The sequence below is a fragment of the Lynx rufus genome, unplaced genomic scaffold (genome assembly GCF_022079265.1).
Source record: "Lynx rufus isolate CCGP_SWC_20201006 ecotype Redwood Valley unplaced genomic scaffold, mLynRuf1.p SCAF_24, whole genome shotgun sequence".
Classification (NCBI taxonomy): Eukaryota; Metazoa; Chordata; class Mammalia; order Carnivora; family Felidae; genus Lynx; species Lynx rufus.
Genome location: NW_025814839.1, coordinates 9,231,603 through 9,332,938, shown reverse-complemented (window position 1 = coordinate 9,332,938; position 101,336 = coordinate 9,231,603). Strand labels below are relative to the sequence as shown.

Sequence of the window (101,336 nt, the reverse complement as noted above, 5' to 3'; positions counted from 1 at the left end):
ACTGTAAGATCATGACCTGAGCCAAAGTCAGAGACTTAACCGACTGAGCCACCCAGCTGCCCCTACAGCAACATTTTTAATAGCTGCACAAGATTCCATTGTATGGATCGTCACTTGTTTATAAACACAACCCCCCCCCCCTTTGGAAACATGGAAGGCATTCTCACTATTATGCTCTAGAAACATCTCTGCAATACTTACCCTTTTGCATGAGGCCCTTATTGGGTTGGTTGTTTTCTCTTGAGGATAAAAAAAATGCTAGGGGCGCCTGGGTGGCGCAGTCGGTTAAGCGTCCGACTTCAGCCAGGTCACGATCTCGCGGTCCGTGAGTTCGAGCCCCGCGTCAGGCTCTGGGCTGATGGCTCAGAGCCTGGAGCCTGTTTCCATCCTGTGTCTCTCTCTCTCTCTGCCCCTCCCCCGTTCATGCTTTGTCTCTCTGTGTCCCAAAAATAAATAAAAATGTTAAAAAAAAATAAATAAAATAAAATTTGTTTAAAAAAAAAAAAGAAAAAATGCTAAAAGTGGGTCAAAGAAAATTTACATTTTAAGTTTGAGATACTATATTCCAGATTGGGTTGGGCCTCTGTGGTCAATTTTTAAGTGAAAAGGGTACCTAACGCTTTTATTACCCTGTCATTTATTTCAAATGTTTCAACGTCCACGAAGTTCTATATTCATGCCTTTAACAATATATGCAGAGTATGTGATCCACATAAGAATACATACATAATTCTGTATTAGCCCTCTTTTAATATTTTATTTTGAACATTTCCTGATGTTAAATACATTTCCAAAAATGTTTTCTTTAAAATGGCTGACACAGGGGCGCCTGGGTGGCTCAGTCGGTTGGGCGTCCGACTTCGGCTCAGGTCATGATCTCGCGGTCCGTGAGTTCCAGCCCCGCGTCGGGCTCTGTGCTGACAGCTCAGAGCCTGGAGCCTGTTTCGGATTCTGTGTCTCCCTCTCTCTCTCTGACCCTCCCCCGTTCATGCTCTGTCTCTCTCTGTCTCAAAAATAAACGTTAAAAACATTTTTTAAATAAAATAAAATAAAATGGCTAACACAATGGGGTCATGAATTACTTAATCATGCAATCATGGCTTTTCATTTTCTCCCTTGTCAGACAACTGAGGAAAGTGGAAGTTCAGAAATTTCAGGGACTTGCTGAAGGCTGACAACCAGCTGAGAAGAAAGCCACTTGGTCTGTGCTGAACGGTCTGCAGAGTCCAAAGCAGGTCTGGGCAGAGAGGCAGTTCTGCCAGCCAGAGCGGAAGGAGCCAAGCACTCCTGCAAATGTCCGCAGTCAGTGTTTGTTTCCACCCAGAAACCAAGAAGTGCCCCAGAAATCCAGGTTAAAACCCCAGCCCTGGAGAAGTACGGAGGCTCCTGGCATACAGCAGAGGTGCTCAATATTTACTGATTACTCAGAGCACTGTTCACGTATTAAAGGAGGTGGGGAAAGCAATTTTTAAAAAGGAAGAAAAGAAAAACAAATGTTATATTTATTGACACACATCCGCTATATACTTGCCTTTCTGGATTGTAATGTGTGTGTGTGTGTGTGTGTGTGTGTGTGTGTGTCTGTGCATCTGTGTGTGTGTGTCTGTGTGTGTGTGTGTGTGTGTGTGTGTCTGTGTATGTGTGTGTGTGTCTAGGCAGGGAGTTTCCGTAGGTGCTGTCCTTGGGTAGCCTCAAATGAATGAGTCTGAGAAACCGCAGGTTGTTTTTGTTTGTTGAGTGAGGGGAGGAAATTCACTGATGTGGTTATTTGGTGGAGTGGCTTCATTCCAGTTTACTCATTGTGCTTCTGCTAGAGAAAGAGTTTCACCAGGCAGGCCTAAGGCAAAAAAAAAAAAAAAAAAAAACAACCCTCTGTCCTGTGGCCGTGATTCAGAAACTGTTGTTGAGGCCATGCTTGATTTGGGATTGTGACATCAGAGGATCCAGGCACAGGCTGTTGGCCATGGAAGCTGGGCTGAGACATTGTTCTGGAAGTTGACCGAGATCTTGGCCTCCAGCATGCCACTTGTTAGGTTTTTTATACTGAGATTTTTCCTTTTCTGCTATGAGAATTTCAAAGCATTTTATTTTATTTTTAAAGATTTTATTTTGAAGTAATCTCTACACCCAACATGGAGCTCGAACTTAAAAACCCGAGATCAAGAGTCAAGTCGCCTGCTTTACCAACTGAGCCAGCCAGGTGTCTCAAAGCATTTTAAGGTACTCTTTACGTTCACGCTGTCATCTTCTACGTAAAATATCTTTAGGAAAAAATTAGACAGAAAATTAATTTTAAAAACGAGCAAGTCTTGGGGCTCATGGGTGGCTCAGTCAGTTAAGCATCTGACTTCAGCTCAGGTCATGATCTCACGGTTTGTGAGTTCGAGCCCTGCTCTCTGCTGACAGCTCAGAGCCTGGAGCCTGCTTCAGATTCTGTGTCTCCCTCTCTCTGCCCCTCCCCTGCTCATACTTTGTCTCTCTCTGTCTCAAACATAAATAAAAACATTAAAAAAAATTTTTTTTAAATAAAAAAAAGCAAGTCTATTTCCTCTAAAAATTGAAAGTAGGCTTACTATATGACCCAGCAATCCTACTTTTGAGTCTATATCCAAAAGAACTGAAAGCAGGATCTTGAAGAGATATTTGCACATCATTTTCACAGCAGCATTATTCACAGTAGCCAAGAGGTGGAAACAACCCCAAATGTGCACTCATGAATGAATGGATAAGCAAAATGTGATCTATCCCTACCTGCAATATTATTCAGCCTTTAAAAAGGAGGAAGCCTTTGGTGCCTGAGTGGCTCAGTCGGTTGAGCATCTAAGTTCAGCTCAGGTCATGATCTCATGGTTTATGAGTTCAAGCCCTGCGTAGGGCTCTGTGCTGACAGCTCAGAGCCTGGAGCCTGCTTCACATTCTGTGTCTCCCTCTCTCTCTGCCCCTCCCCTGATCAAGCTCTGTCTCTCTTTCTCAAAAATAAATAAACATTTAAAAAAAAATTTTAAGTTAAAAAAAAAGAAGGAAACCCTGTCACAAGCTATAACATGGATGATCTCAAGGACATCATGCCAAATGAAATAAGTCAGTCTCGGAAGGACAACTACTGTATGATGCCATTTACATGAAATATCTAAAGTAGTCAAATTCCTAGAGACAGGAAGTAGAATGGTGCCGCCAGGGCCAGGGGAAGGGGCAGGGGAGAGAATGAGGAAAGTTCTAGAGATGGATGATGGCAATGGTTACCCAACAGTGCAAATGTATTTAATGCCACATAGCTGTGCTTAAAAACGGTTAAGATGGCGAATTTTATGTGATGTGTGTTTTACCACAATTAAGCATAAAAAAATAAGATAAAATAAGAACCAAGCAAATTCTGGATATACACACAATGGAATATTACTCAGCCCATAAAAAGGAGTGAAGCACCCATACTTTGCTACAATGTAGATGAACCTTGAAAACATTATGCTCAGGGCATTGGGTGTGTGTCAGTCGGTTAAGCGTCCAACTCTCGATTTCAGCTCAGGTCATGATCTTGTGGTTTGTGAGATCAAGCCCTGCGTCAGGCTCTGTGCTGACAGCACGGACCTTGCTTAGGATTCTCTCTCTCCTTCTCTCTGCCTCTCTCAAAATAAAAAACATTATTTAAAAAAAAAATCTTTGAAAACATTATGCTAAGTGAAAGAAGCCACACACCAAACAAAGGCCATATATTTTATGACTCCATTTATACGAAACACCCAGAATAGGTAGACACAGAATGCAGACTGGTGGTCACCAGGAGTGCAAGGAGGAACGACTGAGGAGCAACTGTTTAATGGGCATGGGGCTTTATTTTGAGAGGATGAAAAATGTTCTGGAACTAGACAGAGGTGGTAGTTGCACACTGAGTGCCACCACTTTGTTGACTCTAAAATGGTAAATTTTAGGTTATGTGAAGCTCACTTCAATTAAAAAAAGAAAGAGCAAGTTCTAGAAGTCACCTGCAAACATGTTGGTAGGCTCAGAGGATGTTAGCAGGATCCGTTCACCAACAACACACGCTTTTAAAGACTGGGAGGCAGAAACAGACAGATTATCAGGTGTAGACACTAGTGTTGTTTTTGCTAGCATTCATTTCTCTTTCAAGTACTACTAACAGCCCACTCCTCTGTCACTCTCATTGCTTACGGTTTAGGTGGCAGGCACGGGGATGGTCATGTGACCAGAGACTGGCCAATCAAAGCATTGCATCCCTCTCCTCTAGCCATTGGTTCTGGGATGCACAGGTGACCAAGCCAGGCCAATGAGACTCTATTTGGGAACCTTGGGTAGGACCACTGGGAAGAAGGAATCTCTCTTCCAGCCAGTGCTGCCGAGGAGAGAGGATGTCAGCCTGGGGCTGCAGGGGATCATCTTGTCCCCAGGACAAAAGAGGCTGCTTGAGAATGAGCCAACACAGAGGAAGGTAGCTCCTAGAGAGAGAGAGAGAGAGAGACATCATGACATGATGACATTGACACTGTTTGACCTCTGGATGGCACGAAGCCTGAAGCAAGAACTACCCTTGGACTTTGCAGATACATGAGCCAGCAAATTCCATGTTGGATCTGTGCCTGTTTAAATTGGATGTTGTTCATTTGCAACAGAAAGAGTCCTTAGTTAATGCAGATAATCTCCTTATTAAAAAGGAGCTAGAAATAGAAACCAGTTCTCCCAAATCATGCTAAAACTCAGTGAAGCCTCATTCATTCAGGTTTTAGTGCTATCAAATTAGTGATTATTCAAACTGGAATCTCGACCATCTTCATGAAAAACAGCTTGCTTTGTGTCTTTGTGCCTGCCATGCCCACAGCTCCTAGGAAGCCCCAGGAGTCCAACCCAACCCACCTGACCACCAGTCCACAAACTTGTCAAACAAATCACCTATGGAACAGACTTGCTCCACAGGATGACCTGGACCAATCAGATTTGACCTCTTGAATCTGCACTGGTATGTAAGGAGAAACAGGCAGGTGTAAATGGCAGAGCTAATGCAGAAAGAAGCTGTACAGAGGGTGTAAAAGGGCCACTGAGAGTCTTGCACAGGCTGAAAATCAGAGGCAGCAGGGAGTTTGGGTAAAAACATACAGAGAATAGAGGAGAAATGGCTCGTCACCAGTGCAAAAACAGATTCACAGAGAGAAAGAGGCACCTGGAGAGACAGAGACCTCTGAGCTCCAAAACTGACCTACTCCACAACAGGGCTCCAGGTGGGTGCCGGACCACCAGCATCCCTTCAGCAAACACTTTGTCCTTGACGTGACCTCAGCACATCTCTATCCCAAGACACCCAAAGAATCTGGCCAACTTATTTTTATGTTAATCAGGAAAACATAAAACTGAAAAGTCTTTTCAAGTCTCAAGACTCAAGCGACTAAAACTGGAATCAAGTGCAAACTGGAATCTTTAGGGGCGCCTGGGTGGCTCAGTCGGTTAAGCGTCAGACGCGGCTCAGGTCATGACTTCATAGTTGGTGAATTCGAGCCCCACGTCGGGCTCTCTGCTGTCAGCACAGAGCCCACTTCAGATCCTCTGTCCCCCTCGCCAATAGGTGCTTGGCTTCGGAAGTGTCTGGATCCAGGGGCTTAAGTGGTGCCATAAGTACCTGTCTCCCTCCTATTTCTCAGCTTTGTTTGCCTCTGGGCTTGTTTCAATGTCAAGTAGACTCTCCCTTTATGTTGCCAGAAAGCCATTGTGATGGCAGCTTCTAAGAAGGCCCTGGAGAGTCCCACCTCCTGGCATTCATGGCCTTGTATAGTCCCTTCCCCTTGAGTAACCCAAGCTTAACCAATAGCATACAGCAATGTTAATGGAATGGCACTTCTGTGATCAGGGTACATGAGATTGTGACTTACGGCTTGCTAGCACACTTTCTATATTGCCTTCTCAGCTTGCAGGCTTTCATGAAATAAACTGCCACGTGGAAAGGCATATGGCAAGGAACTGAAGGCAGCCTCTGGCCAACAGCCAGCGAGGAGCTGAGGTCCTCTGTCCAACAGCCCACAAGGAACTGACTCCTACAATAACCACCAAGAGAGATTGGATGCCAATGATTCTCCAGTCAAGGCTTCTGATGAATAGGGTGTCCAGCTCCTGGTTAAAAACCTACGTGTGACTTCTTAGGCCTGCCCAGAGGCAGTGACAAAGGCTTCACCTGGCAGGTCTCACAGGGGAAAGCTGCCCTCCCCACACCAGCCCTGGTGCACAGCAGGCACACGGCAGTCTCTGAAGGGAGACGCATCAAGGACCACACCCCTCTGACCAGTCATGCTCTTGCACATGTCTGCAGTCATTCCTAGGCCTGGTGCCTTCATTCCTAGGTCTCTTCATCTGAGTTCTTGGGCAGAGGTCCTTTTCAGATACCTGTGCCAAGACCTCCTTCTGGAGGGAGGACAGGACCTTGCAGACACTTCCTCCACCGTGAGTCAGTACCAGTAATTTTCCACCTCCAGCCCTGCTCTCTCACCCTCTGCACTCCCACCTCCCAAACTCTAAGATCCATAAAACAACTGGAGCCTTTCATTCAGGTTCTTTCAACAGCAAGATGACCCCCACGTCTGTGCTGATCCCCCTGTGGCATTCCATGGGGGAAAATGCAACAGGGAGACAAGGTACTTTCGCCAGGTTCAGCCTCTTGCTTACACCATCACGCCAAGAGTAGCGGCTTGATGCTTTCATTTTTGGCCTGACACTTCAGCGCTTGACTGAGCTCCTGAAAACGAGACCTAGCCTTGTCTGACACCTTGAGACACCCTGATTCACAGTTCCCAGTTCAGTCACACCCAAGCCCCTAATCCGCAGAAATTGTGAGATAATAAATGTACGTTGTTTTATTTATTTTTCTTTTTTAAATGTGTATTTATTTGGGGAGGGAAGGGGCAGAGAGAGAGGGAGACGCAGAATCCGAAACAGGTTCCAGGCTCCGAGCTGTCAGCACAGAGCCTGATGCGGGGCTTGAACACATGAACCATGAGATCATGACCTGAGCTAAAGCCGGACGGTTAACCGACTGAGCCACCCACGCGCCCCTATGTATACTGTTTTACGCCACAAAGTTAGTGGCCATTTGTTCTGCAGGAATGGATAACCAGCAATAGCCACCAACAGCTTCAGGCTCACACTGACTCGGGTTAGCAACCCAGCAGAAAGGAGGCTTCCATTGCTCAGCACCTCTAGCAATATCCAGGGACTGCTTCTCACCAATCCAGACAGGGTTGTGCACCCAGCCCTCATCAACTCAACTCCCACCATGCCTGGGTTCTCACCCATCCCCATAGCTCGATCCCAATCGTGCTTTCTTAGGGTTGGGGCTGCTCTCCAAAGGAAAACAATTGTGCTGATACCAGCAAGAAGAGAAATAGAGACAAGAAAAGCAAAAGCAAGAGACGTCCTCTATGAGGAGCAAATGAGTATTGTTCACACCTGCACAGAGATTCTGGTCACCAGGTCAACAGAGCCACAGGAGGCCCTGTGTTGACAAGTGCCTTGCATGAATACACATCTAATACTAATTACATATAATTTTGGTCACTTTAGTCGACTCCATCCCTACTTACTGACATTTTATGAGCTTACTAGAACTTTCTGCCTGCTCCAGAAATGAATACATTTATTATCACACACGAGCCTACAATTTATTTTGACTTCCTCAACCCATTTGAATTAGTTTTTGCTGTCTAGAGGTCCAAGGAAAGTGAACAGAGAGAATAGATAACAAAAGGGTCCTAAACCACTTCCCTGTGGTTGAGTCAAAGTCCCAGAAGGGCAAATGTCACATGCATAGAAATGTATCTGTATATCTATCTTTCATCGTCATCTGTTCTACCATTAGATGAATCCAGTCGGGGATACTAGCTGCTTTGAACACTAGGGTGTTGATGACTTGGGAGTTTATTTGCACTTTTTGTGGTGGGAGGGGTTGAGTGTGAGAAATGGAAGACATTTCAGTGAAATATAGCATCTTACTTGCCTTTGTAGTGACTTGAGATATAAATTCACAGTCAAGGGGGGCGCCTGGGTGGCTCAGTCAGTTAAGCGTCCAACTTTGGCTCAGGTCAGGATCTCAAGGTTCATGAGTTCAAGCCCCATGTCAGGCTCTGTGCTGACAGCTCGGAGCCTGGTGCCTGCTTCTGGTTTTGTCTCTCCCTCTCTCTGCTCCTCCCCCACTCGCACGTGCATTCTCTTGCTCTCTCAAAAATAAATAAACATTTAAAAAATTAAGTAAAAGCACAGTCACGGAATCTCATAGGCATCTGAGAACAGTGTACCGTATCTTACATAGAAGTTAGGATCCAATGTCAGTGCGTAAGGCCAATAGCAGGTGGAGCTCCCCTAACCTGTTTAAATTGTAGTCAATGTACATTTGAAAAGCACATTTCTGTTTAAGTAAACTTAAATTTCTCTCTTTTCTAAATGAATATAGTGGAATTCACCTAAGTTATATATGTAGATAATGTATCTCCATTGCACAGTAAACAGTACCCAAAATAGGGGCACCTGGCTGGCTCAGTCAGCAGAGCGTGTGACTTTTGATCTCGGGGGTTGTGAGTTTGAGCCCCATGATGGGTGTGGAGATTACTTAAAAATAATAACAAATCTTTAAAAACTATCGAAAATAGACTGCAGATGGGATAGGGTTAGCATATGGAACATTTCTCAGGCAAAGAAAGGTCTCTCTAGTTTCAAAACTCAGAGGGGCACCTGGGTGGCTCAGCTGGTTAAGCAGCTGACTCTTGATTTCAGCTTAGGTCATGATCTCACGGTTCGTGGGTTTGAGCCCCACATCGGGCTCTGCACTCACAGCGTGGAGCCTGTTTCAGATCCTCTGTCTCCCTCTCTTCACCTCTCCTCTGCATACTGTCTCTCAAAAATAAATAAAAAACATTAAAAAATAAAACTAAAACTCAGATATCTCAGATATTAAAAATCCAATTTAGAATCATATCAGCCACATGGGCATACTGAACTAATGCAGGCCTTCTCCTGCTTCAAACACATAGAAATAGTAAAAAATTAATTAATTAATCAATTAACAGAAAATAATTAAATTAGCTGTGGTAAAAAACATATAACACCATCTTAACTGTTTCAACTGTACAGTTCAGGAGTGTTAAGTATATTCACATTGTGGGTGCCTGGCTGGCTCAGTCAAAGGAGCATGCAGCCCTTGATCTTGGGGTCGTGAGTTCAAGACCCATGTTGGGTGTAGAGATTACTAAAAACACAAATAAATAAAAACTTTCAAAAATGTATATTCCCATTGTTCAACCAATCTCTGGAACTTTTTCATTCTTGCAGAACTAAAACTCTATACCCATTAAACACTAACTCCCGTCTCGCTCTCTCTGCAGCCCCTGGTGACCACCACCATTCTACATTCTGTTCCTGTGAGTTTGACTACTTTATTTTATTTTATTTAAAAAAAATTTTTTTTAACATTTATTTATTATTGAGAGACAGAGCATGAGCATGGGAGGGGCAGAGAGAGGAGGAGACACAGAATCGGAAGCAGACTCCAGGCTCGGAGCTGTCAGCACAGAGCTCGACGGGGGCTCGAACTCACAAACCACGAGATCATGACCTGAGCCAAAGTCAGATGTTCAACTGACTGAGCCACACAGGCACTCCGAGTTTGACTACTTTAGATACCTCTTGGAAGTGGAAGCATACAGTATTCGTCTTTTTATGACTAGCATATTTTACTTAGCATAATGTCCTCAAGGCTCACTCATGTGGTAGCATGTGACAGAATTTCCTTCCTTTCTAAGGCTGAATACTAGTCCACTGTATGTATATACTGCATTGTCAGTGGACATTTGGGGGGGTTTCCCACCTCTTGGCTACTGTGAATAACCCTTCTATGGACATAGGTGTGCAAATATCTTCTTGAGACCATGCTTTCAATTATTGTGGATATATACCCAGAAGTAGGGTTACTGGTTCACATGGTAGTTCTACTATTTTTTTTGTAAGTAGGCTCCATGCCCAACATGGGGCTTGAACTCATGACCCTGGGATCAAGGGTCTGATGCTCTACCAGCTGAGCCAGCCAGGATCCCCAATAGTTCTACTATTTTTAATTGCTGGATGAACTGCCAAATTGTTTTTCATAGCAATGGCATCCTTATACAGTTCCAGCAACACTGTATGGGGGTTCCAATTTCTCCACATCATCACCACTACTCGGCTATTTTTGGTGGTGGGGGGGGTTTGGAATAGCCATCCTAATGGGCGAGGTGATACCGCATTGTGATTTTGATTTGCATTTCCCTGATGATTTGTGATGGTAAGCTTCTTTTAGTGTGCATGACATTGTGAATATGCCTAACTACTACTGAACCATGCACTTAAAAAACAGTTAAAATGGTAAATTTTATATGTTTTTTACTACAATTAAAAAATATTTTAGGGGCGCCTGGGTGGCCCAGGCAGTTGAGTGTGTGACTTTGGCTCCGGTCATGATCTCACAGCTCATGGGTTCAAGCCCCACATCAGGCTCTGTGCTGACAGCTCAGAGCCTGGAGCCTGCTTCAGATTCTGTGTCTCCCTGTCTCTCCGTCCCTCCCCCACTCACACTCTGTCTCTCTCTCTCTCTCTCTCTCAAAAATAAATAGACATTAAAAAAATTTTTAATATTTTTACATGAACAACAAAAAAAGGAATGAGGTACTGTTACATGCTACGAGGTGGATGAATCTTGAAAATGTTAAGGGAAAGAAGCCAGATGCAAAAGGCCAATGTTGTATGATTCCACGTATATGACACGTCCAGAAGAGGCAGATCCATAGAGACAGGAAATGGTTGCCAGGGGTTGGGGTGTATGAGGAGGGGAATTGGGAGGTGACTATCAATGGGTATGGGGCTCTTCTTGAGGGGATAAAAATAATCTGGAATTGGCTAGTGGTGATGAGTGCACAATATACCAAAACCCACTGTGAATATACCAAACCCACTGAACTGTACAGTTTATGCAAAAGCGTTTTTTTAAGCAAGTAACTTAAAAATATATAGTGTTAAAAATACATAGCTTTTTTAAAGTTGTATCTTTATATGCCGTCTATAATGCATACGTATGTAAATGCATAGCTGAAAGGATAAACAACAAATGGTTTTCTGTGGTTTTCTTTAGGGAGGAATACAGAATTTAAGAAGACTTGTTACAGGGACTTTCACTTCCCACAAATGGACTCAATTGTTTTAAATTGTATTTTCACAAATATTCCTTTGAAAACAACGAACTTAACTTCTTCTAACTTGACTAGCAGAAAGGGTTTTAAAAGGTAGGAGACTAGGGGCACCTGGTGGCTCAGTTGGTTAAGCATCTCACTCTTGCTCAGGTCACGATCTCATGGTTGTGAGACCGAGCCTGGTATCAGGCTCCTCACAGAACATGGAGACTGCTTGGCATCCTCTCTCTCTCTCTTTCTCTCTGCCCCGTCTTCATTCACACACACTCTCTCTCTCAAAATAAATAACAATAAAAGCTAGGAGACTAAAGTAAGCCAGATAATTAGCATGGCTAATTGATTATTTGATATATCAAGTGTAGAGAAATTATAATTTTTATAATTATAATCATAAAAGACTATACATTATAATGAGCTATAATATAATTTATATAATATAATCAGTACATTATATTGTATTAATATATTTTCATATGATTATAATAAATCATAAAATAAAATAATATGGATACATATTCTGCATTCCCAGATGGCATGATGGTATTTATCCGGTTTTCTTCTTTGCCAGCTTCCATGCTAAGAGGTAAGGGCAACAGTTATTCCCATTTGACAACAGAGGAAACTGAGGCTCAATGAGATCTTGTAGCTTAGAAGCAGTGGGCTAGCTATAAATCCAAGTGCGTTTGGTAGGAGAACCCAGGGCTTTCTCCTGTAGTCAGCCAGAAAAGAGTGGAATGTGGTATGGGAAACAGAGAGCATGAGAAAATGAAGATGTCACTAAGGAGGTAGATGTTGAGGACAAGAGCAGTGAAACTGGTGACTTGATATATACTTAGGTGAAGATGCCCAGGAAAGATGGCCCCTGGGGCGCCTGGGTGGCTGGCTCAGTTGGTTAAGCTTTCAACTTTGGCTCAGGTCATGGTCTCTCACTGTTCATGAGTTCGAGCCCCACGACGGGCTCTGTGCTGACAGATCAGAGCCTGGAGCCCGCTTCGGATTCTGTGTCTCCCTCTCTCTCTGCCCCTCTCCCAGTTGCACTCTGTCTCTCTCTCTCTCTCTCTCCAAAATAAATAAACATTAAAAAAAGATGGTTCCGAAAAGACAGACTGTACCCTGAAGTAGAGAAGATAAGCAACTGAAGGGAGACCAGATGTCCCCTGGAAAGAGAAAGTAAATTGATTACCAAGAAGATAGTTTCTGTCAAATAAGAACCATCTGCAAGATTCGAGAGTTGTTTTGTTTTTTTACATTTATTTATTTTTGAGAGACAAAGTGAGACAGAGCACGAGCGGAAGAGGGGCAGAGAGAGAAGGAGACACAGAATCTGAAACAAGCTCCAGGCTCTGAGCAAGCATTCAGCACAGAGCCGGATGTGGGGCTCAAACCCGTGAACTGTGAGATCATGACCTGAGCCGAAGCCAGTCACTTAGCCGACTGAGCCACCCAGGTGCCCCAAGATTCGAGAGTTTCGTGAGCAAGAGTTGCCAAAACAAATCCTCTCCCAGTACTACATTCAGTGTCCTCTTGGGCTGGGGCCAGCTTTCAATTTGTTCACTTGCCATTTACTGACCATCTATTATGTGCCAAGTCTTGTGCTAGATTCTGGGGATGCAGGAATAGATGAGACATTGTCCATACCTTCAAGGAGGCCTCAGGCTGGAGCAGGAAGACAGACATGGAAAGCAATGATTACCATTCAGATTTAAATTTCTGCAGGGTGCTAGGGGAACGCAGGGGAAGGGTACCTGCCCCTCCTGTATACACCATGGAACACTTCCAGGAAGAGGTGACCCCGTGAGCTTGAAGAATTGCTGGTAACTATCCAGATGAAGAAGGGAGCAAAGGGCATCCCTTGGAGTGGATAGAGCAAGAACAAGGTCGGGGGCTAGGGCGATGAGAGAAAACATGGTTTGGTTGAAACAGCTGTTGTCTGATGTGGCTGGAGTTTGGGGATAAGGAGGAGCTCCGTGAAACAGAGGCCACGCTGTGTTTGTTCCCCAGTATCCAGCACAGTGCCTGGTATCTGGTCAAGGTCAGAATTCCAGTAAAGACAGGGAACAGAGGGGAGGGGATGGCCTCCAGGGCTGGAGTGTGTGTCCCTGAAGGGCACGCATCTCTAAAAGAACGAACAAATCTGCTGAAAGGTGAAATGTCACATTCCTTGGGGTTTTGCCTTTTGGTGGTCTCATTTTATTTTTTTATTTTTTTAAGTTTATTTATTTGTTTTCAGAGATAGAGAGAGGTGGGGAGAGCTGGGGAAGGGCAGAGAGAGAAGGAGAGAGAGAGAATCCCAAGCAGGCTCCGCACTGTCAGCAGAGAGCCCCATGAGGGGATAGAACTCACAAACCATGAAATCATGACCTGAGTTGAAACCAAGAGTCAGGAGCTTAAAGGACTGAGCCACCCAGGCACCCCAGAGGTTTCATATTTGTAAAAATACAATGTCACTACTATTTTACCCTTGGAATGGGCAGAAATACATGTTGAAAAGAAAAAGGGGATCTAGGGATATTGAACCTCAGGGCAACTTACTTTTCCAAGAGTCTAATGTTCCATCTCCCTTCTGTTTCCACAAATGCCCTCTATCCTTTGAAAGCACCCAGCTGGCATCCTGCCTCTCCAGAACCCAGCTGAGAGCCGGGACTGCCAAGTCACAGAACCACTGTCCCAGAGCCCATGAAGGGATGGGCACTTTTCTCTTTCAGTGCCTATGTGTTCTGGTTTTACAGAGTGTTGTAACAAATTTAGTCATCTGGGTTCCAAGGAAGATTGTATATAAGTAGCAATTAAAGTAGCATATTGACTGGAGAAAGAAGCACGATCATATTAATAGTTACCAATAATCGGATATCTACTACATGCTGGGGGCTTTACTGGCACATGCCTCATGAAATCCGCCCAGTAACTTCCGGAAACTGAGGCTCAGAAAGGAGAGGATAGGGACACATAGAAACATCAGCAAATCTGATGCATAGGAGGACTGAAATCTGTATTCAGTGCCTCACCCACAAGCAGCATAAACAGAGAAACAGCAGTCTGGTGGGGTGCATTGTGTGGCTCAGTCAGTTAAACGTCCGGCTCTTGATTACGGCTCAGGTCATTATCTCACAGTTTGTTGAGTTCGAGCTCCGAGTGGGGCTCTGTGCTGACAGCACAGAGCCTGCTTGGGATTTTTTCTCTCTCTCTCTCCGCCCCTCCCCTGCTCACATGCTCTCTCTCAAAATAAATAAATACACATTAAAAAAAAAAAAAGCAAGCAATCTGGGGCCATTTTGTGTGGGTGATAAGTCCCTCTAGTTTTTACAGATAGCACAGGACACGACCCAGTGTTCAGAATGTCCACACACACAAAAGCTCATTGCTTGAACCGTCATGAGAAAATACTGCATTGTGTCCACTGGGCCCTGTTCAGAGTAAGGGAACTATGTGATACATTTCAGAAATATGTGAACTTGGATAAGTGGGTGAGTCCTGGCTTTGTCCATGAGCTGTGACCTTGAGCAAGCTCCTTGACAACGCTGGGCCTCCTCTCCTCCTCTAGATGGTGAGGGTTATTGTTGGAACCAATAATCTCTGAAATTCTTTGAGTTCCACGCAGCTTGGACCAACTCTTATCTTTTAGAAGACCTTGGCTGTGGGACCCAAAGTCCATTCAGGGCTGAGAGCGCCACCTGGTGATTCAAGTTCCTAAGTGAGATTTTCCCCTTCCTCCTGGCCTAGCCAACAATTCCAGGTTAAAACTAAGAGATATTGTGTTTTGCTCTTTTCCTAACCCCTTGCATTTGCTTTTAAATGTTGGAAACATGTGCATTTTCCTAGGAAGAAGGTACAAAGTTTTCACCACAAGGTTCTTTTTGTTCTTTTTTTAAAAAGATTTTATTTTTGGGGCACCTGGGTGGCTCAGTCGTTTGAACGTCCGACTTCGGCTCAGGTCATGATCTCGCGGTCCGTGAGTTCTGAGCTGTCAGAGCCTGTTTCAGATTCTGTGTCTCCCTCTCTCTCTGCCCCTCCCCCGTTCATGCTCTGTCTCTCTCTGTCTCAAATATAAATAAACGTTTAAAAAATTAAAAAAAAAAAAGATTTTATTTTTAAATAATCTCTATACCCAGTGTGGGGCTCGAACTCACAACCCCAATGTCAAAAGTTGCATGCTCTTCTGACTGAGCCAGCCAGGCACCCCTCATCACAAATTTCTTAATCCTTGAAGCATTCCCCCCACCCAATCCAAGTTTTTACTACTCTGAGTAAATGTGAGGCCCAGAACAGAAGTGATTCATTTTGTAAATATGGGCTTGAGGCCATGACTTTATTTGGAAAGTTATTTCACCTCTCCGAGCCTTAGCTTGCTCACTAGTAAAATGTAGGTAAGAATAGTACCCACTTGAGAAGTCTGTGCAGAGGATGGAAGGAGACATTCCAATGAAGATTGGGCATGGCAGGAGCAAATAGTATATATTATGAGGGAACTTTCTGGAAATCTGACAGGAAGTCAGCCATCCACTGGGAAAGAAAGGATGTGAGAGGTGACCATGTATTTACCAGTTTAGCAAGACTAAGTTCTCCTGGACATGGAATGCAAGAATCTTAAGGTTGAATTAAGGTTAACACATTTGGTGTCGAGAAATGGGATGGGACGTTTGCAGGTTGGGGAGACAGACCTGACACAATACTCAGATGCTGGAACCCTAAAAAGTTGGGAATTTCTGCTTCTATACCCCCAAAGGAGTTCGACTGAAATCTTAAGGAAAAGGAAAAATAATGGCATGAAATTCTGCCTGATCGAATTCGCATTCAGGTGCCTTGGCAAATGCAGAGACCAAACTAAGTAAAGAGACACAGGCTTTTGTAAAGGCCAGTCTGCTCACAGTAGAGCAGCGAGGGAAGGAAGAACATTTTCTTTCCAGAAGACATACATGGAGTGATGGATAAGTAAGATAGAGAAGAAACTAGGAAAGAGGTGCCCTGAGTTCTCTGAGTCACTTAGTAGCTTAAATGTTTATTGAATGTCCATCACCTGCTGAATGGATAAATAAAAATGTGGTATCTCCACACTTCTCACGGGAAGGAGACTGGGAACGGGGGAAGGTGGGCAGCAGACTTACTCTTAAGATACAATTTCACTATAAAATTGTTTGGATTTTTTGGGTAATTCACAAATAACCAATGAAATATCTCTGTTCTCCATCCCATGTGTATATTATTTTTTTCTCATCGTTCTCCCACTTTCCCATTTTTTCCTGCATTAAATTTCTTTTATGTTTGTTTATTGAGAGACAGAGAGAGAGAGAGAGAGAGCAAGCAGGGGTGGGGCAGACAGAGAGGGAGACAGGATCTGAAGGGGGCTCCGAGTTGTCAGCGCAGAGCCTGATGCTGGGCTTGAATTCACGAACTCCGAGATCATGATCTGAGCTGAAGTCAGATGCTTAACTGATTGAGCCACCCCTGCATTTAAACATTTTTTAAATTGTGGTACAATATACATAACATAAAACTTAACATCTTAACCTATTTAAGTATGCAGTTCACTGGCATTAAGTACATTCACCCTGTCAGGCAACCATCACCACCATCTGTCTCCAGAACGCTTTTCATCTTGCAAAACTGAAACCCATACCCAGTGAACACTAACCCCCACTTCCTTCCCCAGCCCCTGGCAACCACCTTTCTAACTCTTTCTTAGGAATGTGAGTGCACTAGGCACCTCAGGTAAGTGGAAACAGTATTTGTTTTTTTGTGACTGGCTTATTTCATTTAGCACAATGTCAGCAAGGTTCATTTGAATTTTCTTTTTTGTACCATTAATGTTTTATTACTTTTCCAGTTAAAAAGACTAGTAATTACTTGTCAAAAAAATCATAATGTCAACTTATAAGACTAAAGGAAAAAGCAGAAATCAAAACTTAGTGTAAAGTGTCATCACAGCTTTGTGGGGAAAAAAATCACACACGTTGGAACTCAGCAGAAACAACTGGAAGTTTCTAGTGACGTTAGTGACTATTTATAGATGGGTCATAGTTACATTTTATTTCCTATTTTTCTGTTTTTCATTGTTCCATGATGGGACCGACAGGCTTATAATCAGGAAAAAGCAAATGCCATCTAAGAAACAGGTATGTCAACTTTGGAAAAATGTTTCGTCCAAGTTTTCTCAGGAAACCCTGAATTTACTAAGTTCTTCTATTGCCACAGATTAAATATACTTGCAGCCATGAATCTACATGTCCCAATTGGAAGTTAGGAACATCACATTGATTTTGGCCAACAAATCGCATTCAATTGGTGAGTGTGAGATCAAAGAACAAGAGACCGATCAAAGAGTCTTTTCTACCCGAGTCATCTGTTTGGCTCCTGGGAAATCCAGCCAGAAGTCTGACGTTGTGTCACTGGGGGAAAGTGGCGTCTTCCAGGGGTACTGGCTCTCGACAGAGCTGATTGTAGATACAGTGTAGTGACGTCACAGTGACAGCCTGGAATTGGTTACGGCAGAGGTATTTACATCATGGAAACTGGCAAACACTACAAGTCAACCCTCGCCCCTGCCCCGGCCTCCCCTCCCCAAGTGACTACCAGCTAGAGAATCTGTGGTGAAATATTTGCCAGGTACTGCTAGGTGCAAACACACCTGTCTCAGGTGGGTGAGCCATTCCCCTTCCCTTCAGTCCCTGGCTGCTTGTTTCTCAGGGCACCAGATGGCCATTTCCTTGATCCGTCTGTTAGCACCATTTTGCTTTCTGTGTTTGGATCAGGCTTCCACATTCTGTGGTTCTTTGCCTCTCAGGGACACCAAACTTCACCCTCCTGTCTCGAGTCCAGAGAGGAGAGGCTGGGCTCCGTCAAAAGTAGTAGACTCTAGGGCGCCAGGGGTACTCAGTCGGTTAAGCGTCCGACTTCGGGTCGGGTCAGGATCACACAGTTCATGGGTTTGAGCCCCGCGTCGGGCTCTGTGCTGACAGCTCAGAGCCTGGAGCCTGCTCTGCTTTGGATTCTGTGTCTCCCTCTCTCTCTGCCCCTCCCTGACTCACACTCTGTCTCTCTCTTTCTGTCTCTGTCTCTCTCAAAAATAAACATTAAAAAAAAATAGACTCATCAGGGTGCTTGGGTGGCTCAGTCAGTTAAGGGGCCAACTCTTGATTTCAGCTCAGGTCATGATGTCACAGTTTGTGAGTTCGAGCCCTGTGTCGGGCTCCACACTGACAGTGCAGAGTCAGCTTGGGATTCTCTCTCTCTCTCTCTCTCTCTCTCCCTTTCTCTCTGCCCCTCCCCTACTCATGCTCTCTCTCCCTCTCTCTCTCAAAATAAATAAACTGAAAAAAAAAAACCATATTAGACTCATTTGACGGCTCTCCATGCTTCCATTTCCTCATTTCATCCTGCCATTCTCTTCTTGGAACTTCTCCAGGTTTCAGGAACTTTCTTGCTACAGGCTCTGTGTTCCAGTTCTCTTCTTCTGGACAGAAGGCAAGAGGGGAAATGGGAGGAGGGAGTGTCTGGGGAAGGTTTATCAGGCTTTCTTTCCCGGAGAACAAGCCGGGTTGCTTTTGTTGTTCCTTTTCCCCTGAGGTGCCAGCCTGTGGGTCCCAGGCCCATCCAAGTGGGTGTGGGTGGGATTCTGTCATCCACCTGTTTATACCTGTTGAAGTGAGGGGTGCCCAGCTGACCGAAGGGCCAGGCTGCTACCTGAGCTGCTCCCTCCCGACTGGCCTGCCCTCTCTGAAGCCCCCAGGAGAATATCTCGAGGTGGAACAGAGAAGCAGATTGTTGCTAAGAAACCTTTCAGCATTGCCTCCAGGGAGAGGACAGAGGAGGAGTAGTGAGGCAGAAATAATAGGTAACCTGATGGCTTCAGAGACCCAGGCTGCAGGAGGGCTGGCTACGGAGTCAGGCATCCTGTCTCTCCCTCAGACACCAAACAAGACAACCGTGCCTCAGACCTGGGTTCAAATCAGCCCCCCTCCATTCATTTCTTAGGCTACCTGGCCTCACTGAGCCTTCTGTGTAAATCCTGAGTGAGAATGCCTACCTCTCAGGGTTGTGCTAAGGAGTCAATGAATTAACGTAAGTAAAGCGCTTAGCCACAGTAACTTTTCAATTCACAGGAGGTGAAAAGGAAACAAAACAAAACCAGCCATGTGTAGCAGCCTGAGCAGAGAGGTGTTTGAGTCTCATGTTTAATATGTCATTGTGGGATTTAGGATTAACATGTGACTGTAGATGGGGGTCGATGCCTTAACGACACTTCATTGAGTCCCTTCCTACAAGTCGACTCTATCTTTCCAATGACCCACGAGATGCAGATCATAAAACTAAGGCTCTGAAAGGTCCCTGCCTTGTTAAGGACCCCACAGTGAACCCCCACGTCACTGGTCACTGTTCTAGACAGGGAGCTTTCTCCTGTCCAGAGCCACCTGAAATGCTATGGGACACCAGGGCAGGGCATTTCCTGACAGCTCCTGTCTCAGGGTTGGCCACAACCTGTACCCAGACCAGGGAGGGTGGGGGGTTTCCTGGGCTACAGAGCTGTCTTGAGACCCGTTCAGGGACGTGCCCATGTCGGCTGGCCCGGTAACACCCAAAGCATCTGGACCATGGCAGCTCATGCATAAGTGACAAAATTGAATTTTGCTTGGCAGGACTTGGTGTGGGACAAAGATGGGCTCCAGTCCTGGCTTTGCCACCAACCAGCTTTGTGACTTGGAGCTTACCCTCCTGGATCTCTAGGTATCTCATCTATTAAATGGGATTGCTTGTACAGGGGTTGTAGGGAGGGCCCAATGAGATTAAGTTTCTAAAGTAGCTTTGGAAAAAGTCCCCAGCCATGCAAACTACTCAGCATTGTCAACCATCCTGAAGGAAGTTGATCCTTGGGGGGGTGGAGAACTAACTGGTCAGGAGAACCTCACCTTTGACTCAGCAAATATATCAGGAGGGCCGGCTCTGTGCAATTCCTCTCTTGAGGTACCACCAGGGTCACAGAAAATTCCAGAGCCTCAGCTGGAAACTTGCCAGCTATTGATTTTACCTCTATCTTGTTAGCTTCAGGTCTGGAATGTGAGGTCAGGAGTTTGTCAGAAAAGCCTGCAGAGCTCCAAGACCAAAACCAATGAACCTCTCCTTTGTTTATTTAACAAATACATAGTGGGTGGTTAAGAGGTGCCAGGCACTGAGGAAACAGGAAGAGGTCAATGAGGATGAAATTTACTTTCCATCACAAGGTAGAAGATGAACCAACAAAACGGAAGGGAAAGGAAGAAAACTGTCAGGAGCTGGCTGAAGAGTTAAATCACTGCGGGAAAGAGGGGAGAGCCGTACAACTTTATGGCTCAGTTCATCAGGCAAAGCACACGTTTCATTAGTTTCAAGAGGATTTCATCATGGAAGAAGTATTTCAGTAAGGGGCCTTTGGGCAACAGAACAAATGATTTTTGTCAATAGGAACTCGTGGGTTTTGTCCCAATATTTTATTTTATTTTTAAAAAAAAATTTTTTTTTTCAACGTTTATTTATTTTTTTGGGGACAGAGAGAGACAGAGCATGAACGGGGTAGGGGCAGAGAGAGACAGGGAGACACAGAATCGGAAACAGGCTCCAGGCTCCGAGCCATCAGCCCAGAGCCCGACGCGGGGCTCGAACTCACGGACCGCGAGATCGTGACCTGGCTGAAGTCGGACGCTTAACCGACTGCGCCACCCAGGCGCCCCTGTCCCAATATTTTATGATGAACATTTTCAAACACAGAAAAGTTGCAGGAAGGCAGGCACCCATATACCCCCCTCCTAGAGTCTAGAGTAATATTTTACTGTACTAATTGCAATTAAAAAAAAATTGTGTTTACTTAGAAAGAGAGAGAGCAAGCCAGGGAGGGGCAGAGAAAGAGGGGGAGAGAAATCCCATGTAGGCTCAGAGCTGTCAGTGCAGAGCCCCAGGCGGGGCTGGAACTCACCAACTGTGAGATCATGACCTGAGCCAGAACCAAGAGTCCACGCTTAACCCATTGAGCCACCCAGGCACCCCACAATTTTTTTTAAAGGGGCTTCCTCCTAGGGCAGTTTCAAGTGTCAGCTCTTCCTGAGGATATAGAAACCTTGGTTTTCCTAGGACGGGATGGGATGAGGATGTGGCAGGGAAGAGGGATTTCAGCTCTCTGGGAATCACACTGGATGCGGTTGAGCGTGGTGGGGGGGCGGAGGGGGGGCAGAAAGCTTCCGAGAACAAGTTCTGCTGACCCCAGCTCTCGCTGTGTGGTCTCAGCTAGTTAACAGGAGAACAGGAGTCTCGTGGCCGCTTTTGGCTGGAGGTCTAAGGGATCATCTTTCTCCTGCTGTAGACTTGCCTTCGTTCTGCAAAGGGTAGGCGGGGACAGCCATGGCGGTCCTGGCGTCCGCCCGGAGCACAGGAGAGCACGGGAGCACCCTGGAAGAGCTAAGCTGGAACGCCGAGGGGACCCTGAATCCTGCAGCCGGGCGGCCCGCCTCTCCGGGTGCTGCAGCCGGAGCGCCCGGCGGGCCGGGGGCCGGGGTGCCGTCCTGCGGCAGCCGCAGGGCTCTGCACGGCCCAGCGGTCCCCGCGACTCCAGGCTGCCGTCCCGGGCGCAGTGGGCTCGGGGAGGGACCGGCCTCCGCGCTCCACCCCCGACCGGGCCGGACTCGGCTCGGCGCGCCCGGGCGCGCGCCCTTTGCATAAAGCCCTCCTCCCCGGCCAAGGTAGAGGAAGTTGGGCTCCCGCCTGGAAGGGAGGCGGGAGGGAGTCCGGCTCCTGTTGTTTTCCGCGAGCGGGAGTGGGTGGCGGGCGCAGAGGGCGGGGTGCGCCCTCCCACCCCGGGCCGGGCGCTCCGGGGCCAGAACCGCGCCGGGAGCCCGGCGCAGCTCCCAGCCCCGGACTTCGGGCTCAGCCCAAGCATCCTTCCTGGGGGCTGCGGAAAGCGGAGCTACTCGGTCGTTCCGAGGACTCGGGAGGAGCGCTCAGTACCCCGGGGGCCGGGGCCCTAGGGGCGGGGGCGCACGTCCACCCAGCCGGCGCCTGCACTTCCTGAGGAGCCCCCGGCCGGCATCGGGGGCGAGATGGCCGCGGGCGTCCGGGCGTCCCGGCCGCAGGTCCTCGTCTGCCTCGGGGTGCTGCTGGCCCGCTGGGTCGCCGCAGGTAAGGGGCCGCGATCCCGAGGGAGAAGTTGAGCTTCGCCGGGCCACGGTAGGGGAGGGGAGAGCCGGGGACCCAATTCCCTCCGACTCCGCGGGAGCCCGTTGTGGCCGCGGCCCCGCAGCCGCCCCGGGAGGGTCTTGAGTTTCCTGCTCGCTGCTCGGCTCTCTTTGCAGGAAGGAATTTTCCCGGGCGCCTGATGGAGGGCAAGATAGCCCCAGTCCCTTGGAGTGGGCAGCCAGCGAGGCTGCGGAGGGCCTGCGGAGAGGTGATGGGAAAATTGGGGAATTTGAAGAGGGAAATTTTGAAGATAGGAAAATTGAAGAGACACGTGTAGGGGGCAGAGTGGTGTTTTGTTTTGGGTTTGTTTTTTTTTTTTTTTTTTTTAAGGCGTCGGATGTAAATTTGCGTTCTGGTTTTACCTGCTGTATTGGGGATCAAACTCTAGGCTCCTTTATTTTTCTCTCCTTCCTCTGCCCAAGGTTGAACTCGCCTTACACTTGTAACCTGTGGCTTTCCCTACACACCCCTGCAAGCCGACCTGTGCAGACTAGCACATTCAGAACCCTGCCTTCCTCCTTCACCTAAAAAACAAACAAAACTGTTTTATTTTGACGTAATTTCACTTACAAAAAACTTGCCCTTGCACTTGACATGACCTCTTCCACTTGACATGATTGGCAGAAAGTCTTAAATGCTCCATCTGTGCTCTCTCTTGTAATAATAAGATCAGAGTGTTGCTTGAGAAAATATATAGGGTAAAAAAAAATTAAAAAAGCATTTTTGAATTAATTCACCAGTGAATGCATGTCTTTTGTGTGCAGGGCAGGGTGATGAGCAGTGAGAGTGAGGGCTCAGGTAGAGGGAAAGGAGATGGGCCCAGGAGGTGATGTAATTTGCCAGAATACTTGGAACCTTATTTTCTGTGTTGCCCAGTGCAGCTCACACTGCTGATCTCCTCTTGTAGGTTCTTAGAGGAATTGCACTTTGAGCTTCCTAGCAGCAAGTGCCAAAAGTTCCTAATGGTCAGGCTCTCATAAGATTTTTTGTTTTGGGGCGCTTGGGTGATTCAGTTGGTTAAGCATCCAACTTCAGCTCAGGTCACAATCTCACGGTTCGTGAGTTGGAGCCCTGCGTCGGGCTCTGTGCTGACAGCTCGGAGCCTGGAGCCTGCTTCAGATTCTGTGTCTCCCTCTCTCTCTGCCCCTCCCCCACTCATGCTCTCACAGTCTCTCTTTCTCTCTCAAAAATAAATAAACATTAAAAAAGATTTTATTTTGTTTTGTTTTCGGCAATCATTTAAAAGCAGTAAAATTTCCCATAGTCTAGGTTTCTGGTTTATCTGGAAAAATCAGATGATCTGGCAGCACAGGGCCTACTTTTCCACCTGGAACTGAGCAGTGGTCACCCCTTCTCCCTAGGGCATGTGACCCCAAATTTGTCCCATCTCTCCTGTTGTAGTTACCCCTAACCCCCTTCAGTGATGGGCCTTATGTGCTGACCCCTGCAGGCTTTGGACTTAATGGCCACTGTGCTAATGGAGAAAAGGAGAGGCCAGTCTCCAACTGGTTGTGTCCGGAAGTTAAAGGTGATTGTTCCCTTTTCTCTGGCTGTCTGCGGTGTTTACTGCTCTGTGAATATCAGGGACCTGGGGACATCAGACCTCTGCGTTGATATCATCGCACTGGAATGAACCAGCTTCTAGGCTGTCTGCCGCTCACCACACAGGGACACTTTCTCTACTGCCATGCCCAGTCATTTTGATACCCAGGCTAAGTTCACCTTCGTGTGTAGTGCTAGGAGGGCTTCCGTAGCTTGGTGTATTTTTGTTGTTTATCTTTCAAATTGGGAGTTATCTTAGGGGGAAAAAAAAACTTTCTCCTGTCACCTAACTCTAGACAGTCTTCATGCCTGCACTGTCACCTGAGCTTATCAATCCCAGGTCGTTCTTGGGGAGAAGTTGGTAGGAAAATAAGTGGGTACAATCCCCCAACTCTGTAAAGGATGATAATATGAGGGCAGCACTGGGAAGTGGTTGCTCATGTTGCTTTTGGGTCCATATTCTGAATTTAAGGTTGGTGGCCCGGGGCGGGGAGGGGGGGCATTCGAGGACCCTCTAGATACCGTGGGGACAGCTTCTAGTGACACAAACAGTTGTCTCATTGTCTCATCTTGTCTGGTTGGGTGACCAGATGTATGAAGACCTCAATGGCAGTCCCAGCTCTCCCAGTGACTTGTGTGGGCCCTTAAGTAAATCACAGAAGCTTTGTGAACCTCAGTTTTCTCATCTGTAAAATGAGGACTTGGCCCGCCTCATCTTGACCCCAGCACTCAGGACTGCCGCATCTCAGGATTGAGATGACCTCCAAGGTCACCTTCAGCTTCAGTGGTTAAAAAGAACGGAGTGAGCGAAGCCAGGAGAAGGGGAATGCTTCCAAATGGTCTCTTCTGTGATTGTGTCATTCTGCTCCTTGGAGGAGAAGACAATGTTAGCTCAAGTTCCGAGATTCAAGTTTTGCCGGGGTTTTTCCAAGTTCTTTCTTTCTTCCTTTGCCAGGGAGCCCAGGAAGGGGCAGGTCTGCAGGTCTCATGAACACCTACTGCGTCTGTAATGCTAGAGCCCGTCTTCTCTCCTCTGTGGGGATTGCCACTGAGGACCTGGGTCCTCAGGCCTAATCACTTAAACTAATTCTTACCTGCCTTTCCAAGTGATCTTTCAGAAAGATTTCTTGCTATTTTCGCATCTCTATCATTAGACGACATTCTCCGCCTTCCAGCGACTGACTTAGAGTTTTTTTTGTTTTGTTTTGTTTATTTTTTCCGTGCTGTCCTGGCATGTGGGAGTGGTGCAGCTAGGATGAGGGAGAGTTGGAACGCCCCGTGGCTCCAGGCTGGCTTCCAGTCTTTCAAAGGGAGCCCCTTCTAACCATACAAAGGGCCAAAGACAAATCACTGTTAATCTTTCTTTTATTATCGGGAAGGGTTGTCAGAGGCAGGTGGCAGTTTATTTATTTTTCTACCACTTTATTGAGATATAACTTACCTACGATAAAATGCACCCTTTTAAACTATGTCAGTCAGTGGTTTTGAGTATATTCACAAGATTATGCAACCATCACCACTAATTAAGTCCAGAATGTTTTCATCACTCTAAGAAGAAGCGTCAGGCTTGAGTGTTAGCAGTTAACGCCTCACTACCTCCTTCTTCCCCCCTCTCCCCCCACCCCCGCCAGGCCACTTTCCTCAGCCCTAGACACCTGCTACCCTACTTTTTATCTTTGTAGACTTGCTCATTTCGGACATTTCATATAAACGGACTCACGATATGTAGTCTTTTATGACTGCGTTCTCTCACTTACTATAATGTTTTCAGGATCCATCCATGCCATTCATTCATCCCCTTTTATGGCCAAATAATGTTCCCACCATATGGATATACCATTTGTCTACTCATCAGCTGATGGGCATTTGATGGACATTTCCATCTTTTGGCCATTATGAATAATACTGCTGTGAATGTACGTGTGAAGTCTTTGTGTAGACACGTTTTCCTTTCTCCTGGATGTCCACCCAGGAGTCGCATTGCTGAGTCATCCTGTTACTTTAACCTTGTCAGGAAATGCCAACCTGTTTTCCAAAGTCGCCACACCGTTTAAGAACCCTACCGACAGTGCAGAAGGGTTCCAGTCTCTGCATCTTTTCCAGTATTTGTTAATTTGCTATTCTCTTTGATTCCAGCCATTCTAGTAGGTATACCGTAGTAGGTCCCTTACTGTGGTTCTGATTTGCATGTCTTTAGTGACTTATGATGAGCATCTTCTCATGTGCTTACTGGCCTTTTGTAGATCTTTTTGGAGACATGTGTTCAGATCCTTTGCCCATTTTTAAGCTGTATTATTTATCTTTTTATTGTTGAATTCTGAGAGTTCTTTGTATGTTCTGGGTACAAACCCCTCATCAGATAAGTGATTTGCAGGTATTTTCTCCCAGTCCGTACATTGTCTTTTCACTTTCTTGATGGTGTCATTGGATGCACAGAAGTGTTTAATTCTGACAAAGTCCAATTTATCCGTTTTTCTTTCCTCGCTTGTGATTTTGGTGTCCTGAGAAACCATTGCTTAACCCAAAGTGACAAAGATTTATTCTTTTATTTTTTTTCCTAAGCACTGTACAGTTTTAGCTCTTACATTTAATCTGTGGTCCAGTTGAGTTAATTTCTCACATATGGTGTGAGGTAAGGGGTCCACCTTCATTCAGTTGTCCCAGTACTGTTGTCAAAGGCAATTTATTTTGTGATGAAATACCACCTTTCGCAAGTCCCGTAGATTCACATACTTTGGAAGCTTCTGAGGTGGCGGAAAGAGAACGTGCTGGAGGATGGCAAGAAGTCTAGCTTCTGGTCCCACCCTGCTGCCTTCTCACTGCAGGACTTGGAGTTAGCCCACTCTCCTTCTTGGCATCACACTTTTCTCCTCTACTGAGTGTGACAGCATGAGTCAAAGACTCCTCACAGGTTCTGCCGATTATTCCTGTGCCTGTGGCCTCTTTGTATTTGGTTGTTGACTGTGGGGGGCAGGCCGGGGCGGGGGGGCTGGAAAATTTCCACACTTCTCAGCAAAATGGGCTGCGTTTGCTTCTTGTTACCTGGTGACAGTCTGTGCCAGATCAGTGGCCCTTAGCCAACTGTCAGTCGTGAGTGAGCATCAGAATCACCTGGAGGGTTTGTTAAAATGCAGCCTACCTTCCACTGCCACGCCCAGATGGGTGATTTATCTGATTTAAATGTTCTGGGGTGGGACCTGATCATTTGCATTTCTAACAGAGCCACCGCCCTGCGGCTGCTGCTGCTGCTGGTCTGGGTTTATGAACTTGCTGTTCCCTCTACCTGGCTAATTCCTACCTGTCCATCAGATCTCAGTGTGGCCTCCTGGAGGAAACCTTCCCTGGTGGTCACCCCAGCTGGACTTAGGAGCCTCTTCTCGGAGGCCCTGTCATAGTACTTATCACACTGTATTGTAATTGCCAGTTTATTATCTGTTTTCCCCACTAGCCTGGGAGATCCCGGACGTCTCCCTCTGTATTGCTTATCCTTGGCTCCCCCTGTTTTGCCCATCCTTGGCTCCCCAGTACCTAGCATAGGGCATGCCCAAAGTCGGAGCTGCAAGAGAGCTTTGACTCCAGGATCATTCGCACCTCAGATGGAGAAAGGACTGTGGGAACAAAGCCCAGGCCCTCTTCCTTTCATCCCTTCTGGATTTCTAGGCAAATAAAACCACTTGGGTTCTGTATCGGTTATTTATTGCCACAAAGGTGCTGCATAATAATCACAAAATGACAGTAAGTGCTCATTGCTCAAGGGCTGGGGTTAATCAGCTCTGCTGATCTTGCCTGGGCTCACTGGCATGTTGGGGCATCGACTCAGCGGCTGAAGGCTGATCTGGAATGGCCTCAGCTCAGGTGATTGGGACCACTGGGGTCTGCACACCTAGCTTCCATCTTCCTCCTGGGATCTAACCTGGGCACCTCCTTCTCAAGGTGACGGCAGGAGTGACAGTGAGCAAGCCCAATTACACAAGTGCTTTTTAAGCCTGTGTTTGCATCACATTTGCTAACATCTTATTGGCCAGAGCAAGCGTCAGTGTGGGAGGGCAGTGCGGTCAGGCGGTGAAGGGCGGTGAGGGGCCTGGGTAGTGGGGGAGGGGGACATTGGGGCTGTCTCTGCAATTGCCATTTACCACACGTTCATTAAAATCAGCACTGGCCAGTAATCCCCCCGCCCCCAGAGTGGAGGCTCTTAAAAACACATACCTGATTTTTTAAAAATCCTAATGCAGAGACATTGTGCACAAGGGAGGGTGTTCCGAGATGAAGAAATGTAGTAACGGCCTGACCTTTCCTTGTGCAGGATTAGAGGCTCCGGTCATCGGAGAGGTTCACGAGAACGTTACTCTGCACTGTGGCAACATCTTGGGACCAAGGGGCCTCGTGACCTGGTACCGGAATGACTCGGAGCCTGTCTTCCTCCTGTCCTCCAATTCCAGCTTCCGGCCGGCTGAGCCGCGCTTCTCTCTGGCCAATGCCAGCTCGCTGCACATCAAGGCGCTGAGGCTGCAGGATGAGGGGAACTACACCTGCCAGGAGGTTCTGAATGAGACGCGGTGGTTCCGAGTGTGGCTGCGGGTGGCCTGTAAGTGCGGTGGCGGGACACTGGGGTCGGCTGGCCGGGCGCTCGGAGCCTTGGACTGGAGGGAGGAGGGCTTTGGAGTTGATGCCTGGGTTTTATCCCTGGCTCTGCTTCCTGCTTGCCGAGTGACCTCTCACACCTGAATTTCCTTATCTGTAAAATGGGGACAGAAGGAATTCTTGCGTCCTAGAATTCCTGTGAAAACTAGATTCTGGTTTACCTAGATAAATTGCCATTAATGGCTCTTGGCAGAGTAGTTAGCGATTACTTTTGGCTAGTTAGTATCATCCTTGCTGTTTAATATCGTTTGATTGTGCACCAGAGTCAGAGTGTAACATGATGGAGTCAGTCTTGCCTGAGTTCCAATCCTAAAGTTATGTCACCTTGAGGAAGTAGCTTAATATCTCTGAGCATTAGTTTTTCTTTGTTAATTGGGGATAATGCATTACGTACCTTGTAAGGCCTAGTGCTCTTATGCTATAGTGCTGACCACGGGGCTTGACATGAGCTGCTATTATATTACATAGTGCACGTTCCAAAAACACCATCTTATCTGTTGATATACACGCATGAATTTAGAATGGGGGTGGCAAACTATAGCCATATCTGTGGGCTGTATCTGGCCTGCAGGCTGTGAGTATTTTTTACATTTTTATTTTATTTTATTTTATTTTTTTAAATTTTTTTTTAATGTTTATTTATTTTTGAGACAGAGAGAGACAGAGCATGAACGGGGGAGGGGCAGAGAGAGAGGGAGACACAGAATCGGAAGCAGGCTCCAGGCTCTGAGCCATCAGCCCAGAGCCTGACGCGGGGCTTGAACTCACAGACCGCGAGATCGTGACCTGAGCTGAAGTCGGACGCTCAACCGACTGAGCCACCCAGGCGCCCCAACATTTTTAAATGGTTGGGGAAAACAAAACCAAAAGAAGAATATTTGTGACATGTAAAAATTATATGAAATTCCAGTGGCCATAAATGGAGTTTTATTGGAACACAGCCACACTCATCCATGTACATCTTATCTCTGACTGCCCCTGGTGCTGCCACGGCAGACTTGAGTGGCAGCGATACAGATCGTATGGCCTGCAGAGCCTAAAATACGTGCTCGATAGCCCTTTACAAAGACAGTGTGCTGCTTACTGGTTTCGACGGGTATCCGTGTAGAAATATACGTGTGATCACTGCTCCCTCGTTTCCTCATCTGTAAAATGATTTACTTATTTCTTTAGTCAACACAGATTGATTGAAAGCCCAATGCCAGGTACCGTTCAAGGCCCCGGCCACAGGAGTGAATAGGACAGACAAGGCCCCTGCCCTCGTGGAGCTGACACTCCGGTGGGGGAAGAAAGGTAGACAATAAGCAAGTACATAAATGCATCAGGAGATATCACAGTGATGAGGGCTATGCAGAGCATTGAGTCTGGGTGATTCTCCAAAACATCTTATTTTTATCTATCTATCTATCTACTTATTTTTTAATGTTTATTTATTTTTTTGAGAGAGGAGAGAGAGAGACAGAGTGCGAGTGGGAGAGGGGCAGAGAGAGGGGGAGACACAGATCCCGAAGTAGGCTCCAGGCTCTGAGCTGTCAGCACAAAGGGGCTTGAACTTGTGAACCGCAAAATCATGACCTGAGCTGAAGCTGGCCGCTTAACTGACTGAGCCACTCAGGCACCCCCGAAACACTTTAAATTAGGGGGGGTCAGGGCTCTAGGGTGGCTCAGTTGGTTAAGCCACCGACTTCGGCTCAGGTCATGATCTTGCAGATCGTGGGTTCGAGCTCCACGTCGGGCGCTGTGCTGACAGCTCGGGGCCTGGAGCCCACTTCAGATTCTGTGTCTCCCCCTCTCTGTGCCCCTCCCCCACTCACACTCCATCTCTCTGTGTCTGTCTCTCTCTCAAAAATAAACAAAACATTAAAAAAAATTAGGGGGGGTCAGAGAGAACCTTTTAGAGGAAATGGCATTTAAGCTGAATGATAAGTAGGAACCAGTCATGCAAAGATAAGAGTGATCCAGGCAGAACGATATCCAGTGCAAGGTGAGTTGAGTGTGGTGTGTGTGCTCACGAGACAAGGTGGTGTGGTGCGAGCCCAGTGTGTGAGGGCGTGGGACGTGTGAGGTAGGGCCCGGTAGGACTTGTGTTATGGGTTGAATTATATCCTTGTCCTTCCCCCCTTGCCACCTACCCCCCCAATATTGAAGTCCTAACTCCTGGTATCTGTGAACATGGTCTTATTTGGAAATAGGGTCTTTGCAGATGAAATCGTGTTGAGATGAAGTCATTGGGGTGGGCCCTAATCCAAACTGACTGGTATCATCCTAAGGAGAGGAAAATGCTGGGGCGCCTGGGTGGCCGAGTTGGTTAAGTGTCCAACTTCCGCTCAGGTCATGATCTCACTGTTTGTAAGTTCAAGCCCCATGTCGGGCTCTGTGCTGACAGCTCAGAGCCTGGAGCCTGCTTCAGATTCTGTGCCTCTCTCTTTCTCTGCTCCTCCCCCACTTGTGCCCTGTCTCAAAAATAAATAGATGTAAAAAAAGTTTTTTTTTTTTTTAAAGAGGAAAATGCAGAGACACACAAGGAGAACATCATCTGATGACAGAGGCAGGAAGTGGGGGATGCAGCTAGAAGGAATGCCAGGGACCCATGGCCAGCTCCCTGGAAAAAAGCAAGGAAGGAGTCTCTCTTGGTCCCCTGGGCCCTTTGGAGCAAGAGTTGCCCTCCTGACTCCTCAATTTCAGACTTCTGTGAGAGAACTCACTTGTATGGTTTTAAGCCACCAAGTTCATGGCACTTGGTAAGGCGGCCCCAAGAAACTAATATACCTGGCAAGGAATTGAGATTTTTGTTGTTGTGGTTGTTCTGGATGCCAGAGGAAACTCCTGGAACTTTAAGCGTGTGTGTGGCATTATTTCACTAACACATGCAGAATGTCTGTGCGTGATCTCAAGGACTGATGCAAATAGGGAAGCCACCTGGAGAAACACAAGATGTTGGTGGCCAGAACCACGGTGGTGGCAGTGTCCTTGGTGACAATGCACAGCTTCAGACTATTTTGGAGGTAGGCCAGTAAGACCTGTTGGGGGGGATTGGAAGTGGAGGATGAGGAAAAGCAAGGCTTCAAGGACACTTCTAGGTTTTTCGATGGTCTCCAAGGTTGCCCCCAACCCTTGAGGCTTATAGGATTTTGGAGTACAGTGTTTTCGTGTCTGGAGATGCCGTAGTTGAACTGCTGAATTGCCTGGAATGAATGTGGGTGTATTAAAAATGTCGCCCACCTTGGCCCAGCTCTATTCAGTGCTCACTGTGCTCCCATGGGCAGGTCACTCCAACTGCCGGTCATTAATAACTCCTCGTGTCAGTCTGCTCAATACATATCTTCTCTTCTGACCCCCGAGTAAGATGGCAATACAGCTTGTTACTTTTTAAAAAATTATCATCACTCCCTCCAGTTTATGATGACTTTATCTGACATTGATTAATCATTGGCTAAGTTTACTGGAGGGTGGATTAGTTTCATTATTGCCCTGTAGGGAGATAAACGCAAGGCCTTTTTATGATGAATGTGAACTTAATTTTAAAAGAATCCCTAAAGGCGCGCCTGGGTGGCTCAGTCAGTTAAGCATCCGACTTCAGCTCAGGTCATGATCTCAATGTTCGTGAGTTCGAGCCCTGCGTCCGGGCTGCTGACAGAGCCTGGAGGCTGCTTCGGAATTTGTGTCTCCCTCTCTCTCTGTCCCTCCCCTGTTTGCGCTGTGTCTCTGTCTCTAAAAACTGAATAAAAATTAAAAAAAAAAAAAAAAAAAGAATCCCTAAATGCAAATAGCTTTTGGGGCTTCCTGAGTTACTGTGATGTGATTCATAGTATGGACACTTATTCAGTGTCCTCAACTGGTGTAGGCTCGTTTGTGAAAACAGGACACCAACTGTCTTAGTTTGGGCTGCTGCAACAAAAGTAACCTAGGCTGGATGGTTTCAACAACAAATACTTCTGGCAATTCCGGAGGCTGGGAAGTCGAAGATCAAGGTGCCAGCAGACCCAGTGTCCGGTGAGGCTTGCTTCTTGGTTTGTAGATAAAGTCTTCTCATTGTGTCCTCACTTGGCAGAGGGTAGAGAGAGAGAGGAAGCAATCTCTCCGGGGTCTCTCCTCAGAAGGCGCCAGTCCCATTCATGAGGACTCGACTCTTAGGGCCTTATCACCTCCCCCAAAGGCCCCACCTCCAAAAACCATCATACTGAGGATTAGGTTTCAGCATGAATCTTGGAAGGGTTACAAACATTCGGTCTGTAGCACAGATGTCCTCTGGTTCCACGTATACCGGAGCCCTCCAGAATCTCAGGTCTTGCTCCCTTTGTAGGAGAAGCCCAGACAAACACCAGACCCCTCCGGGCATCAGGGAGCCTCTCCCTGCTCCTCCTCAGACAGTGGCTGAAGGAGAAGCCTTGACATCTCAGATTGGACTCAGCCCTCATTCTGCATGGAAGATTTTGGAATACGGATTAGGTCTGATCCAATCACTATTTCTGGGAGGGCCATGGTATTGCTGAGTGGCTACGTGGCTACGAGCCCAAACTGAGGTCCAGCTGCCTAAGTTCAAATCCAGGTGCTGCTGGCTATTGTCCTTGTGACCTTGGGGAAATCACTTGAACATCTCTCACTTCAGTTTTGTCATATGTGAATCAGGGATAACGGTGGAACCGAGGCACAGATTCACTGCGCACATTCGTGACATTAACATGCACAGCCCTCAGCACAGAACTGGGCACGCTATACGCACTTGGTTTATGTTATGTTGACCAACTGGTCAAGCAGGTGATGAGATTCCTGTGGGAAAACTGCATCTCAGGTTCCCTGGAATCCGTGCATATCGAAGCCTTTTGAACAGGACCTTCTGTGGGTCAGGGACTCCGTGTGTCCAGATCTTGCTTTTCCCGTCTTTTCACTGACATGGTTGATAACTTAGTCTCTTAAGAGAAAAGTTTGGAAACATTTCAACATGGCCTTGGAAGCTAGGAAAACAAATTCTGAGATGTGACAAGTTGTTATCTGTGAGTTTGACTGCGTGAACGGACAGAGATGCTGTAGAGACACAAGCTGACTATGAAGCCAGTAGCCTCTCCCTCCTTACTGTTTGGACATCTGCCTATTGATCAGGGGGCATTTTGTACCTCTGCCTTCCAGGGAGTCAGGTTTTTTACAAGCCTGGAGTGATTTAATGTGCCAGGAATGGGGATTGCAATGTGATTTTGTCGTTTGTCTCAGAATGAAAGACTGTACTATTGTTAATTTAATGGTGCAGTTGAAAAGCCTTGCCCTCCAGATTGGGACCAGCGCTCCCGAAAATACAGAAATCCCTTAGTCCGGAGCAGTTCAGGGCTGCCAAGGCTGTTTATTTCATTGACTTACCCATCCTCTTCTGCCTCCAAATTGGGGTGGGTATGAGGGTAGAACTCCTGTGTGTTCCCTGCTGGAGGGATGGGCAAGGTAGCAGAGACCTTAACACATTCCACTATACTTTGTTCTTCTTTAAAGATATCATCTCTCACGCACGGGGGAGCTGAGCAATCAGATAAGCCCATGAAAGCCACAGTCAGATCTCATGGCACATGGTGCCAAACTCCCTGTGTCTGTTTTTCTCAGGCCAAGCAAGTGTTGAGGGAACATTTGAGCCGGATGGCACACGGACAGCGAGGAAGCTGGTTTGTATCAACCTCCAAGACTCTCTTTGGAATCAGCTCGGGTTTGGGAGATGGGGAGCACTTTTGTCTAGCAAGTGATGTGGCCACCATTCCAGACTTCCAGGAAAGGGGCCTCAGGAAAGTCCCATGTTCCCTGGCTAATTGAGCTAATCTATTTGCACTCATTCTATGATGCTGGCGGTGACACTCTGCCTCATGATAACATAAGGTCCTAGGGAAAGAGTGTGTTGGGCAAGTTGAAGAAGCATTGTTGGCCCCTTTCAGAAAATGGAGGATCCTTGCCTGGAGCGCGATTAATTTGAGTCTCGCCAAACTCATCTGAAGCAGAGATGCGTCCCTATAAGAAGCTGAAGATCTCTGGGTTCCGGCTTTGTGGATGGGATTGGCAATCACTAGGGAAATCGGGAGGCAGTGGGGTTGTCACATATGTCTCTATATTCAGTCTCTAAAAGTGGTATCAGAACAGTCTCTGTGAATTTTCCCAAGGATCTTATCTCACTCTAGAATCATAGGTATGCCCACTGATTAGCAGAGACTACCTGATATATTCTTAGGTCATTTTTTTTTAATGTTTTTTATTATTTTTGAGAGAGAGAGAGAGAGAGAGACTGAGAGTGAGCAGGGGAGGGGCAGAGACAGGGAGACACAGAATCCGAAGTAGGCTCCAGGCTCTGAGCTGTCAGTACAGAGCCTGACGCAGGGCTCGAACCCACGAACTGTGAGATCATGACCTGAGCTGGAGTCAGTTGCTTAGCCAACTGAGCCACCCAGGCGCCCCTATTCTTAGGTCATTTTTAAATCAAAATGCTGGTATAAAGAGAAATGCCTGAAGATAACTCTTCTAATTGGCAGGGAACCCAAGATACTGAGGTGGAAATCTCCCATTTTGTGGGTCCCTGAGTCATAAGTCAACTCTTCGAGACCCTTGACTGGCCAAACTATGGTTATTGGGGTCGGGGGGTGGGAAAGGAAAGAAGTGAGTTCCAACATCAAGAATGTTGGCAGAGGGGCATCTGGGTGGCTCAGTTAGTTCAGCGTCCGACTTCGTCTCGGGTCATGATCTCACGGTTCGTGAGTTTGAGCCCCACGTCGGGCTCACTGCTATCAGTGCAGAGCCCACGGCAGATCCTCTGTCCCCTTTTCTCTGACCCTCCCCCACTCACACTCTTTCGCTCTCTCTCTCTCAAAAATAAACATTAAAAAAAAAATGGGTGTTAGCAGAGAAGAGGAAGGCAGTGGCACTGGTACGTTGTTCTAGAACAGGAATCGAACTTTTTCTGTAGAGGGCCAGATGATAAATATTTCAGATGTTCTGGCCCAACTGATAAGGTTAAAAACGTCCAAAACAAGAGTGTAAACGCATTACCACATTTTTTTAATTGACAAAATTCAAAGTATAATAATAAATGAATACTTTTTTTTTTAACCTTTATTTATTTTTGAGACAGAGAGAGACAGAGCATGAACGGGGGAGGGTCAGAGAGAGAGGGAGACACAGAATCTGAAACAGGCTCCAGGCTCTGAGCCATCAGCCCAGAGCCCGACGCGGGGCTTGAACTCACGAACCGCGAGATCATGACCTGAGCCGAAGTTGGACGCTCAACCGACTGAGCCACCCAGGCGCCCTGAATACTTTTTTTTATAGTATAGTGTAATGAGAAAAATAGAATTCCTTTTTTGGGGGGGTAACATTTCACTTCATTGTGATTCAAAGTTAGCGTTCTCTCTCATCAAATCGATTGCGAATATTCATCTGTGAAAACCATTTTTAGCCTGTGAGCTGTACAAAAACAGATAGTAGGCCACGGTTTGCTGATGCCTATTGAATCAATCAACAAGGATACTACCGATAATAATGTCAGGTAACATTTATAGAACATTGACCAAGGTCAAACACCAGGCTAAGTGTGCTGCTTGTATTTTCTCATTGGGTCCTTCAGTAACCTGGTGATAGATGTTTTTACTGTTCTTTTCGTTTCATAGGAAAGGCAGGAGAGAATGAGAAGGATGGGCACTTACCCAAGGTTGTCTATCTGTAAGTGGCAGTAGGATTTACACCCAGGTCTCTGAATTCAGAGGACAAGCTCATGGCCCCCAGGCAAAGGCACCCATCCAAGATAGAGCTGACAACTCAAACTCCAATGTCCAAGGCCTCAGTAAGACGCCAAGCCTTTGTAACCACTTTATATTTTTATTTATTGGCTGTTTTATTTTTGTTCCCCATCTCTCTTTCTCTTTGAGTGATTGTCACCATCACCCTGCAGGCAAAAAGAGCTGGTAGTTTCTGTTTGGGAATAAATTATCAAGCGGGTGGAGAGAGCAGTGGAAGGGAAGGAAGTGGGCACCTTCTCCTGTGTAGTAAAGTCAGAGCAAGGGAAGAACCCCAGGGACTCAAGATGGCGTCAGCTTTAATTAAGAAAGCAGACTCGGGGCACCTGGGTGGCTCAGTGGGTTGAGTGTCCAACTTCGGCTCAGGTCATGATCTCATGGTTTTGGGTTCGAGCCCCGTGTTGGGCTCTGTGCTGACAGCTCGGAGCCTGGAGCCTGCTTCGGATTCTGTGTCTCCCTCTCTCTCTGCCCCTCCCCTGCCCACGCTTTGTCTCTCTCTCTCTCTCTCTCTCCTTCAAAAATAAATAAACATTAAAAAATTAAAAAAAAAAAGAAAGCAGACTCAACCCAAGGGCTTTATAGATGAGATGTAACCTCGGAACACTTCATTCAGGAGGCCTCTCAGGTTCTTTCATTTGATTTCTTTTTCTAATCCTTCCACCTGTTCCTTCTCATCCATTCCCTGTATCCAACCCTGTTTCTTGATGAGAATTGTACTGCTCAGAAGCCCCTCCCACCCAGTTTCTGGGGGTCCACAGTATCCATTCTAGGCCACTAATGGCCCTCCAGACCACAAGTCGGAAGACTCAGGCTGGCCAATCTAACACACTACCTCTTTGCTGGCCTGGGCTTTGGCTGTCAGTGCTGCAGAGGTACCCTCTGTTTAACTGGATGCCCGCCAACTGTGGGCACGCCCTATTACCTGTTGGTCTGCATACCTAACCAGCTAGCCAGCAACAGTAAGTGGTACCTCCCATACTAATGGCATCATTTTAAAAACAGACCCTCTATGGCAGGTGACATGGTTCCAGCAGATCAATGCAACTGTTGGGAACCAGCCCCAACCTGAGAAGGATATGTCAAGAATTCTGACCTGGGAAATGCACAATTTCTTTTTTTTTTTTTTTCTTTCTTTTTTAAAATGTTTATTTTTGAGAGAGATAGAGCGTGAGTGGGGAGGGACAGAGAGAGAGAGAGAGAGAGAGAGAGAGAGGGAGACACAGAATCTGAAGCAGGCTCCAGGCTCTGAGCTGTCAGCACAGAGTTCAACACGGGGCTCAAACCTGCGATCTGCGAGATCATGACCTGAGCCGAAGTCGGACACCCAAAAGAGCGAGCCACCCAGGTGCCCCGGAAACGCACAATTTCTAGAGTCCTACAAATAGCTTCAGACATAGGTGAAATAGATGCTGTACTTTGAGGGGCTCTGGGAAAGCCTTTTCCTCCCCGGAATAATTTTTCCCACTGGCCTATTTCTGTTCAAATTCTACAGTCACAGATTTATTCCTTTGGCTAAGTGTTGCCCTTCCCGGATTCTTCTTTCTGAAAGGGCAGAGGTAACACACTAAATGACTTTGGTATAAATAGGTGTTAAATATATTCTTTTCATCAAAAGAGATGCCTCAGCTTGGATGCACTGGCCACCAGCCATGGGATGGCATTTCTGGGGATAAGAAAGAAGTTCAGAAACGTAAGGGGGATCCGGAGAAGACCCAGCACTTACCATGCTTCCAACCTGACCAGCACTGTTCTGCTGTACTACTTGAGTATCACCATAGCTCCTTGCAATGGGTTCTAGCTTTGCCCCCATTTTACAGATGTGGAAGTGGAGGCTAAGAGAGGTTAAGTAATTTTCCCAAGGTCACACAGCTAGTGAATAGAGGCCATAGTTGGGCCTGGAACCAATGTTTCTTGTGTTTCAGTGTGAAGTTGTGCTAGGAGTCCCCCAGCGCACCCCCAGGCTCAGTGATTTCTCTGGGAGAACTCACAGGACTCAGCATTTGTAATTTGATTTATTACAGCGAAAGGATACAAAGCAAAATCAGCAAAGGGCAAAAGGCACATGGGGTTAAGTCCGAGGAAAACCAGGAGCAAGCCTCCAAGACTCCTTTTCCAGGGGAGTTCCATGGAACACTCTTAATTCCTCCAGGAACGAGTTGTGGCAACATGGGTGAAATGTGTTAGGAAGCCCACGAGACACCCAGCACCCTGGATTTTTACTGGGGGCTAATCACGTGGGCACCCTCGCCTAGCACGTACCCAAATTCTAGACTCTCAGGGGAAGCAGCTGTACAGCGTAAACCACACTGTTTGTGCAAATGGTTCAGGCCCATGAGCCTCCCTCTTGTCAGGTCTAGAAATGGCGAAACCCTCCTGGAATCCAAGTTCCAGTTGCCAGCCAAGGCCAACCTTACAAGCAGGCCTTTTTAAGGAAAGCACTTGGGCCTGCCATGTTAGCTCTAATGCACAGGTAGCCTATCCCCTCACCAGTGTTTCTGAAAAGGAGCGGTTTGCAGTTTCCCCTTTCCTATAAGGATTGAACCCCTCCCCCAATAAATCAACGTTTATCTCAGGATTAGAACGCATAAGGGCATTTAAGCATAGCAATTTGTCATATAGTAAGTATTCGATAGATACTGACATCCTCATTGTTGCTTCCTGATCATTTCTGCGTCTGTTAGATCTGGTAAGGAGCTCAAGTTAACTCTTAAGTAACGAATAGTTTCCCCATTCCCCCTGTCATTCTCAGGCGGTCCCTATGAGGTTGAGGTCAACATCTCCAGCACCGGCACGCTCCCCAATGGCACCCTCTATGCAGCCAAAGGCTCCCAGGTGGACTTCAGCTGCAGCAGTCGCTCTTGGCCTCCGCCAGTGGTTGAGTGGCAGTTCCGGGCCCCCGATTCCAGCACTGAGCCCTTCGGAAACAACCTGACGGTCAGCAGCTTCATTCTGCTGCTCATGTCGCAAAACCTCCAAGGGAACTACACGTGTTTGGCCACGAACACGCTCAGTGGGAGACAGCGGAAGGTGACCACCGAGCTCCTGGTCTACTGTGCGTAAGAGGCGCTCCCTCCCCCATGTCCTCACCTCGACCCTTCGTGAGCTGCATGTTTGTGCCTCTTCCTCCTGTCTACAAAGGCATGCCTGCTGCACGGGCCCGAACGTGCTTCTGCGGTTCCCTCAACACACACGTACACACCCAGGGCTCTGTGTCAGAGAGGAGTCACTTCTAGGAGCTTGCTGCTAAGTGGGGGACACAGGAGAGTCCCTGTGAGCCACAGAAGGAAATTAATGCCGAGCCTAATGCTTGCTTTTCTTTTTTTTAATTGAGGTGAAAGTACAGAACAGCCATTTAAAGATGTACAACTCCGTAGCATTTGATACAGTCACAGCGTTGTGCGACCATCACATCACCTCTGTATAGTTTCAAACATTTTCATCACCCCAAATGGAAATCCCATCCCCATCGAGCAGTCACTACCTCCTGTCTTCTCCACCCCCTGGCAACCACCAATCTATGTTCTATCTCTATGCACTTGCTTATTCTGGATGTGTCCTATCAATGGACTCCTACCAATGTGGCCTTTCATGACCAGCTTCTTCTGCTGGGCATTACATATTCAAGGTTCCTCCATTTTGTGATGGAGTTAATATCCCACTGCATGGAAAGACCAAAATTTGTGTATGCATTTGACCATCCTCATTCTATGCATGAACTTGGGCCCTTTAGCACTGTTAGGAACCAGCAGTTTGTGAACCTTTCTTGCGGGAGTGAGAAAACAAATTCCTTGGGTGAAAACCACTGTAGACACATAGAGTGTGCTCATAACCCATGCCAACGACAGGAGGCATCAGAACAGCAAATTACTGAACAGGATAATAACACCTTCCTTAATTCATACGTTATTCAGAACCTTTATAAGTCTCTGTGTTCTCTCATAAAATGGCATTTATTGTAGACGAAGTCATATGTGCTTATTAGAGGAAACATGAGTGGAAAGAAAAGAATATTCTCACCGTCATTTTGGCATATTATTGATAATTTTTCTTGTAGATGACTTGTACCTACCCATCCATGTAAGATCCAAATTCTATTTGTGTGTATTATATAAAATCTATAAAGCATGTACAATACGTTTAATACATACATAATATACATATAGAACATATGCACAATATACATATATATGTGAATTTTCACATATAGCTGTTAACACATGGGTTACATAGGATTTACAGGTTTATAACTTGTTAAATGTCTGTGTGTTCTTAGTAATGCCTGCACAGAGTAAAAAGGAAGTATATGTTAAGGGTGGGGGTGAATCCCACCTGTCACCCCCCCTGGGGACCAGCACTGTCCAGTAGAGCTTTTAATGATGATCGAAATGTTCTATTCTTTGTGGTCCAATACAGTAGCCACCCACCGCATATAGTCACTGAGCCCTTAAATGGCCACATGTAAAGGTCATCGTGGCTAGTGAGAATTGCAAAGACGAATGAGGCCCACGTCCTTGGAGACTGGACACTCCGCAGAGGAAACCCGGACTACTGTCATGCACTAATTTGTGCTAAGGAGCTATTTCAGGGCACACTAACTGAGCATGACTGTTTCTCTGATACACTGGTTCTGTAATCCTTAGGGCCAGCTCAGTGGCTGATTTTGGAGTCTCTGATTAAGCCCGCATCCTCTGCTGTTTTGCAGCACCCCCTCCGTCAGCCCCTCAGTGCCGGGCAGAGATGTCACAAGGACAGCTCACGCTGCAGCTCACCTGTCGCTGGGACGGGGGATACCCAGACCCGGACTTCCTATGGACAGAAGAGCCAGGAGGTGTGGCCGTGGGGACGTCCAAGCTGGGGGTGGAGATGCTGAACCAGTCCCAGCTGTCAGATGGCAAGAAGTTCAAGTGTGTCGGGAGCCACATAGTGGGACCGGAGTTGGGAGCCAGCTGTGTGGTGCAGATCAGTGAGTCTGGCCTGCCTTGTCCCGGGTTGGGGTCCACCCATCTTCCTTTATTCCAAGAGCACCTTCTGCAAGAAAGTCTGGGAAAGAAATCCCAAGATGTTGTAGTGAACCGAGTTCTATTTCTTCCTTTCTTTTGCTTTGTATCTCCTTCCTTTCAAACTTTAAAGATGCTTCACCAACCTTCTTGGTTCTCATCCAAACCGTTTTCTACTTGATGCATCCTAACTAAGCACCTGTTGTGTGCCAGGCACAGTTTCTAGGTACTGGAGGTGGAACAGTGAACAAGAAGTACGTGGTTCATTTATTAGCTATCTCCTGTTATGTAACAAACACCCCCCGACTTAATGGCTTAAAACAACAAATCATTTATTTATCTTACGATTTCTGTGGGCCAGGAATTCGGACAGGGCACGGTGGGGGTGGTCTGTCTTGGCTCCGTGATACCTGGGTCTCAGCTGCAAGACTTCGTTGGGAGGGCTGAATTGTCTGAAGGATCTGCTTCCAAGGTGCTCACCCATATGCTTGGCAGGTTTGCTTCCTCTCCATGGGGGCCTCTCTACAGAGCCCCTTGACTGTCTTTGCAACATGGCACTGGCTTTCCCCAGAGCAAGTGATGCAAGAGGGAGCAAGCCAGACAATTGCAATCCTTCCTCTGACCTACCTAGCCTCAGAAGTCGCACGGCATCCCTTCTGCCATATTCTGTTCATTAGAAGTGAGTCACTCAGTCTGGCTCCACTTTCACGGGGGGAGTGGGTGGAATTAGGTTCCACTTTTTGAAGGGAAGAGTGTCAAATGATTTCTGGTAACGTTTTTGAAATCACGACCATTCCTCTTTCCTAGGGCTTAAATTTTTCTGTGTGGGGGTGGGGGTCAGAGGAAGATAGAAAACCCAAAAACAAGTAAGATAGGTTCAGGTAGGGATAATAATAATTATTTTTTTAATGTTTGTATTTTAATTTTGAGAGAGAGTACGCATGCGCTCATGAGCAGGGGAGGGGCAGAGAGAGAGGGAAACACAGAATCTGAAGCGGCTCCAGGCTCTGAGCTGTCAGTACGAGCCTGACGCAGGGCTCGAACCCACACACTGCGAGATCATGACCTGAGTTGAAGTCGGATGCTTAATCAACTGAGCCACCCAAGCACCCCAGTGATAATAGCTATCAAGAGAATAAAATAGCTATGAAGAGAATAGCTATGAAGAGAATAAAAGAGACTTTTAAAGAGTCTATCATAGGAAGAAGGCTACTCTTCCTAGGAGGTAGGGAGGTCTCCTGTGGTAGTAGTATTTTGAGCAAAGACCTGTAGGATGAGGAGCTAGCTAGGTGGGCTGAGTATTCCTGGCAGAGGGAATAGCAAATGCTAAGGCCCTGAGGTGGAAACTTATTTGGCACTTGAGGAACTGAGAGTAGACCACTGTGTGTGAGGCAGTGACTAGGCTAGATGGCTATTGTGGGTTGAATTGTGTCTCCCAAAAAAGATATGTTCAAGTCCTAATCCTGGGTCCCAGTGGATGTGACCATATTTGGGCTAAGAGCCTTTGTGGGTGTGATTAAGTTAAGATAAGGCCATGCTGGAGTAGGGCGGGCTCTATTCCAGTGACCGGTATCCTTACAAGAAGAGGGACATTTGGACACAGACACGCAAGGAGAATGTCACGTAATGATGGAGGCAGGGACTGTAGTGGTCCATCTACAAGCTGAGAATGTCCATGGTTGCCGGTGACCGCCAGAAGCTAAGAGAGAGGCACGGGATGGTTTCTCCCTGGGGATCCTCCAGAGGCCTCAAGCCTGCTGACACCTGAATTTCAGACCTCTGAGTTTCTGCACTGTGAGAGAAAGGATCTCTGTTGTTTTAGGCTACACACTTTGTGGTACTTTGTGAGAGCAGCCCCAGGAAACGAATACCACTGGAAGCAAGGACCTGAGGGTGTTGGGCTTTGTTGGCCATGGTGAGGATTTTCCTCCTAGTGTGTCAGGACGATCCTCAGAGGTGCGGCCACGGAGGGCTGACCTGCTGAGAAGTGAGCGCTGTTATGCCAGGAGATGCGTGTTTTCCCAGGCAAGTGGCATTCCCATGGTTGACCCTTCCCCAGTGACTCATTCAGCAAACATGCCCCGAGTGGCTCATCTGTGTCCGGTACCTGGCTGGCCCCGGGCAACAGAAGGGACCAAGACTCACTTTCTACATTAGAACAGGGGTTGGCAAACGATGGCCCATGGGATACACCCGGCCCCACTGGTTTTTTGCAATTTTATTAAAAAAAATTTTTTTTTAGTGTTTATTTATTTTTGAGAGAGACAGACAGAGCATGAGCAGGGGAGGGGCAGAGAGAGAGGGAGACACAGAATCAGAAGCAGGCTCCAGGCTCTGAGCTGTCAGCACAGAGCCTGTCGCCTGGCTTGAACCCACAGACCGTGAGATCATGACCTGAGCCGAAGTCGGACACTCAACTGACTAAGCCACCCAGGCGCCTCACAATTTTATTTTTAATGAGATATAATTCACACAGCATAAACTTCATTATTTTAAAGCGTATAATGGTGGTTTTTAGTATATTCACAATGTTGTACTATCATCAGCACTGTCTACTTCCAGAACATTTCCATCGTTCCACAAAGAAACCCTGTACCCACTGGCAAGTCCCCTCTAGGAAGACTGTGCCACTGACATTGAGTGTTATCTTTAATTTTTTAGACTTTTCCTATTTGTTTGTTAAGACATGGCATAATTTTTAATTTGGGTTTCTTTGATCCTAGGGGAGTTGACAATTTTTATATACTAACTGGTACATAATACTATGTACTAATTGGTTCCTATATATTTTCTGCGAATTGTCTGTTCATATCTTGTCCATTTGTCTTTCTTTTTTTTTTTTAATATGAAATTTATTGTCAAATTTGTTTCCATACGACACGCACTGTCTTGTCCATTTTTCTACTGGGTTCATCTTTTCTTATTATTCCCTAAGAGTATTTTATATTCACCTAGTCAGTTAATTTCAGAGAACTGTCATTGCATGCCATGGATATTTTTCTGTCCTACTTGGCTCCTAAACTGCATTTGTGCTTCATTTCTGCTAGTTATCAGCAGTTTCTGATTGTGAAGGGGTCGCCTACCTGTGTCAGTCCTGTACTTTTAGGTTTCTGGGCTCAGAAGTCCTTTTCCTGTTTCCAAATTGCTGACACGACGTTTGAACCCTCACAGTAGCCCGCAGATTAGACACAACAGTTTGTAAGTTGCAGAGGGGACATCGTGTGAACTAACTTACCCACGATCACCCAGCTTGTAAGTGACTGAGCTGGCACCTGGCCCAGGCTGATCTGACTCCAGAACCCTTGCCTCCCTCAGGAACCCCTTCCGCACTTAACCCAGCAAGTCCTTTCGGGGAAGAGTTACATACTCAGCATGGTGTCAGGTACTCTGAGGACTTAAAATTTCCTCAGAAAGATAAGTCATAGAAATGTGAAGTAGGGAACTGGCAATATCGCATTAGTGACATCGATATTTGTTGAGCGCAAAACCGTGTACAAGGTGCTGTGCTGGGTGTTTTCCACACAGTACCTTGCTTAGTCCTCACGATCACCCTGGGAGCTAGGTGTTCATGTTATCCTCATACATTCATTTCCTGGGACTGCCATAACAAAGCACCTCAAACTTGGTGGTTTAAAGCGACAGATATTGGGGTGCCTGGGTGGTTCAGTCGGTTGAGCGTCCGATTTCGCTCAGGTCCTGATCTCGCAGTTTGTGAGTTCGAGCCCCGCGTCGGGCTCTGTGCTGACAGCTCAGAGCCTGGAGCCTGCTTCCGATTCTGTGTCCTCCTCTCTCTCTGCCCCTCACCTTTTCGCGCTCTGTCTCTCTCTGTCTCAAAAATAAATAAACGTTAAGAAAAACGAAAAATAAATAAATAAAACAGAAATGTATTCTCTCCTAGCTCTGGAGGCTGGAAGTTTGAAATTGAGGGGTTGGTGTGTCGTGTTCCCGTCGAAGGCTCCAGGGGAGAGTCCTTCCGTGCCTCTCCCGGCTTCTAGTGCTGCCAGGCGTTCCTTGGCTTGTGGCTACGTTCCTCCAGTCTCTGCCTCTGTCTTCATGTCTTCTCTGTGTCCGTGTCTCTCTGGGTCCACTCCTCTTGTAAGACACCTGCTGGTGGGCTTAGGGCCCACCCTGAATCCAGGATGATTACATCTTGAGATCCTGAACTAGTTACATCTGCAAAGATCCTGTTTCCAAATAAGGTCACGTTCTGGGGTCCCACGTGAATTTTGGGCGGACGCTATTCAATCCACTGCACTCCCTGTTATGGATGATGAAGCAGAAGCAATGGGCTTGACCCGATTCCTGCAGCCGGAAGCAGGGCACGCCTTCCGAGTGGCGGGTAATGAAGACTCCCAAAGTGTGCCGTGGACGGCAACTCCCAGGAAGTGGCTAAATTATGGACTGACCCTGAGACAGGGTGAAAATGGCAGAGGCAGCTGACAGGTTTGGTGTTGTTTTTCCCCCACCCCTTCGTATTTTTCCTGCAGATCTTGTCTGACTCATCATTCTTGTGGCCCCTGAGTCCTGGCCAGTAATTTGAGTCTAAATATGTGCTCAGGATTAAGAAATGTGTCTGGAGAAGAGAACTGGGTGGACGTTTTCCCAATTCCAGGAGCATAGGGAAGCAGGCACAAGGGCCTAGAACCTTTCTGACTGACTCTGACATTGCCCAATTCTCCCCTCTTTCCTCTTGGTCATTTGAGCCCAGAGCTTCTCAGCCTTGATGTCCATACAGGTCACCTGCGGGTCTGGTTAAAAGGCAAATTCTGTCTCTCTGGGCTTGGGGTGGGCCCAAGACTCTGCATTTCTAACCAGATCCTAGAAAGTGCTGTTGCTGCTGGTCCTGAGAACATACTTTGAATAGCAGTGCCCTTGGGGGAGAAGAAGTCTCTGGATCATTGCCCTTGGGAGGACTAGTAAGTCATTGAAAAGTAATGTTAATGCTCACCTTTTGGGTACAGAACAGCATAGCTCCCCAAATGATGAAAAGTGATACTTTTGGGGATTCCTGCTGCCCACATCTCTTTGAATTGCTTGTAGGCCCCTACACGGAAGAAATCCACTCAAATCGTGATAAGCTGAAGCACTAACCAGCCCATTATGTGAAGGCCCTGGTGTCTATTCCATCTCTCGCAGATCTCTGAGGGCCCTGCATCCCCTCACCCCCGCCCCTGACCCCACCCCTGCACACAGCATCCTCTTAGGCGAAAGAAACTCTGAATTTATAGGTGCCACACTCACTGTTTGGTGACTCAGCTTTTTTTTTTTTTTTTTTTTTCAACGTTTTATTTATTTTTGGGACAGAGAGAGACAGAGCATGAACGGGGGAGGGGCAGAGAGAGAGGGAGACACAGAATCGGAAACAGGCTCCAGGCTCTGAGCCATCAGCCCAGATCAGCTTTTTGAGGGGCAAATGCTGTTTGGCAGAAGTGGATTTACGTACATGACCTCTGTTTGCTGGGGAAGGGGGCACTAGGGGGACTGTTTGCTTTGCTTTTTATGCAGGATGAGGAGGCTGTGTCTCAAACTTAGGTTTGGGGGCCCCTGAATTGCAACATACAGATGAGGCATGTCACTGCTGCTGGCTTTGTGACCCCAAAGGACACAGGAGTTAACCACAGAGAAGGGGAAAGCACAATTTGCAACATGGCAGGAACCTGACAATTGATCCAGAAGGGGGTGGAGCACCTGAGTTTCCTGAGGAAACCTACGTTTGGGTCTCTTTTGCTGACCTAATTTAGAGGGAGAGCCTTTGGGCTGCTCTATACCCCCACCCTGTCCCCCGTGTACATTGCCCCTTCCGTCTCCCCAGGGCGCCAGCACTGAAACCCTAGATTCTCTCTTGGGACAACCGCCTGTGGGAAGCGTGTGGTTTCACTCTCCCAGGCAGGAGCCCAGTGTGCCAGTCTGTGCCCTTCAGCTGCTGAAAATAAGGGCTTAATATATCACCCAAGATGAATTTGCCACCCTTTCCAGGATAGTGTGCATTTTGGGAAAGGCTTTCTGCTGCAAAGAAAATAAATGGATCGGGGGCACCTGGGTGGCTCAATCAGTTAAGACTTCGGCTCAGGTCATGATCTCGCGGTCCGTGAGTTTGAGCCCTGCGTCGGGTTCTGTGCTGACAGATCAATGCCTGGAGCCCGCTTCGGATTCTGTGTCTCCCTCTCTTTCTGCCCCTCCCCTGCTCACACTGTGTCTCTCTGTCTCAAAAAAATTTTACAAAAGGAAAGAAATGGATTGCTAGGGTGCACCTTAGAGTTCCCCACGGCCCACTCAAGTCAGACCCTGAGGCCACAGGGACGCCGCATTCTGAGTTGTCTACGACACACTTGTGATAGACTGATGCTCCCCCCAAGATGTCCGTGTCCTCATCCCTGTGACTGTTACCTTACATGGCAAGAGAGACTTTGAAGTGGTGATTTAAGATCTTGGGATGGGGAGATCATCCTGGATTATCGGGGTGGGGCCGTTGTGATGACACGGACCTTCTGAAAAGGAGACAAGGAGGGTCAGAGTCAGCAGCAGGAGATGTGACGACAGGTGTTAAGAGCGGGTCAAGGAGGGGCCACGAGCCACGGAATGCAGATGGCTTCAAAAAGCTGAAAAGGACGTGGATTTGGCCCCCAGAGCCTCCAGAAGGAATGTGCTCAGCCGACGGCTTGATTTGAACCTCATAAGATCATTTCCAACTTCTGGCCTCCAGAACTATAAAAGAACCAATTTGTGGTGTTTTAAACCACGCAGTTTGTAGCAATTTGTTAACCGCGGCGATAGGAAATGACAGCTGCTTTACTGTCCCCTCAAACACTCTTGGCAGGCTGCGTGCCCATTTTTCATATGAGCAATCTGGTTATTACGCATAGAAGCCTATAGCATAGACATAAGGAGCATGGGCTACAAAAGCCTGGCAACTTGACTGGTTTGCCCAACTCATCCTGGTTTGCCCAAGACTTTCCCCTTTATCTCCCTGAAAGCCCCATGTCCTAGGAACCCCCTCAGTCGAGCAAACCAGGACTCTTGTTCATCCTAATCCTAGCTGCACCACTTAACTCATTGTGTGACTTTGAGCCAGTTACTTAACCTTCTCTGGGCCTCCATTTCCTCATCTGCAAAATGGGAATAAGGACAGGGTTTTTGTGAGAACTAATTGGGTTAATAAGCGTAACCGTGCCTATCCCATAGTAGATGCTAAATAAATGTTAGCTTTTATTATCACACGAGACCAAGTGTGGTACAGAACTTCCTGTAGTTGTTTCATTAGGAAGGTAATAATATTCTTGAAAATCTCAGGCCACTGCTTGAGTCTCCTTGAACATTTGTCTTCTTTCTTTACCTTCTGTTCGCCAGGGAGTGCCTCCCTTGTCTCTGAGCCCATGAAGACTTGCTTCGTGGGGGGCAATGTGACGCTCACCTGCCAAGTGTCTGGAGCCTACCCCCCTGCCAAGATCCTGTGGCTGAGGAACCTCACCCAGCCCGAGGTGGTCATCCAGCCCAATGGCCACTATCTCATCACCCAGAATGGCCAGAGCTCCACACTCACCATCCGCAACTGCTCCCAGGTCCTGGATGAGGGCTACTACGTCTGTCAGGCCAAGAACCCCGTGGGGGTGCGGGAGGTGGACATCTGGCTGAGTGTGAAAGGTGAGTGGCCCCAAAGGAGGATGGTTGAGAGCTTCAGAGGACCTTCCACTAGCACGAGGACAGTTCGGTGCTTCCATATGTGACCAGGTGGTCACTGCCATCTGGGAGAAGGCCTATCTGCTTGCCTACGACTTGACAAGGTGGAAAAATTATTATCCAGTCCTACATTTCCAACATTGCATGGGGAGAAAAAGTAATTTATGTTGAGGCACGTGGCAGGCTCATTTGGAAGAGCACGTGACTCTTGATCTCGGGGTTGTGAGTTCAAGCCCCACGTTGGCATAGAGATTAGTAAAGAAAATATAAAATAAAGCTTAAAAAAATAATCTGTTACATCCCTAAGAATATATATTATAAAATATATTTTAAAAATACAAAAAGTGTAAGTTGTGACACATAAGAGCAAAATGAACACCCAAGAAACTACCAGCCTGCTTAAGATACAGAGCAGCGCCAACAATGCGGAAGTTACTTGTAGGTAGTGTGGCTAGATTTAGGAAATTAGAACAAAGCTAAAAAACCTAGGATGCCCTCTTAAATTTGCATGTCAGAAAAACAGAATTTTTTTAGCGTAAGCGTGTCCCACATTTTGCACGGGAGATGCCTATTCTAAAACATGATTTTTACCTGAAATCCAAATTTAAGTGGGCATGCTGTATTTTATCAGGCGACTCTACCTGTAGACTCCTTTCCAGTCTCATCCTGGGCCTCCTGAAAAATGTAATCACTATTCAAGAAAAATTTTACTACATAAGTGAAACGCCTGCTTTTTTCACTCCACGTTTTTGTTCCTAGGATTTATTCATGCCAATATGTGTAATTATACTTCATACCTCCTCACTGCTGTAGGATTTTCTGTTGTGTCACGATTACACAACTAAGTCACTAATTTTCCTGCGATGGACCTTTGTATTGTTTCTGAGTTTTTGTTGTTGTGATGAACAGAAGTGTTACTATGACAATCTTTTACCCAGTTTCTCCTGTACTTTTACAGCAGGTCCCCAGGCAAATACTTCTTTGGGATATATGTAGAAGGAGTAGAAATGAAGGGTTATAGGGCATGTGCATTTGTATCTTTATTGGATAATACCAAATTATTTTCCAAAGTGGTTGTACTGATTTCCATTCACAACAGCAGTATGTAGGAGTATTGAGTTGTTCTACATTTTCGCTATCAGGCTTTGTGATTTTTGCCCATCAAGTATGTGTGGGGTGGAATCTCACTGTTATTCTAATTTGCCTTTCTCTGGTTTCTAAGAAGATTGAGCATTATTTCATATGTGTATTTGCTATTTGTGTTTCTTCTGCGAAATACACGTGTGTCTTTTGACATTTCCTCCTTTCTTATGTACAAGTTCTTTAGAAATTCTGTTTACTAATCCTTATTAGTTTTACATGTTACAAATATCTCCTTTTAGTTTGTCTTTTTTTTCTTTCTTTATGCTATCCTTTCATGAGCGTTCTTTTAGTAGTTAATTTTATGAGTCTTGTATCATTAGCAATTTTTTATGTCTTAAGACATCCTGTCTCCTCCATGGCTGCAAAAGTCCTATCCTATATTTTCTTCTAAAAAGTTTTAATGTTTTGCCTTTCACAGTTAAATATTTAATCCATCTAGAATTGATTTTTGTGAATGGTGTGAGGTAAGGGTCCAGTTTCTCCCCCACCCAACACCACCCAAATTTGGATAGCCATTTATTCCAGCACCATTCTTGAATAATTCCTCTTTTACCCACTAATCTGTCATAAATCAAATTTTCTTTTATGTGTAGGTCTGTTCTTAGATTCTTGATTCTGTTCCATTCATCACTGTTTATGACAGCACTAATAACTCATACTCTTAATTTCTGTGACGTTATAAACAGTCTTGATGTCTGGTAGACGGAGATGTTAACTTTCCAGTGGTTTTTTTTTTTTTTTTTTTAATGTTTATTTATTTTTGAGGGAGAAAGAGTGCGAGTGGGTAAGGGTCAGACAGACAGGGAGACACAGAATCCAAAGCAGGCTTCAGGCTCTAAGCTGTCAGCATAGAGCCCGACACAGGGCTCAAACTCATGAAACTCGAGATCATGACCTGAGTCGAAGTTGGACGCCTAACTGACTGAGCCACCCAGGCGCCCCAACTTTCCAGTGTTCTTTTGTATCACGTGCTTCATTTGATTCCCACAAATTGAGGAAATGAGATATTTATCTTGCCTTATGGAGAGGTCACATGCTTTGCCCAAGCTTATGGAACCAAAGGAAGACTAGGACCCAGGCAGAGGAAGGGCGATGTCGCTCTTTCACCTGTGTATCAATTTTAATACATGCTGCCCAAGCGAGCACTACCTACGGGTGTATCCAGTGGAAGACTCAACAGTGTGATTTGTCTTTGTAGAACCTTGGAATATTGGTGGGATTGTGGGCACCATCGTGAGCCTCCTTCTGCTGGGACTGGCCATTATCTCAGGGCTTATGTTGTATTATAGCCCTGTGTTCTGCTGGAAAGGTAAGGATTTCTTGGGTCTTTTTGCTTACCTTTTAGGCTTCTCGAAAGGGTGTGGGTGGAGATCACCTGGGTGGCTCAGTTGGTTAAACATCTGACTCTTGGTATCTGCTCAGGTCACGATCTCATGGCTTGCCAGGAACAGCTCTGCCCTGACAGCGTGAAGCCTACCTGGGATTCTCTCTCTCCCTCCCTCTCTTCCCACTCTCCTGCTTACGTGCATGCATTCTCTCTCTCTCTCTCTGTCTCTCTCTCTTTCTCTCAAAATAAAGAAACTTAAAAAAAAAAAAGGGTGTGGGTGGGGGAAGGAGGCCCTAACTGTGCTCCCACCTGAGGTCCCATTCTATAGGCTTCTCCCTTGGGTCCAGATGATGTGCAATAATGAATATCCTAAGTACCATTCCTGAATACCCTGTCACCTCTCACGTTGGGTCAGTCTTCTCATTTCTCTGTCCTTTTGTAAATGTTAGATCAAAAACATTTTTTGAAAGACAGATACCATATGTTTTCAATCTTATGCGGATCCTGAGAAACTTAACAGAAGACCATGGGGGAGGGGAAGGAAAAAAAAGTTAGAGAGGGAGAGAGCCAAAGCATAAGAGACTCTTAAAAACTGAGAACAAACTGAGGGTTGATGGGGGGTGGGAGGGAGGGGAGGGTGGGTGATGGGTATTGAGAAGGACACCTGTTGGGATGAGCACTGGGTGTTGTATGGAAACCAATTTGACAATAAATTTCATATTAAAAAAAAAGATTATACAAATATTAAAAAAAATGTTTTTTGAGGCCGAAGTAGATGTTATTGGATATTAATTTTTTTCCTTTCTCCCTTCAGTAGGAAACACTTTCAGGTGAGTGTTCCTAGCATTGAGTCAAAAAGCCATTTCTGTGATCTGTCTTCACTGCAGTTTTTGTTTTCTTTCGTAAGAGCAATAATAGCAGCCACGGTTGAGGACCCGCCATGTGCCGGACACTGGGTGAGGGGCTTCATTAGGCGTGATTATAAACTCTGTCGTAAACTCTTCTGAATGGTGGTGGCATCGCCATCATCCAGATAAGGAGATGGACCCTCGGTGAAGTAATGTCTGCAAGCTCGTCCAGGAAACGGAGGGCTGCGCCTGCATTCAGATCCCAGTCTGACTGATTCCAAAGTCTATGCTCATTTTACAAGGCCCGGTCTCAGGGTGGGGCACATTGCTAGGCTGTTACTGAAGCGTAAAGACGGTGTGTATGCATGAAGCCCGGCCGTTTGTGCATTTATTTCATGTCATTTTCTAAAAAGAGCTAAAAGGAAGCCTAAGTCCTGGTCTTACAGCATGTTTTGGGAGACTGGTCTGAGCTTGCCCAGAAGCCCCTCCCAAAAGGAAACCTCATTCGGGACAAAGCAACTACATGGAACTTGGGTATTTCATTTCCTAAGGAGATTCTGGGTGGGAGCAAAGAACTCTTCTCTTTGTTCCTCTCAACCGGTGGTATTACTGTTCTGGGGTGATCTTTCCTGGGGAAACGTCACCTTTACTGCCCTATATTTGAGGGCCGTGAAAGACTCACTTTCATTCCCTGGGCTTATTTTCTCATAGGAGGAGACAGCAAGGCATAGCGGCAAAATGCTTTGGAATTAGTGGGCCTGGGTTCAAATTGCAACTCTGCCGTTCTCAAGCCCTGTGCTCATGGAAAATCCTTGACCCTCTCTGAGCCTCTGTCTCCTCATCTGTTTCCCAGAGGGAGACTGAAAAGATCAGATGACAATGTAATGCTCCCAGCACTGTGACTGGCCCATGGCACGAATGAGAAACGTACAGTCCAGCCGGGTAGGCAGAGCCAGTAATGAATCAGACAATAATTAAATGCCAAACCGCTGGGCATTCCCAAGTGCAGTCGTGGTTCAGGGCTTCCAGGGAGGAAGAGGACTTTACCTGGGCCTTGAATAACGAGTAGGAGGAGAAATTTCAGGAAGTAGAGCAGAAATAAAGGGCATTTCAGGAAAGGAACGTAGTAGCATTCGTGTATGTGCTGTGAGAGGTACTCGGATGGTAGGTTCCTGGGACAAAGAGTCACCTACCCAAGGAGCAGGCGGAGATAATAAAACCCACCCAGGAATATGTGATTGTCTGTAGGAATCTATGGCAGCATCGCTTTGAGAGATTCGTGTGTGGAACGCACAAAGATTTTTCCACATTACAAAAGAGGTTGCGATAAATCTAGTGTTTTGTATTCGGTAAGGGCTGATATTGGAAAAAGGTATCTTCTTGATTATTTCTCCCCCTTTGGAAATTAGGGGGCAAGACATGGGTGATGTCATGGTTTTGGTGGATTCAGAAGAAGAGGAAGTAGAGGAGGAAGATGTGGCCGAAGAGGAGGAAGAAGAGGAGGAGGAAGCAGATGAGAGGGAGGAGTCGCCAAAAGAAATACATAAGCATGGCCACATCCATAGAGTGACCGCACTGGTGAATGGGAACGTAGACTGGATGGGGAATGGACTCCAGGCTCTGCAAGGTAAGTTCTTTTTCCTTAAAACCACCCTGCTAGGTTGCAGTGAGATTCCCAGTAAGAATTTTTGAGTGTGGGTTTTTCCAAGGGTGGGGAAGACAGTTAAAGTTTAATCTAGCATCTGCTATCAACTCCTGACACCACAATTAAACTGCCAAACATTTATCAAAGACCTACTCTGGGGAAGGTGCGATATCGGCCCTGTTTAGAGGAATACAAAGGACCGATGATAACTGTAAGCTGGGAGCTTTGCAAGACCGGTTAGGGTGCACAGAGTGAAAGCTGGGGAAGATTTAAAATGGAAGCAAGATTTTTTTTTTTTTTTAACATTGATTTATTCTGAGAGAGAGAAAGAGAGCATGCACAATTGGGGGAAAGGCAGAGAGAGAGGGAGAGAGAATCCCAAGCAGGCTCTGAGCTGTCAGCACAGAGTCCGACGTGGGGCTCGATCTTACGAACTGTGAGATCATGACCTGAGCCCCAATCGAGAGTCAGTTGCTTAACTGACTGAGCCACCCCAGGCACCCAAAAATGGAAGCAAGATTTAACCATCATTTTGAGAGAGTAGCAGAGGAGGAATCGGGTTAATTTTGCCAGATGGATGATAGGTTTAAAAATAACAGGACCTCAGAGAGAGTCGAGTGCCTTGAGCGGCACATTAGTTAGGAAGGGCTTAATGGCACAAGTAGGATATGAGGCAAATCTTTCAGGGCAGTGTTTGAATAAGCAGAAAGGAGAGAGTATTCCGGGTGAAGAGAACAAGTTTATGCAGGTTAGACAGCATACCCAAGTTTATGCAGGGTAGACAGTGAAAAGAACGGGAGGGGGCGCCTGGGTGGCTCAGTTGGTTGAGCGTCTGACTCTTGATGTTGACTCAGGTCATGATCTCACGGTTTGTGAGATCAAGCCCCACATCAAGAGAGATTCTCTCTCTTCTCTCTCTCTGCCCCTCCTCAGGATTCTTTCTCTCCTCTCTCTCTGCCCCTCCTCTCTTCTCTAAATACATAAATAAAAGCATTTAAAAAAAGAAAAGAACAGGAGAAAAAGGGGAACATATACCCTGCCCCACCTGCTCCCCCATGAAATCCAGTTCTGAGGCTCTCCAGTAAAGGACTAGAAATTGCAATGACTGAAACCTGACGGTGGAAATGGAGTCCCCTCTTGTCGACCTCACTCAGACTCAGATTGGCTTTTCCCTCCTGTACAGATGACAGCAGCGAGGAGCAGAGTGACATCGTTCAAGAAGATAGGCCAGTTTGAAGAAGAGAACTGTCCTTCGTTATCCTGTCTTGAAAGCTTTGACTTGACTCACACCCCTGCCTGAGGACTTAAAATGGTTTGGGACTCTCAGCAAAAAAGAAAAACACACGCACGTATATTTCCTGCCCCCCTCCCTTTTTTTCCCTAAATCGGTTGACTTGCTGTAAGTTTTCTCATTGATGTTAAAAAGTATCAGGAACGAGCAGTATGGGGGGGGGGGGGAAGGTGCATTCGGCATCTGAGGTGCCCCTTTTCACTGTGACTTCTGGCTTTATCCAGCTTGACTGATGCTGATCTGGGGGGAGGCACTTGAGCTCTGTGCTCAGGGCTGTCAGTGCACCATGAAAGGTCAGTGATCAGCTTGCCCCAACACACAAGGGAATAATGTGGGGTCGTGGCCCAGGTAAGCTGGAGATCCAGGTGGACGTCACCTCCCTGGAAAAGGTGAGGAGATGTCAGTTGCCAATGCTAGTCAGAGGGAGGCAGTTTGGCTCAGGTTTTGGAGGCTTGAATCTGGGCCCTGTTTCTTATTTCATGGGCTCGGGCACGTTGCTTTACCTCTCCCCGGGACCTCAGTTTTCCTCATCTACCAAATAGGTGGAATCATACCGGCCGTACAGGGTACGGTGGGTCCTAAATGAGGTACTTGTGGGTGTGAAAGTGCCCAGGAGGTGTTCAGTAGATGTTGGTTATCTTCTCTTTTGCCCTCCCTGGTGGAAGAAACAAGGTCAACTGTAAATTACAAGCTGCCACCTTGGCCTCCCGTTCTTTGTTGAATGGTTTCAGATGAGAGCTCTTCTGATGGTATTTGCTTCCCCGGAGGTATAGTTCTTTTCAAAAGAGGTAGGGGCCCATAAGAGGAAGTGCCTTTCACTAGAACCTCTCATTTTGCAGAGCTTCATATTTATACAAAAGCCTGTTAGGTGACACCCTATTGGTTTTCAGAATTTCCCATTCTTCCTTTCTCCTGTGGCTTTGAAAGAAGGCAGGAGAAATGTTTTGCAGGGGAGTATCTGGTGAGAAGTACTCCTTGGGCACACAAGTTCATCCAGCCTCAGTTTCTACATCTTGGAAATGGGAATGAGAAAACTTGTTTCCTTCCCACTTCCTAAGGAAATAGATTACGAGGCTACGTTGATCAATAATGCGAAGTTTGGACTGAAAATAACATATGATGAGTTTAAGCTGCTGTTTCCAGATCCCTGGACAGTTCAGAGATTTTTGTTTCTCTGATTTCATCCAAATCTCTTAAACATCAGGGACCTACTAAGGGTGCAAAAGATGTGTGCTAAACCTGAAAATCTGATGACTTGAGTTTGCACTCTTTACTGTTCATATCCTGCCTAATGGGCAAGACATGGGGCTTCATGGAGAACTTCCTTTCTCCAGCAATAGGGACTGGGACTCCTGTGAGACGAGAAACTGGTTATCTGCAGGATTACCCTGGAGGTGTGGTTGGGACAGGTCTACTTTCTTGGATGAAAAGACTGAACTGAGAAAATCACTAGAAGTGAGCCCTGTTCCCAGCTCAGAGCCCTGGCAATCACAGGAGCTGGCTGCAATTTCTACCCCTCAGGAATAGCTGCGACCTGCTAACAGTTCTTGTGTGCTGGGTCTTTTGCTGCATTGTATTTCAGTGCTTAACCACTCTGGCCAGCCTGAGTTAGCATTGTTTCAGAACAGGAGACTTGAGTTGAGTTGCCGCTAAAGTCACTGAACACTGAGCTTGTCTCCCTTTAGAATCTTCCGTCATTAAATTCCTGAGGAGCCCACTCTGCAGAGGCAACCATGTTTAAAAAGAGAATAAGAAAAGAAACAGGAAAAAAAAAAGCCTTAGGTAGGAACACAGAGAATGATTTGTAAGATCACTGAGATGCTTTCCAGAACTTCCCTCTTCTCTTGCACACGCACTTGATGATCGAAAATCTTCGGGGAGGGGTTGTTCCACTATCAATAGGGGGCTTCAAACACTATAAAGCCTAGATTAGCTGACCCATGACTTCTGTCACTTATATCTGAGCCCTATGTGCACATTAATATAGCTGGGTCAATTAAGAGCGCAGGTACTGGGGTTCTTCAAGCTTTAAGGATTTTTACAGAATTAGGGCTTGCTTTTATTTTAAGTCGACCCCCACCCCCAAAATTACAAGCATGTTAACAGTGGGTTACAAAATCTGTGTGGCAAAGTCCAAGTTGTTACGTTGCGCTGTTACACAATCTTAACTGAATGTATTGTGAACTCCAAGATCTCCTTATCAGAAGCAGGAAGATAAATACTGAAGGGCTATCACAACTGACATTTCAGCAGGGGACACTGGGGAAGGGCTCTGGCAATCCTGTGGCTTTGATATTAGTCCTAATTCTCACAAGTACATGCAGGCCCTATTACTGCAGAAAGGCCGTGATGGAAAACTCCAGAACCCATGCACCAACACCTGGAAAATCATTCCTGCCGGGTAAAGTCTATCATGATGCAGTAAGTGCCGACTGGTAGTTCCCGCCATGAGACTGACCAGGAACTGCTGCAAAGAAAAATTAGCAGATCCCTCTGCGTTATTTACATTTTAATATTTGGTGTGTGTGTGTGGGGGGGGGGAATGGGTAAGAGAAATTTATTCTGAGGTTATAATGTGGATTTTTTAAAAAAGATTATGGAATAAAGTTATTTTTAAATAAATATTTTAATGGTCTTGATTTAGACCTGATTAATAAAACTGAGAGATTTGGAGAAATGGGTTTACCTCCCCCAGTTTTTTTGTTTTATTTATTTTTTTACTAGCTTTCCCCATATTGGTAACAATAGTGGTCTCTGCCATTTTATTCCTTTCCTTATAGGTACTCTCTTATGCTTACTGAGACACCATCACCTTTCCCACCCTCCCTGAGAAACTTGTTCTTCCATTATTTTTTTTTTCTCCCTGTATACACCTCTGTTTTGGTCAGATTGCATGCACCCTAACATGAGAGGAGCAATCATCGTGGAGACCACAGATCTGCTGGACTGTCTGAAAAGATGACTTGTATCAGCTGTCCCTGTAGTTGTGGCTGGTCTTGGATTTCTTCACCGGGCTCAGCTAACTGGAGCCCCCATAGCGTCTCACTTTACCTCACACTTGAGGTGGCACCACTCACACCCCTTTCCTATTCTAGGCCCAGACTACCCCCCCCCCCCCCCCCCCCCCAGTTCTTAGAGGAAGCTTCAGGTCAGTCTCCTTCTTAGGTCATCCCTCCTCCAACCCCTCACACTCCCTTTCTTCACTGCCCCCCAGGCTCCCTCCCCATTGCCCAGCTCTTTATCACAGCTGTCCCACCTTAACTTCCTTCCTTGTTAACCCAACCCATGCTTCCTACCTTAACCCCAGTATCCCCATGTTCCTTCCAACCCAGCCCCTCCCCCCTCTATTTTTTTTAACGTTTACTTGTTTTTGAGAGAGAGAGAACACAAGCAGAGAGGCAGAGAGAGCGCTGGGAGACAGAATCTGAAACAGGTCCCAGGCTCTGAGCTGTCAGCACAGCCCAATGTGGTGCTCGATCTCACCAACTTACATCATGACCTGAGCCAAAGTCGCATGCTTCACTAATGGACTGAGCCACCCAGGCATCCCCAGCCACTCCATTTTAATATGTATGGGTTTAATCAGAGCTGATTTCTGAGCCCCCACTTGGACTTCTGGCTGTTTCACTTCTCTCCTGCTGCTCCTGAGCACCCCCTTTCATGACCTTCAGTCCTCCTAGGTCACAGCCATTTTTACCCAGCTTGTCCATTTTCGGACCCCCACTCTTCTTGGATCCCCCCTTTTTTTCTGGCCGGCTGTCCCTTTCTCACTGCCCATTTTAATCTTGACCTGGTCGTTTTCACACACACACACACACACACACACACACACACACACACACCCGCCCCAACTGTCCACTGGGCTGGTCTTTGATTCCCATTTTTAAAAACCTGCGGCTTACGCCTTCCTCTGGCCCTCGGCTTTCCTCCCGCCCCCTAGGCTCAGCTCCTCTACCTGGGCTCCCATTTAAGCTTTGAGCTCCGGGCCTCAGCGCCCCCACTTTATTCTCCAGGCTCGTTCCTTCCCTGCCACCTTCTTAACCGCCCGGGAGTTCCCGGACCCCCTCCCCCAATTCTGTCCTAGGCCTTCGCTTTTTGTCTCCCTTCCCCCCAGTATCCCTGATCCCCGGTGTCTTCAGGTCCTCGTTTTCACGCGACAGTCTCCTGTCCATTCGCTCCCCCTTCCTCTTCACCTGGTTCCCACCCCCTCCGGTTTTCTTCCCGCCCCATCTCCTTGCCGCACCCCCTTTTCTACTCACACCTCCTGTAACCCCTTCACTATCCCCCCCTCCCCCCCCCCATTGTCACCAGCCGCATTCCTTCCGCTCCCGGTTTCCCTTCCGCCCCATTCCTTCCCACTCCGTTCCTACCCCTCCCTCTCTTCTCTTCATCCCCGCTGCCCCCCGGTTTTAGACTGCTCCGCTCACCTGCCCCCCCCCCCGCTTTCCCTCAACCCCGCCCCCCCGGTTTGTATCCGGTCAGCGTTCACCTGCCCGGTCCCCCCTCCCCGCTTTCCCTCAGGCCCCGCCCCCCCCGTTTTGTCCTGTCTGCGCCCCACCCCGCTTTCCTCTCAGCCGCGTAACCCTCCCCTCTGTTTTATCTTGCACCCGGGTTTCCTTTAGGTCCCCCTTCGGTTTTATCTCGCCCCCACGCCACAGTTTTCCCCCAGGCCCCGCCTCCCGTCGCCCCGCCCCCCGCGCGTCCCCGCCCGCGCCCGCCGCCATGTGACGGGAAGCAGCTGATGGCCTCTCCGGGCGGCGGCGGCGGCGGGCGCGGCGGCGGCGGCGGCGGCGGCGGCGGCGGGGCCGGGGCCAGGGCCGGGGCCGGGGCGGGCGGCGTGGGGGCGGTATGAGGGCCGGCGGCCCGGGGGGCTGAGGCGCCCGCCGCCTGCCGCGGGGCCGCACGCGTCCTCCATGGAGGCCGGAGGTGAGCGGGGTTGGGGTGCGCGGCTTCCCGCCGGGCGGGGCCGGGGCCGTTCTCCCCGGGGGCGGGCGGGGGCGCGGGCTCGGCCGTGGGAGGGGCGCGGCGGGGGGCGCGGGGCCTGGGCGGTCCGCGCGGGCAGGCGGCTGGGGGCGCGCCCGGCGCCCAGCTTTGTTTCACTTTCGCTGTCAGCGGCCGCCACCCGGTCTCCCGCCCGCCGCCGAAGCGACCCGAGGAGCACGGGCCATTGCGTGCCGGGGATCCCCGTCCCCCAGGACAGTGGGGGGCTCCCGAGGCCCGACGCCTATGCCCAGGGAGAACGCGGGGGTTCGCCAGGCCCTGGGGGGGGGTGATACCCAGGGGGGTGGGTGCCCAGGTGCCAGGTGACGCAGGTCTGGATGGGAGTCCGCTCTGCCCCTTACGAGCAGTGTGCTCTTGGACGGACCGCATAACTCGAGTCTGTTTTGTATCTGCAAAATGGGGTAATAATAGCACGTGCCCCAGCGGGTGGTTGGGAGCTTCCCAAACTTGCATAGTCATAAGAATGGGGTCTGGGGTCCCTATTAAGAAAATTTATTGCGAGCCTCTCCCGGTGGAGACTGATTGGTAGAGGTGGGGTGGGGCTGGGGATGTTGATCCTTGCTGGCGTGTTTGATAGGGCAAGTGTAGGAAATACTGATGGGTGAGGTTCATGCTTCTACCCTTGTTAACAGCTGTCATCAGAAGACGGTGTGGAAGTCTGAGAATATCAGATACACTTGGAGAGTCAGTCCAAATGAACACGTAATCTCGGAGTGCTTGTTATGTGTGCTTGTTACGCGAAGGCAAAACCTCCAGGTTATCCCTCCATCTCCTCCCTTCCACCCACCTTGCCTTTAAACCCCACCTGTACAGAAATTTGGGGTGGGCTTGAGGTTTATTCTGGGAGTTCCAACTCTTGAATATATACCCCCGTGCTTAAAGGCAGTGTCTTTAGAGAAAATTCTCAGAAGGGGTCAAGGCCTAGGGTTCAGAATTTGTTCCAGAACCTCTTGGTATTCTTCCAGTGAAGTTCACGCTTCTTCTTGGTCTGGAGAATTCTGATTGTTGATGTTTGTGTTTCCCAGGCTTGTTTGATGGAGCCAGGGATTGTGGGTGGGTAGGTTCAAATCAGGGTATTCCCTGGGGTGGTGTAACTTTTTTTAATTTGGGAAATGACATTTCTTTGTTTGCCGCAGTCAGGCATTCAGTAAAAGGTGTAGAGGCAGCTCTCTCTGCCTTCCCATCCAGATAAGGGCTTTCTTTTCAGTGAGTGTGTTACCACTTTTTAAATGGCCCCTACTGTTTGTCTGAATCTTATGTGAATCTTTTTATAGCTTCCGCTGTTGTTTCCATTGACTCCTTATACTTAAAACTGAAAGCGATCTGTAGTTAGTCTCCCTTTTTAGCTGGAATCTGTTTCCAGTTCTGAGTTTTTCCTGATGATTGACGACTGTGTTTTGGGGTGTGGGCAGAGCTGTTGAGAGCTGCCAAGTTACTGTTAAAAAAAAAAAAGGCTAGAGAGTTTTATGTTCTTTTGAAACTGAATAAAGCCCATTGTAATGGGATTACAATGGACAACAGTAGATATCTTCTGAGCAGTGGTTAGAATTCACTTATTCTTTCGACAAATATTTATTGAGTATCTACTGTGTGCCAGGCATTCTCTAGGCCAGCACTGACCGATAGAAATATAATGCCACATCTGTAATTTAGAATGTTCTAGTACCTGCGTGGAAAAAAAAGTGAAACCAATTTTAAAATTGTATGTGTCAATCCAGCATATCTAAAATATATCATGTCAACATGATTATTGATTTATTTTAGGTTTTTTTTTTTTTTTGGTGCTAAGTTCAAAATCTGGTGTATGTTATATACTTAACAGCCCATCTTAATTCGGACTTGGCATATTTCAGATGGTCAGTGGTCAACTGTGGCTAGTAGTTACTGTATTGGACAGTACAGCTCAATAGCGAGCAGATAGGCAAGTTTGGGGTGTGGGTGGGGAAGAGAGGCAGTGAATACATGAAAACAAGTAAACAATCAAGAAAAGATGAGTGAGTGGTGCCCATAAAATTAAATGGGGTGAACGGAAAGAGACTGACCGATAGTAAGACCAGGAAGGTCTCAGAATGTGACATTGACACTGAGCCCCTGAATGGTAGGATGCAGCAGGCAAAGATCTGGGGCCTGCCAGGCTGTTTTCCAGGCCCAGGGAACAGCTAATGTCAAGATCGCAAGGGTGGACAAACCAGCAAGCTTCCCGCTGGCTGGAATCCTAGCTTTCTTGTCTGTGCTCAGGTGAATCTCCTTGCACAGAAGCAGCCCATAATAAGTATCTTTCCATTCAGTCTGTTTGTCCAAGTACATCCCAATGATGGGATGTACAAAAACCCTGATCCATGGGCCTTTTCACTAAGAAGGGCCACGGCAGGTGCAATCCCGGATGAGAGCTGGATCCTCTCGGCTCTGTTTTTTGTTTTTGTGGGGGTCTTTTTGTTTTGTTTTGCTTTTTAAGTTCTGCACTAATTATGGCTTTTCTCCCCCAGCAGCCAAGTTTAGTTTGGGTTCAGACTCCCCTTCAGAATTTCTTTAACTCTAGAAACGAAGAGATAGGAGTCAGTGAGTTCTTTTCTTCTTTTGGCTCCTGGATTCCTGAGCCTGAAATAGCAGGAGATTAAATCTCCATATCACAGAAATAGGGTGTGAAATCTGGGTATGGCTCATGTTTAAGAAGCATTTCGTATGAAATGTTTGGCACAAGCGTCATAATACTTTAAGGGGCTTCATTTTGTTTATATTTAAAGAGGTATACCACATATATTTTTTTCAGCAAATACTGACTGACTGCCTGCTCTCTGCCAGGAACTCCGCTACACACTGAAGAGAAACATACAAGGTCCCTTTTAGCATGGAGTTGGTGTCCTGGTTGAGGGGAGACAGATACTCCTCATCGTGGTGATTGTGCTATAAAGAACACGATGTTGAGGAGTTGTGAAGGAGATTGACTTGGGGCAGAGAAGAGCGCTCTAAGGAGTTGTTATTTGAGCCAAGACTGAATGAAGAGAAGGGCCAGTCATGGAAGGGCATTCCAGGCGAAGAGACCAGCTGGTGCAAAGGCCCTGAGTTCGGAACTAATTGGGCACTGTGAAGGGGTGAGTGAAGGCTGGAGTCAGGGGCAGGGAGAGGAGAGTCATAAGCCCAGGTGGGGTTGAAGGCAAGGGGCCAGGTTATATAGGACTTTAAGGGCACAGTAAGGAGTTTGAATTTTTAAGAGTGGCTGAAACTGATCACTCTAGGAAGTGAGGAGAATGGATGGCGGGGACCAGAGTGGAAGCTAGGAGAGCAGTTGGAAGACTGCTCGGCGAGAGGTGATGTTGATGAAATGGTTTGCATAGATTAGAATAGTAGCCATGGAGATAGAGAAGTTAGGTTTGCCAAGTGTTTTGGAAACAGCCCTGATAAAACTAGTTAATGGATTTGGTTTGGGAAGGAAAGAAAAGGAGTCAAGGGGGACCCCTTTTTATATTGTGCAAAGCCTCCACAGTGCAGGTTGTGGGAGAAGTGACCCAAGTGTGAATATTATCAGGGTGGGATAGAGACGTTTCCGTCTAACAGGAAAGAATGTGCCTCCGCATCAGTCGATGACATCCAAGTTGCTCCACCTTTGCTCTCCCGACATTTTAAGCGAGATAGTCCTTAGTTGTGGGGCTGTCTTGTGCACCGGAGGATGCTTGGCAGCCTCCGCAGCTTCTGTTCATTAGATACCAGTAGCACCACCCCCAATCATGACAGCCAAAATGTCTCCAGACAGCGGCCACGTGTCCCCAGGGGGCAAAATCCGTCGAGAACCACTGGATTACGGGAAGGAAGCATTGACAGAGATTAGGGCCAGGCCACCACAAGAAAATATCCAGGAATAATGAGAATGAAGACAACACCACAGGGGGTGGCTGGGTAACATTGAGAGACTGGTTTCGGATTTAAAATATAAAGTAACTTCTTACCATGCAGATAGTCCCATCCAAAGGAATATGCTCCCGTAGACCAGTACTTGTGTAGATGAAAAGATCTCACGTACAGATTTCTAGGAGGAATTACCTATACAAATAACAGTTTAGACAGACCCAATGTATTAAAACCTAGATTTATACATAGAACCTCAGGAAATGACTATTCTCTTTGCAAAGGAAACTTCTTAAATTTTCTTTAAATAGCAAAGCCACCAAAGGCTTGATATGATTAAAATGCTATTTAAAGAGAGAATCTTCAGCAGCACATTTATTTTATAACACAAGATCATACCCACATCTATAATGCATATACCAGGAGATATTCTATGTATACGGACATGCATCTCTCTGTGTGTACGTTTACCACCCGTTTCATTGAACACAAGATACCAAGGTTCATATGTATCACTGAGAAAAAATGCTGCCTATTTAGCTATAAAAATTCACCGTTTGTAGGATATATCCTGATTTCAGTGGTCATATATGTGAAAAGACCTATAAAGATGTCTCCTAAAATATATGAAATAGGGGCGGTTTAAATCAGTATCTATCTGGTAACAGGTATAAAAAGGGTCAAGGTCTTGAAACTAGTGAAGTGGAACATAGACATCAGGAAATGACCTCATTCGGAGTGGAAGCCAGTTTTTATATTAGTATATATCATAATCATAATTAGTAGTCAGAAAATCAATTCTGAATGCCTTTAGCTTACGAGCTTCCATTGAGAACCTTCCTCTGGAGTAGAGGCTTGAACTAGGAAATGCCCTTCAGGTGGAGGAAGAAACACCAGCGCAGCATGTGCTGTTCACAAGGCACTGTGCTGGGGCCCTGAGAGAAATGAAAATGAACTTCTTTTGGTGTTTGAACAAGGGCGCTTAAATCCTGGTGGAGGGTGGACCAGAAAGAAATTAGTAAACTATAGGAGAGAATGAAGTCGGCAGGGTGGGACTCACTTCCTCTTTAGTAGAGATCATAGAGATAGGGATGTGTGCTAGGGATTCTCAGAAGCTCAGGTGTGCATACCAGTGAGCTGTGTGGGGCCTGGCCAGGTGAGACTCGTGTGGCCAGAGGTCATGGAAAGGAGGCGGGGCCGGTGGTCTGGGGTTCAAGGCCCAGGCTCCACTGCTGTTCTGTGTACACAGGTGGGAGCCTGGAATGTGTTTGAGAGAAATGTCCTGATGTGATGTGTGTTTCAGCTTTAGCGGAGTTCCCTGGGGCGGGGAGGAAAATCAGGAGAGTCTTGTAAAAGATCTGGGCAAGATGGGATGAAGGTTTAAAACCAGAACAGACTGGAGATGGAAATGGAAGGCCAGATCAAGAGGTCTGAGCGGCAGGAAGGTGGGCAAGCGCTGAACATTTTAACCTCTGCGATGGGGAGGATGCTGGTGAATGAGAGGGAACCTTCTCGTGTCGGATATTCCTTCTTTCACCTGCTTCCCAGTGGCAGGTTCTTTTAAGGAGACTTTAAATACATTTGAAGGCCTCCTGATCTGCACTGTCTAGCTAGCGTGGTCCAGCCTGGTCCATCTCTCCTCTTTCTTCCTCTTCGAGCATTCATAGGAAAACGAGGCCTCCATTCACTGGGTTCACTGGCACAAAGGTTACTGTGAGTCACGGTTAACCAGCGGTGGCCAGTGCCAGAACTGAGTAACCGCACTGGAATGTGGCCTGTGGCTACTGCTATTGCCGCAGGTCATTTAAATGACAACTCCCTCCCGGAATCCAGAATATCACCCATTGCCTTGGGGAGACCGCGGCTTTCCTGGGTCTGAGTCAGCGGGGCGGTCCGGAGCCCGGCTCCCCACTTTCCCGGGGAAGTGAGGGTGTTTGTCTGAAGCATGCTGTCTCCCGTCTCAGAGGAACCGCTGCTGCTGGCTGAGCTCAAGCCCGGGCGTCCCCACCAGTTCGATTGGAAGTCGAGCTGCGAAACCTGGAGCGTGGCCTTCTCCCCAGATGGTTCGTGGTTCGCGTGGTCTCAAGGACACTGCATCGTCAAGCTGATCCCCTGGCCGCTGGAGGAGCACTTGTAAGTTCTGTCGTACCCAGACCCAGAGGAGCGAGGGAGTCCTCACGGTGGGGAACTTGAGAGTGCTTTCCCAGATGACTCCCTACCTTTGTGGGTCTCCCTGCCCAGGAGCAGGAGAGAGGGAGTGGCTGAAAACCAGGAATTGATCATTGGGGTTTCTGGAGCCCCCTCACGTTTGGTATGTGTGAAAATCAATCCAGTGGAGATGATGTTATCCGTACTGTCATTTTTTAACAGCTTTAGTGAGCTGTAATTTACCCAGCATACAATCTGCCCATCTAAAGAGTACAGTTCAGTGGCTTCCAGTAGATTGACGGAGTTGTGCAACCATCACCACTATCAATCTCAAAACCACTGTCCTTGCCCCAGAGAGAGAGCCCACATCCCTTAGTTGTCATCCTCCAGTCTCACTCTGTTCTCCAGCCCCGAGCAGCCGCTAATCCACTTTCTGTCTTTACACGTTTGCTTCTCCTGGACATCTCACATAAATTGAATTGTACACCATGTAGTCTTTTCTGACTGCTTTCTCGCATTTAGGATCTTGTTTTCAGTTATCCGTGTTAACAGCACGTATCCGTATTTCCTTTCCTTTTATTGCCAGATAATACTCCATAATGTGGAGACGGCACATTTTGTGTATAATCTGTCCATTGGTAGACACTTAGGTGGCTTTCCCTTTCTGGCTATTAGGAATGATGCTGCTGTGAACATTTGTGTGTAGGTTTTGGCGTGGACGTATGCTTTCAGTGTTTCGCTGCATTAGAAACAGTCAGACTGTTGAGCAGGGGGGCTGTAACATTCTGCAGTCCCACCAGCAATGTGTTATTTCCCCATCCTCACCAGCACTTGTTGTCTGTCTTTCTGATTGTGGCATAGCCGTCCTGGCGGGGCAGGAAGTGGCAACTCATTGTTTGGATTTGCATTTCCCGATGGCTTCTGACGCCAAGCACCTTTACTTACGCTTTTTTTTTTTTCCTTATGCTTCTTGATCCGTCGCAAATCTTCTTTGGAGAAATGTCCATACACATTCTTTGCCCATTTTGCTTTGAGTTGTTTATTTATTTTTGAGAGAGTGCAAGTGGGGGAGGGGCAGACAAAGGGGGACAGAGAATCTGAAGCGGGCTTTGTGCCGACAGCAGTGAGCCCGATGTGGGGCTCGAACTCATGACTCTGGGATCATGACTTGAGCTGAAGTCTGTTGCTCAACCGAGTGAGCCACCCAGGTGCCCCTGCCCATTTTTAAATTGGGTGTTTGGTTTTTTTCTGATGTTAACTAGTTTCTTTCTGTGGGGTTGGACAGGTCCCAGCATCCGAATGCTGTGAGCGCCTGGTCAAAGGGTCCAGCATCTGCATTTTCTCATTTGTGGCAGGGCAGTTCCATGTCTGCCTTTATTTATTCAGCCAGTATTGTTGGAAATCTTTTTTGGCCTCACACCGAGCCTGGGTCTGAGAATCCTGAAAGAAACCCAGCAAGGCCCCTGCCCTTGAGGGTCTCATTTGTTTTGTATTAGGCGTTTCTTCACATCGCGCGTTAGATTTAACATTTAATGTTTGCTAAGTGGAGTCTGAAGCTCCTTGCCTTGATGACAGGCACCGCCGAAGAGAACTCGCTGAGACGGTCCTCTGCACGCTGCTGGGTTTGAGGGATGTCCATTTGGCTGTTTGGCAGGATGCATCAAGGACCTTGAAACTGTTCTCCGGCTACCAGGGATCTGGGATATGGGGTCATCTCTTTTTATTTACATACGCTGATTTTTGTCACGGAGTTGGTTCTGTAGTAGTGACAAAACAGAAATCCCTTAAAATCCAGTGATGAGAGGATGGTACAGGAACTTATGGCGTTGCTATAGGGTATTTTTTGCAGCCATGAGAGATTTTTTTGCTTTAATCATGATATTCAGTTTCTTCTGTGTAGTCAGTTTCATGAGAATGCCAAAGCCATTCTTTTTTCTTATTGAGCTCCTACTGTAAATGTAAGAGACTCAACTGTATATCCAGTCCGGTACGAATTTAGTCAGAAAAAGAATTTTTAAAAAAAGCATAAAAATGGAAACTTTTTCCAAAAATCACTCCTGTCCAAACATCTACATTACCACAGGTAAATATATCCTTCTAGTATGAACTTAGGAAAACGGAAATCGGAGTATTAATCCTTTTTGTGTCTCTGTTCTTTAAATATAATGAGAGAAATTGTTATTGTTTAGTATGTTAAATGAGAAGTTACTTGTTTTAGGGAAAAATCACACATTGTGAAGAATAGTAACTTAGGATAATGCTTAATAATATAAGGAAGGTTTACTGAAAAAAGTAAGCTATAAAACCATATATGTAATATGGTCCCAAATTTGTCTTTAAAAAATGTGGGGTTGCCTGGGTGGCTCAGTCGGTTAAGCGGCCAACTTCGGCTCAGGTCGTGATCTCGCAGTTTGTGAGTTTGAGCCCCGTGTCGGGCTCTGTGCTGACAGCTCAGAGCCGGAGCCTGCTTTGGATTCCGTGTCTCCCTCTCCCTCTCTCTGTCCCTCCCCCACTCACACTCTGTCTCTCTCTGTCAAAAATGAATAAACGTTAAAGAAAAAAAATTTTTTTAATGTATGTACATACACGTAAATAAAAACTGATCTGAAATGTTTACTCTGGTTAGAGTGGTGTTAGGATTATAGGTAATTTTTATTTTATTTGTCTCCCTTCCAAATTTTTCCCATAGTTCTCTATTATTTTTATAATTTAAAATAATTGATATTCTTAAAGTCCTTTAAAAGGGGAACTCTGAGGTCTTTATATTCTTGTTTGGATTGTTACACATTAAAAAAAATTAATAGCACCTTTGGTATTGAGCAAATAATCGATACTAACCAGAGAATTGTATTTTAATAATTTTAGAAATAAAGTTTTTAGAAGCAGTGAAGTTAAATTCCCCCTATGACCCTCCCTTGCCGCTAGCCATCCCCTCCCTATGCATGCACCACCTCCACCCCCCCTCCCCCCCATGTAACTCAAGGGAGTTGATTCAGTGGCAAACTCCAAAGTCCAGGGGATCTGTTGAGTAGTAGGCTTGGATACCCAAGACTTAAGTTCTAGTTCTGCCCCAGATTTTGTGACCCCATGATAGAGGTCTTAGTATCTCTTTCTAATTTTTTTTTTTAACATTTTATTTTTTTATTTAAAAGAAAATTTTTTTTTTACGTTTATTTATTTTTGAGACAAAGAGAGACAGAGCATGAACGGGGGAGGGTCAGAGAGAGGGAGACGCGGAATCTGAAACAGGCTCCAGGCTCTGAGCTGTCAGCACAGAGCCCAACGCGGGGCTCGAACTCACCGACCGCGAGATCATGACCTGAGCCGAAGTCGGCCGCTTAACCGATTGAGCCACCCAGGTACCCCAACATTTTATTTATTATTAAGAGACAGAGAGAGACAGAGCATGAGCATCAGAGAGGCAGAGAGAGGAGGAGACACAGAATCTGAAGCAGGCTCCAGGCTCTGAGCTGTCAGCACAGAGCCTGATGCGGGGCTCGAACTCACGAACTGCACAATCATGACCTGGGCCAAAGTCGGTCGCCCAACCGACTAAGCCACCCAGGCACCCCGAGTGTCCAACTCTTAATTTCAGCTCAGGTCATGAGCCAAGGGTTGTAGGATATTGCCCCGTGTCGATCTCAGTGCTGACCATGGAGCCTGCTTAAGATTCCCTCCCTCTCTCTTTCCCCCTCCCTCCCTCTGCCACTCACCCATGTGCATGTGCTCTCTTAAAAAAATTTTTTTTTGAATGATAAAGCTCTAAGCCAGGCCCGGTTTAGGACTTTTTAGCTCTGTTTCCTGTCTCCCCCATCCCTGAGGATACTTCCTCCTTGCTCCTGACTTTAGCGTCTTCCCATACCCAGGATTAAGCCCCCTTTTATTTACTCAGCAATTCATCCTTCTATCCTGGCCTTTTTCTCTTGTACCTCTCAAAATCTGACATATGCCGTATGTGTGCGTGTGTGTATGTATGTGTGTATACATACACATGCACACACACACATATATATACACACATACATGTGTATGTACATAATTTTTTTTTCATTCTCTCTCAACTAAAATGTCAGGTCCTTGAGGGCATGGTTCCCTGCTGTACCATGGGACTCCAGAACAGGTCTGGCAGATGAATGGTCTCTCCCTGTCTTCAGCTCCTCTCCTCCATTCTTCTCAAACACAGGTCTGATTAGGTCCCGTAGCTGCTTACACAATTCCAGTGGGTCCTCACGGTAGTGGGATGAGAGTCAAACAATGCGGCCAGGCACTGACAGGGATGCACAGGAGGGTGCTTGCTCTCCACTGTGCGGCCCCCCGCCCTCAGTGTGCACCGATCACACCTCTCAGCACCACTGTGTTCCTTCCTGTTCTCCACAGAAGGCCCTGTCCCAAGCTCCTTTACCTGGAAAATCTATCCTCATTCTTTTTTTAATGTAAAAAAAATTTTTTTAACGTTTTATTTATTATTGAGAGACAGAGACAGAGCATGAGCATGGGAGAGGGAGAGAGAGGAGGAGACACAGAATCCGAAGCAAGCTCCAGGCTCCGAGCTGTTAGCACAAAGCCTGAGGTGGGGCTCGAACACACAAACTGCGAGATCATGACCTGAGCCAAGTCAGACGCTTAACCAACTGAGCCATCCAGGTGCCCCAGTATCTCTTTCTAGAGAAAGTACATTAAAAAAAAAAAAAAAAAAGAGAAAGTAAATTTATGATACTTAAATGAATTAATCTGCAGATATGCCTTGGGGTGCCTGGGTGGCTCAGTCAGTTAAGTGTCCGACTTCGGCTCAGGTTATGATCTCATGGTCCTGAGTTTGAGCCCTGGATCTCGCTTTGGATTCTATGTCTCCCTCTCTCTCTGACCCTCCCCTGTTCACACTCTGTTTTCCTCTCTCTCAAAAAATAAACATTTTTTAAAAAATGTGCAGATATGCCTTAATTCCTTTGGAATAAAATAGCTACTACAGATTATTCCTTAATTCAAAGGCAAAAATTAGGATTCTGTAAAAAAATAAAACAAATGGAACTTCGGTGGTTCCCGGGTGTCCTATAAAGCTTTCCCTGCGTCTTGCATTTTCTGTGCTTCTTCCCTGGATGGCAGACTCAGGCCCCTGTGCCTGGGCCAGGCAGGTCTACAAAGCGTGTGGGTTGAGCAGGGTCAGTCGAGAAGACATTATCACATTCAGATGTTTGTCAGGACGACAGGTTTTCAAACTGCATTGGCCATTGAGACCTGGGGTCAGCAGACTTTTACTGTGAAGGCGCAGATGTTAAATATTTTTGGCTTTGGGGGCCATACGGTCTCTGTCGAGACCACTCAGCTCTGCCGTTAACAGCGGAAAGCAGCCATTGATGGTATGTGAAGGAATGAATGTGGTGGTTTCCGATAAAACTTCGTCTCTGAAAGCAGATTGCTGGCCTGGGCATAGTTTACCAACCTCTGATTTCAACTAATAGAGTTTTAGAGCTGGAGGAGCCTATGTTTGCCTCAATTCCATCTCCTCCCTTCTAATTTTACAGGTGAGCTTAGTGAAAATTTTGTAATAGATTTCAACCACACACTTGGCAAAAATATGATTTGCTTACAGCTTTGGGGGAACAAATCTAATACATAAAGACATCCTATTATGTATACGCTGAGTATGGGATTTTTCGTGGAATGGAGTTCCAGCTTCCTCATCTCCATTTCCCCCAGTTTGGTATGCCCGGAGTATGGTCAGGGCCACCCAGAAAGGTAGGACTTAACACTTGCACTGATAAAGTATACTGCAGATGGGAAACTTTGATGTTGGGGGCTGAACCCCCGGGGCTGTCCAACTTCTCAAGCCCGTGAGGTGGTGTCTACTGGGGGGAATGGTGGGCGGGGCCTGCGTCTTCTGTGACTCATCTGGGCCTGTGTTTTACCGTCAAGTAGAAGGTAAAAGCAGGGGGTCCGGCCACGGGATCTTTGAGGTCAGTGCAGTTCTGCACAATTCGGTGGGCTCTTTTTCTCCTTGATCACCTCACTGGTCAGTTCCTGTGCTGGGCATACCGTCAGAGAGGTAAGCGAAAGAGCCTCACTGATTGGTTGGAACACAAAGCGAGTGAAGGTGGAAATCAGCGTGTACCAAGCAAACTGTGTTGGTCGGAAGAGGGTTTATTTTCCCACTCCTTGGGGCTTTCTAAGCTCGAGATAAAGGGGCTCATCAGGCAGGGAAGCAGCAGATGGGTATTCAAGTTCTAAGATCTGTCCTAGTTCCAAAGCTACGGCATGCCTTCTTCCTCATGGGAAACACTGAGTGCATCTTTCCTTCCATGCACCAAACCCGAGAGAACTTTCTGAGGAAGCGTATGGCTCCCTGGGGCTACTGTGATCTAGTTATCCCACAAGGCAGGTCACCCCGTTGCAGGGCTATCACAAATGGGATGAACCAAGGCTAATGAAGTCTCTGTTACATGGATTCTAAAAAGAAATGAAAAGTCATGCCAGAATTCACGGAAGGCCAGTTTGTTTCTAGAACTTTAATGTCTCAGATACCCCAAAATGAGAAGTTGGTTGGTTGCCTTGGTGACAATTTTAGACTCATGAAGGGATCTCTGCTTCCTCCAGCATCCCTAAAGGGTTTGAAGCCAAAAGCCGGAGCAGCAAAAATGACACAAAAGGGCGAGGCAGCCCAAAGGAGAAGACTCTGGACTGTGGGCAGATTGTCTGGGGTTTGGCCTTCAGCCCGTGGCCTTCTCCACCCAGCAGGAAGCTCTGGGCACGCCACCATCCCCAGGTGCCAGACATCTCTTGCCTGATCCTCGCTACAGGACTCAATGATGGGCAGATCAAGATTTGGGAGGTGCAGACAGGTAGGTCATTTCTGCCCTTGACAGGGTCTGGGTGTGCATGTTCTCATCAGGGATCATGGGGGCCGCCAGGCCCCCAGCCGGCTGAGGGGTGTGGCTGTGACCAGCAGACCGGGTGCCTCCTCCTTCCCACTGACTGACTGCTCCTGCTCCCACGCCAGGGCTCCTGCTTTTGAATCTTTCCGGCCACCAAGATGTTGTGAGAGATCTAAGCTTCACGCCCAGCGGCAGTTTGATTTTGGTGTCAGCATCTCGGGATAAGACTCTTCGCATCTGGGACCTGAACAAACATGGTATGGAGGTGATGGCACCACCGAGCGGCTCCGCAGATAACCATATTTGCTCCTTTCTCCACGTGACCCATGTCACCTTTATCTAGAACAGCGTTTCTCAACCAGTTTTCCTAAGGGGTCTTTTAAGACATTTTTTCCTAACCTTCCTCATCCCCATGAAATACTAGTATTGAGAATATACCATTTACTTAGGCACTGAGTGCATATCTGTGCACATAAAAAAAGTAAGACTCCACCCCTATTGAAAATACATGATAGAGCATAGGTTTTCTCAACCACGGCATCGTTAACATTTTGGGCACAGTAATTCTTTCGGTTTTGTTTTTTTTTTAATGTTTATTTTTGAGAGAGAGAGAGAGCACAAGCAGGAGAGGGGCAGAGAGGAAGAGAGAGAGGGAGACACAGAATCCAAAGCAGGCTGCAGGCTCCAGGCTCTGAGCTGTCAGCACAGAGCCTGACTTAGGGCTTGAAGCCATGAACTGCGAGATCATGACCTGAGCCTAAGTTGGACGCTTAACTGACTTAGCCACCCAGGCGCCCCTGTGCATGATAATTCTTTGTTCCAGGCCGTCCTGTGCGTTCTGGGAGTTGAGCAGCACCCCTGACCCCTACCCATTAGATACCAGGTGCACCTTTTCTTGTTCTGACAACCAAAATGTCTCCAGACACCACGCCCTGTCCATGTGAAGGGCAGAGTCTCCCCAGGTTAGGAACCACAGATCTAGAAGTCCTCCGTGTGGGATACTTCCTGTCAGAAATCATGTTTCTCTGTGAAGCGAAATCTTTGCCTAGAGGAAATCTCTTAGACTTGAGAGGGTCAACTTTTGTGGAATTTTGCTGTGAGCAGAACCACATACAGAGGTGGCCCAGCAAAGAATTCCATACATCTCCAGTATTGAGCTTTAACTGGAAAGGTGACATAGGGAAGGGGAATTTATCTCCAGACCACTTCTTCCCCACATGGGCAGGGATTCGGGGGCTGGAGGGAGGAAATGGCGACGTGGACAGTTGATGAAGAGGGCGTTCATCCCTGATAACGCAGAGGGACCGGTATTCCTGCCTCAGCCGTGATGGGGCCAGCTCCCCACAACCATGAGCTACTCCTGCCCTCTTAGAAACAAGCCTGCTGGGGGCGCCTCGGTGGCTCAGTCGGTTGAGCGTCCGACTTCAGCTCAGGTCATGATCTCGCGGTCTGTGAGTTCGAGCCCCGCGGAGCTTGTTTCAGATTCTGTGTCTCCCTCTCTCTCTCTGCCCCTCCCCTGCTCATGCTCTGTTTCTCTCTCTCTGTCAAAAATAAATAAAAACATTAAAGAAAAGAAACGAGCCCACTGACTTGTCAAACAGCCAAGGAGGTGCTTGTGGTGTCCTTATCCAGGGGCATCTGGTCACCAAGAGAACTCTGGCAGTTTCTGCCCTTGGCTGTGGAACGTGAAGTCATAAGATAGGTCTGCTGCCTGGGAAGGCTCCTCCAAGGTGGCGCCATTGTTAATGCATCCTGAGGCAGCTTGTTGCCACCACATAAGGAAGGTTCTTGAAGAGACTTGAAAGTCTTTCGGTGGTTAGGGGCTCCTGGGTGGCTTTGTGGGTTGAGCATCCGACTTCGGCTCAGGTCATGATCTCGCGGTTTGTGAGTTCGAGCCCCGCCTCGGGCTCTGTGCTCAGAGCCTGGAGCCTGCTTCGGATTCCGTGTCTCCCTCTCTTTCTCTGCCCCTCTCCTGCTCACATTCTGTCTCTCTCAAAAATAAAAAAAAATTAGAAAAAAAATTTCTTTTAAATAATAAAACCTTTCAGTGGTTGGGAAGGCAGGACTAGCTGAAGGGGACTGGGAGCAGGCCAGTGCACTAGGGCATTCCCAGGAGGGGAGGGGATGAAGTCGTGTTCCCAGGTCCTGGGCCTGGCCCTACCCTTCTGCCTGAATTTGTTCAACACTCACAGCCACCCTGGGGATAGGTGCTGCTCTGATATGACAGCTGAAGAAACCATGACTTACCTAAAAAAAAAAAAAATTATATGGACCCACATACATATATGTAAACTCTTCAATGCATGACTCTATGTGTTCATGTAAGCTTTTTTTCCCCCTTTTTCCCCTTTCAAACCCAAGTTCGTCTTGGTACCTCTTCCTACCCCGTCTCTTTCCGCATCTCATCCTCCCCTCCCATTGCATCCTTCCCTGTATTCCCCCGGCAACCTCCTGGCCCATGCTCGCAGCCTTCCGCATTTCCCTGTATACTTACTTGCATATTCCTGCTTGGAATCAGGGGTCAGTTATGGATTTGGGAGTCATCGTTCCACAAAAAGATTCATGTTATTCGCATATTTTCTGCAAAATAGTACTCCATGGAAATTCTAATTTTTTTTTCTTAATGTTTATTTGTCTTTGAGAGAGAAACAGAGCGTGAGCAGGGGAGGGGTAGAGGGAGAGGGACACACAGAATCCGAAGCAGGCTTCAGGCCCTGAGCTGCCAGCACAGAGCCCGACATGGGGCTCGAATTCATGAACCGCAAGATCATGTGACCTGAGCCGAAGTCAGACGCTCAGACGCTCAACTGACTGAGCCACCCAGGCGCCCCTTCCGTGGAAATTCTAGGTCCCTAATGCCATCTGAATTAACGGAGTAGATGTATTCCATATATTTACCCATTCTCTTATGCTTGTGGATGGACATTTTAGTTTTTCCCCAAAACAGAACTGGAGAGGTTATGTAAGTGGCCCTTATGTGCTGAGGAAACCGTGGAGTCAGGGTTCAGACCCAAGTTCGCCTGACAGCAGAGCACGTGGCCCTCATTACTCTGCACCATTGCTCATCCAGACACTCTGGGGAGGGTGAGAGAGCAGGAGAGGGGGAAGCCATTACAGAGTGTAAATGACAGAAATACAGATAAAACAGTCTCAAATTTGGGAGGATGCTTCAAAGTTCTAGAGGTGGTTGAGGGACCTAAAAAGAATGTTCTTTCATGTCAAAGGGATCTGTCAGATCTGATCTATGTATACAGCCTTTCTCCCATTGATCTGGTGGGTTTTGGTGAAACAGAAAGTAGTGATTTCCTTGGGGATCAGAATATCGTATGAATCGGTTTCAGTGTTTAATGACAAGTCCTGTCTTCTTCCTCTGCGTGAAAAAAGTGGGCCTTTGGGCTCAGCTGACAGAGAACCAGATGGGTGTACTGGGCAGGTGGGTGACCACCAGCTCTCCGGTCTTCTGACTTTGTGGTTTCGGGAACTGGCTCACCATTCGCTCCTTTTCTGTGCCAGGTAAACAGATCCAGGTGTTATCGGGCCACCTGCAGTGGGTTTACTGCTGCTCTGTCTCCCCGGACTGCAGCATGCTGTGCTCTGCAGCTGGAGAGAAGTCGGTAAGTCTCAAACGTTGGGTACCATTTTCTCTGCTGCCTGAGTTCTGCGAGACCTGGAGGTCTGAATGGGCCTCGCGTGAGAGGGAAAGTAGGCCCAGTGCCTCAAGATTCATGTGCAAACCAGCCCCAACAGAAGGCATGCTTGTGGGCCGTGACCTCCTCTTGCACACCTCTCTTCTGATACGCACTTTGACACAAACCAGAAGAGAGGAGATGCTTGAAGTGGGTGGTTGCTCTCGCCACTGGATGAGGGCTGTCTGCCTTCACAAAATGGTAAAGGTGTGCTTTTTAAATTTCTTTCCCCTCCCCAGAGTCTTAAGAATTTAAAAGTTGCAGCCCATGTATGGGTCTAATTTCCTTTGAACCATTTAACTTGAATCTACAGAATTGGGAATGCCATTTCAAATCAGAATGGACAGTTACGTGTGGAACTTTGTCCTGAAATCCTGTCTGTTATTTCAGAAAGTATTAGAAACCCAAGAACAGTTTGCGAACGTTTTGTTTGAAGTTTAGATCTGTATTGAGCTATTTGCTATGATCAACCAAAAGTTAAGAGTTCACTATATGGTACAGCCCAGGTGGTTAATCATTCGTTTGGGGTTTGGAACTACGTGAAACCGAGTTTTCTTAAAGGGAAGAAAATAAAATCCCGTCTTTAACGATTAAAGGTTTAAAGTGATGAACTGTGTCAGACGTATGCACGATCGTGGGGCAGATTTCCACCATTCTGTGAACTCGTGGTGTAAAATGGCTCGACAGGGTACGATCGCTTTGTTGGGAGCCCTGGGGTTCACCTCGGACCCTGCTGTTTGGTTTTAAGTGAAAGGACAAGATAATTCTTGGCTTAGGTCTGCTTTAGCATATACTGTGATCTTGCAGACAGGGTTCAGAAGCAGAACTCAGAGAACATTTAGCTGGTGGTCATCCTGAGCTTGGCTGGGTTTATTCTCCCTTACAGTAAGCTCCTCGAACGTGTACATTGGTTGAGTGCCTCCAGAATTCAGACCTGTTTCTTTACTTAAACCTTTACGATGCGTTCTGGAAGAGCTGCACAAAGCGGGAGTGGAGAGCTTGGCTTCACCTGGCCACGGGGCCTGACGTGGGCATCGCTGTGTCACTCGCTCACCGTTCACATTCTAAGCAGCTTGCTGCCACCCCTGACCAGGCACCTGTTCCTTTCCACAGGTCTTTCTGTGGAGCATGCGGTCCTACACGTTAATCCGGAAGCTAGAGGGCCACCAAAGCAGTGTTGTCTCTTGTGACTTCTCACCTGACTCCGCCTTGCTCGTCACGGCTTCTTACGATACCAACGTGATCATGTGGGACCCCTATACTGGCGAGAGGCTGAGGTCACTCCAGTAAGGACGGACTCCCTGCTTAGGACTTTCTTGACGGGGGTGGTGACTGATGAGAAAGCTGCCTTGGGTTAGGCACGTCCCTCGCAGAGTCCAGGGCATGGGAGGGGACAGTCTGGGTAAAAGGCACAGTGGGTTCGGTGTTTCTCAGGCGTTGGCTTGCAGGGGCACCTCGCCGTCAGTTACGTTCTCAAATTAGACCCGAGGGCTTCAGGGCTCCTGATACAGGAGGCGGTGTGTACTCTGGATTCAGCGTTAACGAAACCTCAAAATGACTCTTTCTTTCCATTTACTAATAACTGTAGTAGCAAATTCAGAACAGTCTTCTTACTGAAACTGGGATTTCCAAAATGAATTTTCATGTTCTCACAAACTTGGTCTTTTTCTCTTTGTCTCTGTTGTTTTCTGAAGCAAATAATAGGCAGTCCTATAATTATCATGTATCTTAACCTAAAAAAGGCTTTCAGTTTGTACTGTGGTATTAAAGTGAGGGCTGACCTACTTTGCATAAGGAAATCAGCGCAGGGAGCGCGACTAACCCTTCAGCCCCTCCACAAGGCACCTGGAGCCTTAGGAAATGCACTTGTTCCCCCCAGTCTGCTTATCCTGAGGTTTTCCAGATGGGGTACAAGATGGGTCTTGAGCCTTTCCTAGTCGCACCATTTTGGCCTCCTGCCTGGGAAAGAAGGTGAAGGGTGGAGAGTGGCCCATCACTCCAGGCCTGTCATCCTGTTCCTTTCTCCTCAGCCACACCCAGCTTGACCCCCCCATGGATGACAGCGATGTCCACATTAGCTCCCTGAGGTCCGTGTGCTTCTCTCCCGAAGGCTTGTACCTCGCCACGGTGGCGGATGACAGGTAACGAAGAGACACCTCTGTACGGGGCCTCGGAGCAAGTCCCTGCGAGTAATTGTAGCATTACCCTCTGGCCTGGCCTCAGGTCTGCTGATGCGCAAACGTGTCTTTTCTCTCTCCGTCCAGACTCCTCAGGATCTGGGCCCTGGAACTGAAAACTCCAATCGCATTTGCTCCTATGACCAATGGTCTTTGCTGCACATTTTTTCCACATGGTGGAGTTATTGCCACAGGGTATGTATCTGATAGCTGAACAGATGGGTAGCAGTTTCTGCTGAGTGTACTATGCAGCTTTTTAAGGGAAGAAAGCCTCTAGAATTTTCTTGCCTACGGTGAAGCCTTTAAAGAAATCCAAGAGGACACAAAATTCTAATATTCTATTCTGCCAATACAGGTTATCATTTACTCTTAATGTTCAATCTAAATGTAATTAAAGAGCTGTGATTCATGCCACTTAATGGGCCAAGTTCACAAGGAAGCAGAAATTGAGATGATGCAGAAATTTATATGGGAAACCATTTAGGGCAGAGACCACCTTACAGGGAACGTCCATAATTCAGGAGGTGGCGCTCTTCCCTCCGTGACATTTGAACTCACGGTGTGATCTAGAAGGGCTGTGCTCCCAGATAGCGCTTTGGTACCCCACCTTTGGTACCAAAGGTACCCCTTTGGTAGCTCACCTTTGGTACCAAAGGTGTCTTGAGTTCTTCTAATCCTCCCCGAAGCCTTAATTATTCAGCATTACAGCCTTCACATCGATTCCAACCATCAGGGTTGCACTTAAGCGTTGCAGTTCACTCTCTGGGTGTCTCCTGCCGATGCAAGTCAGAGTAGGAAGGTGAATACCCATCACAGTGAAAACATGTATTTCTGAGGTCGGCCTTAAAGCGTCCGTCTCTGTTTTGTTTCAGGACAAGAGATGGCCACGTCCAGTTCTGGACAGCTCCGAGGGTCCTGTCCTCACTGAAGCACTTATGCCGGAAAGCCCTTCGAAGTTTCCTAACCACCTACCAAGTGCTAGCACTGCCGATCCCCAAGAAAATGAAAGAGTTCCTCACATACAGGACTTTTTAAGCCACGCCCCATAGTCTTATACTTGTTTTCTTGGTAGCAGGATAAACCTCCCTGGCAGGGGAGCAGCTGGAACCAGGGGCCAGTCATCAGGTCTTGGTTCCGAAGATCATTTCTTTTTGGGACTGTGAACAGAATGTAGGGAAACCAGATACCAGTGGACTAGTCACCAGGGATTTTCTCCGTGACATGGGGAGGTCAGTCACAGAGGGGGACTCCGGCTCCGCGACAGCTGAGCCTTCCCTTAAACCCTGAGTCCACTTACAGACGGCAGTGCCCAACACCTTTTAAAGTCATGGTTTTGATTCAAGCGTAGTTACTCATGTTGATTCGGTAAGAAGGGTCAGCAGGCCTCAGGAGCCTCTGTGTCGGGGCGGAGTTGGGTCCCTCGACTGGCAAGCGTGGCTTCTGCCCCGCACTTAAGCGTTGTCGTGTTTCACACACAGTGGTGACACTGTTCTGAAGTTCTCTCCTGCTGTGTCAGAGTGGCTTTGATGTTGGCAAGTGCCGTCCTTCCTCTGGCTCCCCTCTGACCGGCAGGACAAAATGCAGGACAAAGTTTTCACGGAGCCGTGTGCCGTGAGGTATTGACTAAATTGCAGCTGACTCAGAGGCCGTGCTCCCGACTGATACACTATAAATGGCTTTTTTTTTTTTTTTTTTTTTTAATATAAACAGTGGTGTGCATGTGCAGGCGATGACAGATGTGTATGTCCGGTCCCACACAGATGTCCCCCTAAACTGCATGACTGTTCAGATGGCCACCGCGTTGGCAGGTGTTTGCCATTTGTAGCATATTTATTTGTATTTTCTCAGCAGATGTTAAGGTACAACTGTGTTTCCCTCCACGGTATCTAAAAACCATAGTTGTTAAGCCGACCAGTTGTGAAGATGTCTCTTCTTGACTGTGTAGAGAATTGGTGTGGCCGCCCCTTCGGCTGATTCTCGTGTACGCGGTCTTCCTCTGCTGCGTCACCTCATCGGACTCCTCAGCCGGTGTCACCTCCGCCCCTTCACAGAAATAGCTCCTTGAAAGTACTGTTCTCCTTCCTTCAGTGGCGTGTCATTATCTGATCAAGACACCTCATTCCAATGAAATCTGCCTTTGGAAAATTTAATATATTTTAAATTATTTTAAAAGAAACACAACACCTTATCCTTTGGCTTTCTTACTAGGTGCTTTTTGGAGGCCAGTGTAACATTATAAAACTTGTTGCAAAAGTATGAGAGTCCCCCCTACCACCTTGGTTGCCGAAGAAAAACATTTCTTTTCAAGATGAGAGGCTTCCATCGAAGGGAAAGTTAAAAAGCTTTTGGCTCACCGTTTCATTTTTTCCACTAAGAAAAAAATACCACCTCTCAAACCAAGTGAGTACAGCAGGACAGCGGGGAATGGCTGGGGCCAATTTTCAATTTTGTGGTTATCTTGAAATGTCACCGCGTAGTGTGAGAGGCTCTGGGCGGCTTCCCCGAGGCCCCACTTTGCCATTAGCTGCAAACTTTGCTTGGTGTCCTCGGGGAGTGGGTTGAACGCGAATGATGGAAGTAACCAACTTCTCCCTTTTGAATAGTATAAGAACCTGACATCTTTGTAAAGAATAGCCTCCGAGGAGAGCTTATTCTGTGATCCCAGAGATGGGGGAGGCTTTTCACATAGATGCAAGTTGAATGACCGCGTGTTTATAATCGGCGAAGGAGTCACTCGTAACACAGCCAACACGCAAGCTGCTTTATTTTTATTGAGAAGAACACTATCATAAATGCAGCCTGTTTGCTCTAAAATAAACTGCCACACTGCACAGGGCCTCGTCCTTGCGGCTTCGAGTCCGGCCCACGCTTGCCTGCCCTCCTTGCATTAAGGAGGGAGTCCTAGGCCTGGCCCCCACGGGCACAAAGTGACTCTTCACTGTCCACACCGCAGTTAGGAACCTACTTTAAGAGGAGAAATAGACACTTTTCAAGTAAGGGAACCTGAGGCCCTGTGCCTCAGGTTAATGGGTCAGAAATCCATTAACACCTATTTTTTTCTTCATTAACACCTTTATAAAGTAGATATGGAGATGGTGCCACAGATTAGATTTACACACTTGATTCTGGAGATGTTCAGTTTACCTTGAGTAATCGAAGACACTGGTACCACATGAGATTTGGAAGCCTTTTGTTCTAGACCAAAATGGGGTAGGCCAATTTCCTGCCATCTAAGCAACTGAATGGTAAAAAGCCTTAAGGATAAAAGAAAGCATTTTACTCTTTTTTCCTGTAAAACAAATGGGCAGTGCAATAAGAGAGCTGTATATTAAAACTGTTGGCTATATACCTGCTCCAAACACAAACATGGTACTTTTTAAACCTTTGCCCACCCGTGTCTGGAACAGTTTTCCAAAACGTGGGGTGACTGTGGCTTCATCCCCCAGCCCGCACAGCAGTTCATCCCGTGACAGAGTCCCCTCTTCTCCAGTCACTGTGGGGCCTGCGAATGGTGGCGAATGGTCCTCAGCATTTAGGCCTCTGTGACGATCAGGTCCCTGGTGACCTGGAAAGCGGCTATGAGGGAACTCAGCTGAATCTTCTCGTTGGTGCCAACAGAAAGTCTGTACCTAAAAGAAATCAAACAAGGTAAGAATAGAGAATATCACGGACAGCTACCTTTTGACAAGAGAACAGTAGAGATCAAAGACGGAACATCTGCTGAAGGAGGAAAGGAGGCAGTAAAACTATCGTGAACAGTCCTCTTGAATGTGTCCCCTAACATTTTCTTCTCTGCCCTGAACACTCATTTATAATTCGATCCAAACTGGTGCGGAAAAGTTAAATAAAAAAATTGTTAGTTGTCAACGGCAGCGTCCTGAACTTAACTTTGTTCTAGCTGTACAGGGGTATGCAGAATTTACATGACTAAGGATTACTTCTTCACTCGCAAAATGAATTGAGAGAAATTATCATTCAGATTCCCTTCCTCTTAATTCACTGGGAAGTATGGCTGACTGTGGTTCTGTGCTCTAGTAAAAGGTAAAGCAGGACACCGGTAGTCTATCTTGCCACCTTTCAGGCGCCCAGCCAGCGAAGGCAAAATCACGACATTCACAGCGTGGGGCTAAGGGACCTAAAGTGCGCATGTGGAAAGCCAGAGATAGCAAATTAGAGCTGGCCCTGTGTTGGCCTCTGTTTTGAACCCAATGCTTTTGTCTACGTAAATGATAGCTGCCAGCTTCACTGGGGGCTAATAACTGTGTTTATGGAGCCAGGCAAAGTGGAAAATTGAGTTTATGTTTACTTTTCCCCCCAATATGCTTTGCTATGCCAAAATGCTTTAATAACAGCTGGATAGCCGCTTGTCCCCAAGTGACCTGGATGTCGGAACCGAAGCAGGCCTTCCAAATAACAGCATTTCTAGAACCGACGTGGACCAGGCCTCTGAGGCCTAAGGAGAAGCCTTTATCTCAAATATGTAACTGAGCTGAACCTGTCCTTATGTTTATTCATATGTTCTTTAGATACGCAAATCATGCCCTTCCCCATGTTTCTTTCAGCGATCTCACCACAAACGAGATTGTGCCATTTATGAATGATGTAGACAAAATTGCAACCACGCAGGTAGGAGGGAAAAAAAACACTACAGGGTAAAAAAAGGAAAAGAAAATTGGGAAATACTCACTCAATGTCTGCCATTTTGGTCAATAAATGTACTCGAACTGAAGATGGAAAGTCAACTGGGGGAAAAAACAAAATCAACTGAGTGAGGTCTGCCACTCGCTGTTACCAAAAAAAAAAAAAAAAAAAATCACACCATGATTAGGAATTTAAACATCAGGTGACACTAAACTTGTCTGGAGGCCTCAGATCACCAGGGACCGCACTTCTGAAGAAGTGAACACTACAGGTTTTCAGTTTTTACCCATTTTGTGAGCAGGTTCCAAAGTGGTCACAAGGACACAAGATCAGCAGCACTGCTTTAGCAAGGGGGCAGCTCTAGAAGGGAACTGGAAAGCCCAGTTCTCACTTGCTGTCCCAGTTTTACAAACAAATGTAATCAACTGAATTTTAAACGTCTATTCACACTCATTTCCCACAAAGTGCAGAGCTGGGCTTGAGTGGACCATGTTCTCGGGCAGCGGTCGTGCCGGTTGGCCCGGTGAGGCCTGCAGAGGCCCCGGCAGGACGATGGCGGACTGGCAGGACGAGTGTCTGTAGTTGGCTGTCGCAGAAGGAAGGGTTTGCCCGAAAAGGCCACACAGCAGATCGCCTGGAGCGCCTGAGAAAATCCTGATGCCCAGTTCCCTCCAAAAGGCCAAATGAATTGGTCTGGGGGGCTTCCTATACACTGCCAAGGAGGAGAACCACTTCTCTGTACAGAAGTTACGACCAAGTGTGGAACTTCACGTGGTTCGCTTCAGACTGCTTTGGTTTACACTGAAGACAGATGTTCCTCCTCCTCTCCTTTTGGGGGAAGATACCCTTAGAAATGACAGCGTGAATTACAGCATACTATTTGCTGCTATAAAGTACAAACCCTTGGAGGAATGAAAGTTGGCCCTCAGGAGTTTCTTTCCCCAGCAGTTTTAGAGGTTGAGAGAGTAGCTGGGGAACAAAGTTTCAAATAGCAACAAGACAAAACTAAAACTGAGGGGTCAGGTTCATACTTCATTCCTGTCTCTTCGCTTCCAAAGTGGAGCCTCGTGTTCCCTCCCCACCACCCTTAAAGCCCGCCACACGCCTCCCCCTCAGCTTCTCAGCTAGGAAGAGCCTGACTTACCTCTGTGCACAAACAAGTGTATCTCTGTCAGGATGTCCTGTAACGCCAACCCCTTCAGTGTTTTCAACTCTGTAATATCTAGAGAGGAATGGTTACGGCAAAAGGCACAAATTCCAGGAGAAACCCGCTGCACACAATTTTGAAGCCAGACTCTGGTCAGAGTGACTTTGGGAAGTAGGGTTTTTAATCCTGACACAGCTGTTTCTTTCGGTTTGAACCTGCATGCGTTGGACCCCAATTCTTATCTTTATTTTATTGTAGAGTGAGAGTGTGTAAGGGAGAAGGGCAGAAGGAGACGGAGAGAGAATCCCAAGCAGGCCACCTGCTCAGCTCAGAGCCTGACACGGGGCTTGATCCCATGACCCTGGAGTCATGACCTGAACCGAGATCAAGAGTCAGACGCTCCAGCGACTGAGCCACCCAGATGCCACTCCCCCCTTCTAAAAAATTGTTTTTATCTTCAACAAGAGCTTCCTTCTGTCTCGTAGAGAACAGAGCTAAATGCATCTCCCAGAAGGCTACCCCTAGCTTTCCATTTCACCACAAAATGAGAAGAACAGTGGCCACTTGAAAATGATCACATCTGCCACCCCAAAGTCTAACTGCTTCTCTCATCCGTGAGGAAAGTGGCTTCAAGCCATACCCAGGTCAGAGACCTTCAGGAGGGAGGGCTTTAAAGGCAGGGAGCCACTCCACCCAGAGACCTGTTGTTCCCACTGAAAGCTGACCAGATACATACACAGCCAACTGCCTTTTGCCAGTAGGGTGTAGACACCGGCTGCAGCCTGGGCTCCTGGGCCAAGTTCTGGCCTGAGGTACCTAATGCGCCATCGGCAGGACGTGAGAAAGGATACTTCTGTAGGCTGTCGTGAAGTCTTGATTCAACATCCAGTCCAGAATGTTGGCGATGTCTGACTTGAGTGGGTGCCCAGTACAGGTGTAGACGGTCTCCTCTGTCACCTTCCCAAAGGCCATATTGGTGCTCTGTGCAGATAGAGGGGAAGAATCATGGTGGCCGTCACCGCGGCGGGTCAGCAGGACACCGGAGGCAGCGATACAGGTAGGCAGTAATGTTATGTGGGTGCAGGGCAGCTCGAACCCCGCACGGTGTACCCTGGGAAGACCTGGCCTCGTGAGAGGATGCCACTGTGGTGTTACAGCTGCAGCGTCCTTCCGTAGCTTTCCCTTGTCTCCAGCAAATTATTCTTGCAATTTTTCAAAACACAAAGGTTGGGGGGAAATCTTTGGTACGTTGTGAGATGGAGATCTTACCAGGTGTGGATTTCTGAATTTCTAGGTTGGCTGTGCTGCTGCTTCTGTCTTTCTTGAGAAACTATTCCAAAGCAGTGCCTAAAGATTTGCTAGGAGTAGTACCATACCTGCAGAATGTTCAGAGCCCTTCGCATATCTCCGCTGGAAAGAGTCACAAGTGCTTTCATCCCGTCCTCACTTATGTCCACCCTGAAAGGAGAGAGGCAGGAGGACCTCAGGGGCCTGGAGAGCGCAAGCGTTCACCAAGGGAACGAGATGGCCTGGAATGATTAAGGCTTTGAAGTAATGAAAGAAAGGGAAGGACGGAGGGAGCAGAACTCTCCTGATCTATAGGACCCAGAATTCACTCTGGTTTTAAGGAGTGTGGGCTTCGCATTAGCAGTCACAGCCCACTCAGAGTCTAGAAAGACCCTTATTTAGGACCAGGCATCGCCATGCTGAGCGACGGGCTTTGAGTTCTGTTCTGAGAGGAAAGAGCACCAGCGAGGCCCGGAGCACGAAGCCAGAGCACCCCCTTCAACAGGCAGCAGCTGGGGTTGGCTACTTGGCAACCGATTGATTCTACAGAAGGAAAAGTCTCGGTACCTTCCCTTCTAGTCAAAAAAGGCTAGAGGCATCTTAGCAGAAGGGACCTGGCAGCATGCAGTCTCCAATGACAAAAGGAGAGTAGGAGGAAATCGGGACAGCTTCCACGGGGGAGGAGGATGGAATCAGGAGAAGAACCAAGTGCCGTTTACGAAGAAAGTCCAGGAGATACCAGAGAGGATGACGACAGCTGACAGCCCGATGCTTCCTGTGCCCGGCACCCTACTTCGTTGTCTACACACATGATCACCTGTAAATGTCAACCGGCCAGCCATCCCAGAACCCGGCCTACGCTGCTCAGTCCCCAGGGCCCTCACATTCCCTGCTTTCCGATGTACTTACTTCTCTTCTTCTACAACATGTTCCAGGCGGGGAACCATGAGTTCAGGAGTCAGAGGACCGAATCGGAACCTCGTACAGCGGGACTGCAAGGCGGGGATGATCTTTGACAGATAGTTACAGATGAGGCAAAAGCGGGTATTTTCGGTAAATTTCTCAATCACTGGCAAGGGAAAAGAAAACAACCTCGTGTCCATTCGGATTCTTCAAAAGACCTGGAAACCCTGAACTCTTCCATGGTCACGTGAAGGGTACAGAAAACAAGAGGTGCAGATTGCAAGCATGGAGGGGATGCTACTGTAACAAGAGAGGCAGTCCCTGTGGAGGTCAGGATGGAGGCACTGGCCACTCTCTTCCCAAAAGCTGGTGAACCGGTCATCTCTACAGGATTTTATAAAATGCTTCCTTTTTGATGACTTGCCCTGATATGGCACCCCTACCATCGCCCTCCATAGCACCCTGCCCCTGCCATCCCCCTCCATAGCACCCCTGCCCCTGCCATCCCCCTCCATAGCAACCCTGTCCCTGCCACCCCCCTCCATAGCACCCTGCCCCTGCCATCGCCCTCCCCAGCACCCCTGCCATCCCCCTCCATAGCACCCTGCCCCTGCCATTGCCCTCCCCAGCACCCCTGCCATCCCCCTCCAGCACCCCTGCCATTCCCCTCCATAGCAACCCCGTCCCTGCCATCCCCCTCCATAGCACCCTGCCCCTGCCATCCCCCTCCCCAGCACCCCTGCCATCCCCCTCCATAGCAACCCCGTCCCTGCCATCCCCCTCCATAGCAACCCCGTCCCTGCCATCCCCCTCCCCAGCACTCCTGCCCCTGCCATCCCCCTCCATAGCACCCCTGTCCTTTTGCATAAAATTCTATGGCAGGTTGGTGATGCCCCACCTTCTAATGGCGGGGCCGGGGGTACCTCCGTGTGGACTGTCCAGTGCACTTTGTCTCGAAGCCTTAGAGCATTCGAGAGAGTGATGAATTCAGAGAGGCTTATGAAACACCAGTTTCACTCTGCAGTTTCCCAGTGCTCTCGCATGGGGATCTGCCCAGACTGACAGCCATTCCACGGAGCAAATGCTGAAGAAAGGCTGCCAAGGCTTTTAAGATCAGAAGATACTCTAACTGTCCTCCTCCTCCCAAACATGGGCTGCAATCCACTCCTTCTCCCCCAGAACTCCAAAAGATTGTTCTTCTCTCCTAGTTGGTTACCTCAGAATCTTTTTTTTTTTACATTTATTTATTTTTGAGAGACAGAGTGAGACAGAGAGGGAGAAGGGGAAGGGCAGAGAGGGAAGGAGACACAGAATCTGAAGCAGCCTCCAGGCTCTGAGCAAACAGTCAACACAGAACCTGACGTGGGGCTCGAACCCACGAACTGGGAGATCATGACCTGAGCCGAAGCCAGACACTCAACAGACTGAGCCATCCAGGTGCCCCAGTTACCTCAGAATCTTAATGCCAGAGATTACCAATGTCCTTTCAGAGAAATCAACTGCACCAGGCCCCTTAAGACAGACAACTAGCGTGATACTCTCCTTCCCTGCCAAATCATTCCCTTGGCAAATAGAGAAGTCACGTCAGCTTTCTGAGTGCGACAACATTTCCAGTATTATTTTCTTGGCTACTGTGTATCTCGGGGTATTGAGAGCAGAAAGGTCTACCTAGCAGCTGAGGAATACAAGACGTTCCGTACCCCTTCTCCTCATCAAAGAATGCAAATTCTCAGCCCCAAAATGAACCCAGTGGAAAAGGAGGATGCAACACCTGTGTCTGGTCGGACTTGAAAGTCCCAACAGGGCTTCTCCCTTTAAGCTGCTGCAAGGGGAAACCCCCAATACAGGGAGATTTTTGTTCTAGACCGTTGGGTGGGATACACAGAGAAAGGAAACCGATTTCTCTGGGCCAGAAGATGAACAAAAATTGTCAACAGCCCATGTCATTATCTCATGTCCAAAGTGCCTAATTCTCCTTCTAATGCACTCATGAGCCAACACACTATACCCGACAGGTCTTCCTACCTCTCCTCAAGGCGTTCTGGGCATCTTGAGTCATGGCGTCAGCTTCATCCAAGATCACTAGTTTGAAGCCTTTCCTAGGAAAACAAATGGTACCATATGAAGATTTATTATTATTTTTTTATTTTAGAGAGACAGAGACTGTGTGCACCTGTGCAAGTGGAGGAGGGGGTGGAGAGAGAGAGAGAATCCCAGGCAGGCTCCACACTCGGCACTGAGCCCGACACGGGGCTCGACCCCACGACTCTGGGATCATGATCTGAGCAAAAATGAAGAATCAGACGCTCAACCAACAGAACCACCCAGGCGCCCCCGAAGATGTCTTTAATCTCCCTTCAATCTCCAGGCCGAAACCTACATGTTCACATTTGTGCCATCAGGCCGGGCCTCAGAGAGTCCACTCCTCCTTGACCTCTGAGTGAAGCAAACAAGTGTGGCTGTGCAGAGGACATGCCCATCACTCTTTCAACTCTTAAAGGGAACTGAGGTCTGACTTTTGCATTTTTTGTTGCGCTGCTGCCTCTGGCACCTTCACCTTTGTCTCCACTCCGTGTCCTGTTGCTCTGGCCTTGCTTTTTTCCACCACCTCCACTCCTGCCTGCCTTCACCTTTCCCTTTTTATCCATCCTCATCACAATTTATTTTTGTTTAAATTCAAACTAGTTTAGGGGCACCTGGGTGGCTTAGTCGGGTAAGCATCTGACTTTGGCTCAGGTCATGATCTCACGGTTCGTGAGTTCAAGCCCCGCGTCGGGCTCTGTGCGGACAGCTCGGAGCCTGGAGCCTGCTTCGGATTCTGTGTCTCCCCCTCTCTCTCTGACCCTCCCCTGCTTGTCCTCTCTCTCTCAAAAAGAAATAAATTAAATAAAAAAATAATAATAAATTCGAACTGGCTCACCTGGTCCTAGGATGTAATCGGTCTTCAGTTAACTACTAAAACAAAGTTAACGCTTCCCCGAGGAACTTGCTAATATAGCAAGTTCTGAGATGATGTTTTATTTTCACATTTGCATTATATCTTACCACCATCCTTGTACTTTATCTCTTTTTAATGGCTACTTTTGACAAAGGCATTGTTTACCTTTATAGACTGGCAGAGGGGGAGGATTTAAAACATTAAGCTCTGTCATCTCACTGATCAAAACCTCTAGGGAGAGAAATTATACAAATAATTCTTACTTAAATATTGTCCTTGTGCTGGCAAAGCTCAGGATTGGTCCCCGAACGATATCTATTCCTCGGTCGTCTGAAGCATTCAGCTGAATGTGGAAGAGAGAAGCCGAAATAAATTAGACACATGTTGGTGAATTATCTATGAATTAATTTATCTTTTCATCAGTCCAGCTCGGCAAGCTAGGTCTCTAGGTCTAACAACAGCTAAGAGATAAACACTATTAAAAAACCAAGATCACAATTGTATTTAAAACTCACAACTCACTAGATTGGTACATTACATTCTGAAAGGCCAACAACTGTGTTTCCTCCCCCTTTTGAGGACAATCACCGACATACTCTGGAGGAATAACTAATTGGCCTGGTCACAGTGAACACCTCTGGCATGAGCAGAATCGTGTTCAGTTTTAGCTACCGCAATCCAGAGCAACCCCGAAGTTACCGAGTCTTTAATGCATGGAATTAAGAACACTGGTGGCAGCAAGGTTCTAAGATCTCTGACAACAAAAAAAGTTAAACATTTTTTTTTTGGAATAGACAATATTTAGAATTCTGTGATCTAAGTCTATCAGTCAAATCTCAGCAGCAGACAGATGGCAGACTCAGAACTCAGTGGTTTGAAGAGAATTCCGTGAAGAGAGATTTTAAAAGGTAATGGTGGGGTGTGGGGAAACCACGAGGGCTACACAATCTCTCTGGGACTATCGGGGCCCGTTACCAGCCCCAGGTCCTCAGAAATGAGTTGGGGAGTGGTGTCGGCATCTGGAGAAGGCAGTGTGACTTGCTCTGTGGTTCAGGATGCTGTCAGCCTGTGGTGGCCCCCAGGGCAGAACCAGGCATCGTTCTCCTCTGACTCCAGCCAGGACCCCTATTAGCCAAACCTAACCAGGAGCCCGAGGACCAGGCAGCCTGCAGTCAATATAGCTTGGCCTTCCAGGGCAAGAACAGGGTGGAACAACATGACGAACAAATCTGGACAGCAAGCTACTGAGCGACCACTCCCTGAGTGACCACTGAGTGTTTGAGTAGAAGTTGGCAACGGCAGAGATATTTATCTAGCCCTACAGCTGCCCCTATCTAATGCCAATCCAGACCGAAACATCAATTCCAGGAAAAGTGACTCGAAATATTTTATGTCCAGCAAAGCAACTTACATGTAAAGTAAAACAAATCTAAGAGAAAAACAAACAAACAACAACAAATCTAAGAGACTCTCCTTTGTAGACTAAGAATAATCCTATTTACCTCCAAGACCATGGAGCCAAATTCCTTATCTTTGTATAGCTGTTTAGCACAGGCTAGGATGGTAGAGGTCTTTCCTGTCCCTGGAGGACCATAGAGAAGCAGGTGCGGCAGTCGGTCTTCGCTAATAAATTTCTGAACTGAGGATTGGGAGGAAAGAGAGACCCCATCAGTTTCCGGGAGTTGCCTCATTTGCTGTGGGCCCTTGAGTTGGGCTGAATGCACATCAGCCTCACATCCAACTCAGAGGCAGATGCAGGAATGAAAAATGGGAAGGACTCAGCTCTTAGAGCAACATTCCATAAAGCTCAATCAGATCTTTCAAGGTTATTACTCAGCAGAGACATCACCAAGAAATTCATACAGGTCCTCCAACCAGACTAACAGCAAATGACACATGGATGCTTACTGGTACTCAAAATGTCCTGATGAGAAATCAGATCATTCAGTGTCTGTGGCCGGTATTTTTCAACCCTGAAATACAATTTAGCATGGATTATAACATACACAAATGCAAGGACATGCTGTTACGTGCAAAAGAATCCTTTCATATCCTAACAAAAAGAGGAAGAGAAGCAAAATCCTTTAAGTTTGAATACAGACCCCTGGTTCTCAACCAGGGGCAATTTTGTCCTCCAGGAAACACTCGGTGATATCTGGAGACATTTTCAGTTGTCACAACTGCGTAGAGGGTGCTACGGGCCTCCAATGGACAGGCCCCAGGGATGTCACTAAACATCCTACGATGCACAGGATAGTCACCATGCGCACACCCACCAAATATCTAGCCCAAAATACCAATAGTGCTGAGGTTGATAAACCCTGCTCTGATTTCCCCTCTCCAGCTATCTGCCTATAAATAATCTCAACCTGGATGGGCACCTATCATTTCAAAGTAAATTAAAAACTGAACTCGTTCCCAAATACACATCAAAGATGAATGGATAGATAAATGGCGGTCTATCCATACAAGGGAAGGCTATTCAGCCATAAAAACGACTGATGCACTGATACCTGCGACAACATGGATGAACCTTGAAAACATGGTGCTAAGGGAAAGCAGCCAGTCACAAAAGGCCACAGATTGAGTCTATTTATATGAATATCCACAATAAGCAAATTCAGAGAGAGAAAGTGGATCAGTGGCTGCCAGGGGTGCAAGGGGATGGGGTGGTAATGGGGGAGTCACTGCCAACGGGTATGGAGTTTCCATTTGGGGTGATGAAAAGTTTTGGAACCAGGCAGTGAGATGGTAGCACGACATCCTCAGTGTATTAATGCCACTGAACTATACACTTTAAAATGTTCACAACTGCAAACCGTATGTTGTGTGTTTTTTCCACGATAGAAACAAACTGAACTCCTTACTAGACAAGACCGACTTGGAGCTTTCCGAAATCAAGCCAAATCCTATCAGTTTCTAAACCATCATTCAGATGCAGCTGTGAAAGTAAGACGGTTTGGAGTGCAAGCTCTGAATTCACCTGGGTTCAAATCCAAACCTATTTTCAAGCTCTGGACCTTAGGCAAGCCATTTAACCTTGCAGTATTACAACTGGAATAATAACAGCACATACCTCCTAGGGTCCTTGTAAAGATCAAACATCTAACAGGGTCCTTGGTGATCTAACAGGAAGCCATTTAAATACCACTTAACTAGGGAGCGTTATCATCATCATTATTTCAGTTTAGAATTTGAACAATAACTGCATTGAAGATTATGCAAGAGTAGAGGGCATTTTGGCACGGAAGCCGATGCAAAGTCGGAAGGGACTGAACCGCTACGCTGTCACCCACCGCGTAAAAGGGATGGGGGCGGTGGGATTAGGGCAGCGGAAGACATGACAAAAGTCCTAAAAGAACGGAGGGGACTGGGGAGTTGCGGATGCCAAGGCGAACTTCTGGGTCTCCGTTCGGCTGCAGGTCGGGGGCGGTGGAGCGAAGTCGGGCTGCGGCCGCTCCACTTGACCACCCAGGCCACCGATCCCCTTCCCCGCGGCAGCTGGGCCTCCTCCTACCAGGGCAGGTTTCTGATCTTGGCCTCCGCGGGCTGCTGCTGCTCCTTCTTCGCTGAGGTCTCCATGGCGGGGTGAAGAAGGTGTCCGGGTCCGCTGGAGTCGTCGCGTCCCCCGGGGGCCTGCACAGCCACTAGCCACAAGCGGACCCCAGGACCCTGGCACTCAGAGTTCGCGCGCAAAAGCAACTCTCGCGAGATTTAGCCGCCAGCTTCCGACTTCCTCCCTGAGTCCCGCCCCCTCTCCGTTGCCAAGGCGCCGGTTACCACGTTACCGGTAGGCGCCGGCTGCCAGCCTCCCTCCGGGTCCGCCCTTTTAGACCCGCGCTGCCCTCTAGCCGGTGCGGCTGGGCTTCCTGAGCCCCGGGATGTGGGGGAGCTGGAGAGGCAGGGCCACCCCTTGCAGCCGCCAGTCATCGTTTCAAACTAAAGTCTCACGGTCAGTGCCAATTCCAGCCACCACCAAAGTTCAAACACCTACCGTTCAAAGGAACAGAAAGCCGCCAGCGCTAAAAAAAAAAAAAAAAAAAAAAAAAAATCCGGAGGAAAAAACAACCCCAAATGATGGGGCCAGTTCTTGAATATAGATACCCTAGGAAAAAAGGCTTGAAATACCTTTTGGCCCCAAAGCTGGGAGGTGAGTACTTTGAATTGATAAACGACTCCGAACACATACATTTCCAATCTACCGCCCAAATCCATGTCCCTCGCCCAACAAAATCTAGAGAACCAAGCTCCAGAAACAAGTCCACAGTGAAAACAAAAAATAAACTTCCAGCTAGGTGAATATGTGTAACTGGAAAGGGCTAGTTATTAAGCACAGAGGGCAGGGTCCCTGATCTGAAGATCAGAGAATCAGTACTAAAATTTTAGTGGGGGGGGGGGCTGTTTTTTTGTTTTTGTTTTTTCTGAGATGAGGTGATTATAGATCACTTTTATTTTCTTCTCTCCTGCTGATCTGTATTTCCCAGCAATGAGTATGTATTACATCCATAATAAGTGGTTTTGTTTGTTTGTTTGTTTTGTTTATTAACGTTTGAGAAAGACAATATGGAGACAAGATGAGGCTGGCCTGGAGTCAGAAGTGTTCTTTTTTTTTTTAATTTATTTATTTTTATTGTTTATTCTTGAGAGAGAGAGTGAGAGCGTGAGCGGGGGGAGGGCCAGAAAGAGGGAGACACAGAATCAGAAGCAGCCTCCAGGCTCTGAACTGTCAGCCCAGAGCCCACCAGGGGCTCGAACCGCGAACCGTGAGAACATGACCTGAGCGGAAGCGGGACGCCCAACCGACTGAGCCACCCAGGGGCCCCAGAAGTGTTCTGATTCAGAAGTAGCCGCTCCTTCCACCTTATTGCATCACTGACACCTGCTCTAGGAACACAGTAGAGGGACACTGGGGCAAATACATGATGGCAGTTATGCTTTAACTCTAGCGCCTGCCTGGGGATTCATCTGAATCTGGTCAGATGTGGCTTGTGATATGACAGTGCCCATATTCTCTGCTTCGTCCCCAGCCAACTCTTAACTTTGTTCAGTTCCTTTGTGTTCACTCCGCCACTGAGCTTTGGCCAGCTTGCTTCTCTCCTTGTCCAAAAATCTCTACTCCAAAGGTGTCTGTGAGGATTAAGGAACGCATGTAAAGCATCCAGTCCATTGCCACCTTACTCTCTCCTTCCCTTCTAGCACACTCTCCACCCACCCTGTTCTTGTTTCAAAAGCTTCCTCTCAAGCCAAACCTCCTCAAGAATTGGCTGGTCTGAGTATGCCTGTGAGAGTTCATTTTATGGGTTACGTGACTGGAGTCTGGACGCCCAGAAAGGTGGTAACATATTATTTTGGGGGGTGTGTCTCTGAGGGCATTTCTGAAAGACATTGGCATTTGAACGGGTGGACTGAGTAAAGAAGATCACCTCACCAGTGCGGTGGGTATCCCGCAATCCACTGGGGCCCTGAATGGAACAAAAAGGCAGAGGAAGGGTGAATTTGCTCTCTTTTGAGCTGGGACATCCATCTTCCTTAGCCCTCAGACATCGGCGCCCTTGATTCTCAGGCCTTTGGATTCAGACTGAATTATACCACCAGCTTTCCTGGGTTTTCAGCTGGAAGACAGCAGATCGTGGGACTTCTTGGCCTCCAGAATCACGTAAGCCTATCCCTGTGGTATATAAAATATAAATATGAATATAAAAATATGGAACATAAAAACATAAAAATATATAATATTGACTCAATAAATGTTATCGATGTAATATATAATATATAAACAGTACATATGATGTCATATGTTTTTTAAATCTACATAAATATAGATATAAATTACACATAGATAGCCATTCTGCTAAGGGGCCTTTGCATTAGAAACATGATGCTACCATCTCCTTGAGCTGGAAGACATGAATGAGACTGGACCGAGTTCTCATGAAACGCTGTGTGCACTGTTGTTCAGTTTGCTTGGAATGCAGAGTTCTTCTGAGTAATATTATATAGTTATGAGGTCAAGTATTGTGTGCCTCCCCGGTGGATCGTAAGCTCATTGGGAGGCAACGCTTTGATTTATTCAGCACTGTATTCCTGGTGCCTAGAATTGTGCATGGCTCAAAGGAAGCACTCAATTAATCATTGTTCCATGAAGGAATGAATGAATGAATGATAATAGCTACTATTCATTAAACAGTTACTGTGGGCCAGACAGTGTTGTAAGTGCTTTACATTTATCATACCCACTCAGTTGTTGTGATAAGCCAAAGCAACTACCGTTGGCTCCATTTCATAGACGTGTTGAGTCACTTGCCCAAAAGTTTAGTAGGTTTTGTGGCTCGGTATAAGGGGCACAACTGGATCTTGCCAGGACAGTGTGATTCTACAGCCCGAACTCTTAGCTGCTAAGCTTGTATGGTCCTGGGACCAGCAGCAGCATCCCCTGGGAACTTGTTAGAAATGGTAATTATTCTTCTCCCCACCCAAACCCACTGAATGTGCAACTCTGGGGGTGGGCCCAGCCATCTGTGTTGTAACAGGCCCTCCAGGGAATTCTGATGCACTCAAGTTTGAGAACCACTGCCCTACCCTCTACTGCTTTTCAGTTCCTGAACATCTGATCACTTCACTTTCTAAGAAAGAGAATGCCACTCACGTGCGTACGCTGGAAGAACAAAGGTGTCCATTTAATGTTGTGAGTGTGTTTGTGTTTGTTTTTGTTATTAATTGAAGGTATGGTAACTTTGGGCAAGTTACTTAATGCCTTTGGACCTCAGTCTTGGCATTTGTAAAATGGGCAGGGGTAGGGGGCTGGACTAGAGACAAGGATGGCATTAAAAGCATCTAAAGATTTTACAAAATTCCAGTACCTGAAGTCCAGCCAGACCCATTAAAGTTGGCCTCGGTGTGGGGTGGGACCAGGGATTGGCATTTTAAAAAGCTTCCGAGGTGGTTCTAACAGCCAAAGTTGAACTAGGGCCTATCCTAAACCAGTCACAGCAGTCTTGGTCCCCTGATTGGCATAAAGGTGAGCATGTGACCCAGTTCTGCCCAATGAGATGTAAGGGAAAATGGCAAGGTGGCAGGGGGTGGGGGTGGGAAGAGGTCCCTGTGCGAAAATTTTCCCTGTTTGAACTCTGTGGATCCTTGCCCTGGGTGATCTTTAGCTGTAAAGAGAAAGAGATAAAGACCAAAATTACAAACTCACATGTCTCTAAGCAGCCTGGGAGTTAACTACGGCCTGCGTCTAGGGTGGCAGAGTTTGTAGATGAAAGATTTAAGCAGGAAAGGACTGTAGGAAGGAAGTACTGGATGGCTCACCATCAGTCACAAGACTGGAGACCCCGACTTCGCAAATGGGGCAAAGACAGCCCAAGGAACTGAAACCAAGGTCAAAAGTAGGCCACGGAACCAAGCCAGTAAGGAAAGTGCAGCTACTGCGGACCTTCGGAGGCTACTACCCCCACTGCCACTAGAAACTGGATGTAGCTTTCACCAATTCTGCTGTCAGGGAGAATTCATCAATTGTCTCCTGCACTGGATGCTAACTAAAGCTAGCGCCCCATTAAAAGCCTGGGGGAGACATGCGTAATTGTCCAGGCCCAGGTCACATGCTAGTGAATCCCTGGTATGTAGCTTGAATGTCGGGAAATGACCCCATCTCCCACCAGGACTTGTAAACTGAGGACATCCTTGAATATAGGGGAAGGGTGCAGATACCGGTGGCCAAAAGATCATAAACGTCCACACAAACGTCCACTCTGCCAGTATTTGGTCACGAGGGACGGCCTCCAAATGTTGCCAGCACTTCTGATTTTTTTAGGGAAATCAGAAATTTAGATGTTTATGTGAAATTACTGTAAACATGGGCAACTAATTAAATTTCTTTTTTTTTTTTTTAACGTTTATTTATTATTGAGAGACAAGAGAGACAGAGCATGGGCATGGGAGGGGCAGAAAGAGAGGGACACACAGAATCGGAAACAGGCTCCAGGCTCTGAGCTGTCAGCACAGAGCCGGTCGCGGGGCTCCCACTCACAAATGGGGAGATCATGACCTGAGCCGAAGTCGGACGCTTAACGGCTTAACCGACTGAGCCACCCAGGCGCCCAGGCAACTAATTAAAAAAAAAAAAAAAAAAGACACCTGGTCAAGCAAAAATGTTGGATTACTTTATGACTTTTTATTTCCTGTGGACAGATGATCAGGCAAAAGATGCAGTCACTCCTTACGCTATGCCTAGATTGTAGACATTCTGGGAGGATTAAGGGTAAGTCATACTGGTATCTCCCTGTGAATTATGACATTGATGAGCATAGCCACAAACTTTTCTTAGGTAGGGACACCTGGGTGGCTCAGTCGGTTGCGTGTCCGACTTCGGCTCAGGTCATGATCTTGAGGTTGGTACGTTCGTTGGAGCCCCTGGCGGGGCTCCGTGCTGCCAGCTGGGAGCCTGGAGGCTGCTTCTGATACTGTGTCTATCTCTCTCTGCCCCTCCCCTGCTTGTGCTCTGTCTGTCTCTGTCTCTGTCTCTCTCCCTCTCAAAAATAAATAAGTATTTAAAAAATAAAAGACAAAACAAACAACAACAACAACAGAACCCTTTTCTTATGTAATCAGAACCAGATGTGGGAGTGCTTTGTAAAAGAGCAGCTCCTCGAGATGGCAGGATCAGAAGTTACAAACCAAATTAGCAACGAAAGGCATTTGCTCTTAAAATTGAATTAGGGAAAGGGAGCCCTGGATTTTATTACTCTCAGCTTTGGAACAAACTTGGCTTTGGACACAGTACTTACTGCCTTAGTTTATTTTTAAGATTTGTTCTTATGAGAGAATGGGCTGCGAGGCTATCTTTGGAAGATGCTGGCAGAAGAAAATCAAACTGGGTCTTTCTTCTGAACATGTTTATACTGGTGAAATCATGTTTAAATGAAGAGCAAGGACTTGAAGGAGGGAAAGATCTCCCAAGGGCTATTGAAGAGTGTGTGTAGAGGAAGGGCCATCTTCTTTGGTGACCACGGCAAAATCATCGACTGATAAGGAATGTGAATCCTCAGATCTTTTGGGGCACTTGTTCCCTTCAATGAGTTTCTCTTGTCAGAAGCCCCCAAACTCCCCACATCAGGGTTTAGGAAAACCACTCATCACCCCCTAACATGTGTTAATTGAGTAACTAAGGAATGGTTATTTATCGATTCCTAAATCTGATTCTCTTTGAGATTGAAAGGGTGATTCATATGAGTTTGCTCCATGGGCTCAAAAAATTTCACGTTTCTGAATTTTTTCTAAATTAAATATAACCTGGCACAAGTTCCTCCACTGTTTCTGCCTCAAGTCAAGGGAGTTTGGAAACGCATTCGGTTGGAGTTGTTGGGTTCCTTGACTTTCCTGGGATCATTCTAAAAGCCTAGGAGGTTGTGGGGAAAGAGGCCAGGAAATTTGAGTGAGGGCTTTCTAGTGTTTATTTTTTTCTGCAGTCTATCGGAATAGATGCTCCTTGCCACAGATTTGAGGTTCAGGCTTCTCTGTACCCCTCCTTCAAAATTCTTCCACCTTCTCCTCTTCGCCTACTAACTCAAAGCGAGGTCCCGGAACCAACAGTAGCAACACTCTTTGGGAATTTGTTAGAAATGCAGGGTCTCTGGACCCACTCCAGAGCTCCTGAATCAGAGTTGCATTTTAACCAGGTCTCCAAGCAGCTGGTGTGCAGATTTTCGCCGAGAAGCCCCAGATACCACATAATGTATCTCTCTCCTACCGTTGTGCTCCTCACTGCCACCGTTCTGCATCTCTAGCGTGGAATTCAGGGAGTCAGACCTCTGCTCTCTCAAGTAACACTCCCACCTCCTCACATTTTGATAATTCAACTCCCAATCCCAAAGTTCCTAGGCATCCAAGCTCCCCTGAGCCAGACAAACCCAAAACCTAACCCCCAGGACTCTGAGGCTTAACTGCTCGGGGAAAAGAAAAAAAACAAAAACAAAAACAAAAACCCTTAGTCTTCTGTGATGAGTCTACAGTAGAAAGTTAAGTCCAGTTAATTTCTCAGTCACATTATTTTGTCACTTACATTATTTTGTAACGGGCCCTCCAGGCTGGTGAAGTTTTAAAAATATTTCTTCTTCTGGAGTCTTTCCTGATTCTCTCGAGTTTGAGACCCGCCTAATTGCCCTGGGCTAGAATCTCTGGGGTCATCATTATTACAAAAAGAGGAACAGGCGTTAGTTAATAAGGAGGGGCTGGCAGTGTAGTTACATTATGCTGGCTCTGTTTGGTGCTGGTCCGCCCGTGGACCACACCGCTTTTGGGTCTATGAGATGGAAACGCAGAGGCCAAAAGCAGTTGGTGCGTACCTGTCGCACAATCTGTGTGCAGAATGAGGGGACTGTTTATCTCCCCTCTCTCGTCATAGCAGGGACCCTGGGGGATGTAAGGATGTGAGAAATAGACCTTAATATTGGCAAAAGACCGTAGATTCAATTCGAGGATGAATAGTAATAAGAAAATGCAAATTACTATCATTACTTACGTTGCATGGCAGAGTTACACAACACTTTATTATACAGTAGATGCTACACAAAGAACTGCTATTTATAGACATTTTGTCCTGTTCCTCCAATCCCCCTAAACCCACTCTTTCAAAGCATTTGGCCCAAGTTCAATGGCAATGTGATAAGACAAATGCATTTACTTCAAATAAATGCAGTGCCGAAAAATCAAACGACAGAGCAGTACTGAAAATTGAAGAGCCAGGCTTGCCCCAAGTCAACGTGGAGGAGAAGTTTTAAGCCTGAAGATATTTTAAGTGTTTCGAAGATAGAGGGTTCAAAATATATTTTAAAAACTTCTTTCAACTTAAGAGAAAGTGTATTTTTTTTAAAGGGAGGCACCTTAGAATTCAGTCGTGTTCCAAACTGAAAATACTTGGCAGATGTGCAGGAAATTAAAATATCTGGCATGTTCATTAATATGAGGATTGGACAGTCGTGTCTTGAAAAAGTCATAACATTTAAAGGCCATTTAAAGGTACAGATTTAAAAAAAATTTAAGGAAAGCAAATTTCTTTCTTAAAGGGGTATCTAATTAAATTTTCATGAATCTCATGGGAGTAAATGATTTTGTGCCCTCTGCTTTAATTTTGTTCTTAAATTTAAGGGATGTTGGACAAAAACAACATGTTCAGTATGTCATATTTTGGCAAATGTCAACCAGAACTGGCTTGTTAAACATGGGTTATCTTCAGTTTGTGCCAATTAATTAATTTAAAATGTTTTCTTAATGCTAAATTCAAATAAGTTCTTGGTTTTGATACAACGTCTAATTTTCTTCTGTTTCTCAGGTGATTTGAAATTATAATTGAGAATAAATTTCACAAAATTAACACATAAAAGGGCATCACTGGAAACATTTTCCATTGCATAATTCCAAATGCCATGGAAAT

The 101,336-nt window shown here is 47.0% G+C and overlaps 3 protein-coding genes across 4 annotated transcripts; 2 read left to right on the top strand and 1 right to left on the bottom strand.

Annotated features, from left to right (window-relative positions):
* Nucleotides 1-22,131: 22,131 nt before the first annotated feature.
* Nucleotides 22,132-57,923, top strand: VSIG10 (V-set and immunoglobulin domain containing 10). The gene is made up of 9 exons (XM_047088484.1): nucleotides 22,132-22,343; nucleotides 28,246-28,527; nucleotides 39,087-39,389; nucleotides 41,040-41,300; nucleotides 48,682-48,975; nucleotides 51,353-51,463; nucleotides 52,296-52,311; nucleotides 53,739-53,956; nucleotides 55,158-57,923. The coding sequence occupies exons 1-9, from the start codon at nucleotides 22,265-22,267 to the stop codon at nucleotides 55,208-55,210; spliced, it is 1,617 nt and encodes a 538-aa protein (XP_046944440.1). The 5' UTR covers nucleotides 22,132-22,264; the 3' UTR covers nucleotides 55,211-57,923.
* Nucleotides 57,924-60,110: 2,187 nt separating this feature from the next.
* Nucleotides 60,111-82,856, top strand: WSB2 (WD repeat and SOCS box containing 2). 2 transcript variants are annotated; one of them, XM_047088049.1, is made up of 9 exons: nucleotides 60,111-60,191; nucleotides 66,074-66,242; nucleotides 72,849-73,093; nucleotides 73,252-73,383; nucleotides 76,640-76,740; nucleotides 77,926-78,098; nucleotides 78,843-78,953; nucleotides 79,077-79,184; nucleotides 79,862-82,856. In XM_047088049.1, the coding sequence occupies exons 1-9, from the start codon at nucleotides 60,179-60,181 to the stop codon at nucleotides 80,022-80,024; spliced, it is 1,215 nt and encodes a 404-aa protein (XP_046944005.1). In that variant the 5' UTR covers nucleotides 60,111-60,178; the 3' UTR covers nucleotides 80,025-82,856. The 2 variants fall into 2 exon arrangements, with proteins under 2 accessions (XP_046944005.1, XP_046944004.1); XM_047088048.1 differs by lacking the exon at nucleotides 60,111-60,191 and having other exon boundaries at nucleotides 66,040-66,242.
* RFC5 (replication factor C subunit 5) lies at nucleotides 81,736-93,584 on the bottom strand. Its single transcript, XM_047088050.1, has 11 exons — nucleotides 93,423-93,584; nucleotides 91,814-91,878; nucleotides 91,408-91,544; nucleotides 90,169-90,248; nucleotides 88,993-89,066; nucleotides 86,974-87,133; nucleotides 86,154-86,235; nucleotides 85,629-85,758; nucleotides 84,775-84,852; nucleotides 83,677-83,731; nucleotides 81,736-82,618 (listed from the first exon to the last, which is right to left on the bottom strand). Exons 1-11 carry the CDS (start codon nucleotides 93,485-93,487, stop codon nucleotides 82,522-82,524), a joined length of 1,023 nt encoding a protein of 340 aa, XP_046944006.1. The 5' UTR covers nucleotides 93,488-93,584; the 3' UTR covers nucleotides 81,736-82,521.
* Nucleotides 93,585-101,336: the final 7,752 nt, after the last annotated feature.

What these genes read in the sequence shown, in the direction of transcription:
- VSIG10 (XM_047088484.1), top strand. Translation starts at nt 22,265, where the DNA reads ATGGCCGCGGGCGTCCGGGCGTCCCGGCCGCAGGTCCTCGTCTGCCTC. An exon ending in AGTGTGGCTGCGGGTGGCCT is followed by an intron (nt 28,528 to 39,086) that starts GTAAGTGCGGTG and finishes TGTCATTCTCAG; the next exon opens with GCGGTCCCTATGAGGTTGAG. An exon ending in TGGACTCCAGGCTCTGCAAG is followed by an intron (nt 53,957 to 55,157) that starts GTAAGTTCTTTT and finishes CCTCCTGTACAG; the next exon opens with ATGACAGCAGCGAGGAGCAG.
- WSB2 (XM_047088048.1), top strand. Translation starts at nt 66,055, where the DNA reads ATGCTGTCTCCCGTCTCAGAGGAACCGCTGCTGCTGGCTGAGCTCAAG. An exon ending in GAGAGGCTGAGGTCACTCCA is followed by an intron (nt 78,099 to 78,842) that starts GTAAGGACGGAC and finishes CTTTCTCCTCAG; the next exon opens with CCACACCCAGCTTGACCCCC. An exon ending in GGTGGAGTTATTGCCACAGG is followed by an intron (nt 79,185 to 79,861) that starts GTATGTATCTGA and finishes GTTTTGTTTCAG; the next exon opens with GACAAGAGATGGCCACGTCC.
- RFC5 (XM_047088050.1), bottom strand. Translation starts at nt 93,487, where the DNA reads ATGGAGACCTCAGCGAAGAAGGAGCAGCAGCAGCCCGCGGAGGCCAAG. An exon ending in AGCACAAGGACAATATTTAA is followed by an intron (nt 89,067 to 90,168) that starts GTAAGAATTATT and finishes TTGTTTTCCTAG; the next exon opens with GAAAGGCTTCAAACTAGTGA. An exon ending in ACACTTGTTTGTGCACAGAG is followed by an intron (nt 83,732 to 84,774) that starts GTAAGTCAGGCT and finishes TTTTTCCCCCAG; the next exon opens with TTGACTTTCCATCTTCAGTT.